The 139142-nt window shown below is 45.3% G+C and overlaps 14 protein-coding genes, 1 long non-coding RNA gene and 2 other non-coding genes across 18 annotated transcripts; 10 read left to right on the top strand and 7 right to left on the bottom strand.

Annotated features, from left to right (window-relative positions):
- Window positions 1–930: 930 nt before the first annotated feature.
- LOC117836373 (protein ESSENTIAL FOR POTEXVIRUS ACCUMULATION 1) lies at window positions 931–9295 on the top strand. Its single transcript, XM_034715782.2, has 8 exons — window positions 931–1128; window positions 2307–2377; window positions 2806–3816; window positions 3906–4023; window positions 4108–4173; window positions 4796–5356; window positions 5463–7560; window positions 8750–9295. The coding sequence occupies exons 1-8, from the start codon at window positions 1044–1046 to the stop codon at window positions 8922–8924; spliced, it is 4185 nt and encodes a 1394-aa protein (XP_034571673.1). The 5' UTR covers window positions 931–1043; the 3' UTR covers window positions 8925–9295.
- An 8986-nt stretch (window positions 9296–18281) lies between these two features.
- LOC117839865 (uncharacterized) lies at window positions 18282–20023 on the top strand. Its single transcript, XM_034720296.2, has 3 exons — window positions 18282–18311; window positions 18474–18549; window positions 18690–20023. Exons 1-3 carry the CDS (start codon window positions 18282–18284, stop codon window positions 20021–20023), a joined length of 1440 nt encoding a protein of 479 aa, XP_034576187.1.
- A 2375-nt stretch (window positions 20024–22398) lies between these two features.
- Window positions 22399–24152, bottom strand: LOC117837194 (uncharacterized). The gene has a single exon (XM_034716783.2). It carries the CDS (start codon window positions 24012–24014, stop codon window positions 22767–22769), a length of 1248 nt encoding a protein of 415 aa, XP_034572674.1. The 5' UTR covers window positions 24015–24152; the 3' UTR covers window positions 22399–22766.
- A 10501-nt stretch (window positions 24153–34653) lies between these two features.
- Window positions 34654–35592, top strand: LOC117840443 (uncharacterized). Its single transcript, XR_011897164.1, has 2 exons — window positions 34654–34936; window positions 35060–35592. It is a non-coding gene; the product is annotated as an uncharacterized protein (transcript).
- A 6803-nt stretch (window positions 35593–42395) lies between these two features.
- On the bottom strand, window positions 42396–45150 carry LOC117836506 (biotin--protein ligase 2). Its single transcript, XM_034715946.2, has 9 exons — window positions 44736–45150; window positions 44585–44646; window positions 43990–44138; window positions 43759–43879; window positions 43520–43675; window positions 43276–43321; window positions 42964–43030; window positions 42817–42893; window positions 42396–42610 (listed from the first exon to the last, which is right to left on the bottom strand). Exons 1-9 carry the CDS (start codon window positions 45008–45010, stop codon window positions 42565–42567), a joined length of 999 nt encoding a protein of 332 aa, XP_034571837.1. The 5' UTR covers window positions 45011–45150; the 3' UTR covers window positions 42396–42564.
- A 3494-nt stretch (window positions 45151–48644) lies between these two features.
- On the top strand, window positions 48645–51924 carry LOC117835173 (zinc finger CCCH domain-containing protein 53). The gene is made up of 7 exons (XM_034714553.2): window positions 48645–49362; window positions 49443–49601; window positions 49698–49883; window positions 50005–50105; window positions 50200–50656; window positions 50741–50820; window positions 51469–51924. The coding sequence occupies exons 1-6, from the start codon at window positions 48776–48778 to the stop codon at window positions 50778–50780; spliced, it is 1530 nt and encodes a 509-aa protein (XP_034570444.1). The 5' UTR covers window positions 48645–48775; the 3' UTR covers window positions 50781–50820; window positions 51469–51924.
- A 12569-nt stretch (window positions 51925–64493) lies between these two features.
- Window positions 64494–68322, top strand: LOC117840275 (nucleobase-ascorbate transporter 2). Its single transcript, XM_034720757.2, has 13 exons — window positions 64494–64760; window positions 64853–64950; window positions 65459–65635; window positions 65823–65923; window positions 66087–66162; window positions 66345–66589; window positions 66684–66780; window positions 66887–66973; window positions 67100–67158; window positions 67259–67350; window positions 67433–67510; window positions 67624–67784; window positions 67886–68322. Exons 1-13 carry the CDS (start codon window positions 64664–64666, stop codon window positions 68096–68098), a joined length of 1581 nt encoding a protein of 526 aa, XP_034576648.2. The 5' UTR covers window positions 64494–64663; the 3' UTR covers window positions 68099–68322.
- An 8-nt stretch (window positions 68323–68330) lies between these two features.
- On the top strand, window positions 68331–70599 carry LOC140221498 (uncharacterized). Its single transcript, XM_072291195.1, has 3 exons — window positions 68331–68338; window positions 68633–68898; window positions 69581–70599. Exons 1-3 carry the CDS (start codon window positions 68331–68333, stop codon window positions 70597–70599), a joined length of 1293 nt encoding a protein of 430 aa, XP_072147296.1.
- A 2248-nt stretch (window positions 70600–72847) lies between these two features.
- LOC117839813 (mitochondrial import inner membrane translocase subunit TIM14-3) lies at window positions 72848–74415 on the top strand. Its single transcript, XM_034720239.2, has 3 exons — window positions 72848–72983; window positions 73718–73896; window positions 74031–74415. Exons 1-3 carry the CDS (start codon window positions 72981–72983, stop codon window positions 74185–74187), a joined length of 339 nt encoding a protein of 112 aa, XP_034576130.2. The 5' UTR covers window positions 72848–72980; the 3' UTR covers window positions 74188–74415.
- Window positions 74416–81142: 6727 nt separating this feature from the next.
- Window positions 81143–82988, top strand: LOC117838847 (putative NAC domain-containing protein 94). The gene is made up of 3 exons (XM_034719027.2): window positions 81143–81589; window positions 81790–82085; window positions 82180–82988. Exons 1-3 carry the CDS (start codon window positions 81346–81348, stop codon window positions 82672–82674), a joined length of 1035 nt encoding a protein of 344 aa, XP_034574918.1. The 5' UTR covers window positions 81143–81345; the 3' UTR covers window positions 82675–82988.
- Window positions 82989–84255: 1267 nt separating this feature from the next.
- On the bottom strand, window positions 84256–87268 carry LOC117838846 (uncharacterized). Its single transcript, XM_034719026.2, has 7 exons — window positions 86954–87268; window positions 86735–86801; window positions 86478–86566; window positions 85627–85838; window positions 84892–85468; window positions 84725–84807; window positions 84256–84565 (listed from the first exon to the last, which is right to left on the bottom strand). Exons 1-7 carry the CDS (start codon window positions 87068–87070, stop codon window positions 84466–84468), a joined length of 1245 nt encoding a protein of 414 aa, XP_034574917.1. The 5' UTR covers window positions 87071–87268; the 3' UTR covers window positions 84256–84465.
- An 833-nt stretch (window positions 87269–88101) lies between these two features.
- Window positions 88102–90297, bottom strand: LOC117838848 (uncharacterized). The gene is made up of 2 exons (XM_034719028.2): window positions 89915–90297; window positions 88102–88795 (listed from the first exon to the last, which is right to left on the bottom strand). The coding sequence occupies exons 1-2, from the start codon at window positions 90117–90119 to the stop codon at window positions 88464–88466; spliced, it is 537 nt and encodes a 178-aa protein (XP_034574919.1). The 5' UTR covers window positions 90120–90297; the 3' UTR covers window positions 88102–88463.
- A 1127-nt stretch (window positions 90298–91424) lies between these two features.
- LOC117837193 (uncharacterized) lies at window positions 91425–94983 on the top strand. The gene is made up of 6 exons (XM_034716782.2): window positions 91425–91835; window positions 92917–93020; window positions 93272–93382; window positions 93453–93603; window positions 94220–94482; window positions 94590–94983. The coding sequence occupies exons 1-6, from the start codon at window positions 91554–91556 to the stop codon at window positions 94804–94806; spliced, it is 1128 nt and encodes a 375-aa protein (XP_034572673.1). The 5' UTR covers window positions 91425–91553; the 3' UTR covers window positions 94807–94983.
- Window positions 94984–95177: 194 nt separating this feature from the next.
- On the bottom strand, window positions 95178–101929 carry LOC117837192 (uncharacterized). The gene is made up of 8 exons (XM_034716781.2): window positions 100834–101929; window positions 99431–99508; window positions 98770–98838; window positions 96292–98347; window positions 96093–96217; window positions 95894–95965; window positions 95734–95811; window positions 95178–95428 (listed from the first exon to the last, which is right to left on the bottom strand). The coding sequence occupies exons 1-8, from the start codon at window positions 101869–101871 to the stop codon at window positions 95318–95320; spliced, it is 3627 nt and encodes a 1208-aa protein (XP_034572672.1). The 5' UTR covers window positions 101872–101929; the 3' UTR covers window positions 95178–95317.
- Window positions 101930–103615: 1686 nt separating this feature from the next.
- On the bottom strand, window positions 103616–104746 carry LOC117839868 (photosystem I reaction center subunit III, chloroplastic). 2 transcript variants are annotated; one of them, XM_072291056.1, is made up of 2 exons: window positions 103904–104746; window positions 103616–103792 (listed from the first exon to the last, which is right to left on the bottom strand). In XM_072291056.1, the coding sequence occupies exon 1, from the start codon at window positions 104622–104624 to the stop codon at window positions 103929–103931; it is 696 nt and encodes a 231-aa protein (XP_072147157.1). In that variant the 5' UTR covers window positions 104625–104746; the 3' UTR covers window positions 103616–103792; window positions 103904–103928. The 2 variants fall into 2 exon arrangements, with proteins under 2 accessions (XP_072147157.1, XP_034576189.1); XM_034720298.2 differs by having other exon boundaries at window positions 103909–104737.
- Window positions 104747–107777: 3031 nt separating this feature from the next.
- LOC117837098 (uncharacterized) lies at window positions 107778–109708 on the top strand. The gene is made up of 2 exons (XR_011897105.1): window positions 107778–108861; window positions 108955–109708. It is a non-coding gene; the product is annotated as an uncharacterized lncRNA (long non-coding RNA).
- Window positions 109709–128434: 18726 nt separating this feature from the next.
- LOC117841201 (U4 spliceosomal RNA) lies at window positions 128435–128567 on the bottom strand. Its single transcript, XR_004637225.2, has one exon. It is a non-coding gene; the product is annotated as a U4 spliceosomal RNA (small nuclear RNA).
- Between the last annotated feature and the right edge of the window lie 10575 nt (window positions 128568–139142).

The following is a 139142-nucleotide window of genomic DNA, read 5'->3' as shown; positions in this document are numbered from 1 at the left end:
TCCTGTTTATTAATATATTAACTAGTAGGGGCTCTGCCCCTCCTGTTCCTTAAAAAAAACATCACTAGAGCAATCCCACTACAACAGTAGCAGGCGAAGGGTGTGCTCTAGTCGATTCCATATTTGAAAGGTGTCGTAAACTTTCCCCTTTTATCTCATGGTTTTTCTCCCCTTCTCCCACGATGTATCATTTTCCTTTTTTCCATTTATAGTGATCAGCATCAAGTGGCTAGGCATGGTTGATTTTCCTTTTTCCATTTATAGTGATTAGCATCAAGTGCCTAGGTATCTTTTTTTTTTCCATTTATAGTGACACATCAAGTGCCATTGGCACGGTTGATACCTCCAGTCACACTCATGCATCTTTATATGGAATGGGAACTAAGCTAGCGCACTTTTACCCTGTTCCATGTCTCAAAGCAACAAAACTCACTATCAATTGCTTGCTACGTGCGCTTCCTTTCCTACTTCTCTTTGTAATGTATTCTCGCGTGATCAACATCACTTTGCTTTGTGGGCATCCCACAAATCATCCTTGGTGTGCTAGTATCGAGTGCTCCAGCCCTAGTATTTTCTTTTTTTTCCCTCTTCTCCATACTTCATATACTTCTTCAATGATCGTCCAAATGCCAGGCTTATCGTGCTGTGAATGCTTTGCGATTCCCGCAGCAAATGCACTCCTCAGTCCTCACCACACCGTCTGGGCGTCTGGCACACGAAGTAAGTAAAAGATGCCAAAGCGCAACAAATGAAACGATCAGAGGAGGTTGGGGTGTAAACCGTAAATGTTTCTCAGCGGCCGTCCAAAATTACGGACTAAAGGAGAGGGCCTGCACGCAAAACCCCGCCACGTGGAAAGCAGCAAGCTGGTTGTACTTGTACGCGATCCCACGTCTCCTCTCTCGCATCCGCCTCGTTAAGCTCGTAAACCCCCACTCAGGCACTCAGCACTTCCTCTCCCCCTCTCGCTCGCTCTCGCCTCCCCTCCCGAAAACCCCATTTCCTCCTCCGCCGCTAGGGCTTTCGCCGCCACCGCCGCATCCATGGCCGACGACGGCGACCGCGAGAATGCGGACCCCAACCGCTGCTCCACCCCCGACGCGCCTCCACCTCCCGAGAACACCCAAGGTGATTAACTGATCCCCCCCCTCCCCACCCCCACACTCCCCCAACTCGCCGCGTCCTTTCGATCGGGCGCTTGAACCGGAGCGCTGGGCCGCTGACGCGAGCCCTACCTTGGTGGGTTGGCTTAATTTACCGCTGGGTGGCGTGGTTGATCGATCCCTCGGTGCGTGCGTGCGTGCGAGGCGGCGCGCGGCTCCGTGCGCGCTGTGCACGGGTTCGCGCGCCGTTTCTGGGGCTTTTTGGTTTTTGCGGGGTTTGGGTGGCGTAGGCGTCAACCAAATTGGCGAACTTGCGACTCCCGTTGGGGTTTTCTTCGGTGGTTTGGTGGATGATCGACCTTACGGTTTCTGTCAGAGTGAAAATGTTTCTTCATTAGAGTTAATTTGTATGGGGGCATGGGTGTTGTGTTTTAGTATGTCGAGCATGTAGGACTACAGTTCGGACTTTGGATTGGTTAGATTTGATTGCAGCACTGCTTGTTGTGTGCTGATTTTCTCACTTTTTTTATACATTTTTTTGTCAGAAAAATTTGATCGCTGACGTGCTGGTTATGGTTATGTACAGTATGCATTGGCGTTTAGTGGCACTACGATATACCCTATATTGCTTGGTCTTCTCGAGCTGTGTCATGTAGATGTTAGATTTTGTTGGTGATCGCTAATTCGCTATCAGGTCCTCTTTTGGTCAGTCCTTTACCGTTACAAATCCTTCAGTGATACTGGTTGCAGTGGTCCTTCAAAAGTACCATTTTCTGTAGATCCGCTTTAATGAAACACTACTAATCATGATATCTTATGTTGAAGTTACTGGTTTTAAGTGCAAGCTCTTACAATGAACTGCTGTAACAACTAAGAACTTGACTTGTTTCTTTTTTTTGAAACGACAAAATTGGTAAATGCTTGTTTTACTTCATAGCTTTGAGCTTTATTTTTTCTGTGCAAGCAAATTCACACTATTGCATTAAACGTAGCATAACCAATATCCTCTGTTACAGTTGTACAGATGCTTGAATTCTGTGGTTTATTTTTGTTTCTTTGCCTTTTATATTTATGTTTCACTATGGACTGTCCATGTCTTGTCCATAAGGAAATTATTTGCTGGTTAAATATGGAGACCTGGTCTCTGTTGTTTCTGAACACAATGATTTTGCGCTTACTTATGGTACTATTTTGTTTCTGCAGACAAACCAGAACTGGATATCAATAGCACACCCTCTACTCGTTTGCTTGAGCCACAACTGGGGGAAAACAAGGTAATGACAGAACTGGACAAGTATCTACGGGTGTTTGGACACCATATATTCTTTGAATCTGTATAATCTTGGTATCCAACTGTCGTAAGAAGTAAAGGATAGCTAGAGTAGACATATCATGGCCCCTTGGACTCATATCTTCTTGGGTAGAAGATATGTATACAACACATTTTCTTTTACCAATAATTCAAATCAGTTTTTCTAGTAGCACTTTCTCTTCCCTTCTCAGCAAGATCTTATGGACTAAAGCCTGGTAACTTCTATAGGGCCAGAAAACTGTTCTTTTTTGCTATTCTGGCTAATTATGTGTAACAATACCAAAGTGGACTGCTGAGTAATAGAATTTCTTTTGGATAGCTATTACCCTCAGATTGCCGTTTCTGTTTTAGTGATGTCTTATGTATTTGATGTTCATTTGTTTGCTGCAGGAGACTGATTCACCTGGTATCCTCTCTAATTCTGCAAACACATCAGGAAACAGTGAAGAAAGGAACAATACTGCAAAGAAAAGAGATGTTTTCAGGCCTTCTGTGTTTGATAGAATAGCAGGCCACCGTGACCAATGTTGTGATGATGACACCAAACCGAATTCAGATTCCCATCGAATTCGGTGGAGGGAAACGGAAAAGGAACATAGTGATATGAACAAGATGGGACGGCCCTATGATGACTCCAAGCAGTATCTTGATAGCCACCCGAGTCCACAAGAGCGCTGGGGAAGCGCACATAGTAAGGAGGGAAACTATGACCGATACCGTGATAATAAGTGGAATGCTCGCAGGGGTCCCAGTAATAAAGATTCTGAAAATTGGCGTGACAGGTCATATTCAGATAGAAAAGATGACACTCCCCGTGAAAAAGTTTTCTCTCACGATACAGGTCATGGGAAAGATGTTTGTGATCCTGAGCAGGGGAATGAAAGGGACAGTAATATTTCTCGATCATGGAACTCCAGCAATTTTGTGAGCCGTGGCACGGGTGGTACATCTGATCATCTTTCCCTGGCTCCACAGAAGCCATACAGTAGTAATATTTCTCGGTCATGGAACTCCAGCAATTTTGTGAGCCGTGGCACGGGTGGTACATCTGATCATCTTTCCCTGGCTCCGCAGAAGCCATCTGCTTCATTTGGATACAGTAGGGAGAGGCAGGAAAGTGATAGCCCAAACTCTACAAGTTTTCACAGAAGGTTTACATCTGTTACGAGCAGAGTCAATAGTCAATCTTCACGCCCATTCCACCTTGGCGTACTTTCTGCCAGGCCTGGTGGTGCATCTAGAGACTCTCTGCGATATAGCAGGATGAAATTGCTTGAAATTTACAGAACAACTGATGTTAGAAACTTTGTAATGCCATTAGATGATACTGAGGAGATCTCACTGTGGCAAGAAGATCCTATGGAGCCTTTAGCCCTCATCGCACCTAATGCTGAAGAAGCGGTAATTTTTACTATTATTTTGTCTTTACTGGCACAGGGAGGTCTTGTGATCATAAGATTCTTATCTTTTAATTTTCCTTGTGTTAATAGGTGATTTTGAAAGGAATTGAAAGAGGAGATGTCACAAACAGTTGTGCACAAGCTTGCAAAGATGGTTCTGTTGGAAAAAGTAATCCAGATGTGGTGCCATTAGAACAATCAAACCTAAGTGAGAAGCAGCTTCTGACTTTTGTTATCAATGTGCAGAAGCTTTTGAATCATGTGCTGATTGTTTTTTACTCCCTTTATGCAGCTGGAAAAGAAGATCAATCAGGAAGCAGTGAAGATTTCAAGGGCAAAATAACCAGAAGTATCAGAGGTATGTGGTAGAGCTCATGCATATATTGTGAATTCAATGTATTTGGTTAGTACCAGCTTCCCGTGTGGTGTTCTCCCCAGGATTGTGTAATGGTGTTACTTAATATGCTCTAAATACAGACATTTCATGGAACTTTGATGGATTCATATCAGCAGACTTGTTCATGCTTGAGAGTGACAAATTTACTAACAAAAATATATTTCTGAATGTATTCATCAGAATATTTTATGGTGTTCCTTTTCTGTTGCTACCGTTTAAACCAGATAACCTACAACCACATCCACATGTTTCCTTATAGAAATAAATAAAAGGATAATATGTTTGCAGGATTGATATACTTATGATTTTTGCACCTAGGAAATGTTCTGTGGATAGTACCCAAATCTGGTGAATGTATTCAATCTATTTCCTTCAATTTATTTCATCTGAAATTACAGCTACCCAAGAAAAAAACCGGTGTATACCAATATTATAGATATCCATTTTGTTGCATTTTGCCTGCATCTTGGATCCTTAGCCCTTTAAAATTGTAATCATGATAGTATGCATTACTGCTTTATCTTCTCACATAAATTTTTATAGCTTATTCACTAAATTGTATTATCTGTGTTGTCTTTGCTAGGAATTCCTGGGGGTGCTGATTTAAGCGAGCGCTTAAAGTCTGATAAATCTTCTTATACTGCTCCACAAGAATCTGAGTCTATTGGTGGTCATATCCATGGGCCATCTATTGAATTTGGACAGCAATACAATGACTTGGACCCAGGAACTAAAGTTGGTGTAGATGACATTATCAGTCCAGAAAACCTTTCTTTATACTACAAAGATCCAAAGGGGCGAACCCAGGGCCCTTTTTCTGGATCTGACATCATTGGTTGGTTCGAGGCTGGTTTTTATGGTATTGATTTGCTGGTCCGTGTTGCAAGTGCTCCTTGTGATTCTCCTTTCTTATTACTTGGGGATGTCATGCCACACTTACGAGCAAAGGTAAGGGTGCCTCCAGGCTTCAGCAATGCCAAACCAAGAAGTATGCCACATCTAGGATCAGCTTATCTTGAGATATCTGATTACGGGTCCATAAACAAGAATGGTAGTGTAACTGAAGCTGAAAATCACTTTCTGGAGTCTCCAATGTCTAGTAACACCCAGAATCCCAGAGCAGAAACTAGCCCTGTCACTAGAGGTTGGTTTCTCATCAATGTCATTCTTTATGCCCATCTCATGACATTATTTTATCTCTGCCTGTATATTTTGTTCCAAGATGTAATGCCGTTTTCTTTTGATTTCAGGTATGAATGAACGGATCAGTATATTTGGCAACCTTTTTGTTTCTGGCAGTGATGGTGTGAATAGCGTAAACTATCTTGCAGAACAGAAGAGGCTGTTAGAGAGGGAGAATTCCTTTCAAATAGAAGGTGATATCATATCAGTTGCACAGAAACAAAAGAAAGATTCAACTCAGTCAACTACGCACTCAATATTGTTCCATCAAATGATTGACCCATCAAGTGAAGCTCTCCAACCTCAGAATGTTAACCTGCTCTCAGTGCTGCTTCCTGCAGGAAAACATCAAGCACCTGCTACTAATTCTGGATTGCCACTTTGGTCAGATACTCCTGAGTCTGGGAATCTGCATCCTGGTGTGTGCGGTATAGATCCTGTTCAAGAGGTACATATGCACCAAAATCTGCACAATTCTCAGCAAATAGGTATTGATCCTCAACAGCATTACTCTGCATCCCAGAATCAACCAACTTTGGCTTGTTTGAACTCACAAATCATGCAGCCAGAAAATTTTCTCAGTGAAATATCTCAGGATCCTCAGTTAAACATATCGCAACAACAGTATCTGCCATCAGAACTACAGTTGCAGCCACTGATGCCTGGAATCCCTCAACCTCAATCCTCTCTACTGAACAACATCCTACAACTCAGGCAGCAGGAGCATCAACAACAGCAACAACACATTTCTCAGGTCCCACCTCATGATTGTTCCTCGCAGCAGCTTTATGATCCTTATGGGACAAATCATATTTCATTGTCATCTGGTGATTGTTTGAAGCTTTGTCTTCAAAGAACACAAGAGATACTTGAACTTGCTCAGAAGTTACCTTGTCATGGTATGCATGAGATACAACTGCCTGGTCAGGTTATTGGTTTCTCGGAAAGTTGGGCTCCTGCTTTATGGTTGCCCCATGAGATGATGGGCCATGCACCTCGGAAAGAATGTTCTGCTAGTTTCACGCGGTACTTTGCAGTTATTGATGCTCCTTCAGGAAAAGAGAGTACTGTAGACTCACTATCTAAGAAAACTCTGAACTCTGGATCTATTGAGGGCAGCAAGGTGACTGTTTATGAAGAGAAAGGTTTTCCTCGATCGTATCAAGATCTTGCAAAATCGGAAAATGTATCATCTCATATCTCCAATCAAGTTCATGATGTGGAAATTTCCTCTACCCATCCTCAGTCATGGAAACCTCCTCCAGGTGTTAGAACCAAATCACTGTTGGAAATTCAAGCAGAGGAACAATTGAAAGCACAGAGGGAAATGGCCAAGGAAAATGCTAAAGTAACTACAACAGCGCCTTCGGTGTTATCTATTCCTTGGGCTAGCTTGGCTGAAACTTCTGAGCAACAGTTTGGAGATGAGACTAAATCTATGGGTCATCGAGAAAATGTCAATATATCACGGACTAAGAGAAGTCAGTTGCATGATTTATTGGCGGAAGAGGTACTGGTAAAGTCGAATGATAAAGATGCTGTCATCATAGACAGTGCTGATGATACATCTTTTCCTCCTTTGGCACCTTATGCTACTCAGTGTGATGCTCATTATCTTGATGATGGTGATTTCATTGAGGTCAAGGACACAAGAAAGAAAAGGAACAAGGCAGAGAAATCCAAAGGTTCTGCAGTTAAAGCCCCAGCACCACTTGGTTCGTTTAATCCATCTGTGGTATCTGTGCCTATTGAAAAGGGAAAGTCTGTCACGCAGGCCCAGCAAGAAAAGGACGAACTTCCTCCTCAGCCAAGTGCTCCATCTCTGGGAGATTTTGTTCCTTGGAAGAACGATGAAGCAAATGCTGCACCTGGCCCAGCATGGTTTACTGACACTCTACAGGTGTGCAAACCATTGTCTCTGAGAGATATTCAGATGGAAGAACGGGAATCAGGTAGTCTGCAACAAGTAGTACCAGCATCATCCCATGCAAAAGAGCCTATGAACCAGCAAAGTCATGGGAATGATTCATCCTTGCAAGGTTCTGGATCACCTCCATTGGGGGTTACCAAAACCCTCCAAATGACTTCCCATGTTTCCAGTCACTCCTATACTAATTCTGATGAGGATCTATTTTGGGGGTCTCGTGAGCATGCAAAGCAAGATAAGTATGTTTTTAGCTATGGGATAACTTTTTCAGCTTTTCTTCATTCTTATCAATGAAAATTTGGACCTTGACCTTTCCGAACTTATACCCTCTGCTAGCAAACTTACAACTAATATACATTAAATAGCACTTAAGGATTTTCTGTTAAAGTTGATCTGCAACTAAACCGTGAGAGTTTTCTGGTTATTTTTTTGCGTCATGTGACAAGTGTTTGTTTAATGGACAATTGGACAATTGGACATGTCAGTAGTGCAACTTATTATTCACATCCATCGCATATACTCTCTGGTTTTGAGTCTGTTTAATCTGTTAAACTTGTTTTAATGTACGTAGTAGTAAGATTCATGATGTGTGTCCTTGAACCTGCATTTTGACTTGAAAAAATACTAGATTTCAAGATTGAGGTGTCTGCAATATGATTTTGGTCTTTGATCTTTCAACTTCAACAACACAACTTTCTTTGGCCTTGTGCATATGTTGGTTATTCTGCGGTCACGAATAAAATGTCATTCAGATGTCCGATGGTATAGCAACTTTTCTTGCACAACACTGTATTTTGTATCTTTTCCCAAATATATGGTAATAAAATATATAGGGGTTATAAGGTAAATTGCAATCTTTGTGCACTGAATAAAAGGTAAAAATGGGTAGCTTCAATTGTTTCTAGCAGGATAAACAAAATATGGGCACTTTGATGTAACATATTTTGACTTTAAAATATCAAACTGCTCAGGTCCATGTTACGCATAGATCGAGCGGTGCTTAGACTGATTAGCTTCTTCGGTTCGATATACACAACTTTAGCTGCCATGCGCCATTGGTCCATTAGTATTTCTGAAGTCGTTCGTGTGTGTTTTGATACTCCTATGCTACCTTTTTTACCCACAAGTAGAAACACGTTAGTTTGGTTTCCAGCACTTCACTAGATGAGCTTATAATATTCAGTCATCGTGCTCCCTCCAATGCCTTCACAGAGGATCTGAATCCTGGGATTATCTTGCTGCATATTATTTTGTATTCTTAATCTCGTACATGGTTTTTATTCATAAGAACAAGTCGGGGTTACAGTCTTACCAGTGCTTATAATCAAATAGCATAAAGGCATCTACAATTTATTCCTTTGAGCCCTGTTTCATACACTTCTCATGCATTCTTTATGCGCTGAAAACTTATGTTCTCTACATAACCAGGTCGGAATTCCAATCTACAAGTGAGAGTGGAGGTTCCGTGTTCAATATGGCATCTGCTGCATTGGACATTCAGAAGAAAGGGAAGAAAGGTACAAGGCTGAGCTCGTCTCTTTTGGGGTTCAAGGTTCACAGCAATCGGATCATGATGGGCGAGATCATGCATGCGGAAGATTAGATGGCGCCGAGCAGACTGGTATATAGTTGACATGTCGAGCCACGACGGCCACCAATTCGTTTACTGATGCACATACACTTCACGTCACCTTTTTAGAACGATCTTTTTTCATAGGAGTGGAGCTTTCTACAGATGGGTATTAGTAGAGTGGATCGTTCACTGTCACGGTTTCACGGCTGAAGCGATGAGATTTGGAATTGAGGGACCGACAACAGATTTGGTCTTCAATGGCTGTAACTTAAAATTCGTGTAATATCTTTGTTGCTGGGCGGATTTTGTGAGACAGGCACTGCAAAACTAGAGCCTGGAGCTTCCAGAGTCACAGGTTTCACTTGCAGCATGGAATACTGCAATGCCGAGTTTGATCATTCTGGAAACAGTTTTTTTTTTGTTGGGGGGGGGGGGGGGGGGGGGTTGGGGTACTACAAGTTCTGATGCATAACTATTCCTGAAATTTGAAGTTCCTGGTGGGACTGTATTTTTTGAAACATAAAAGGGCAGAGCACTGCCCTATCATATAAGGAGGAGAGAAATTGTTTGTCTTACATAGTTGAGATTACAAGATAACAATTAAAACGCTCAGCTTATGACACATGGTTACACTAGAGAAACGCTATTCTATCGCTGGTGCACCACAGGCGCTTCGCCGCAAACCAACCTCTTCCCTGATCATGTTGAATACTTCTGGCGGTGAATGCTGGACTCCTTCAAAGATTCGTCGATTTCGTTCCTTCTAGAGATTCCAAGTTGTGTAAATTATTATTGTTGTCGTTGCCCTCCTCTTTTCTTTTCTGGCGGCGTTGATTGAGGATGACCACCAATCATGAAGGTTCATGTTCGCCATTGGCACAGAGATCAGTCCAACAGTCCAGCTAGCGACCTTGCTCCAGACCAGTAGTGCGAAAGGGTAAAGAACACAGGTGGGTAGCAGTTTCAGGTTCATTGTTACATAATGGGCAAATCGGACTGCAAGGCCAATTTCTTGCCATTAGTTTATCAGCAGTCAGAATTTTCCTTTGAAGCAACAACCATGCAAAGCACCTGTGTTTGCCTTCCACTTGTGCCCTCCATAGATGTTGTGCTTGAAAAGAGCAATATGAACCTTTGAATTGGGCCAGGTAAGCAGTTTTGGCAGTGTAGTTCCCATCTGCTGTCCATTTCCATGCAATGTCATCTGGCAAATCAGTAAGCGTTATGTGCTGCAACAAGTCCCATAGTTGTACAAATTCAGCCATTTCAGTTGCAGTGCTCATTCTCCAGAGTCCCCTCGTCCATCTATGGTCTTGTACCTCTTGGTAAACCAATCTGTGCTTTCTCGAGACGAGCTTATAGAGGTTGGGGGTAATATCTCTAGGTGCCTGTTCATCTAACCATGTGGAGTTCCAAAATTCAGCTGTTTGGCCATTTCCAACGTTTACTGTTTTTCACCAGTCAATTGCACAACAACAAGATAACACTTTTGTCCTAATATTTGCGGTCGGGCTCTGTGTTTTTCTATGTTCCAGGAATAACAGCACCGGTCAATGCTTCCGGGCGACGGCCCGGCTACGCCTGACGATGGAGAATCCAGTATATGTGGGCGCAACTGCACGTTATGCATTTCGTTCAGTCATATGTTAACATTCTGTTTCGCGGCTGGCATTTTAGCTCCCAAGAGCATGTTGTTGATTGTTCGTTGTTTTATATCAAGTGTATATTTGACTTTGAAAGTTTGAATATAGGATAGTGATGAATCAGAAATATGAGTAGATCACTTACAATTACATATCCCAGAATTGAATCAAACGAGTTACAATTTAATATTCAGATAAAGACAGCTAATCCGGCTGACGAACATTAGTTATTTGGACACTGACGATTACTGAATCCTACCTAAGACTACTGAAACAGACGATCGCAAGATAGGCGGCCACATAAACCATGACACAGAAGGTGAGATCGGCCGTCGGCAAGCCCGCGCCGCGTTGGCCGGCGCGCTCCTGGGCGTGCGCCGGCGGAGCAAGTCGCGCCGACTCGAGGTCCTCTAGCAGTTCCAGCAGCAATTCTTCCACTTCCAGCGTGTCCTCCGCCACCGCCCGCCGCCGCAAGTCCTCCAGAGCCACCTCCTTCCCCGCCGGACCCCTCGTCGGGCTCTTCGCGTCGCCCGTGTCGGACGCGCCGGGCGCCTCTTCTACGGCGTTGTGGCCGCCATCGTCTTCCGTGTCCGTGTCGATGTTGTCGTAGCTTCTGCGAACGGGCTCCACGTGCTCCTCTGCTCCGCCGCTGGGGCCCGTGGCTTCTGGCATGGGGTTGTCGACGCCCTGCTTGTCGTCGTCGTCGTACACGATGCATATCGCCTTGCCGTTCTTGCAGATGACCTTAGCAGGCCTGACAACCGTCTCAGGGTCAAAGCAGTCGTAGTCGCTGATACTGCCGAGCTCAACGGGGCGGTTGCTGGTTTGGACAGTGTGGCCGCACAGCCCACAAACACCAGGGACGTTGTCAATCTCTTCTTCATCGCCATTATCAATGTCGTCGCCGCTGTCTTCTTCTTCTTCAGGGCAATCAATGGCATATTCCTCCACACAGCAGCTCTCATCTTCCGCATCACAGCCACTCTCTTCCATGTCAGAGTCACTATCAACTTCATCGTAGCTGCGACCAGCACGCCCGTAGAGCTGCGTCAAAAGAACTCGCGGCATACCTTTTGGGGCCGTCTCGAACAGAAACTCCGAGAGCGGGCTTTTTCCGACCATGCTGACTCTCGGCTCAGTGTTAGGGGCATACGGCACACTGACGCTCTCTTCCACGTCAGAACCACTGTCAACGTCATCGTAGACGCGACCAACAAGCTCCGATGGCTTGCTACTCTCTCCTACGCCTGAACCTTCGTTGTCATCATCCTCATCGTAGTCGATGTCGTCGAGGTCGGAAGAACTATGGATGCCATCGTACTCGCGACGAACGGGCTCGAATGGCTCCTCTTCCATGCCACTGTCAATTTCGATGTAATCGTACATGTGAGGAAAAGATTCCAAGAGCTCCTCTTCAAGTTGGACCTCGATGGCTGTGGCTTGGTCAGTATTGTGGGTGCACATCGTGGTAGAGGGTATGATGTCATCATCAGAGTCGTCGTCGTCGACGTCGTCGTAGGTGCCGCCAGGGAACGCTGGTGGCTTCCCGTTGCCGTTGGCGTCGCTTGCTGTAGGCTCAAGACCAGGGTCGGTGCTATGCCTGGTCGCCGGGATCTCGAAGCAGTCTTCGCTGGAGCTCTCGCCATCGCTGTCTTCCTCCTCCTCCCCCGAAATTTCAGTGTCCTCATCTTCCTCCTCGCCAGAGCTCTCGTCGTCCTCCTCCTCCTCCTCAGAGGTCTCCGTGTCATCCTCCTCGCAAGAGCTCTCGTCCACGCCCTCCTCACAAGAGCTCTCGTCGTAGTCGTCCTCGCCAGAGCTCTCGTAATCGTCATCATCATCCTCTTCCTCCTCAGAGGTCTCACTGTCCTCCTCCTCGCCAGAACTCTCGTCGTCATCGTCCTCGTCCTCTTCACAATCACAAGAGTTCTCCATGTTCTCCTCCTCCTTCTCGCCAGAGCCCTCATCGTCTTCGTCTTCCTCGTCCTCCTCACCAGAGTTCTCCATGTCATCCTCCTCGCCAAAGCTCTCGGCGTCTTCCTCCTCCACGACAGTGGCCATCTCCGGTAGCGTGTTGCACGGCGAGACAGTGGTCCCCAATACCGAAGACGTAGGAGGCGCTTCGACAGAGCTCCCTGTGCCGTCGAGCTCGGCAGCCTCGGATTCGCAATCCTCTTCGTGGGTCACCGTGTCCCCGCCGTCGGTCCCAGCGCCTCGGCTGCAGCCGGCGGCGCCGAAGATGGCTTCCCGGATCGTGGCCTCGTCGAGGAAGTCGGAGTGCTCGACGCCGCCGCCCGTGGAAGAAGAAGAAGAAGCCGAGAACGCCTCGCCGTAGGACACCACCTTGAAGAACCCTGGTGGCGTCGGTGATGGCACGGCCGCCATCGCCGGCGCCGCGTCGCGGACGGCGCCGCCGACTGGGGAGGCCGCGGCAGCGGCTCGGTCCTTGCGGACCCGCACGATCGCGAACCCGCTGTCGCTGCCGTCCTCGGAGGCGCTGTCGCTGCCGACCCGCACGCTGCTGCCGCCGCCATCGTCGCTGTCGCTTCCGCTCCCATCGCCGTCACGGAGAAAAACCCAATCCATGGCTGGCCTTCGTCTCAACTCGTGAAACACGAACTTGATCGACGAAGCAAATAGATGTTGTATGAATTTACGTAGAGCATGTTTGATTCAAAGGGTGCACATCGCCGTGCTTATATTTTGGTAGCAGGCAGCATGAATTTGACTCGGACCTGGCTAGAAGTTCCTGTCGCGGCCGGCTGAACCATCCGATCCGAGCTGTGATCGTTAAAGTAAACCCACGAGAGTAACGAGACGTATGGAGGAGGCCGAGCACGCGAGAGGATCAGGCTTCCTGAATTCTATTTACGTCCGGGTTTTCCAGTTCAACACGAATTATAACAGACACACGAAGGTCTTCCTTCACCACAGGGTTGCTAACGCCTCAACGACAAGTGTGCTCCTCACGGTAGCCCAGCAAGGCAGCAACGAAGGCTCCGTTGCTGCCGTCCTTGCGGACGCACGGGCTTTCGATGGCACGCTCAGGCGGTGGGGAGGGAGGAAGGTGGGGTGAATGGCGGCGCGGCTAGAGTTGCTTCCCGTGTGTCACGTGAGAGTGACATGGGAGGAGATGCATGTTTTGTCGCCCTCAACGGATTGATCACATTTGGTGATTGATAGACCTTTTTCCTACGTAAACCTTTGCATCATCATTTCAGTTGGTCTCAAAAGTTGATAGAAGCAATGCAACTTCTGTAACCGTAAATTTCTAGAGACTGGATCAAGTGGCCAACACTACTCCAAACTAGTGTCACCAGGTTCCGGTACGACTGGATCGAGGAACCGGTACACGGAACGTGGATCGACACATTTCAAGTTCATAGTACAAGGAGGTATTGGTATACCTCTTCTTGACGATAGTTCGAGAGTTTGTAATACGAACCAATTATTTTATTTATTCAGTATGATAGCTTGGAACGATATGCTATCGAGCTTTCGTGTAGGTAAAGGTAGAGAGAGAAATAAAAGAATAACAAAACAAATATACTATTAGGTTGTCATCCGTAGGTTCACTCAGCCTAATATGAGTATACGACTCATCGCGTGTGAGAAGAAAGCTCGAGTACCATGACTAATGGGACAAAGGGAACCACAGTTGCATACCCCTTCGTTCCCGTATGTTAGTCTGGAACGGAAATTCCTGGTATAGTGAACGCTGGATTGTACCACGTCCTAGTGAATCATCATCTTTTGAAGAGAGAAAAAAAAAAGGCCTTCGAAATTGATCTTTACACATGCAATGCAAGCCAAGCCAGAACCTATACCACGCCACTTGGAAGATCTACACAGAGGTCAATTGATCAGTAGCAACTCAAGACCCTGAGTTGTTTCGTATGCCGCACATGTTAATTCTATGCAGCGGGAATCTGATACAGGGCTAGGCAACTACTACATATACGTACATAACACAAGTACACGTATGTCTACCACTACCAGTACCCCTGCGTGACTCGTCGTCTTGTTGCAGCATCAAGTATATATAGACAGGGTCTCTCCATGTTTTTGGTTGCAAATGCTACCCTGCACCCAGATGGATTCTAGGGTTGGTTTTCAGAATTCAGATTAAGGCGCGTCTGGATTTGCTTCCGCTGCACCGGAGGACACAATGGCATCGCTTTGAGCATGCATGTCTATCTCTAGCGGCCACAATGTACTGTAGCCACAAAATCAATGTAGTTGTTTGGTTTTTCAACTCTTAGTAGATATTCCTATATTTGCATGAGTTAAATGCCAGGCCTGCAAAAAGATATATAAAAAAGCATTTCTTCTCCACAATTTCTTTTATTTAGCACTTGAATAGGTTTTGACATCTGCCTAGCTATAGCCGGTCCAGGCCGTGCTTTTCGATCTATCTCCAGTGGCAACAATTAATTGTCGAAGAACAAGAAAAAAATATAGTTGTTTGTGAACCTGCTGTAGATATATGCATCCATGTTTGCATGAATTGAATGCTACTCATGGAAAAATACACGAACACTAGCACTACTACTTGTATTGTCTTTCATTTTAGCATGCACTTGACATTATTATGACAAATATAGCGTAGCTATATAGCAGACCATTCATCTATTTCTATCTCTAGCAGTGGAAAATCGGCAATGAATTGTGTATAAAAAATGAACATAATGGTTTGGTTTGCAAACTCTCCGTAGATATACGTATCTTTATTTGAGTGAATCGAATATTAGGCTTGTAGCTATAGAAATATAGCAGACCGTGTATGTCAATGAATTGTAGGGGAAAAAAATGGAATGTGATGGTTGGCTTACAAAATCTTGCTGATATATGCATATTTATTTGCATGAACTGAATGCCGTACCTATAAAGATATACAGATAGTAGCACTACTTTATGAACCTCTCTTTCTCTAGATCGTCGTTTTCCAGCACTTAATAAAATGGCATCTTTTTAGCTACAGCAGACCATACATGTCTATCTCTAGCTGTGGCATTGAATTGTACAAAAAAATTAATGTACTGGTTGTGAAAATCTCCATAGATATTTGTATTCTTGCATGAATTAAATGCCAAATCTGCAAAGATATGCTACTATTAGCCTATGTTTTTTTAAGAAATCTGCAAAGATATACTAATATTGGCACTACTATGTAAAATTCTGTTTTTTAAGAAATGTATTAATGCCTTCCATAGCGTATATCTTTTCTAATGTGACAAGCAACCCATAATTGCAAGATGCAGTGGTGCCAGCCTATCTGTTCTATTCGTTTGACTGAATATGCGGTGCTCCTTCTGCACGTTGTGGATGGATGGATCGATCTTTGTGTTTGCGCTCTCAGAGTCACAATGCAGCGCATAACAAACTGTGTCTGCAACAGCAGCACACAAACTGTCACCCATAGTCTACTAGAAAAAGAAAAGAAAAATCTCTTAATACCACTCGGGCTGTCGAATCGAACAAAAGTTTAGAAGAGACTTGGACGTACTTGCACGAACCTAGACAGAATGTCTGTCACTGTGAGGTGAACTTCAAAACAGAGTACGAAAAAAAGAGTTACTGCTAGCTAAAAGACACTAACAGACTAACAGAAAAAGGGAGCAAGAGTTTAGGTGTTTTTGAAAAAGAGTTAATTGCTACTAATAAAATACAGTAACAAACTAGTAACTGAAGGAGGAGAGAAAAGTTTAGGTAGCAGCCTAGACTCCAAACAAGATTAAGGAGTGAGAAGTTAATGTGCCAAACTCACCAACCTCCTCTGCCTCGCTAATAGACACACCAGACCGCGGGCTGCACCGGAGATGGTGTGAGGTCTGCATGGCTGGCCTAGCTGCAGCCCACCACTCTCCACCACGTCATGTCTCTAGTGACACAAGAGGACGATAATGGTTAGGGGTGTGTTGGATTGTAGCTAATTACCAGAATATCCAGCATTGTGTATCCATTCTTCAACTTTTTGCATCCAAGCCCCTCTTTGCAAGATTATTCCTAAGCAAGTTCTTTGGTTAACCTATTCACTTAATACAGTTGGGGAACACCTTAGTTGATGGGAGAAGCATGGGTAACAACATTTAATTACATAGTACGGTAGAACTGTTCTTAGGAGCTTTGCAAAAATATTTCCATATCCTTCCACCTCTTTTTGATCCATTTTCCATTAACCTTAGTGGTTCCAAGGACGTGTTAGCAAAGATAGAAATTTAGAATAGTTTACGGAACTTTTTCATGTATTTGTCTAGGCAAATCCAACACCATCGACCATTTATTGTCGTGTTCTCAATGATTGAGTATAACGGCTATTGCACGTCACACCCATGCCTTTAAAACCAATGATTAGTTGTTGTCGTATGTCGCACCTATAATGGGACATGTAACGTATGCTCCGCCAAATTTGGTAACTTTGCATAATATATAGCGAGCATTTCTGACGTATTTGTATGAACGCCACGTGCTGCTTCGATATCATGCAAATCATCGTTCGAAGCATGACACAACGATAATTTGTCTCCACATTGTACGGACATCACATGCTATTATCAAATAGGATTAGTAATATAGAGAGTCGAATACTTTAATGCATCAAGCTGAGCAAACTTGTCTATTATATTAGGGATACATTGCATGTTTCCCATGGAAGTTGTAACGCCCTCCATGAAATGACACGGCAAGATCATTACATATCATGTTTTTTCCTCGCAAGGGGTAGCGTTTTTCATGAAACACGCAACGATACGATGGAATCATCATGTCGTGTGTTTTTCCATGCAAGATGTAACATTATTCATGAAACACGTAACGACATTGCATGATCCTTGCGTAGATTGATATTTATAACTTGTGCTTACTTGCAGAACACGTAATGCTGTTGATATTGTTTTCTTATATTTAGTTAAAAGATAAAACCCACCATGTATAGCCTAACCTGCGTGTTAGGATTTAACAACTAGAATGCTACATTTTTCTTTCTTTCTTTTTGTGCGTGGAAATGATGTCACTGATATTTTCATTGAACCATTTGGACAAATACTGTCATATGCTTAACGAAATATCCCCTATTGAACAATTGTTTCCTGAGGCCCCCAAAAAAATTACTAACTGGATGGAAGTCGCACAGGGACTGGTTTATAAAATTAGAATTTTGGAAAGAAAACATAGGAAAACTGACAGGTGACTAAGCATATTTAAAGCCCCCTTTGGCTAGTCTTTTGCAGATCATCATTTCACAATTCGGAAGAACAAAGGTGGAGGCTTCAGCTTCCAGGGTCAAGGGCGACCTCAAGAAAAATAAGAGGTAAGCGAAATACTCCTTCATATGCTTAGCTTTGTTGGTAGATAGAAATAGGGGTTTCTTCCTCCTACCTCTCATCTTTTTCTCTGGACCACACTCCAGGCGCTTAATAGCCTCGCTCTTTTTTTTTTTTTTGCAAACACAAACTCTAACAAGGGTTTGTTGTTTCTCTCTCTAGATTTATTTTTTGTGTGATTAAGTATGTGATGGACCGTATTTTATTGCAAGCCTAAGTTATCTCCCACTCCAGCGAGAAGACTGAAGGCACTCCTGAAATTCTTGCGAGGGTTTGTTGTTTCTCTCTCTAGATTTTTTTTGTGTGTGATGGTGTGCTCTCTCTAGCAAGGTTTTTTTTCCTCTCCTGGTTGCTGCCGTTCTTATTCTTCACTTCTTGATTGGAGTGCTCTCTTATCAGATCTGAAGCCTACCCGTGCCTTCAAGATGATCAAGGAGGACATCCTCAAGGTGCAGGTGAGTTTGTTTATTTGCGTCTTCGCAACTCAAGAAAACAGCACACACATTCCATGTTCTTTCTATGTTCGATACAGGCAACCTGATTTCATCTCACCGTGCATCTCTCCTGCAGCCTACTTTCAATTTTGCTAACAATTTTTTTGTCTGTTCCGGTCCTAGACCTGCGTGCTGAAAGTGAATATGCACTGTCCTGGATGCGAGAAGCAGGTCAAGAAGATCATCCACAAGATTGACGGTAAGAAAGAAAGCTTTTCTAAAATCAGATTGCTTGATTTTCTTTGTTTATTTTTTCATCACCAGGTCTGTTCAGCCGCTCTACTTTGTTCTTCTGTCCATTTTCCCCCCCTAAGAGAAACGTGCTGGATTTATGTGCAGGTGTTTTTCAAAGCAGTGTAGACAAGGACCAGGGGAAGGTGACGGTGTCCGGTCTGATGGATCCGTACACCGTGATCAAGAAGCTGAACAAGGCCCACAAGCGCGCGCAGCTGTGGGGCCCCAATCCTGGAGTGGCAAGCGAGGTCCAAAAGCTCCAGCTTGGCAATGGCGGCAAGGGCCAGCCCAAGGGTGGAGAGGCTGCTGCAAGCGGCAGCGGCGGAGGCGGAGATGGCGCGAAAGATGAAGAGATGGTGATGCCGCCGCCGCCGCCGCCCCAGAAGCATCCTCAGCAACTGCAAACGGAGATGGAGATGAAGGGGGTGAAGCTTCCTCCTCAGCTGATGGGCATGGGCGGCAAGATGCCGATGCCGGCGGCTGCACCGCCGGCGAAGGCCAAGGACCTCAAGGCCGTCAAGTTCGACGTTCCCGAGGGCGAAGAGCCCGCGGACGACGACAGCGACTCGGATGATGAGTTCGACGACGACAACGACTTCGAGGATGACGGCCTCGACGACAAGATGATGATGATGAAGCCCATGGCCATGCCGCCAGCCGCCGGTGGGGGCGACAAGAAGGGCGGCAATGGTGGCAGGGACAACAAGATCCCGGTGCAGATCAAGGGAAACGCCAACATCGGCGACAAGATTGCAGAACTCATCCGAGCGAAGCAGAACCAGGGTGGCGCAGGCGGCAGCGGTAAGAATGGTGGCGGTGCGCAGGCGCCGCAGAACGGCAAGGGCAGCGCCCCAGGCGGCCGGAACCAGCTGCCAGTGCAGGCCAAGAAGGGCGTCGCTGCCGGTGGCCCGCCCGCCGGCGTGGTCGGCGGCCCGATGATGGGCGGCATGCCGCCGCCGCCGCCGCCTCAGCCGGGCATGATGATGAGGCCGCCTAACATGATGGGCGGCGCAGGTTTCCCCGGCATGGGCCAGACCGGCGGTAGGCCCATGGGCGGCATGCCGATGGGCCACCCCCAAAATGGTGGCGTTGGCATGCAGCCGGCGGGAGGTGGCAGTGCCACCGTGCATGGCATGACGGCCGGCGGCACGATGCCGGGGGCTGGTCTCTATCCCGGCGGTGCTGGTGTCAGCGTTGGTGGCGGCATGGCGCCTGCACCGGAGATGATGCAGGCAGCCTGGAACAACCCCGTGGCTCAGCAGCAGCCACATATGATGATGAATGGCGACGGGAACCATGTCCATGGCGGCGCCGGCTACCCGCCGATGGGGTACGGGTACGGGTACGGGTACGGCCGGCCGCCGATGTACCACCCGCCGCCGCACCCGAATGACAACATGTTCAGCGACGAGAACCCCAACAGCTGCTCGGTGATGTGAGGCGGCAAGGTCGCCGACTCGCCGCCGCCTGCCAAAGCTTTCTCCTGCGGATGATTCAGACAAAGGACACCAGACAGAAAGGAGGGAGCTCAGGAGGGAGTAGTTTTCAATTCGCTAGCTAATTGCCAGTGCCCGCTGTGTCCAAGATGTAGTAGTATTAACGGGCTTTTAATACATCCATTCGATTTGCTTGTTTCTAAAAGATTCAGTGAGACTTTCTTTTGCTTAAAATCTCAGTACTACCAAAATATAAAGTGAATGTCTTTTTTTTTTGAGCGAAAATATAAAGTGAATGTCTTTTTTTTTTGAGCGAAAATATAAAGTGAATGTCAATCAATTGAATCCCTCGTTCATATGCTGTTTGCAGATTCAGAGTCAACAGGAGATCAACATTCAACGAAAAAACAAACCGAACATGTCCTGGTTCTTGACTTTGCTATGTTTCCAAACTGCACGTCATTAGAAGATGTTCACTCGTGTCGTGCCTGGCTCAGCCAAGCCCCAGTCTATCAAGGAGTTTCCGATGCTCATGGTTACATTGTGGGGTTCACATCTCGATTCTCGATTCATAATGCCTTAAGAATGGCAGTAACCTTCCCCCGAGCGCCGCGCCTGCTCGAGAAAATGTGACTGCCTTTGATGATGGAATGAAAATCGGTTCAGGTAGGCTCGTGCCCCCCTGTTGGTTCCTCAAAAAAAAAAAGAATGACAGTAATCTAGAGCCTGGAATATTAGAAATATGGATTGAAATAAGGACAGACAACCACAGGATTAGAGGCATATTGGTGCTCTCACTTCATATTTAAAATAAGTGGGTGTTGAAAATTCAAATGGTGAAATATTCAAAATACTAATTTTTTCAGTAGGCAGCATATACTAGAAACAAGAAATAATCAGCCAGATTCTTATACATGAATTCATGCCCATCAATGATTTAATTCTTGACAACAACACTTCAATAAATATCACGAGTTGGCAACATTCATTGACCAAGATTCAAAGAACTGAGCAGCGGAAGTATTTCAAGTAATCAGAGTGGCATAATCAAACTACGGTATAATACCAGGATATTGTGTCTTGTGGGGCTTAGCTAAATAAGCAACTAACTAACTGGAATTATTTATACGAGAACAATATTGTAAGATCTGAAGGGCAAAGTGTCAAATATATTAGGATGTCAATGGCAACCTTGAGTAGCTCATATATGTAGTTCGGACAAAAATTTGAAGTATGTGTTGTTGACATATTCAGAGTCCAAATTACTACATATCTGCATTCCTTCGATCATGCAAAATCATTGTCCGAAGCATGACATAACGAACTTGCCTCCACATTATGCAGAAATCACGTGCTCTTATCAAATAGGATTAGTAATGTAGAAAATCAAATGAGTTAACACATTGAGCTAGGAAGACTTGTCTATTATATTAGGTGTCCATTGTGTTTTTCCCATGCAATGTGTAACGCCCTCCATGAAACGACATAGCAAAATCCTTAGGTAGCATGTTTTTTCCTTGCCTGCCTCCATGTTAAAACGACATAGCGAACGAGCTTGTAGCCTAGTGGGGGCAATGCTTTAGTAGCACCCTAGGTCCTAGTTCGATTTTCGGAGCGAATTTCGGGTTAGGTTAAAAAAAAACCCTCGTCAGCAAAGTCGGGGTTCGGTGGATTTTCTGGACTAGAAGGGAGGTTCAGCTTTCTTCTTAAAACAAAATCGTGAGGCAGTCTTACCCCACCGGTCTATTTTTTTTTAAGATGTAACATTTTTCATTAAATACGTAACACAACTACATGATCCTTGCGTAGATAAATATTTATAGCTTATACTCACCTTGCGGAACATGTAATGATGTTGATATAGTTACAACTAGCGGAAGGTGGCCCATCGCAAATGACAGCCCGCGTAGGAGTACTCGGTAGCAATGAATAGAAGCTCCAATGGTCGTGTGCAGTGGCAACGGCGTTGTCCCTTGGCCTTATGCAGCAACAAGGTATGGCGTGGCTAGAGTGGATGGTGGCGGCTCTATACCGCCACAGTATTGTAAGATGCGAAGGGCAATTATATCTTTCTTGATATAGCTGGGTATAAAATTTTGAAGTTATGTTGTTGACAAAATTTTGAGGGGTAAACTGAACCAATTGACAGTTGTGGGAGTAAATTGAACCAAGAAAGATATGCCTAAAGAATTTGTTTCATTAAATAATCCGATAAAGTAGTTAACACTAATCCGAATGCTGCCAATTACTGGTTGTTTCGTGTTAGCAACAACCTTTAGCAGTTCGCTTTATTCCCATTCCCTCACTTTCTTTTCGCAAAGTGTGTTGCAAGATCGGTGCAAGTACACGGCGGCATGACTCGGAGATAGGAATCGTCTTTCACGGCACAAATGGACCTCTTGTTAACTCTCGTCAATCATATCGATGTTAGAACAAATACAGTCACATCAATCTTGTCTCTTTGAACATGGGAAACGACGAACTAAAGAGACAATGAATTGTTACCATCAAACTAGAGTAATCACAAAACCAACTATATAATTCAACTTCCGTGTGAATGATTTGGCCAAAAATGTCCTACACGTATAGTAGAACAAGCATGTTCGGATTGATTATGTACAACTAGCAGCTCAGACAGCTGATTTCTCCAACGAAATCATGCACGAGCACAAGCTTGATTATTCCCTAAGATCTTCGCACCAGTTAAGCGAACGCACGGTGAGCCGCTGGAAATTCACTCAAGAAGTTACGACGCGACGTCCTCCTGATCGTCCGGCGGCTCCATGAGCACCACGGGCGCGACGGGCGCGAGCGTGTTGGTGTGCGCGGCGAACGCCGCGGCGCACCAGTCCGTGCCGGCCGGCTGATCCGGCAGGACGGCCTCGCGCCGCCGCCCCGTCGCCGCTTCGAACGCCACCACGCGCCTGCCGGACAGCAGCACCACCTCCACCTCCGCGCCCTGGAACGGCAGCAGCCGCACGTCGTCGCGCGGCATCCAAATCCTCCTGTTGGACGCGGCAGTAATGGCGCCCGTGCGCTCCTGCTCTGCCCGATTCCGAGGTCGCTGCAGTATCTCCGCGACGGAGACCGTCGCGGCCGCCTCCCAGCCACCGTGCACGTCGAGGCGGAACACGACGACGTCGCCGTCGGCGCGCACGGCGCAGTGGAGCGTGCCCGCGGCGGAGCCGATCTCCCACCGGGCGCTGTCGCCGGGGCACAGCGCGAGCTCGACGCGGCCGGTGCCAGGGTTGTACCCGACCGCGGTGCCGATGCTCGTCCGCCACCACGCCGTCCCGCCGGCGGCCACCCCCGACGCGGGGATGAGCCCCTCGGCGGGCGTGACCGCGTCGGCGACCCACCACGCGCCGGCCACGGACGTGAAGACCGCGAAGCAGTAGATGCCGGACCCCGGCGCGGACTCGAAGGCGCAGACGAGCGTGAAGTCGCCGCCGAAGTTGTAGACGCCGGCGTCGAAGACGACGACGATGGCCGGGCGTGGCCAGGTGATCCGGCAGGGCGGGCACGGGACGCCCTCCCAGGACCCCGTGGCCGGGTTGCAGACGAAGTAGGCGTCGTCGGCGGGCGAGAAGCAGCAGGCGACCCCGTGCGACGAGGACAGCACGGCAGGGGCCGATGAGGCCGGGAGGAACGCGAGGGGTGGGGACGGCAACGTGTCGGCTGCGTCGAGTGGGAGGAACCCCGCTCCCGCGCCGGGGGGCGCGGGGAGGAAGAGCCCCGAGGCCCGGCGCGGCGCGGCGGCGTGCGCGACGGCGAAGAGCGGGGACACGAGCGCCCGCGCCCAGGACGGGTGCACTAGGCTGAGGCGCGCGGCGGCGGCCGGCGGGAGGTGCACGAGCGCGTGGTCCCGGAGCACGTCGGCCAGCGGCGCTGGGCCCACGCGCTCCCGCAGCAGCCGCCGCCGCGCCGCCTCCCTGCACGCCCGCAGCTGCTCGGCGCCCTCGCTCGACGGCGCGTCCGCGTCGGCGCCGGACATGGCCCGGTGGCGATGGATCGCTGCCGGCTGGATCCTGGAAGCCCGCGCGGCGCGGACGCTGCAACCGTCGTCTTGGGAGTAGCCCACTCACTAGGCCAGGGATCGCTAGCTGCCGGTCAGTCGACGGGTAGTGGACAGCAGTACGTGGGCGTGGGACTCCCGGAAATTTCATTGGCGTTTCGGTTTCGTTGCGGCGAAGGTATCGCGTCGCGTGGGGCGGGTGCGCGCGGGCCTGCGTTGACGCGCGCCGAGGGGTCCGGTCAATGCGCGACAAGAACGCAACAGTGCGTTAGGTTCCTTGCCTTTGTCGGTGGTGCTCGTCTAGGTCTCGGTCTTCACGGCGCCGCGGCCCGCGGCACGCGGCGGCGGAGGTGATCGATGGGCTCGTGGGGAGCTTTGGGCCTGTAGGATGCGGATGGGCCGGTGTCTTGGGCTACAGGTCGTGGTGGCGGTATTGCCAAAGGAAACTTGGCTGCCAAGTCCGCTTTGACCACAACAACCCCTCCCGCACGCGGCACGCGTGATGATAAACAGGCTTCTTATCAACCACCAAATAGTGTTTTTCTCTCACAACAAATCAGTCGTTTCAGCTTTTCAGCCGTCTTATAAGCTGAAGCGAACAGACCCCCACCGAAACTGACGGCGACACGATACCATCCCATGTACTCCAACCCATCTGCCGCCGCAACCAAGCGCCGCCGCCTGCCGCCAATGCAAGGGGATCAGCACCTCCCGCTAGAGCTGCTGCTCGAGGTCGTCGCGCGCTCGGACGACGCCGCGTCCATCGCCCGCTGCGCCGCGGCCAGCAGGCCCCTCCGGCGTGCCATGCTCGGCGCGGGGTTCCGCCCCGTCACCCGCGTCGGCCTCATCGCGGCCGTCCGCGCCGGCTACGACCCCGCCCGCCTCCTCGGCGTCTCCTACGCGTCCGCCGACCGCGGCGACGACGAACACGACATCGTCCGGGCGTCCTGGCGCCTCCGCTTCGACACGGGCCAGCTGCGTTCGTTCGAGCTCGTGTCCTCGCGCGGCGGGCTCCTCGTCCTCTGGCGGCACGAAGCCGAAGCCGAGCCCGAGCTGCGCGTCTGCAACACCTTCACCGGCAACGTCGCCTGCCTTCCCTACATGGACGGGGAGGTCGGCAAGTGGGGTAATCCCGGCATCTACCGGCCCGCCTTGCTCACCGTCGCCGATGCCGGCCGCTCCTTCGAGCTGCTCGCCATGGACGGGTGCCTGCGAACCTGCATCTTCTCCTCCAAGGACGGCAGCGGCAAGTGGGGCGCCATACGTTTAGTGACTCTACCCCCGGAGCACGACTGCTGGTGCTTCGTCAACCAGTCAGCGCACACCTCCCCGGCCATCATCGGGCGCATCGTCCACTGGATCTGCCGTTCGACGCAGCGTGCCGCCGGCGTGTTCATCCTCGCCGTGAACGCCGACAGTGCACAGGCCACGGCGATCGAGCCGCCGCCGCAGGGCTATCTTGGTGGCAGCAGCAGCACAGGGAGTTGTTGCACGCTGGCCGCCACGCCGGAAGGGAAACTGAGCATGTTCGTCCCAGAAGCTGAGGTGATATCGATGTGGACGCTGTCGACGGAGGGGTGGAGCCGGGACGCGGTGATCTGCAAGCATGGGATCGGCAAGCAGGTCATGCCCGGCGTGGACGTGAACGGGATGATCTGCTGGTGCGTGGGGTTTGGGGAGAGGAGCCGCGCCGTGATCTTTTGGATGGAGAAGGTCGGGCTCATCGAGCTCAACCTGGGAACAATGAAGGCCAACGTGCTCCCATGGGGTGGTGAGCATGACACGAGCAGGATCGCGGGGGTGTGCTTCCATGAGATAGATGTGGCCTCTTTGCTGTAAGACACGAAAACATTCTCCCCCAAATATTTGTACATTCGAAAAATCACTGACCGTGGAGATCGATAGTAACACTTCGCTCATTCACACCGGGAAGCACACCATGCCTGCCGTCCCCTTCGATCTGTGGTGGAATTTCGTTGTGTTTGATTTTGTGGCGTCAACGCGTGATTTATCCGTCTCTGTGTGCCGTCTGCTGCTGCCCCTCCGATCTGTGGTGACTTTTTGTTGTTTATTTTGACTTTGTGGTAGACTGGTATATATGCTTTGTATAAGAACCAATGTGTGAATTGTTTGGTTAGGTTATTTAAATCATCATGTATTCATATGGCGTATAATCAGACTGCTTATTTTGAAATTAACGGTGAGATGGATAAGGAGTATATCGTTAGCAGCTAGGCAGCTCGCCGAGCCAAGGGAGTGGCACACAGTATTCAATTCGGCCGGCCGCATGCTCCCAATTCCAGCCTCGGAAACTAGCTCTTGATGTTTAACTTCCCTTAAAAAAGAAAAAAAATACTCCGATAATTTGCATGCAATGCACGTGTAACATCCGCAGTTCCAAGAATCTCTATTTCTCTTCCTCTCGCGCTTGTGCTTGGGTATGCAGGGAAGAGATCAAAGCAGCTGCCAGTGCGCCCTTTCTTTTCCGATTGCATTGCATCCAGCCAGCCTAATCCTCCCGTCTCCTTGCAGTTTTATCATGACACATTCGCCTACAGTACTCTCTGGACGAAATGGGGAGACAGGTTTGCGATGCCATGTTCAGAACTCCAGATGGTATAGCGATACCACAATCATAAACACCAGGAACTTGTGCTAATATTTAATTCTCTGGACACACTCTTTCTATGATTGTTTCCTGGTTTTGCAGCCCTACAATGATAAAAGCAGCAACAAAGCCAGAGCAGATGGCTTCCGTAGTGTGACTGTGTGAGCAACATATACTGATGCCACACAATACGATGGCCACAGTAGGCCCGGAGATAGATACCCTGTCATCTAATATGAATCATTTGCCAGATGTTATACCTTCCCATGATACAATTAGAGCCTGTTTGGTCCCCAGCCACGCCACGCCACAAGCCATGGCGGTGGAAATCGGCACCACAGGCTGTGGCTGGGAATAAGCACGCCCTTAACCTCCGGTTCCCATTACTTTCTGGCAACGACAACACATTGTGGGCGTCGCATCTTGATTATCTAGATTAGGATAAGAATGTGCTGACCTAATTAGTCTTGCTTAAATCATTAGTACTGAAGAATGATTATTTTTAAGTATGATTATTATTAGCATCATGTTCAGACAAAGATTGCACGGAGACTTTCAATACTCGCACCTTTGACTACGGGCCTCCCATTTTAGGCTCCGTTTGGATCTAGAATCAGATTCTGAAAATTTGGATTTTGGTTGGATTTCCAAATCTGGATTCCACGCCAAAACCAGATGGATCTGTTTGGAGGGATAGATTTTAGAATCTAGAATCCTTATTCCGATTACCCGATGCTGCACCCCATCCCCAACCTCATCCCACGCCGTCATCGTCTCGCCGCAATCTCTCTTCTCTGGCGGCGCTTCCCACCAGCGTTGCCGACGTGAAGGAACCCTACCACGCCTCCCACCTCTCTCATATCCGCCCAACAAACAGGGAGACACGCGATGGTCGGAAACCGTAAGATTGCAGCTGGCGGCGGCTGCGGCGATCGGATCAGCGACCTCCCCGACGGCATCCTCGAGCATGTCCTCTCCATCCTCCCGACTATGGATGTCGTGCGCTCGTCCATGCTCTCCAGGCGGTGGCTCGGCGCTTGGGCCCACACCCTCGAGCTCAACCTCTCCGACAAGCACCTCCAAGACCGGTTCCTCGACTCAACGAGGAGGGACGAGAAGGAGGAGGCGGCGCCACGGCGGGTGGATCTGGGTGCGACAACTGGCGGGCCTCCTCCGATGAGCTGGAACGGGCGCGGCCGGCGCGGTGGCCGGTGGGCCTCCTTTCACAAGCTGGAGCGGGCACGGCCGTCAGACCTCATTCGACAAGCTAGAGGCGGGCGCAGCCGGCGACGACAAAAGGGAGGCTTCGACGGTGGGGAAGGCGAGGAGAGAGACGGATGGAGGCGATCGTAGGGAAGGTAAATTCTATTGAAATCTGAAGGGCTTTTCGGTCATTTGGTCGTCAAAATCCACCAAAAGCTCCCCAACTCCATATTTTGGGATTTTGCGAATCCAGAATCCGAATTATGGAATCCTCACCAAAATCTATCCCATTTGGAAGCTGGCTAGCTTCTAGATTTTGGATTCTCAAAATCCAGGCTAAGGTCCCATTTGGATACAAACTCGGATTCTAAGAATCTGGATTTTGGATGGATTGACAAAATCTGGATTGTGCTGTTTGGATTCTGGATTCCAGTAGCTAATTTTACATATGTTTGATGCCTACTTCCCATTTATGCCCATGCTAGTATTTTTGGTTGCCACTAGCTACAACATTGCTTCCCATCAATGCACTGAATGAGTCGCACGGAGATCCGAAAGTCCATGAATACGACAGCATACATATCCACACAACAGCATACAAGTTCGCGCATGCTTACTATTTGTCATTACAAACACCCTCTCACAATGACTCTACTCTTCATTAGCAAACAAAGCATTTGCTATAGAATCTCGAAACGTATTCATGTCGACATCCTCATCACCTAAATGATTGTTAGCACTGCTTCGTTGAGGAGAAGAGGCCGCCGGCATTGGCATGTACTCCTCATCTTGGTTACACATATCGAAGTCTTGATCTCGAATGAAATTATGTAGAGCCATGGAAGCAAAGATTTTTTTTTGTTTTGCTTATTCATTGGATAACTCAGCAAGTCTAACAAAATCCACCATTTCATCTTCAATACTCCAAATGAACGCTCAATAACATTGCGCAGGGATGAGTGCAGGTAATTGAATACCTCTTTTTTACCTCTTAGTCTTGGATCTTGTTGAAATTCTAGCAAATGATACTTTGTTCCCTTGTAAGGTGCAAGATAACGGAATCCACAAGATAAAATTTCCCTAATAATATAATTGCATAATTATGACACATAACCATATTTTTTACCACATTTAAATAACAAGCTTATTTACCTTGCGGCTGAGGGAACTTATCACTATATTTGTTTATTGTGTCGCTGAAAACCCTCATGTCATGTACAGACCCCAGCCATCCTGCAACCGCAAACGTGAATCTTATGTCGAAGTCACAAATAGCCAATACGTTCTGACTCGAGTAACCATGTCGAACAACATGCTTAAGCACCTTTCATGATGGAACAACAACTAGGATGTGTGTTCCGTCTATTGCCCCAATGCAATTATCAAAGTGAGGTGAGAAACGAGGACTCCGCAATCTAGGATGCACTATTCTGAAATGAGGATCTCTAGGTTTTATAACACCAGCTGAGAGCCTAAATACACTATCCAAGACTTGTTCAAATTTCCTACTAACCGTCTCAATCGACCTCTCAAAACGATTTTCAGCTTATCTCAATGATTGTGGTGCTCCAATGATCCACAGAAACAAGGCTAATGACTCAATGGAGCTCATCCTTTTTGATGACTTCAGTCCATATGGTGACACCAACACATCATGTAGCATATGAAAAAGTTCCCTACTCATTCTAAACAGGTCGTAGAAGGCTATTGGAATGCTAAGTGTTGTCATGACCCACTCATATCCAGAAAGACCAGTTTTCACCTTCTTAGTTTTGTTTATGAAAGCAGATTCATAGTACGTACCGAACATGCAACCCACAGCTCCAAATTGATGCACAAGCTCCAATTGCCCCAGTGCATTCCTATTCCATATCCCCTTCATTACCTTCACCATAGGAATCTTTGTCCTCCTCCTCAGGCTAGTTGCAGTTGTGCTAGTACTACTACACCGCTTTTCAGGAACGGTACGTTCAAGACTTCTGTCACCAACATCACCTTCATCACCTTCATAGCCTTCAATTTCCTGTTCGCTAGGTATGCAAGAAGATGACCCATCCACAACAATATTCTTAAATATCACTTGAAGCTCATCTAGATTATCTGGAGGCCCATATCGTAGCTTCCTCCATTCACCATGATTCTGAAATTAATACAGAAAAAACATTAATGCACAAAGCTCATATCTCACAAGTATGTTCAATATGGAAGTAGCAGGGGATAGGCATCAAATACCTTTGTGTGCTTTTTCCACCAAACGTCATCTGCCACAACTGTGCCCCTACCCCATCCAAGTCCACTCTATTTGTTTGCATACAACCAGAAGGCATACATGCGTCGAAGGGCATCCTATCGATTCTTGAACTATTGCTTGGAGTGACGCAGTCCTGTCCTCTCTTCAAATTTCACAGCTATGTTGTTGTAGGCCCTATTAGTCAAGTGTCCTTTGTTGTTGTTACCGGCTGTAATTTCCTCAACACAAAGCTCACAAAATGCATCATTATTGGCGTTGTTGACCAGCCTTGTCAAATAGGTCGTTGGTCTATTGTACAAATAGAATTATGATGACACAAGTGAAAAAATAGAATTGAGACAAGTGGATAAAAATACAGTATATCAAACATCATTCAGCACACAGAGAGGAATATGTAGTAACATATCTCATGTGTCAATGAAAAAATATTCAAAGATGCATCTAAGGTTAGTAGCTGCACATGCACAATGCACACAGGCATACACTACGCATTCGAGAGGACTGCTCATAGAATGCAGCATTGTTGGCGCTATTGGCCCAATCAGTCTTATCAAATAAATCGTCGCTCTAGTGTACAAACAGAAAGATGATGGGACAAGTGAAAAAAATGAACACTATAGAATTGTACTATATCTAATAGCAACGGCAAGTGGACAGGTAATGTACGCAATTAAAAGAGATTAAATAGCTAGTAGTAGTAAGATATTCTCATAGCCATACAGTATATCAAATAGCATGTAAGATTAATATAGCTTGCATGACCATTACTGCATCTGAAAGCAGAGAAAGTTAAGCATATGGCCATTACTCTGATTGGAGTACTCGTTTGGTTAATATAGCTTGCTCAAATTAAACAATCATAGCCACGTGAAAGAAAAAAAAATACAGTATATCAAATAGCATGTTAGGTTACTACAAAATATTCAGACATCCATGTAACGTTAGTAGCTGCACACACACACACAATACACAGACATACGGACACAGAGTACGGAATTGTTTAACATAGTTTGGTCAAATTAAACAATCATAGCAATGTCAAATTAAACGAGTAGGAGTAAAAAGTGAATAATCATGTGGAGTCAAATAGTTATACTGATGCATCTATCTCCTGAAGATCGTCAGCCTCTTCATTGTAGGGGTTCAGGCTCCATGTAGATGTGCCAGGCTTCTGGAGGCCACCATCGAAGGAATCATCAGCCACACTAGGAGTTGCGCCATTGCTTCGTCCTCCAGTAGGATGTGGTGGAAGGAATTGACGCGATGCAGTGGTGCTAGGACGATGAGTTGGTGCGGCACGGGCATGTCCTCGTGCACCTCCGGCTGGCCAACAAGGGATGTCGACATCCTGGTCAGCTGCTTCTCCAATTGGCACTGCTGCAGCACGACCAACACCACGTCCACGCTAGCGGCATGGCTGGCGCCACGGCCGGCGCCACACCCAGCAGCATGGCTCGCGCCACGGCCAACGCCATGCCCAACGCCGCCGAGGAGGTCGCCGTCCCCAGCCAATCCGACCGGCGATGAGCGTAGAAGGTCCAAGTACGACATGTTGTTGGTGATGTCCACGGCCTCCGAATTGAGGTCCAGACCCTCCAATCCACCGGCTACATGACGACGTCCTACGCCACGACCACCAAAGGAGGAAGCTGCAAGGGGAAAGCTCGGGGGCTGGCTGAAGAAGTTGACCCCAAAATTCATCGGAGCGGCTTTGGAGTCCAAGAAGAACTCGTTGTCGTTGAGGTCCCCTTGCGACTCCATCTGCAGATGGCAACTGCGCCTGCTGTTCTGGCCAGAATCGACGTCAGCGACCAACCGTCACTCAGATCCGGCGGGCAGTGACTGTAGGGAGGTGGCGAGTATGGGCGTGGAAATAGGCGAGGCGTGGTACGGGGACGGGGCCCGATGGCAAGAGGTGGCGCAAAGGTCGTGGGCTCGATGGGGAGAGACGGGAGGGAGGCTGTGGCGGCCGGATCTTGCGAGTGACGTGGAAGGGGACGGGAAACGAGAGCAGATTAGCTGTGCGGGAAGGAAGGGGAAGAGTAGGGATCGGGTCATTTTCTGGAAGGATAAGGGGCAAAATCGTAAAATACATGCGCAGAAGCTATCAGAAGCAACGTTTCAGCGGATTCTAGGATTCTCCGATGGAATCTAGGTGAAAATCTGCCCGGTTTAGAGGCTTCCTGAATTCCAGATTTTGGATTCTTAAAATCCATCTCAATCCAAACGGGGCCGATGCGTGCCATCTTGTGAATGTGAAGCCCATGCACGTGTGTGTGTAGTGCAGTGCAGGAAGCCTCTAGATGAAACCTTGCTCAGCCACTCACTCTCCGGAGAATATAAGACCAAAGGGTAGCAATAAAAGGGTTTAGGGCGTGTTTGGGACTGCTCCGCTCCAGGTTTAGTAGCTCCGCTCTAAAATCATCTTGCCAAACGCCTCCAGCTCCAACTATACCAACTTCAGAAAAAAAAGGTGGATCTGGGGGGCAACTCTAAGGTTTTTTTGGGGCTCCTCAAAGGGTGCTCCCAAAAAACCAGTTTCATACCTTCTCTTGGAGTTGGGTGGAAATTACCCACCAATAGCACTGTTTACACATACCACTTCGAGGAAAAAAAGAGCCCTCCCTCGCGACGCCTCCTATTCCGCCACCGCCCCCTCCCTCGTGATGCCTCCTTTTTCGTCGCCGCCTCCTCCCTCGTGATGCCTCTGCCTCCACCGTCGCCGCCACCTCCCCTTCCTCCGGCCAAACTCCATTCCACCCGCTGGCGCCCATGGGCGGGCCTGGCCTGGCTGACGGCATCCACCCCTGGCCAGTGCTAATTTGGGCTTGGAGCACGCCCTGGCCGGCAGCCTGGCTTGGGGCGGCCGTGCCCAGGTCGGCAGAAGCGAGCCCCTGGCTAGCGATGAGCCTAACCTCGAAGAGGCCGAAGGCCTAGCCGGGGGCAACTGTGTCCTGGGGGCAGGCGACCGTGGCCTGGGGGTGGGCGGCCAAGGCCTGGCCGGTGGTGGTCGTACCCAGGCCGGCAATAGCTAGCCCCTAGCCGGCGCTGAGCCTGACCTCGAAGAGGTAGGCCCTAGCCAGAGGCCTAGTGGGAGGGGGGGCGTGGCCTATCCGGTGGCGGCCGTGCCCAAACCGACGCTGAGCCTGACCTCGAAGAAGCCCTGGCCGGAGGCCTGGCCGGGTGCGGCCATGTCCTGGGCGCAAGCGGCCGTGGCCTGGGGGCGGGCGGCCGTGGCCCGTCCAAAGGTGATCGTGGCCTGGGCAGGGGCAGCCACACGCTAGCCGGGGCTGACCCTGACCTTGAAGAGGTCGTTCTTGGTGGTGAAGATGCAAGTGTCAGCTATGGCATAGGGGTATGGAACCAAAGACTCTCGCGGGAAGGTTCAATCGTGTTCACTCATCCATTCGCAATGTTATTGAGCGATCGTTTGGACTATTAAAAATAAAGTGGCAAATTCTCTAAAAATGACACCGTACCCATGTACAAGCAAAATATGATTGTTGTGGCTACTATGATCCTTCACAATTATATCCATGAACATGGAGGTGAAGACATTGACTTTGATCGTGATCCTAATTACATATCTACTATCCCGAAAAGGTATAACAAATATGCAGTTTCTCCCTTAGCGTCCGACCGGTCTACTTCGAATGCCAATGCTCCAGCTATGGTTGTATTTCATGATGAGTTGGCCACCGCCCTTTCTCTTGCTTGGAACTAGTTAATGTTGGTGTGGTTGATTTTGTAATTTCATTTGGTGCCACATATTAGGTATATTAAATTTTTATTGGAACAATGATGTCTGGTTGATTTTGTAATTTTCATTTGGTCCAAGCATCTGGAGCGAGTCAAGTCATCCAATACCATCAACCATCTCGGTGCCCTGAATCCTGATTGACTGGAACGCGGGAAAAAAACACTCAAGGGTAAGAGTGACTATTTTCACTATAGTTCCTACAATTCCTAGAGCTGGATTTGCATCCGGTAACCAAACAGGTACATAGCTCCCTATTTTTCTGGAGTTGGTGGACTGGAGCTAAAAAAGTTGGAATTGGTAGGATGGAGCTGTTTTTTTTTTAGCAGAGTAGTTTGGCTCCAAACTCACGACGACCTGCATAATTCAAAGGTTGCTGCTCTTCATCGAGCCAATGGCATGCAACTCAAGCAGAGATGGACAGCGAAGCATATCAGCAAACAGGGAACCATACAGCAGGCACGCGCACCAGAACACTGCAAGTGGTGGAAGGGCTACCAGTACCTTAAACATAGCCCTTCCAAAGCTGACCAACATGTCCTGAAACTATTGCGGAGAATACACTACCCACGGCAAAAAATTTCTCCTTCCAAATGTAATTTTCTAGTGCAGACAAGAACACCCTTCCCATATAAATGGAATGAATGGTGAATTTTGTTTGGGTAAATTCTGAAACTTCTTCCTCAAAAACACAGAAAGAAAAAACAAACCGTGTCGACAGATTGGAGATCACTCGAAGACTCTATGGTCCACCAGGGTCTAGACTCTATGGTCCACCAGGGTCTCACATGCATTCTTGAGGCGCCGAAGCCAGGTACAGACGTTCCTGGACCACCACGGCCGCACGGCGGCCCGGACGTGCAGCACATCGCCATGGCCAGCTACGACATGCTGCGCTGAGGGAGATGCGGGCGCGCTCCGCCATGACCCATGGGTGGGTTCGTGTTCTTGGCGCCGCCGCCACCCAACTACTATGACGGTGTCCGGCGCCGCGCCGGCGACGTGCTCTCGGAGGCGCAGATCAGGGACTGCCAGGAGCTGGGGGTGCTCCTCCAGATCTTCACCAAGCCAGCAGGGGACAAGTAAAAACGTCACCTCCCCCCCTGCTCCTCTTGTTGCCCGATGCATGCTTGCAGGATCGATCGGTGTTTGCTCCATGCGATTGAATTCCAAATGTAATTGGGTTGGCTATATGTTTGATTCAGGTTAACCTTCTTCTTGGAGGTAATCCAAGGATCGGGTAGAGGTAATCCAAAGGATCGGGTGCCTGCAGAAGGATGCCGCAAGAGTACCAGAAGGGCGGCTGCGGCGGGTTCGGCAAGGGCAACTTCTCAGAGCTGTCCAGGTGTGTTGAGGAGCATGAGAAGTCCCTGCTGGAAGCCAAACAGCAGGCCCAGGAATCCTTAGGATCATCCCAGCTGGACGAAGATTGCAATGGCTTGCCATGTAAGTAGAGATGGATAGTGAAGAAGGATAAGCAACACTGAAGCAGACCAGCAACCGAAGAAACATCCATGCAGCAAGAACGCCACCAGAACACTGCAAGCGGTGGAAGGCTACCACCATAGGAAACACAACCCGTCCAAATGGCAAAAATTATATCCTGAACTAGTATATCCTGAACATACGAAGAATACACTTCCCATGGCATAAATTTCTCCTTCCAAATGTATTTTCTAGTGCACAAGAATACCCTTCCAATAAATATGGAATAAATGGTGAATGTTGTTTGGGTAAATACTGAAATTTCTTCTTCGAAAACACAGAAAGGAAAACCAAACCGTGTCGACAGATTGGAGATAACTCGAAGAAAACAGTGACAAATGATACAAACAGCCCACAGCAGTCATCAAACAAACCAGAACAGTTCAGAGCACACAACACAACAAACAACGCACAGGATAAGTTTAACACGGTATTGCAATAAAAAGCCTAGCATTGTTAGACAATAGTTCAACATAACAAGATCAACACGGTAATTTACACACATTATTACTTGTCTAGACTTATAACTTGTAACCGCATCACAGAATCAGATGTGGCTACACCAAAGCGTACACATCTGCCAATGATGCTTAACAACAAACCGTTCCAAAGTCTCAGTCAGGGGTCCATGATCGACCAAGCAACCATCACACGCATCTTAGTGGCACCATCGTATCTTCATCTCCCATTGTTTCCCCTTGGAGCAAAATCAACTCTCCGTACAGATTTACCATCACCAGTCTTTGCTTCGATTATCAGCATATCCTTCACATAGATAGATACAACACGTCGAGTCAGCTGGATAACTCCTACATCAGCAGTCCTGGGACCAGCCACTTTGCTATCATAAAGCACAAAACCCTCTTCTGGATGCTGGTGGTGTGGGCGGAGATTGTTCCATCAAATTTTCCCCGCAAAACTCTAATTCCAATAGTTGCCTCCACCGCACCTATGACAATAGCATACAATAAATCCACAGTACTGAGCCTGGTAGCAGATTCTTTCTTTCAACCTCACATTTCTCCATATTGTTATGACTCCTTTACTGAATTCTGTGTCCCGCCCTTGATGATCCTTGATCTTCAGATCAGTCTCAACATAATTATTATCCAGCAATACAAGTCCTCGTTTTGGGCCAGTCAAGATCAATGGTTCATCCTGCGGAAAGGTTTACATGACAGGTTAGTGGCATATTTTTCCAAATATATAGTGTTGATTAAGCAGGAGAAATTTCAGCCACACAAATAAGCTCAATTAGCATCCATATGCATGGATCATCTAGTTAATTACTGGTGCCTGAGCCTTCAACTTCCATCTTTATATGAATTCAAACGCACTTGCAACATCTGGCGGGGGTGGGTAAATTGAAAATCAATAGAAATCAATTGCACGACGTGCCTAGAAGTCTAGGCACAAGATGGCACGAAGCACGGGAGGGCTAGGCACCGTCCGGCCCAAGTCCCACCTCTAGGCACATCTCTCCATTAACGTTCATATTGGCTACTCAACTCAACTTAAAGAACTGAAGAAGAAGGACCGCGGTGAAGTACGTACACATGTATTATTGTATTATTAAACTAGGCGGTATCAGCGAGTGGCTTGGTGCCCCGCACGAATCATGACGAAGTCCCAATTCACATGGATGGTGCCACCTTCCCACTCCAGCGAGCGAGTGTTCATGGGCACCCCCATTTTGTTCCCTCCCCTCCTCCTCTCTCCTGACACTAGTCGCTTTTTCATTGCACCTGCTTCGGTAGCGGCGGCGGCAAGGGTTTTGGCCGCTCCACCCTGCGCATCTGGTCTGCATCCCTGACCATAGTGGACCCAGCAGCCCCGGGCCCGGGTAGAGAACACCATGTTCCCAGCCTCCCAGGGGTGAGTACTTCACGTCGCCAACCCTCTCCACCCCATCTCTCTCACGTGCACGCACGTAGTACTCAGCAAGTCGCGATAAATAAAACAAGGTAGACATTGAGTAGTGTTCGTTCTTTCTTTTTTATCTGTTTTCATTCTGGGACCTCTTGCTCTCGTTGTGGGCTGCGCGATTGCGGCGGAGTGGTTAAAAGCCCAAATTTTTTGGGTGCGGTTAAAAGCCCAGATTGAAGGTGACAGATTTGCAATCATCACCTGAAGGAATATATGTGGGCTGCACATGTTAGCCTAGTTATTTAGGTTGTTTGTACACGCAGTGATACGTGAAACATCCACCGTTTAAGATGGGAGAGAAGGAGAGACTGTATGCATGCATAAAGGATAAAAATTGATGACATCACACGTATACATGCAAATCCGAAAGTAAAAAAAGTTATAAATCATATACAGAGCATCCAAATTAAATTTTGATTTCACCATTGTGTTTGTTATAATAAGATCTTCAAAATAAGACCACACTCAGACTATATTTTGATAATATTTTAAAAATCACTTTTTTCAAATACAAGATAATTATTTTTGACCACTGCGAACACATGCATCGACACCAAGAACAAAATATTAAACATGATGAAGAAATAATAATATACTGCAAACAAAAGGTTGAACGTTGCGAACAAATAAGTCGACATCGCCAAATAACTTATCCTGCAAAAATGAACAAATTATTCTTGGAGAAGAACAAAGATGCACAGATGACTAACAATACTATTGAAAAGCGAACAAATTATCTCTTGAAGACGAACAAAATATGTACATGTGACGAACAAATTGAACAAACAATTGTATGCATCGAACAAATTATATAAATGCACGGAACAAATTATATAAAGTTCTCAAACAAAAATAAAAGAATAGAATAAGAAATAAAAGAAAAATACATTAGATAGAAAATTAGAGGAAAACCAAATAAACTAAGAGATTAAAGAAACAAGAGAACATAAAAATGAAAAACCTTCAAGTGTTACAGTGACAAAACATATGATTTTTTTATCAATAAGCCTCTACATAATAAAATAAAAAAGATTAATAGAACTAATTAGAATATAGAATGACCTACCATGGCAAGAAAAAAAAATAGAGTCACTATCAAACAATAAAGAAAAAATGGAAAAGAAAAAAGAAACGTAAGGAAATACCACGTTGAAAAGTAACAGAAGGAGAAAAAAGAAGAAAACGGACGGAAGAAAAAATAAACAACAAATACGGAAAAAGGAGAAACGGTGGGAAATAAGAAATAACGGAAGGAAAAAAAAAACGATAAAAAAGAACGAAACGAACAGAAGGTAAAAAAATACACGGAAGGGAAAAAAAGGAAACGGAAAAAACTGATGTGTGCTGAATTCCTCTCGGGTCACGCACGAATCACGATGGGCGCGAGTGAAAAAGCACCGAAGCACGCGTAGGACAACAATCATTGCCCTGGAGCAAACCCTGCTAGCGCTGGTGGGCTATCAGAAATTTATTGGGCCGTGACTCCCCGCGTGGTCTCCACCCTCCCACCCCACGCGACAGAATGTTAACTGTCGCGTATGCAAGGTACAGTCGTGCGCGGATTTTTTCCGGAAGGTTTGAGGTTGGAAAATCATCCATAGGGTTCAATTTTGAGTGTGCTTGGATTTTCGAACAAGTCTTGCTTAACTTCGGAAGATAGCACGTTGTGTGCCAACCAGAGCGATCCGTTTTGGCTCAGTTCGTTTTCGTTGCTTTCCCCAAAGCCAATTGCCCCCTTTTCTTTCTTGTGTTAAGAACCTCGATCTCCTGTTCATCAGCCCGAAAAGGCCTAGGTTTTTTGGGGTTTCTCTTCCCAAACAATTCAGAAAAAATCCAGATCTTTTGGGGATTTCTCATCCGAAACAATTTCAAAGACAAATCGTTTGCCTTTACGTGGAAAGTTGTCAATTTGGAAAGTTTCCCATCTTTGTGGAGGTTGCTTAGAGGGGGAAACAATCCTCCTATTACTAATTGAAGATTCCTTTTAAATCTTCAGGTGAAGCCACCTAGAACCCTAGATGGACACTCGAGGAAAAATAGAGAAATCCTAGAGATTCTATAAAAAAAGCAAAAATATCTGACCATCAATCGGTAGACTAAAATCATCATAGCCATTGGATCTATTATGTTTTCTAAAAAATTACCCACCTATGCTATTTGAAAATAGCTTAAAGTAATCTTCTAAATCTATATCTAAATTACCCTCCTCTGCCATTATATAAATAAACTAAAGTAACTCCTAATCTTCATCAAAATTACCCACTTATGCCATTGTAAAAATAATTTAAAATAACCCTCTAAATTTGCAACTAAGTCGCCCACAACTAATACTTAAAAAGTAACTTAAAGCAACCCTTAAATTTACATCCCATACGCTCTTTATTAAAAATAACATAACCTTAAATTCTAATCCAAATCACCTTAATTAAAAATATATAAAAATATATAATTCTAAATCATCTATTTCTTACACTATTGATATATGCTATAATAATATATGATATGATAATTAAGGTTTATAGCATGATGTGTGTCACCATTTATAAAGATATAGAGGAAGTGCTGAGAATATGGATTTCTATGATTAAATTATAGCTCAAACTTAGGGTCCATGAAACAAATTCAAACGCATACGTGTGTTGCAAAGTGAAAAGTTCAAGATTATAAATATGGATGAAAAATTACTAACTAAAATCTATCACAATCGGATGAGAATAATAAGTATATATCTATATAAGTATCATGTTCGAATATTTAACAAATGAGAGGTATCACAAGGTAACAGTTTTGTAGTAGTGTGGTCTTATTTTTTTTCCATTGGAGACTCTTCTCACAAGACATGCTAGGAAAAAAATTCAAATCCTAGAAATTCTCATAGAAATCAGAAATATCAAACATCAATCCTCTAAACTCTAATAATCATAATCATTGGTCTATTATATCTAAATTTGTATCTAAGCTACCCATGTATATCATTATTAAAAAGTAACCTAAAGTAAACACCTAAATCTTAATCTATTTTTCTTCATATACATCATGCAGAAATGTTCAAAAGTAACTAATATATGATTCTAATTTAATTACCTATTTATATCACTAATGATATAGAAATAATAAATTAAGGTATATACGCATGATGGGCATCATCATGTAAACCATTTATACATGTATGTGAGGAAGTGATGTAAAATAATGATTTTTATGCTAAACACAATGTGTGGAGGTACGATACAAAATGAAAAAAGTGTGAATGTGGATGAAAAAGTGTATGGAGTAATTACTAATTAAAAATCAATCATAACTGGACAAAGATAAGTACACATCTATATGAGTATTATGTTAAAGTATTGAAAAAATAAGAGAGTAGTAGGTAAATAATTTTAATTATCAGTTAGGAGTTCAGTTTCTAAGTAATTTTCAAATACAATAGTTTTTAAAAACATTAGCTCGTGCAGAAGCACAGTTGATGGACTAGTATACTTAATTGCGTTGCGATGCCACTGTCCAGTTCAGTTGGAGTACTCCCTCGGTATAGGAAAAGGAAGTCGTTTTGGACAAGGTTTGGGTCAAATATTGGGAATATAAATTATGAATAACTTTTAAGTTGTTGAGTTTGGAAATGTGAAAGCCATATAAATAGATTTGTCTTGAAAAACACTTTCATAAAAATATACATATATCACTTTTGGATAAATATTTTTATAAAAATAAGGAGTCAAAGTAATGCTTTGGAGACCGTGTCGCTGTCCAAAACGACTTCCTTTTCCTATACGGAGGGAGTATGTTTGATTCCTGTGCTGAATGGCTCACTGTCTTCTTGTCTCCAAAACTGCCCACCAGGGTGTGGTAGCTCCACAGGGACCCGAGGCTATGGTCCAGGAACACCAGGCCCTCATGGACTGGATTGATGAGCTTCTAGATGGCATGATTGAGCCATTCGGTGTCGAGTTTGACGGCCCGCACCACACGGTGCACCGCACGGCCGCCAAGACCCCGCCGCTAGGAAGGGCCCCGCTGATTGGCTTATGAGTAAACAATATACGTAGACCAGTAAACAAATGTAGCTAATAAAAAGTGCTCAGATCTTGCTGATATTCAGTACTCATAACTGGTTATCTGCTCCGTCCTTCGCTGGTGACATGGGCTATGAGCCTAAGACTATTGATCGAGTATTCTGATTCGTTGGCACTTATAGCCCGCATGCGGACATTATGCTATGTGCAATACTAAAAATTGAAGTTAATGTGATAATAGATTTTTTTTCAAAAGCAAAGTGTAAACAGAGATATTAATTCATTCAGGATAGTATAACAATTGCGTGAAGATATTAGAGGAATGGGCCAAATAAAAATAGCAAAAAGTCCATTTTACTCCCATCATCCATTTACTTTATCCACTTAACCCTCTAAGCAAAATTTAGCCTCACTTTACTCCCTCGAACTATTTCATTTGGTCCAATATACCCCTAATTAGATTTCTCTTTTTTTATTTCTTCGCGTACAAGTTTAGTTTTAATTTCAGATTTTTGCCAATTGACTTATAACATGATGCTCTACATTAGAAAAATACATTAGCAATTTTTTATGATTACTTTTATACAATTTTGTACATCTAAGATCAATTTTGTATTAAATATTCTTAAACTATGAAAATAATTGTGAAAATTCTTATTATAATTTTTTAACATAAGGCATCATGTTTTCCATCTCCTCACAAAATTTGAACTCAAAATTCAACTCATACATGAAGAAATAAAAAAGAGAAATCTAATTAGGAGGTAAATTAGACCAAATGAAATAGTTCGAGGAAAGTGATCCTAAATTTTGTTCAAGGGGTTAAGCAGACAAAGTAGATAGATGAGGGGAGTAAAATGAACTTTTTCCTAAAAACAACTAACCAAATATTGTACTAAATTGTCTTATTATATAATAGAGCACGAGTATGCGTGTATATATATTAGCTTATGCCTCTGCACCATTTTTGCAAATCTGTCAGATAATTAGTGCTTATTTAGATATGGTTGAGATGAAACTAAATTTGATATCCGTAAGTATATATTAGCAGCTGATATTTTAAATTTAATTAAGCATTTGGTTTGTATAACTATGAAACTAAAAGTTTGTCACAATGTTTTAAAATAGAAAATAATCAATATATAGTTATATCTTATATACTAAAAGTTTGAAGCACACAAAGGGATGCAGGTGGCAGCGCTGATGCTTACATGATCTCATTCCATTCTTAAACATCTATCATTTGTACAAATTTGTTGAACCTATCTATGTATTGTATTGGTGTCCTAAGCTTCGATCTTTCTCCTCACCAATCCAGTAAAGAAATCAAAACTGCAAACGCAAAGTACTGTATCAAATGATTGACAAAAAAAGAATGTGTGTGATAATCTGATAGACTATGTGATATTACATGTTGGGACATATATGGGATGAGATGCATACAGAACACGGTAGAGACACTGAATAGTGATATACAGGACAAATATCGTATTGATATCATGATATGTAATGAGCAAAAAGGGACTGATGGACAGTACCTGTTGCCATCTGGGTGCAACTCATAGCTTTTGCCATCCTCACCAATAGCATACAAGTACCCAGTTGGTGTTAAACCCTGAAAAGTATCAGTACTGTTAGAGAAGGGGAAATTGATATTAAGTTATCATGCTTCTGTTTGTGCTAACCTGGATAGTGACGACACTGTCTACAGACTGGCCTTCATGTGCATCTTGGACGACAACTCTCTGGCCACTACATAACAATAAAAAGTTCAAATCTCATTCAGATGAAATGGCAAATACCAAAGATACATAATATTAACTTGCAAGCACTGTCTTAGATGTTTACAATCAGCACTTAAAAGCACGCTTAAAATTCAAGTGATATTACACCTAGTTCAGGGCAAAATCTTATAGGTTTTTAAGTTTTTTGGTGTTCTTGCCCCTACTATTCTGTAATAAGGTCCAATGAACAGGTATTGAGATTACAGCCCATACCTATGGAGCCATGAGTTATAGTATTGCTCCTCAAGAGCCTGAAATCCTGCAGTGGAATTTGAGTGTTAAGCACACAACTTTACCAAGACAAAAAATGAAATTGCAGTTAAGTTTGAAAAATGTTTTGCCAGCACCTAAATGAATCATAGGAAAATAATCAATCTCTATGGCAAAATCAGTTTATCATCAAATCCGTTGTTATTAGAAAAAGAACCATCTATGCATATACATCGACCACAATTACCTTGATTCGAGAAGATCTCAAAAAGATTTTCGAATTTATTGAAGAAGTATGCCAGTATGTCTTCTCGTTTCAATCTGGGTGATATAACATTTGCTTCTTGAAGTGCAGCATTCAAGCATGTGGTAGGCTTCTCATTGTCAACATTTAAACCAATACCTGATTAAAATAAAAGGAATTCCATGCTTGTAAAAATATATCTTAAATTATTAGAACCAGCAAGATTGGAAATGCATGTTTACCAGTACAGATATTGTAGACTTTTGGTTCATAAGACGAGGTACATAGAATGCCGCCAACTTTTAATCCTTTCAGATAGAGATCATTAGGCCACTTTATCCTTACATCAAGTTCTGGCAGTCCCTGAGTTTTATCACAACCACAGCGTCAGGTGCCAATAGAAGTAGTTAGCCTAAATAAAATGAAGCAAATCAATGAGCAGCAAACATGACTGCACTGAATTATAAATTAACCTTAGCACGGCATAGTTCCTTGATGGCTTCGGTCATAGAAAGACAGACAACATATTGCATAAGGGGCAACTTCCGTGCATCCTGCATCCGTGATGTGAATGAGAACATGAGACAACCTGGTGGTGATTCCCACACATTTTTCGAACGTCCTGCACAATTTGTGAAGGAAGATTAAATTATTTATCTCACTATGCTGCAAGGTGCATAACATAATTATGTAACTAGAAAGATAGAAAACATCGAAATGCTATGATGCGCAGCTTTAGTCTTGGATACATATAGCCTAACAAATTTTGATAATTGCAAGAGGAATCAATCTACAATCAGATTCAATCTTTTGATAAAAGAGGTGTCAAGCTACAAACAGGTTCTATATTTGTTCACTCAGACTGTTTTTCCCCTAATAAGTAATCAGAGAGAATACGCAGCAGATAACAGTTAGTGTCGACTCGTCAATCTAACCAATCATATCAGATGCAGAATAAAAAAGCGTCAATCAGCCTAAAACTCAAGAGCTTGCTAACCAAAGCTACAGATTCATCACGAATAGAACAACAACGGGAATAACAACCAGTAATTTCACTATCACACACACCTCTCCCTTTTAACTGCACGTCAGCAACGCAGACAACGCCCACCGGCAGCTTTGCGAAGTTCCTGCAAACACGAGCAGACGCCGAGGCAAAGTACAATAAGAACAGGGGAAAGCCCAATCCCCAGTCAGCGAATCAAAAATTTGCACTCACTGTGCGATGAGGTCCTGCGTGGAGCCAATCCTCGGTGACCAGAGCATCCACCTCCCGAACAGCCGCGCCCGGAGCGCCCCCATGTACGCGCCCGCGTCGAACCCCGCGCCCTCATAGGACAGCGCGACGGCGAACTCCCCGGCCGACTCGCCCTCCCCCAGGGCGACGGAACCGGCCGCGAAGGCCAGGAGCTCCTGGTCCTGCGGCGACCTGCCATACGCCACAAGCGTGGTGGCGGCTCCGGCGGCGCTGCTGCAGCTGCTGAGAGCGGACATGGTCACCGAGGCGGATGGCCGAGGGCGGGAAGTGGATGGCCGCCGGCGCCGCGGGCGGCCGGCGGCGGCGCAGGCGGCCGGCGGGGCCGCGGGCGAGGGCGCGATGGGGATTTGGGGCCGGGGTGCGGGCGTGCGGCGCACTGGCCGGGAGACGGGAGAGTGGGGGACGGACTCTGTGAACGGAGATTATATATATAGGTTGTTGTTGGGCAGAGCTAGTTTTTGAGCGAAATGCATACTTCGGTCCGTGGGTAATCCACGGGGGAAGTATAAATCCGCCTCCGTGTGTCGGGTCCTCCAACCCGAGACCCGTGGAGGGAATTCCGGATCCGCCACCGCTCCTGTCGGGTCTGAAACCCATGGGTCTCAGGTTCAGACCTGCCTGATTGCCATCCCTAGTAGCGGCGGAGCGCGATGGTGGTGAGCACAGCCCCGACGGCGGCTGCCACCGCGGCGGTGCCGATAGATGGCGGCGTGAGGTGCACGGGGAATGGCATTACTATCGCTGTCGTTGTTAGGCCCTATTTGAAGACCCGTTTCAAATTACAAGTCATTCTAATTTTCTTGGAGAGTCAAAGCATCTCAATTTGACCAGGTTTGATCAAATTTATACAATGAAGTACTAACATTCATGATACCAAGTAAATACTAATATATTTTTCATTAAATATATTTTCATAGTATATCTATTCGGTGCCATAGACCTTTATAATCCTCTCTATAATTTTGATCAAACATAAAATGATTTGACTCTCCAAGAAAGTTGGAATGACAACTGATGGCTAAAAGTGCAGCTAATTTTTAGCCCACCTCGAGCTAACGATTAAGGTTCATCGCATAAGTTACTAAGAGTGCTATGTCAGCTTTTTAATGAAATGAAATTGTCATCCTCAGTGCATAGTTTCATTGCACGGTTTCATAGATAGCCTCATTTAATTTTTGCGTTGTCCTATGACCAAATGTGTCATGAAACTATAACATGCTCAGTGCAAATTTTATTAGGTTTCATGGGACTTGGTAACTGTGTGTGCTGTGTGTGTCAAGTGGGTTTCATGAGATGAAACTCCCCTCTTCTCCCTCCTTGTAAATAGCCTATCAAATCAGCAGTTTTTGCTGATGTGACATGGGATTAAATGCCCATAAAACTGGCATAGCACTCCTAGTAGCTAAAGCGGATTAAAAGTTATCTGATATACAACAAAACCCTTTTGCCCTCCCACAACTCTCTCCTCTCCTTCTCTTGGGCCCAGCGCCGACCACCGCTGCGCTCCCACCATCGGAGGAGGCCAGCCAGAACAGCGTGGCCACAGCTGGAGGGGCCTTGTCGTCAATTCGAGCTTCCTCCCGCTAGCTCCACTACCATCGGCCATGAAGCTCCATCGATGGCGGCCACATCTCCGCGGGATCCCAATCCGCACGCACCGGAGCCGTCCGTGCGCGCTGGGTGTGCTTGCTGATTGGGAGCAGAGAGAGATCAAGATTGGAGAGAGAGTAGTGGTAGCGTGAGGGAAACCGAGTTGCAGCTGTGGTCTTAAGATTGGACCTCACCGATTCGTACCTATCTTGCGATAGAAGCGGATTAAAAGCAGATTGGCTGTGTGGGAAGGAAGGGGAAGAGTGGGGATTGGATCATTTTCTGAAAGGATAAGGGGCAAAATTGTAAAATACATGCACAAAATCTATCAGAAGCAACGTTTCAGCAGATTATGGGATTCTTCGAATCCGAAATCTGACTTCTAGAATCCAGGCTAAAATCTGCCCCGTTTAGAGGCTTCCTGAATTTTAGATTTTGGATTCTTAAAATCCATCTCAATCAAACATGATCTAATCCAAACGGGCCCTTAGCAGCGAGCAGGACGCTATCATTCAGGGCTGCATATATCACCAGCTGCAGGCAGAGGGCCCAAAAGAATAGAGTCATATACTAGTGCAATACGAATAATTCTTTTTTTTATTTTTGATGAAAATATTTTTCCTTTTTTATTTGCGAGAAGAATAATATACAGGGTCACGTTCTTCGGAAGCTCACGAGTTTTTTTTTTTTTGCCCCGACCCCCAGTCTTTGGCGGAAACCGATGGCATGTCATCGTGTGGTCGTCAGCAGTTCACAACACGGATCCGGACCGCGGGGCCCATCTGTAATCGAGAAGACTACGGTGGCCCTATCCCATTTTGGACGGAGCGCCAGCAAGACAGAGGGCCCTCCCGCTCTCGCTACTTATGGGCCACACCTCCGCGAAGGCCGGCATGTCAGTGACCATAGTATGTTTCGATTCGGACGATGGCCTGGCAGTGGTGCTAGAGCTGCTAGCCGGCTCAGTACAATCCAGTTGCAGAGGTGTGTGCATGCTTGCACAGTTGCACAGGCGGGACCCACGCAGTGGGCGCTGCCATGTGATCGGGGGGCCGTCCCTAGCAGAGCAGGCACACCGCACACGCGTACGGGCTCACGGACGCGAGAGATCAAGCATGCATCATGTAATTTTATTTTATTTTTATTTTCGCCCTCCATGCACGATGTAAAATGTACACACCACACAAGCAAGTGACGCAGAGGGGGCCGATCATGTATACGAGAATAGGATTGCAATGTAAACACAGTGCAATTCAAGATTGTGATGGCCTTGCCGGGGAGAAAGGGAATTCAACGCCACAGCATACGATTATCAATAGAAAACAAAAAGGCCATAGCATACTACACCGGTAAGAAGGTATGTATCTAGATCGTGAGACGTCCAACACTTGATTTATGGCCATCTATAAATCCTAATGCTCCGCTCGGGACATTCCAGCACTACGACGTGTCTGTTTGTTCTAGCTTCTAGGCACAATGAATATCTTGTGCAGCTTTCAAAAATTCAAATACTCGTTGAGTTTACATAAAAAGATAAAAAGCTAAAAATTAAGTTTCTTAAGTTGTTCGTAGTTCTATAAGCCCACAAAGCTTAAAATATTTTCTAAAAGTTATCGTTAGCTTTTCAGAACCAAAAGCTAGCGGCAGCTTTTTCAAAAAGCTCCAAAAACTACAACTCAGATAAACGTACCCTCATGCACCTAGAGGTGATAATTTGTTATATTATTATATTCACTCTGTATCCGTTTCTAATGAAGTCATCTCCAATGTCTGTAGGTGTAGCTAAATGGGATAGTAATTTATAGGTTTTGCATTATGAAATGGCTCTATATTGCTAGACGCAAGTTGCCATGAGTTCAAATTTGAAATCCCTTGTGGGGTGTGATTTTATCACGGATCGAGCAATATTACTACGCATACCTACACTGGATAAGCACTTATTTAGATACATACCTAGAATTGTATTGTTATGGGACGGAGGAAGTACGTGTCTATGACTCTGGCAAAAAAAAAAGCGATTAAAATCAAATTAGGTATGCACATTACTTGTACGAAAATTTGAACGCCCGGAGACCACTCGATCCAAGTTCCAAATCAAAGTACTCGTTGCCACGGCAAGCAAAGCAAAACAACCGCCGAATTCAAATCCCCACCAAAAAATTTCCCAAAACATTGATGGAGGGAAACTGAACCGAACGGCCCGGCTTTTGAGTCTGCAGCGTCTCCAACCCAGCAACAGCAGGCACCCTATTTAATTCACCGTGCCCGCAGTGCAAGGCTTTTTTACAACCGTGCCCCCACTCCCCTCCCTGTCATCCGCCGCTTTTCACCTTCCCTTCCCCCTCTCCTCCCCTTCAAGAAGCGAACCACCAGCCACCACCGCGCCACCTGAGAACGGGCGCGCCCCGGCCATGGACGCCTGGGAGGCCACCAAGGTGGTGTTCGACCGGGTGCGCGCGCTGGACCCCGACAACGCATCCAAGATCATGGGCCTGCTCCTCATCCAGGACAACAGCGTCAAGGACCTGATCCGCCTCGCCTTCGGCCCCGAGGACCTGCTCCGCGCCGTCGTCGCCAGCGCGCACGCCGAGCTCGCCGCCAAGCCCGCGTCCCCGCCGTCCCCCGTGCTCGGCCCCGGCCCGCCCTGGGGAGGAGTAGCCGACCAGGCGGCGTACGACGGCGGCGCCGACGCGTTCTACCCCGAGGAGGAGTACAGCTTCTTGCTCAGCGACGACGAGGCCGGCGCGTGGAGGCCCTGCATGTACTTCGCGCGCGGGTTCTGCAGGAACGGCTCCTCCTGCCGTTTCCTCCACGGCCTGCCTGAGGACGACGCGGCGGCCGCGGAGCGGGAGATGGTCGTAATGCGCGCCAAGGCCTTGGCCGCCGCCGCGCGGCCGCAGCGGCTCATGGCGTCCGCGTTCCCCTTCTCGCCGTCGCCGTCGCCGCCCAAAGGCGTCAGCCTCGACTCCCTGCTCCAGCAGCAGAACGAGCCCCAAAGGTGCCATTTTTTACCACCCAATGTTGCATTCCTTTGGTTTCCCTCTTGACGCGCCTTGCTTATTTTGCTTGCTGTGTCAGGGTGCTGTTTGGCGGCGGCGAGGACATGCACAGGTTCCCGGTGCGCTCGCCTCGGATGGACCGCGGCGACCTCATCTCCAGCCCCGCCGCACGGCAGATCTACCTTACCTTCCCGGCCGACTCCACCTTCAGCGAGGAGGACGTCTCCAACTACTTCAGGTACTTGCTCTCACTGTCTCCTGGTAGTCCAATCCAATGATGGACGAAATCGATTGATTGATCGTGATGCACCTTTGGTTGGTTGCCACCGGGCAGCATGTACGGACCAGTGCAGGACGTGCGCATCCCGTACCAGCAGAAGCGCATGTTCGGCTTCGTCACCTTCGTCTACCCGGAGACGGTGAAGGTCATCTTGAGCAAGGGGAACCCGCATTTCGTGTGTGACGCGCGCGTGCTCGTCAAGCCCTACAAGGAGAAGGGCAAGGTCCCCGACAGGTTCAGGTCCGTTGCCTTCTCACGCCGCGCCTCCTACATTGAGTTGCACATTGCTTGTTTTGACAGTTTCTGTTCCTAAAGAGAACGTTTCAATTTCATGCTTTGTTTTCATTTTGTTCGATTGCAGGAAGCTGCAGCACCCGCACCATGGCGACTTTGCCGGCTGCACGTCGCCCACTGGATTGCTCAATTCCAGGGATCCCTTCGACCTGACTCAGCCGCAGATTGGTGTGTAGTAACCCTTCTCTGCATGCACCCTTTTTCTGGCTGCATCAGGGTTGCAGATCGCAGGTGTTTGACAGTTTGATTCTGCATCTATTAGGGCCAAGGATGATGTACGGCAACATCGTTAAGCATGAGGCGTTTCTGAGGAGGAAGCTCGAAGAGCAGCAGCATGCGGCCGAGCTGCAGCGAGCCATCGAGCTGGAGGGCCGCCGGTTCATGGGGTTGCAGCTCCTCGACCTCGCAAGCAGGGGCCACCATCTCGGTTCACCTGCTGGCTCACCCATGTTCCCTGGACAAGCTGATGGCAACGGGACCTCCATTGTGGAGGATGACACCTCCATTGCAGACAACAGGGTGGACAGTGGTAGCCGTGCAATGAGTGGGCCTGCAGCTGCTGCTACCTCTGCAACTGGTGCAGAAGATGAGCCCGAGGAGCAGCAGGAAGGGGATGGGGATGGCAGTCCCAAGCAGGCAGTCAACCCTGGGGAAGAGGAGAAGAGGGAATCTATTCCTGTTACAGCAACACCCAATGTTGCTTGTGGATTCCAAGAAAGGTAAGATTGTTGTTATGGAGTAAAATATTTGAGAACCAAATGGGCACTAATGTCACAGTCTATATGTGAAACTCTTTGTTGCAGCTGCAATACGTGTGTAGAGAAAAAGCTGCACGAGACATAGGTTGAGCAGCTATGATTTTCAATTAGGAGTTCATGACCAGGTAATGAAAAATAAAGTACACAATTTCAGCCTTGAATTTTGTCCGCGCATGTCTTAGCCTGTAAAAGGTTGTTATACATTGTGCTTAAAAGCTCAAAGGCAACTAGTGGCACTCTTGTTGCTTTGCCCTCTGGATCATCCGCTCAATTTCAGCTAATTCAGCAGTTTAGTTTTTCGGAATTTCCACAAATGTAGCAACTTTTCCATGTAGCATGTAGCAACTTTTCACAAATGCTTCAATATCTACTAGATTCAAAAAATTTCCTTGGACCAATCCTCTTCTTTTCTTCTCCAATCTGCACAAAATGGGAAAAATACAGAGGATTTTCTGACTAGTGGTACTCAGTAGTCAGTATTGGTTCGCCCTGATATTGAGTTATTAAGGGATCAGCACTAGCGATTTATGATGGCCCTTGAATAGAGTTAGTAGGTTGCTTGGTTTTGCCCTATACACATATGCAAATACTCCATTAACGTTCAGCAATGTTTTATATCAATTACATATCGTGCTATTCCTTTATGTGTGACCTGGTTGTATGGAAATTTATACATTCTGTGCTGTCATGCTTCCTCCTTTTGTCATAAGTTGCTCCTTGATTCCTATATCTTTATAGTAACTTTCTAATCATTCATTTTTTTGGTAATACAGGGATAATCAACTAATCATCCGTGCTGCGAAATGGGTAGATTATATCATCCTATAAGCACCTCTGGCGAGTTGGCATAAAAGCTATAAAAGGCTGGCTGATGTAACTTAAGATTATAACAAGGAACTATGGACGCATATGCCCTCACTAAAAAGGCTGGCTGATATAAGTAGATTAATGAATGGAAGGAGTGTCTGTGACATACATTGTTGATACTCGCTCCTTTCTACCTTTTCTTTTAACCTTTTTCTGTTAAACTTTGCTTTGCTAGTAATGACTACTGACATGGAAGTCAATAGGAAATACCAAAGTTCTAGTTCTCAGGTGTTTGTTGACTGAATATCCTTCAATGTTGTAAGTAATCCTAGGTCTACCGAAACCTTTTGTCAACAATTCTAGTGTTCAAAATATACGTGAACCAAGCCTCATTAACAAATGCTTAAGGGTTGAGCAGTCCACTATTGTTTTTGTTCCATGACTGCACGCACCAGAAAATTTCTGTTATATCCATTTCCAGTTCAGAATATTGGTCATTTGTAGTGAATGATCTTTTTCTGCTGATGAGAATGCTTTATTCTCGCGTCTTTGTGATTGGGCCAGATGAGTCTTTGTGTTAGAGCATCTTGATGTCCACAATCACTCTTGGCTACAAAGGCAGTTCAGTAGTGGACATGGTCAGGAAGTTGGTGATAGTGCATCTGGAAGTGGAACTAGAGTTTCTTATTGTCGCCCTACATGCATCAGAGTAGCTCAGTTCTCAAATAGCAGGAGGGTATGACTTCTACAGTTTTACATTCATTGATATAACATTTTAATTCAAATTTGTGAATAGTCCGTTGATAAATTGCTGTAACCTTTTTTTTTTGGTATTACTGACATGTCAGTGCTAACTGCTATTACAAGAACGGATGCTCAAAGTTGATTATTGGAGACATTGTATTGTCCATTACTCTGGTCATCAAAAGTTAACGTTGGCACAGGATTAACCTGCCCTAACGTAATCTGCTGATGACCGGAGGGTCAAATATATATTCTCAAATGGAGGAGGTGTTAAAGCTGATATACTTCTTTGTATTGGCTGAAAAGTCCAGGTGGTTGGGAGTAAATGCTGATAAATTCACGCGCCTGCATTTTTAATGAATGGTGGTAAGACTAAGGGCATGTTTGATTTCACTTGCTTATGCATAAGCAACTTAAAATAAACAAATAAGTTGCTTATGAAACCAATCACTCTTGCTTATGGGGATGTTTATTATACGCAAATAAGCAACTCTTGGGTTGCTTATGGTTGCTTATGGGGACTAAAAGGGACACTTTACACCTCCTGCCTTCATTCAATGCATCATACCTCTCTCTCTCCCCCTCCCCCATCACCACTCACCAGCTCCCCTTCCTCCGGGCCACCCGCCGCCGTCGGCCTCCGCGCCGCCCGATTCTGGGGTGGAGGCCTGGATCTAGGCCATGCATGGAGGAAGCGGGGGCCATTGTGTTTTGTGGATTCGGATTCTGGTACACACTGTGCAGGAAGAAGAAGTGTGGGGAGGCAAAGAGGAGGGGTAGCAACACAAGGGGTAAATATGACAATGTCCATCTCATTCAATGCTTACAAGCAAGGGTATCCAAACAGTTAGACTAAAAATAAGCAACTCCAAATAAGCAACTTTAAGTTGCTTATAATAAGCAACTCAAACCAAACAGGCCCTAACTCTTCTGCACCGCTAGTGTTTTGCTTTAGGGCGTGTTTGGATCTTTGGGCCAAAGTTTAGCTCTTGTTACATCGAATGTTTGGATGCTAATTAGAAGGACTAAACATGAACTAATTATAAAACTAATTGTAGAAGCCTTAGGCTAATTCGCGAGATGAATTTATTAAGTCTAATTAATCCATCATTAGCAAATGGTTACTGTAGTACCATATTGTCAAATAATGAACTAATTAGGCTTAGGTCCCGTTTGGATCATTGGAATTGAATTCCATTCTAATAATCATAATTTAGACACAAATTAATTAAGTTAATATAATTGTATGTGGAATATATTTGTATATTATTATTGGCGATATGGAAGAGATACTTATATGCTGCACTTCTATATAGGGAAGCGAGTTCAAGAGCGTGCTATAAGAATTGAATTCCATTCTAATAATCATAATCTATAGAATCAATTTCCATCTCCCACCCCATGAATTTAAGATAAGCTTATATCTAAACTTTGGAAAGTTGTGGAATGCCACGTTCCAAGATAAATTAGCCTACTCCATTAAGTAGATTCCAATTCCTTCAAATGAAAGGATCCAAACGGGACCTTAATAGATTTGTCTCGTGAATTTGCCTCCATCTGTGTAATTAGTTTTGTAATTAGATTATATTTAATACTCTTAATTAATATATAAATATTCGATGTGACAAGGTTAAAGTTTAACCCGGGTATCAAACAGTGCCTTGGTCTGAATGCAGTTGCAGTGAGCCAGTGAGGGTACTGAAATGTATCTAAGGGCTGGAACTGATTGCTGTTACAATAGTTTGTATGAGAATCCCGAGCAAATTTGCTACGCGAATGTATGTCATACAATACGGTCACCATATCCTTTGAAAGCAGATGGAACGTAGCAGCCACCTTGACACATGCTGTGCATACTTGCAAGAGAGATCTCGCCTCTTTGTTTCGAGGCATGAGACGTCTGTTACTTTTTTGTGCATGCTCTATCTGCAAACTGCACCTCATGCTGGGCTGGCGCCAAGGCCCGTGGAAAGCTGGGCTTTGATGAGCCTGTTGGTGCACGGCCACGAGATAACTTCCGGGCTTTCGGAAGCCGCTTAGGTTTCCCGACGCCGACGCCACGTGGCACCATGTATGTCGCAAATAGACCTGCGCGCACGCCCTCCTAATGCGGGGTCCTAGTAGTAGTAGCGCACGCGACGAGACGACGACCAGACTGAAAAGACCAGCAGATGTACAAGCGGCCGCGGAGCTTCCAACAGCGCCCGGGCGAAATGGTCCCACCTGCGAGCCTTGGGATGCGGTGAAAAGGTACGCGAAAGGTCCCACGACTTAGTCTATGTTTAGGCCTTGTTTAGTTCGGAGTGGTAAAATTGGTATTTTTCTATAAATGCGCAACTGTAACATTTCGTTTGTATTTGTAAATTATTGTCCAAACATTGACTAATTAGGCTCAAAAGATTCGTCTCGCAAAGTACAACAAAACTGTGCAATTAGTTTTTAATTTTGTCTACATTTAGTACTCCATGCATGTACCGTAAGTTTGATGTGATGGAGAATCTTCTTTTTGCATAGTGTCTTCCCCATCACATCAAACTTGTGGTACATGCATGTAGTACTAAATGTAGACGAAATCAAAAATTAATTGCACAGTTTTGTTGTACTTTGCGAGACGAATTTTTTGAGCCTAATTAGTCAATATTTGGACAATAATTCACAAATACAAACGAAACGCTACAGTTGCGCATTTATGGCAAAATGCCAATTTTGCCACTCCCAAATTGGAAACTAAACAAAACCTTACATTTGTTTATAGAGGTGGGTCCCATGTAGTCAACCCATCGCGTGCCTCGTTTCGGTTGTTTGGCCTGGAAAAGTTGCCTGGTTGTGGAGCTGGCGCTCCAGCGGTGCTCCCCGTTTGATGTAAATGCTCCTTGTAATCCATTCGACTCTCCTCTCCTGTTCTCCCTGCCGCCCGCCGGCGCTCAACGCCGCCGCCGACCACACTGAGTTTTGTGCGATGGAGTTCAACAAGCCGCATGTATCGGGGAAGTCGCCGCTCCGTGGGGAGGGTCTGAGGCCACAAGGTTCGCCGGGTTCACAGGTTCGTATCCTAGATCTAGATTTGAGATCTACTGAGTGATTTGTGCGCTTGCTACTGTCTTTGACGTTCAAGGAAAAAGTTCTCTTATTTGTTCTTGATAGCTAATGATGCACTTTTTTTCTTCCTTGGGCCTGTGTAGCCGGCGGTGATGGTTCTAAGCATGAACTCTTCCCGGTGAAGATGCAGAGTCTAAACTCGCCCGTGTACGGCATGACAGCGCGTGTGCTTGCGCTGCGCTGCATGTGTAAGAGCAGTAGCAGCGGGACTGCAAGGTCAGGGGAACTCAAGGATGGATCGAGACGGATGGATGGAACAGGCATGCGAGGCCCCGGCTGAAGGAGCAGTCAAACGATACATCTGCCAAAAAAAGGCTCCGCTACTGGAGTGTTTTGGTGAGGTGAGTTCTCATCACTGCATTCTAAAAGTCCCCCATCTTTTGCTTCTTGTATGATTCTAGAGTTCCAATTTTTTGAACGGAATGCATGCCTGCGTGTGTCTCTTGCATATTTGATTGTGGTGCCCCAGTGTACTCTATTTGTAAAGGTCTCATTGTACTCTATTTTGTAAAGGTCTCCTCCTTTTTGCTTCTCCCATGAATCCTAGAAATGTTCCAATTTTTGAAATCGAATGCATGCCTTGTATTTCGATCTATTTGCATTCCAAACTTGCCCTTCTCTTTTCATTGTAATACAGGAAGTTGGCCTGGTCGTCATGGGGGTCCCTCTTCTTCTCACATGCCTACTGGTTCTTCCTCTGTGTTCTGCCTCTACTTCTCGCATGCCTACAAGAAATGTTCCTATTTTTTAAAACGCTTGCATAAAGTGTTGTTGGATTTCATCTTTCAAGTTTAGTTTTTCCGCTGGGTACTTAATTTGTCTACTTACAAAGATTTGGATTTTTTGTGTGTAGGGATGAGGATTTGTGACTCTAGTATGGGTTCTGTAAAGAGAAGGATGGTGTGGACGCTGGTGGCAGTGCAATGTCTAGTAAAAAAATGGGGAGAAATCAAAATCTGGTTGGCATGGATGTTCAAGATGAATCTGCTGGGGATGGGAAGGGCAGTATGTACTTACAACTGAGGTAATTCTGTCAGCTAGGATGAGTTGCCAGAGTTTTTTCTGGTCTTGATGAAGCTAAGAAAGTTTTAATAAGATCCATGATGCGGACACCTGTTACTACTTATGTTCCGTGATGCAGACACACGATCTGAGCACAATTGTTTGATTGTAGAGCCCATGCATGTGCTAGCTTGATTTCATTAGAATTCTTCGTTGGATCATTCTAGTGTTATTCTCTGCTCGATGAGATTGTATGCATTTTCTGGAATTCATTGTTTTTAATGTTTGGAAAGAAAGACATAAAGCCAACTATAGTTCATAAATAAAATATGCATGTATGGTACTTGGTACTGCAATCTTTGTTGTCATCAATCCGACTGATAATGGCTTGGAGGTACTAAGAATCACGTGACTGATTCTTTTTCACTTGCAACACAACAGCTCGGTCATCAATCCGGCGAGGAGGAGGTTATCCTGCGCCCAAAGCTTTCGAGGCAGGCCTGCGGCAGCTCGATCACCTCGGCCGTGTCTACCGCGTCGGCCTCTAAGGCGAGGATGACCAGGCGATTCTGGCGGGTGCTATGGAACGGGGAGCGGAGGCTGGGGAACCGGCCGAAGTCGGTCTTGATGCAGAGCCAGTGCACGGTGTCCCCGACGACGGCAGCGTGGGACCTACACGTCAGACCCCAGGTCCAGTCCTCGTCCGTGAAGATATCCCACGGCGAGGAGAGCCGGCGGAGGGGGCCCCACTCGCCGTCCTCCGACCAGAAGGTCCGCGTCCGCAGCTTCACGTCCATGACCAGCAGCACGAAGCTGGCGTCGGCGACGTCGATGGCGAGGAAGGCGCACCGGTAGATGTAGCAGCCGTCGTCGCGACCGACGGATAGGCCGCTGGGAGGAGGAAGGGAGGTGACGTGGCCGGTGAAGGTGTTGCAGACGCGCAGGTCGCCGTCCTCGGCGGGATGCCAGTTTGGGGGGCCCTGGGTGGCAGCCACCGCCACAGGACGAGGAGCTCGAAGCGCGACGACATGAACGAGTGCGACCCCAAGAGGCTGCTGTCGAGCCGGAGGCGCCTGGCTGTCTCGATGACGTCGTTGTCGCGGCAGCTTCTGTCGTGGTGATCGACGATCTCGTACGAGGCTGCCACGACGGGGTCGGGTGGGCTGCTGCTCGCCGCGGCGCGGAGGTCGGCGGCGGAAGGACGGTTCGAGGATGCCGCGGCGGAGGTGCCTGGAGGCGGCGGCGCAGCGCACGATCGTGGCGGCGTCGTGCGAGCGCGCGACAATGTCGAGCAGCAGATCGAGGGTGATCTCCATCGTCGGCTGCTCAGATCCTGGCGTGTGGTAGCGATATGGACAGGCATATATATACACGATTGGTTGTTGACGCTGCCGGTTTGTCCGTGGCGAGATCGTGCTCGCGTTCTGTCGAGGGGTTAGCTTAGGGGGTGTTTGGGATCCTGAGCTTAGTCCGTGTCACATCGAATATTCGGATGCTAATTAGGAGAACTAAATATGAGCTAATTACAAACTAATTGCAGAACCCTAGGCTAAATCGCGAGACGAATCTATTAAGTCTAATTAATCCAACGTTAGCGAATGTTTACTGTAGTATCATATTGTCAAATCATGAACTAATTAGATTTGATAGATTCGTCTCGCAATTTAGCTTAGAGGTTGTGAAATTAGTTTTATAATTAGTTTATGTTTAATACTCCTAATTAGTGTCAAATATTCGATGTGACAAGAGCTAAAGTTTAGCTTGGGATCCAAACCCCCCTTATAGGATGGACCTTGTGATCGTATCGGACTCGATAGCGTGGCCTGTTCGGCTTCGGCATGGAGGGCGACGATGACCAAGTCGGAGTTGCCATACCGCGGCCTAGGTGGGATGACGCAGTGCCAGTGAACGCTGCGCCCTATGACAGCCGGCGTGGTAGGCGTCGCCTGCTTGAACCGAACGCCGGCACCGTCGATGGTAAGCGGAGGCGGCTCATCAGCGGCTTGATGGCAGGACGGCGGCGGTATCGTGGATGTGTTCGCGCAGCCGGTAGGAGACTGCCACAGGAGGAGGGAGGGCCGGACCGAAGCCGCCGCTGGCCGCGCCGCGGAGCTCCATGCGGCGGCGGAAGCCCAGGTCGAGGATGGCGCGACGCAGCGGACGACGGCTGCGGCACGCGATGATCTCGAGCGTGAGATCTGCGTTCAAGGGCTCCGTCGTCGCTTCGCTCGCGCCGGCGATGTTGGGCTCGAATCTGGCGGGCATCTGAATGCAAGGAGCGGGTGAGGCTCAGAGGTTTGCCTATTCATCAAAAGTGCCAAATCTTATATGCTGATCTATCCGAGAACTTACCCTTCCATCATACTGAAAATGTTCACGTCATACTGCAGGAGTAATGCCAGGCAACCATATTGTTCACGTCATACTGAAAATGCTCGCAAAAAATCTAATCTTTTGAACAGAGAGCAAACTACAGTGTGCCTGAATTCCTGCAGAAATATACTTGCAAAACATATGAGCATCCGACCATTTCATGATAATGCAAAGAATTTCTTCCGGAACCAACAATCTGCCCAGCTTATCATCACAAATCACATGCCAGTTAACCAACGACAATGAATTAGAATGAATATTATCTCACCTGGATCCGGAGATACAGGCGGCGCGCATAGAAATCCTCCAGGCCCAGACAGATCGGCGCCTATAACGTTGTTGTCCTTGACCAACCAGTCGACGAGCTTGCAGAAGAAATACCTGAGCTGGCCGAAGGTGAAGAGCAGCCCCTAGCTGAGCAGAGCGCGCTTCACGTCGGCGCGCCCGGTCGGGGCGGCGCGACGGAGGAAGTAGAAGCCACCCCGGGCGGCGGGCGGAGCTGCGCGTCATGCGCGGACGCCCAGCAGCTCTTCACCTCCTCTCGGGACTCGAGGAGCTGGAACCCCGGGTCCGCCTTCATCCTCCGGACGTCGCCGTTGCAGCCGCTGAGGAACCTGTAGAGCGTCCCGCGGACCCCCTGCGGCCTCAACATGGAGGCCACGGCGCCGGTCGCGGGCGACGGCGGAGCGCGGGGAAGCGGCGGCAGGAGCACTCGCGCGGCGCGAAGAGGGGTGGAGGAGCGGAAGGGGAGCGCACCGCGCATGGGATCGGGTCGCCGCCGGCGGCGGGAGGTGCGAGCCATGGCGATCTCGGTGGGGCGGGCGGAACATTTACATATTTCCCACTGCGCGATCCAAATATTTTTAGAAAACCCTCTAAATTGGATCGCGACTAATCCGAATATTTACGTATCACCCCCTAAATCGGATCTCGCGATCCGAATATTTTCAGAAACGCCCCTGAAAACGGACGCACAGTTTTGTAGCGATCACCCTCGCCGGCGCAGGGGCACGGCGAGCACCGGAGGGAGGAACTGGACGCCGGAGGGGGGACGTAGAGGAGGCCTCCAGCGGCGCGGAGCTCAAGGCGGCGGCGGAAGCTCGGGTCATCGAGGATGGCCGATGGCGCGGCGCAGCGGACGACTGTCGCGGCGTCGTCGGAGCGCGCGATGATCCCGAGCGTGAGATCTGCGTTCAGGGGCTCCATCGCCGCGTCGCTCGTGCCGGCGACGTTGGGCTCGCGTCTGGCGGACTTCTGAATGCAAGGCGTAGGTGAGTCTCGGAGGTTGCCAATCCGGCGATTCAGAAAGGATTTGGCATGCTGCCTGGCTCACCTCGTGGCTCAAAGCTTCCCGCTCTCTTCTTGGTGATGTTGCCCGCCGGCACCGACGCACCGGCCTCCCCGGCGCCACCAGGACACCGGCCGGCGATATACGCGAACTGCGGATTTCGCTTCGATCTAGCGCGCCGCGCAGCGCAAGAAGGCGAAGTGGCCAACGGCGTCACTCTGTAGTTTGGAAGACGACAGGAAGTCGTTCTTGGGCCGCTGGTGCTTCGAATGGGCCTGTGTGTGTGAAGTCCTCTCGGGGGGTAGCGAAGGGAAGTCCATTTTATTTTCCCTACTAAAATTAAATTTTTCAATGTCTTCGACCAAAAATCATCACAAAGTCAAAGGTAGGAGGAACTGGAAGTGATTGATCAATCTATTCTATTTTCTACAAAATCATCATCCTGTTGCAGCTGCTATTACAGATCGAGACTTCACAAGTTGCAAACTCCGATAGCATATGCACCCAATGGTGCTTCGGTCCAATTCTGATGATTTCAGAGCTGCCGCCAAGACCGTAGCATCCGTTTCCAAAATGATGTGCGACATGTCGAGTTCTGCCACATGTTGGAGGCCGTTGAGCGCCGCTAATGCCTAATGCTTCCATTTGCAATGGTGAACCTGCAGAGGTGATGTCGTGATGTTCCCGGTTCTGGCTGCTAACACTTCCCCACTCATGTCTCGCACCAAAAATCCCCAGCCACATGTTTCTTTCACCTGGGAAGAAAGCACCATTGATATTGATCTTGTAGATATCCTCTGGTGGTGGCTTCCATGGCTTGTGCAGGCCTTGCTGGCCCGTTGAGTTCAGTTTCTCATATTCAAACTGAACTCTGAATTTCTTCTGCCCTCAACATTCTACCCCCTCATTTACCTTGTTTCTTACTGACCATCATCTCCACAATAGGACAACTTCGTTGATATATGAGAAAATTAGAGATACTGATGAGGCTAATGTTGTACAAGGAAAATTATTATTTATCTTAGAAAACATGAGAAAGGCCTCAAAATACATACACTTCATTGCTACTAGTAGAATGCATGTGCTAACGGTACGGTAAAAGCTAAAAGATGATAATTTTGTTGGAAATAAAACGAGTATGAAATAGATTAAGAACCACGCCAAAAGGGATCGGGATGATGAGTTATTATATAGTTGAATACATAGCAAATATGCTTAAAGAGTAACATAAAAATTAAATATCATCACAACTATTGTATATCTGGAAACCACCTAAGTCCTAACATGCTTAAGTATTTTTTGTACTTCTTCAGGAATGTTGTCTTTAGATTCATTATCCTTGTACCTCAGCAGGTCTACCAAGAACTTTGGTCCTCAGTGCATTTCTAGCCTGTACATGCGGTGCACAATGCAATGCTTCATTTCTACGAGAACAACAGATAAACTTGATGCCAATTCTACAGCTCTATATCAATTGAGCATTCCTTAACAATATGCAAAGAATTTTTCTACTTTTATTAAAGGATTTTGCCATGCATCGCATGAATATGCCATGGTCATTTGAGATTAGTGAAATTTCATTCATACTAAAAAGTATGAGCCACGCGCGCAGTGCGTGAAATCGACAATTCTTTAGCAAAAGTATATGAGGCACATTCTTATATATGCTAAAAATATTTACCATGCCTATACTTGAACTTAAACAAGATTTATTTATACTAATAAGTATTGCAATGCATGAAATAGATATTTCTTCACTTAGAAGTATACGAGGCAAAATATTACTTATTTTTTTTAAAAATCTAATAAGTATTGCAATGCATGAAATAGATATTTCTTCACTTAGAAGTATACGAGGCAAAATATTACTTTTTTAAAAAAATCTTGCCACGCGTTGCATGACAGACACTTGAGCGTTACTTCTCTAGTGGTATCCAAGGCAACTTTCCCTCTATATAATGACTTCGTCGGGAAGGGGAGCACCCACCTCAACAATAGTCAAGAACTAGCACCGGCTTCTAAGTAAGACATTCTCCGTAGCAAAATCTTTCTTGAGCCGATAGATTTCACTCGTCACTGCACATCTGCGATAGATCACCACATACTAGGTAACTTCCTAATATTCAACAAGTTGCGCCCTGCGATTCTATGATAGATCACCACATAGTAGGTATTACTTTCTTATGATCCGCAAGTTTCGCTTGGCAAGTATGGGATAGATTGCCACATATTAGGTAACCTTTTAGATTCAGCTATAGGTTTTCATGGAATGAAGTTGGATATATACCTATTTCCTAATATATTGAGGAGTTCCTCTAAGTGATCCTGATATTTTTGTTTAATTTTTGCAGCTTCAATTCCACCACCTGCTCTTCTGAAGTTCCATAAACCTTTCCAATGGCAAGGTTTCTTGACCGCGTCATCTTATTTGTTGTAAGCTGGTGGTCAAACAACCAAGATCCACAACAAATTGAGAATAATGAAGCCTGTGGTGAGGCTCGCCGAGGGTCAACTTCCACTGTTGTTCCTGTTGGTAGTTGCCACATCATGTCTCACAACATTGATGCTGCTGCTGCTGCTTCCTCTCACCGTACGGAACCTCATATAGGTGAATAATGCATTATTCCTTACTTGCACAGTAATTAGTTTTTAAAGTTAATAACTGTTGTTTCTTGATTTCTGAATTGTGTTTCCATCTGTGCTCAATTCTGAATTGTAACATAAACTAGATGACGGCTTCCTTAAAAGAATGAGTTCCACACATAATAGTCATTCCATTTTTTTGCTCGGTTAAGAACTTTGTGATTTTTTTAGATTTTATTTGTGTTCTCGCCATGCTAGTGTCATGCAGGCTTCAAATCCGAAGATATGTGTATCTATCTACTATATTTATTTGATTTTCATTACTACTATTGCATTTATTCATTAGATTTCCTAAGGTATATCTTCCACAGATCACAAACAGAAAGATGTTTGAATATTGCTGCCTCACTAATCAAACAAATCTTGGAGAGAGAAAATTAGTGTGTAAATGTTACAAGTAGACTGGCCCCACTTCTTCGGTGGCACATATATCACTGCTAAAAGATCTTCGAGATAGAAAGATGTTGCTTAGTTGTTATTGTATCACTGACAAATAAATCTAAGAGATATAAAGCTGGTGTTGAATAATACTACTAATATAGATGGGCCCACTATTGGTAGCACATAACTAACAGCTGTCAACTACCAAACAATCTTAGAGATAGAATGTTGGTGCCTGATTGTCATTGCCTCACTGGCACACTGCCTAGTAATCTTAGAGATAAAAATTTTGCATGTGAACGTTACAAGTAGATAGGCCCCACACAAAATTGCATATAACAAGCTGTAGTCACCTTACCATACAATCTTATAGATAGAAAGTTCCAGCTTGATCTTTATTGTTTTACTACTAGACAATCTTAGAGATAGAATGCTGCCATGCTGGTATGTACAAATTACTAGTATATGGGCCCCACTCATAAAGGCTTATTGTTGTGGCCCTAGCTAATTATCTTAAAGATATAAGTTTTTGTTTGGTTATCATTAACTTGCTACTGAATAATCTTAGAGATAAAAAGATGCTATTTAAATTTTACTAGTATTGACATCACTAGTAATATTGTACAAATCACCAGTGACACACACACACAACCCAATAATCTCAAAGATAGAAATTTGTTGCTTGGTTGTCATTGTCTCATGAAAAACAATCTTGCAGATACTTTGTAAATAATATTGGTAGATTGGCCTAACTCGTTGTGGCAACTGGCAAATAACTCAGAAAATTTTAGAGACTGCTTCTCATTTTGACAGCAAGAATTAGCTGTTCTGTTACTGCAGCCCCCAGGGGCCTATAAATCGAGCACCTTCCTGGCTTGCTTTGACACATTTGCGGGTCTGAGAGCATTTTACAACATTCAGTAGCATTGTCAAGGGGATTTTCCCTTGCTGGTTTTGTGGATTTCCGCAGCATTCCATAGCATTTTCAGTGAGGTTCGGTGAGCATTTTGTGCATTTCCTTTCTTGGTTTCTTGTACTGTTTGTGTTGTTGAATTCATCAGCGTGTTGAGGGTTTAGTTTTAGATCAACATTTCTGATTTCGGCCTTTCTGTGCCATTTGTGTTGTCATTGTGGTGGTGTAATGTAAGCTAAAACATGCCTAAACCCGTGTGTGCGCGCCTGGATAGGCCCGCGATGTATAAAAACTTTTTTCTTCTTAATACAAAGATACGCAGCTCTCCTGCGTATTCACGAAAAAAAAGGGTTTAGTTTCTCCTCTCGATAGTTTAGGTTCATTAAGTTCTTAATCATTCATTAAACATGTCTTTGCAATTTTACAGTTTCATGTTTAGGGACATTATGATTGTTTTGCAACCCGTCCGGGTTATTGTGTACATCTGAAAGTTTGCAAAGCTTTTTGTGGGAAAAGAATGGTGCTTTATTTTTCTGAGGAATGAATTATTCATGTGGCATCTGATGACCTAGGACCATATAGATCACTAAAGCTTGTAATTTTACTGCTGTCCTACCTCACTAAGCTGCCCTGTGGAATAAATCCTGAAGCTGTTTTTTTTTTCTTTTCCTGCTTGGTTGATTTGATCATCGTGGGCAAAGCAGAGGAACAGCCTCCCATGGAGATGACTGACATGAAGCTAGAGGAGATAACCCACCCTCCCCTGGACCAGCTGCATCATATGAAGTACTGCGTGGACTCCAACCCGTCCTGGGGTAAGTAGTCAAAGTGCCTAGGCTTGTATGATTCATTCAGCTTACTGTGTTGTGTCTTTATGGTATAAATCTGTGTCTGCTTGATGGCGCAGGTGGGGCTATTTTGCTGGGCTTCCAGCATTTCATCCTTTGTTTGGGGACGGCAGTTATGATCCCCACCATTCTGGTTCCCCTCATGGGAGGAAATGCCGTAAGAATCCTTTCATCGTTCAATTTTGTTGCTGTGAATAGATGATGCGATATCTGATTGTTTTTTTTGTGTCATAATGGTGTTTATATTGAAATAAAATGTTAAAATTCGGTAGTTAGATTTGATTCTAGATTATCGATGGCATTTGTAAGCACAGGAACTTGTCTTTGCAATCGTAATGTCTAGTCTAAATATGTATTAAGGTTACTGGTACTAGTAATGTTATTTTCATTTCATATGTAGTATGCACTTTTACTACATATCTGGCAGTATTTAATGTTATAGATTAATAGCCTTGATGTTTATAGCTAATAGTATATCTCCCGTGCCATCTAGCATCTTTGATGTTCAGAGATATGTCAGCCTTGTGTCATGGTAATGTGTTCACAATAGTGCATCACTTTGTGTGTATCAAGAATTCATCTTTTTGGATAATGATGTATTTATGTACTGTCTCCCAGTGAGTCCATCCTGATTGATACACGTTTGTCTGTTTGTTTGCTTCCAGCATGATAAAGCACAGGTGGTACAGACCATGCTTTTTGTGACTGGCATAAATACAATGCTCCAAACTTTGTTTGGAACTCGCCTGCCCACCATCATCGGTGGGTCATATGCATTCACAATCCCGATCATATCAATAATCAGTGACCCTTCATTGATGCAAATCACTGATGACCATACGGTAAGCATGAAATGATTATTCTTCCTCTAAAGAATTACTCACTCAGGTCAGAAAAAAGCTGTTGTTTCTGACCGGAGAAACAAGCAGCAGCAAGCTAAATTTGCTGTTGGAAACAGCTTTTCCTGACCGGAGGGAATAGTTAGTAGCCATCTCAGTACCACATCTCGCATGTTTTCTCTTATTGCAGAGGTTTAAAATGACCATGAGAGCCATACAGGGGGCCTTGATAATATCCTCTTGCGTTCAGATAATGCTTGGCTACAGCCAATTGTGGGGGATATGCTCAAGGTACAGATGACATCTATTCAATTGATGTATCATGTGATCTAATGTTCAAAACTGAAATTATTGGGTGAAATACTGAAATTGCCAAAAGTAATGGGACATGGTGCAACCTTTGAATTTGCAAAAGGAATCTTAAGATGTTTTTTTTTATGTACACCTGTTGCAGGTTCTTCAGCCCACTTGGGATGGTTCCACTTGTTGCACTGGGGGGGCTTGGACTTTTTGAGAGAGGATTCCCAGTGGTAAAAGCTCTAATTTTTGCTTGTACTGTCAAAATATATGTTTCTTACCGGAGATTTTCAAGAAGTTCATTCAGATCATATGAATTTTGTTACTATGCCAGGACTACAGCATACATGGGCATTCTAATATTGTAACATCAGTTTTCTTCCCTGAAGCTAATTAGTCGATTTGATGTTCTTAGATGGGAACATGCGTGGAGATTGGTCTTCCGATGCTCATACTGTTCGTGGCACTTTCCCAATATCTGAAGCATGTACAAATATGCCATTTTCGGATATTGGAGAGGTTCTCGGTGCTCATCTCCATTGCAGTTGTCTGGGCATATGCCCACATCCTCACTGTGAGCGGGGCACACAAACATGCTTCGTTGCGCACTCAGCTCAACTGCCGAACTGATCATGCCAACCTCATGACAACAGCGCCATGGTATGTACTCTGTAGATTGATGCATTAACAACTGCTTTATTTTCATCTATTTCTTTCACACCTAGGGATTTAACTTGTTTGAACATTTCCTCAGGATTGGTGTTCCATACCCACTGCAGTGGGGTGCGCCGACTTTCAGCGCAGATCACTCATTCGGCATGATGGCTGCTGTCGTGGTGTCTTTGATAGAGGTAACATTCCATTGCTACCATGTGATTTTCTAGCAGCTTACACAATACAGTTAGTTGACATCATGCTGATCTGATTTGTCTGACAATATTTTGATGAGCGTTGCAGTCTACCGGAGCATTTCAGGCGGCTGCCCGGTTGGCAAGTGCGACGCCCCCACCACCATTTGTCTTGAGCAGGGGCATTGGATGGCAGGTTAGTTCCTGCCATATGCTAGGAAGCATTGAAAAAATGTCTTGCTGGTGTTTAATTTCCTTTGTTGAGAAGATTAATATGTATATTTTTTACCCTCTCTCTTCTAACATATGTGAAAAAATTCAGGGAATTGGGCTGCTATTCAACGGGCTATTTGGTACTGTGAGCGGCTCTGCTGTCTCTGTGTAAGTGTGCCTGCTTATTTGTGGCACCAAATTTGCAACCAGATCTTTTTCCCGTGTCATGTTATGCCTAACATTTTGTACATTACTTTGCCCAATACAGGGAGAACGTCGGCCTCATAGGAGCAACAAGGATTGGTAGCAGAAGAGTGATCCAGATCTCCGCTGGTTTCATGATCTTCTTCTCCATCCTAGGTAGAAAATTATCTTCAGTAGAGTAAATAAAATGATACCGTACCAATCTTTCTCTGGTTTTGAACTCATTTCATGATTTCAGGGCGTTTCGGAGCGCTGTTCGCCTCAATTCCATTCGCACTGTTTGCCGCTATATACTGTGTATTGTTTGGCTATGTTGGTACGTACTTTCAGATGTCAAAAGAAAATATCTCCATTCTCCAATTTTTTTGGGAATAAGTAATTTTTTGGAGGGGGAAACTTCTCCAACTTCGTCTTCTGCGGTGCTTTCAGGTGGCGTGGGGCTCTCGTTTATGCAGTTCACCAACATGAACTCGATGCGCAACCTCTTCATCATCGGCACCTCGCTCTTCCTTGGCTTCTCCATCCCGGAGTACTTCTCCCAGTTCACGATGAGCTCTCACCACGGACCGGCACACACTAGAGCTGGATGGGTATGTAGCTCTCACTCACCAGCTCACTGAAACTTATCGCCATCAGCTGAAAAAACTGAAGTCCTGAACTGAACCTGGACCATTTTTGTGGCAATGTGCAGTTCAATGACCTCATCAACACCATCTTCTCCTCGCGCCCGACCGTCGGGTTCATCATCTCGGTGGTCCTGGATAATACGCTGGACGTGGAGAAGAAAGCTGAGGACAGTGGGATGTCTTGGTGGGCGAGGTTCAGGTCGTTCGGCGGGGACAGCCGGACCCTGGAGTTCTACAATCTGCCATTCAACCTCGACCGGTTCTTCCCGCCATCGTAAAGCTGGACGACCGATTCAGCAGTAGGATTTCAGTGCAAATGAAGCCAACCCCTAGAGTGAATCTAGACACCAATATCATTGTAATTAGGGTTTGGCTTCCATTGAGATTAGTGAAGAGTTAGGACTAGAGAGGCAGAACTAGAGCAACTAATGCTGGGCATGAGAAGAAATTGCTTGCCGTCTTACCAGCAAGAAAGCAAGGATTTGTTGGTTGTGCTGGGAGGTTCCTGACATGGCGAGGTTGGAGATGAGCAATGAGAATCAACTATTTTGAGCTCCCTTTCTTTCTCTTGTCTGAATTATGAAGTGTTTGCTTATGAAATCGTTTAAAAAACATTGGTTATTTGAAAAAAAAAACACAATTTGTAATTCCTTTTAAATAGAGATCGTAGGCATTTGGTTGGAATCTCTTCGTACCCGGTAGGCAACATCACATCAGGCTCATCACTCATCAGCAGTAAGAGAGAATCAGAGAAGAAACCCTGAATCACCGGATCGGGAAACATCCGAGACACACCTGCCCATTGCATTCAGATGCCGCCAGACGCGCGCCCGTCGTCACCGGCGCGAGCGACGCAACGACGGAGCCCCTGGACGCAGATCTCACGCTAGAGATCATCGCGCGCTCCGACGCCGCCGTGACCGTTGTCCGCTGCGCCGCGCCATCCTCGACGACCCAGGCTTCCGCCGCCGCCTTGAGCTCCGCGCCGCGACCAGCGGCGGCGGCTTCGACCCGGCCCTCCTCGCGGCAATCTCCTACCGGCTGCGCGAACACATCCACGAGTCACGACACCGGCAGTGTACAGTGGCGTAATCCGAAGGCACCGTGCTGCCGGACACGGTCGCAGACGTGGAGCCCTTCTCTTGCTCCTCCCGTCCGACGGCAACACGCCCCCGTTGTTTCGTCCTCGTCGTCGCTGTTGGCCTCGCCGCGCAGGCCTCGTCCTCTTCCTCGAGCTGCTGGTGGGCTGGTGGCGGAGGTAGGCTACCGCCTTCCACTTCTCAAGTTCGTGAAGGTGGCCGGTCTCCTCTACGTCTCCCCGCCGGCCTCCGGTGCTCGCCGTGCCCCTGCGCCGGCGAGGGTGATCGCTGCAAAACTGTGGGTCCGTTTCAGGGGGTTTTCTGCAAATGTTTGGATCGTGATTAAGGGGATTATATGTAATAGTCGGATCGTGATTAATAGTCGTGATCCAATTTAAATTTAGGAGGTTTTGTGAAAATATTTGGATCGCGATTAATATTCACGGAGTCATGTGTAAATGTTCCGCCCACCCCGCTCCGCCGAGATCGCCATTGTTCGCCCCTCCCGCCGCCGCCGCCGGCGACCCGACCCTATGTGCGACGCGCTCCCCTTCCGCTCCTCCGTCCCTCTCCGTCCAGCTGTCATAGAGTGAAGGGTTGACTGCCTCTGCGTCACCGCACCTAGGCCGCGGTATGGCAACCTCGACTTGTCATCCTCGCCCCCATGCTGAAGCGGAACAGGCCAGGCTTTCGAGTCCGATACGATCTCGCCACGGAGCTCGGACAAACCGGCAGCGTTAACAACGAATCCCGTATACCCGTCCAACGATCGCTACGACACGCGAGGACCGATCGAGAGAGCCGACGATGGAGATCACCCTCGATCTGCTGCTCGACATTGTCGCGCGCTCGCACGACGCCGCCACGATCGTGCGCTGCGCCGCCTCCTCCAGGCACCTCCGCCCGACCCCGTCGTGGCAGCCTCGTACGAGATCGTCGATCACCGCGACAGCAGCTGCGCTGACAACGACGACGTCATCGAGACAACCAGGCGCCTCCGGCTCGACAGCAGCCTCCTGGGGTCGCACTCGTCGTTCAAGTCCGCGCGCTTCGAGCTCCTCGTCCTGTGGCGGTGGCTGATTCCCACGGGCCTATCCTGGCACGAAGCTACTGAGATTGACAGGAGCGACCCGCGCGTCTGCAACACCTTCACCGGCCACGTGACCTCCCTTCCTCCCAGCGGCCTATCCATCGGTCGCGACGTGGAGCCCCAAGGCATCTACCGGTGCGCCTTCCTCACCATCGACGTTGCCGGCGCCAGCTTCGTGCTGCTGGTCATGGACGTGAAGCTGCAGACGCGGACCTTCTGGTCAGAGGACGGCCAGTGGGGGGCCCTCCGCCGGTTCGCCTCGCCGTGCAACATCCTCACGGAGGAGCAGGAGATCATGGGGCTGACGTGTAGGTCCCACGCCGCCGTCGTCGGGGAGACCGTGCACTGGCTCTGCATCGCGACCGAGCTCCGGCTGGTCCCCAGCCGCCACTCCCGGATCCATCCCATCTGCGAGAATCGCCTGGTCATCCTCGCCTTACAGCCCGACGCGGTAGACGCCAAGGTGATCGAGCTGCCGCAGTCCTTCCTCGAAAGCTCTGGGCGCAGGATACCCACCACCACCAGCAGCCCGCCGGATTGGCTCATGCTGGCCGCCACGGCGGCGGGGACGAGGCTGAGCCTGGTCTGCGCCGAGGCCGACGTGATATAGACGTGGACGCTCGACGACGACGGTTCCCATTGGAGCCGGCAGGTGGTCGTCAGCATGCAGGAGATCAAAAAGCACCTGAGAGATCCGGACGCGTACGCGTGGTTCGAGTTCGACGGGTACGGGGAGATGAGCGACATCGTGCTCATTCGGATGGCGGGCGTAGGGCTCGTCCAGCTCAACCTGGGGACGGAGGAGGCCACAGTACTTTGCAGCCAACCTGACCCGGAACGAGTTGTATGGTGGGCGTGCTTGCACGAGACAGATTTGGTCTCTGTGCTTCAAGGCATGAAAGTTTTCTGATACCGTGTTTATGGTTTGTGGCTAGGAGCCTAGGACATCCATGATCATATCCATGGGGTCTCAAAAATGTTGGTTTGTGATTGTAACGAAACAATTAATCATCTCTTCTTTTTTATTGTCAACATGCTAAAATAATTTGGAGGGTTGTAACTATAGCTACTGGGTTAGTCCCATCAAAATCAATACGTCATCTGCTTGGAAATTGGTTAACATGCATGAATAAAAAAGATAGAAATTTGATTTTCGTTGGGGTTGCAGCTCTGATGTGGGCAATTTGGTGTACGCGTAACAATATGGTTTTTGAAAAAAAAATGACTAACCTCTTTTATGTAGGCTATTTTCAAGGGAGCATATTAGCTGCAATATTGGTTCCTACTACAGCGTAAGGAAGCAAGGGAGATCATCTGTTAGCAAGCAAGGTGTTAGAGATCGTCGTCTTGGATATGTTTACCAAGAATGGATGAAGAAACAATAATAGACTTTACTTTTGATTTCTTCTTGTTATTTGCGTACTATTTCACTTATTTATGTGATCAGCTACTGTAAAATTTGGCTATGTGCGATCGCTGAGGCAGAATATTTATCCATTTTCTAAAAAATATCCATGGGTGGTTTTGTCGTTGCTACTTACATGTGACTCGTATAATGTATGTGCAAGATCAATTAGTACTATACGCGTATGCACCTCGTGTACTTTGCATGCGTATATGATCGATCGAGTCCACTGCACATAACGCCAATACGTTACAAGGTCATTGAGCAAACCGAAAACTATAGGCCCTTTAACCTAGAATTTTTTTTCATTTGTAACCAAAAAAAAGATAGCAGTACTGATGGTATGTACTTAATTCTTGAAAAATATTGTCAATACTACAAACTAAAAGAGCAGCAAAATAAAACTAGTATGATTAATCCCCTTTCGATTTTGCCAACAAGGATCGGTTGATCAGATGACCGAACGGGACAGCGAGCGCGAGACACCTTGCTGCGGCATGAACAAAGATGGACGACTGCACACGCAACACATTAATCTCTACGTCTGGCGGCTAGCACTAGCAGGCCTGCCTTGCCGGGCCTCATTGCCTCAAATGCAACTATACCTCCATAGCAGGGGCCCTTGGCCGTCGCCCCTACTGCCCTAGGGTCAGAGCCGGCCTGCACGGGAAACCCTTCCCGACGATCTCCTGCTCGAGATCTCCTCCAAGCCGCTCCGCCGCGCCCTCCTCGGCCCGTGCTTCCGGCACCAGCTCGGCCTCGGCCCCGCCGGCGTCCTCGGCCTCTCCTTCCAGCCCCACTCCGCATTACGGCTACCATGGTCCCCACTCCCCAGCGCTCACATCGTCGTTGCCGCCGTGATCATGCAGTATCTTGAGTTTCATCAGCAACTGTCACGGATATTAGTGTGAGTTTATGAGAAATTGTTCCACGTGAGGAATTATTCCAATAAACATTGTGTGTACAGATAACAGAGATTCCATCATCGCATAAGCAGTAGATTTTTCAAGATTAAAATCACAACTTCAACTTTGAGCTTGACCATGGGCCGGCCCATCCCTTCTTAGACCACACAGTTGTCGTAACTGGGCCTAGCCATCCACCAAAGGACAAAATCAACTGGGCCGTCCCGACGCGCGGAGTCCACTAGCCCGTCCGTCTTCTCCGGAACAATCGGGAGTCCACTGACGCGGGGAAAGAAGCGAAATTCTCCACTTCGAATCGTAGTTGGGCCCGCTCGGGTTCCCTTAATCCCGTCGTCTTCCTCGCCTCCTCCTCTTCTTCCTCCCCAAGAAGAAGACGACCGCGGAACCGACCCCAACTTGCAGCTGGGACCCGCCTCGGCCTCCACTCCTCCCCTTTCTTGCACCGCAAGAACGCGCGCCGCTTTTATCTACCGCCGCATCCGCCCGCCCGTCCGCAGACCAGTCCGTCCACCGCGCGCCGTCACTTTCCTGTTGGCTCCTTGCGACCTGCCTTCCCAGCATCCCGGCGGCGTCTTAACCACCCTTTGGTCGCTTCCTCCGCCGCCTCCGGAGCTGGAACCGGACACCGGCCGACCCGCGGCTCGATCCATCGAGCTCGACATGGTACGACCGCTCTCCTTGCCTGCGCCGTTCTATTAATATTGTTAAGGTTTCGATTTTGCTTGCGTTGTTCGAGTCTACTAGCGCGGCATGTGTATCTACGGCCGGAATCTCGCAACCCGATCCGAAGCACTAGACCGGGGAGTCTTGTCGCCCCTGCTATTCCTGATATTCTGTGCTCTGTCCCCTTCAAGTACGATGGGTGTGCTTCAGTGGTACTACTAGCGGTACAATGGGTGTCTGGTCCTAAGTAATACTAGCTCAGGATAGGCGTGGTAGATTGGGCCTTGTGTGGTTGGATCGAATTAATTGGTTCGGTGACAACAAAAAAGATGGGATCTTACATCTTGCTCTGCTCAAATGTATGTGTTAACCTGGAACCGGAAGAATTCACAGCTTTTTCGCACAGTTGTGCAATTGTATTCAGATTCAGATATTGTTCAAGGTGTCTGAAGGTTCAGATATTGTTCAAGGTGTCTGAAGGTTGAACATTAGTATCAGGGTGCCTCTTGTTTCCCTGACAGACTGAGGCGTTGGGATTGGGAAACAGAGCAGAATTACGGTTTTTGCATTGATGGTTTGATTGCGTACATTCCTAATGCCAATTTATCATTTGCTTTTTTTCTCTCAAGAGTCTCTCAACTCTGCATACCTTTGTTAACCATCAACCCATCATTGAACTCTGAACTTGGTGTTGCCATCTGACCTTTTGCCGTGGCATTATCTGACACCAACAGGCTACTCCCCTGATCGCTGGGTTGTCAGTGGCTGCTGCTGCAATGAGTGGAAGATACATGATTAGAACATGGCAAGCCTTCCGAACCCGGGCAGCAATGCCGCGAGTGCGCCGGTTCTATCCTGGTGGATTTCAGGGGGAAATGAACAGGAGAGAGGCCGCGTTGATCCTTGGCGTAAGGTGATCTTTTTCTTAAATATCTGCGCTTGTCAACTGGATTTGTCTTTAGTTATTTCTGTAGAAAAAAGGGAGAGAGCTACTGCCGTCTACCATAGTTGGCGCTAATTATCTATATCCTTTCCTTGTTGTTTCAGGGAACGTGCTACAATGGACAAGATCAAGGAGGCTCACAAGAGGGTCATGGTAGCTAACCACCCTGATGCTGGTGGCAGCCATTACGTTGCTTCGAAGATAAATGAGGCAAAGGATATACTAATGGGAAAAGGGAAGTCGGGGGCTTCCGTCTTTTAGTTGATACAAATGAATGATCATTTTGTGGTGATCGATATGACTGTAACTTTTTTGAAAGGAATGACAGCAGCACTTTTTCACCTTTTTTTAACACTGCTGTGCTGATTGTACCATAAAAGTAGATCTGAACAAGGTTACCTGTTCAAGAATTGAAGTAACTTTTTGTCTGGATCATAATTATTGTTTGGGCTGATTGAAAAGAGTATCCGTGTTTCCCAGGGGTTCCAATTCTTGCCTATTCTTACATTTTCTTTCTTGAACATCTGTTGTGTTGCTTCCTCTAAGATGATAGTATTATTAGGGTTTTGACCTACTGTTCTGCATACGTGCTGTCATAACGCATAAGTGAGGCAACATCTTGATTAATAGATGAGCGTTAGACTATTCAATTCATGGCATGAGGGAACGTTTCTGAGCAGCTAGCAAGCACTTGAAAATATGTGAATAGAATTTCTCAGAATATGTGCCAACTGCTTTGGAATCTGGATGATCATTCTTCCATACTAGAATGGTGCTTCATTAAAACTCTTCAACAAACCACTGGGGTCGGTCCCTGGAGGAGCAGGTGGTTTCCCAGATAACTGCTGAGCCTCCAATTCAACTTTGAATCATTGACATTGTTATGGTGTCTTTCGGTAGGCATTCGTTGTCGAAGAGCTTGTATTTATTATCTTCAGATAGGTTTACTCTGAAATTTGATGGAATCTTGAAAGACTGCAGCAATCAGTATCCAGCCTTCCAACAACTTTCAAGACTGTCAATGCTTAACAGGTGCCCTTCTTTCATAAACTTTAATTGAATTGTGATTACAGATTAGCTGGTGAATCTTATAACTGTATGCATTTGGGAACAATATTCAAAAGGTTGAATCACATGTATTTGATGGAGCTATTGCCTATTGCTCTTTTTCTTTGTGAAGTCACTGTATATTGTCATCTTTGGTCCAGACCCTTTGCCATTGTCTATAGTTGTTATCACTATAGAGTAGCAGCCATAGTTCATAAAGTTTGCATTAACTCTGTTCACTAACATTGCCATGAATGCATCTGGAAAGATAGCAAGTGACTCATTCAACCCTTTCATTATGATAATGTTAAAATGCAAAGAAGCTTCTGATGTCAAATTGGGTTTGTAGCCCAATAAATTTAGGAAAAAAAAACCTGATTGCACGTGGGTTGATAAACGCTTGCTTCATCCTTTCAATTGGAATTACACAGATCCTGAAGCAATTGCAATGGTTGTCATCAGCTGCATACATCTAAACAAACCGCCCATGCCTGGACCAATTCATGACATTTAGATACTTATGTTGAATTTTGACCTTACATCAGGTCTTACGAAGTAGACCTTCCATTTTGTTAGTCTCAAGACCAATTCGCAGCAATTTGTCAAAAAATAAACTGCCCATCCATATGTGAATTAGACCCAACTCAATTTGTTGTTCGCCGTTTCACAACATCAAAGTTGCCTACCAGCCTCGAAAAACCAGAATGTGGTAGCCTGTCAGGATAATTCTCCTGGAAGTCCAAAATTGACAACACAAGGTCCTATGGTACAAGCATTCAACTCTTGCCAATTCCAGTCAAAGGTAGAACTGTTTTAGGGTCAGATGCAATTGCAACTCCTAAATACTAGCAACCATGTGGCCCTGGACCAGCAGAAAAAAGGCCAACAGAGTGGCCCTACTTTTTGAACTGCATTTCTTCCAGCCACTGTACTTGGGATGGCTGCGTAGCCTTGCGAGAAATAAGGACACACAAGATTCATGCACAATGCAGTACCAATCATATTCAGAACTGAGCTAAAGCAGACCTGAAAATAGTCAATAGAGTAATGTGATATTTACTTGGCTATGTTGTTGCAAGAACTGCAGGTTGAAAGGTTCAGTCCAACTTGAGAGGAATAATCCTGCTCTGAATTATGAATGGATGCTTCTTCCTCTGTACTATGAATGTGATGGTTCGATAAACTGTGGCTGCTTAAGACTTTCATATCAAACTGTGGCAGATATATTTTCCTGTACATCATTACTTATGCCGTTGCTGTTGTCCTTGTAGCATTTGTTTCTTCTGACCTAACATTGAGATTCTGCAATGGGACTAGAGCCAAGCATGACAATGAAATGAACGTTTTGAACCATTACAAGACCAGTCAGCACTCTGCAGCACCTGTCAATGTTCATCAGGACAATTAGCTATGTCTTCTGTTGCGAAGCATCCAATACGCGAAGTCAAGAATGCTGTTGCACAGACTGCCATCTCCCAGGAATTATATACAGGTACAAAAAGTCGACATTTGTTGGTGTCTGTGTTTATAATTTTGGGAATGCTTTTGAGCTTGTTTGTTATACGTTTGTTGGACAGAAAGGTTTTAAAGGTCAATACACTACTGTAGTGATAAGACTGGCTAAAGTGAAGAACAATTCAACTACTGCTGCGTACCTTTGGTTCAGAGCTGAAACAATATGCTGATCTTCTGGAAGAGAAGGCTGCATGGAATTCCACAAGTAGTAGAATATTTGCAATGTCTAACTACAAAAGATAAAAAGGCTCAAAAAAATAAAAATAAAAATCAATGGATATATTTGCTTGGTGACTCTACTATCTGGTTGGAGTTTATTTGAATAGTAATAGGCCAGGATTCTTTTCCTACAACCAAATCTTGAACTTAACTATTTGTCATATTGCGATGGCAAATCTTCTCCCTAAATCATTGGAACATAAGTTTCAAAGTTTACCAAAGACTTGAAGGCACAATGGTGGATAATAGTCAACATGGTAAAAAAATTCTTTAAACATTTGGATCACTTGAGGAATTGTTCGAGTTAAGTTTGTGATTCACCCATGAAAACTCCAAAAATTCCACATAGTCCAAAGTACCTACTACTTGGTAAAAGGAAATTCCACATAGTCCTTTTTTCCCACTTGGAGTCCATCTCTAATACGTTTGTTGGGTATAATTGTATCCCTTTCAGAAAAGAAAAGGGTATAACTGTAGACCCAGTTGGATAGACAACTGAAGAATATGGTGCATTTAAGCTAACTTAAGTACTAAGGATACATTTGGCAGTCTGGTGGGCGGAGTTGCAACATGCTAACAAGAATACAACATTGACAAAATTTCAGGTATCCATCATTTTCTTTAAACATGGCTAAGAAATATCACATTTTTTGCTAACGTTAGAAAAATCACAAGCGGGACGAATGTGCCAGCAGGTTTAAACTTTGTTTGTCCTTAGTCAAGTAAGAATTAAGCGACCCAAATTCATTTTCTAATACCGCTGTTTATTCGTTTCTGGTTTCGCAGTTACAACAGATAAAGAATAAAAATCAATAGTAGGGTGACCGTTTGACAAGTATTAAAATCAAGTACAACACTACATGAATTATAGACTTGAAACAATAGACTTCTATCATTCAAAAATTAATGACACAATGTATCTTTCTTTTCTCCTGTGCCAACTTTCTCTTCGGATGTAAAGCATAATGTCCTTCTGTTGACTAGCGAGCCGTTCAAAGTCTCATTCAGGCACCATATTTTCTCGAAAGTTTCAAAGGGGATGAGGCTTCTGACAACAGAAAGCTCAAAGGGTCTGATCGGGGAAGAAAGGCTTCAGTCAGTGCTGCTACTAGTAGCAATGTAGTAGGCTAGTAGCATTTGCCGATAGGGACATGAAACCATGGAGCCATGTAGCAGAGCTAGTGTTCATGGGAACGGTAGAGATTCCAAGTTCCCAATTGGCTGCCCATTTGCCTTTAAAAAAAGGGGTTGCCCATTCCAAGAAGCAAATGGATAGTATCATGCAGCTGTCGGCTAGCAAGAAGCTTGCAGCATGCCTGCTTGCGTATAAGTCAATTAGATTTACCTTTTTTTATTTTTAACAGCTCGATTTCATGCGTCGCTCTCTTACTATACTTTTCGCTGTTTTATTGTTGTTTAGGAAGGAAACATTACTTACTTTCTTATAGTACTTTTGACGTTGAATCTAATAATGCCACCTTCATGTAAAAAATATCAAATACTTTGATGCACTATAGTAAAGGCTTTAGAAGTTTGACCGCAAATTTAGAATGACACTGGTTTAAGACTGAAAAACAGAACTTTACAACCTCTGACAGGAAAAAAAGAGTTAATTCATTGAGGTGATCCATTTCTTCGTAGAATTCTGTACCCTGGGGGCCATATGTTCGCAAGAGACGTGTACAACTATTGCCAAGTTTTAAGAGACTATTTGCTCTCGTATAATGAAAACATGGATACTGTAGCAAAAACATATAAAGATCTTAGTCAATTCAACAAAAGACATCCCGTGGAATTTATGAATGAAAATGTGAATAAGGTAGGACAAGGAAGGAAGGAAGAGGGATGCAAATTCTGTTCATACTTATGGTTAAGCTAGTAACGCAAAGTTCTGAATATTCAGTTCAGGATCGGACTCAGTGACGTGATGCAGTGATGAAAATTAAATAATACTAGCTAGATTGGCGCGCTATGCGCGCTTATACAAAAATAATGAAAAAAAATATTATCTCCTACTATATTCAAAACAACATCATATCCATATATTGAATCAAATCTAAAAGCTATCGGCAGAGTAGCTCAGAGTCTGAAAGTGCGCTAATCCCATGCATTTTAGTATAGATGTACAGATAACTTTTGGCTTAGGAATTTACTAAGGTGTTAGTAGATATAGCTGCAAATTGGCTTACATTGATTATTGATTTTGGTAGGGCAAAAGAAAAAATTAGCAATGAATGAATAATTCAATCATATTTTTCGAGTTTACGAAGTGAAAGAAAAGTTGAAAAAGTAGTAGTATACATAGTTTAGTTATTATTTTTATATATAGGAAATAATTAAATATATTTTATATTTTCAAATAATTGAAAAAATATATTTTTAAAAAAGATATTATGGACCCACTCAATTGAACCGTGGGTTCCACCAAATAATGTGTGCAGGTCCTACTGAAGAGTATGTAGGTCCCACCTGAAGAGTGCGTGGATCCCATATGGGGCTACGGTTCACGAGAAGGCTTGAAAGCCCGGTCCTTTAGTATATCTAATAGATATGAAAAAATATTGTATCAAAAGTTTTGCGTCTTAGAAGAATCTAGTAATATTTTTCTTATGTGATTTGCGTACTTCATTCTCAACAGCTATTACATGCGCATCTCATTTGGCTACTACTCCCTTCATCCCTAAATAACTGTCATTTTCGCTTCCCGAGAAACAACTTTGACTAAATATATATAAAAAATATTAATATTTCTGATACAAAATTAATATCATTATATAGATATTTGAATCTAATTTTTTAATAAATTTATTTGAAGATACAAATGGTGCACATATTTTCTACGGATCCAGTCAAACTTGCGTTACGGAAATCAAAAGTGATAGTTAAGTGATAGTTAAGTGATAGTTACTGAGGGACGGAGGGAGTACATAAAAGTATATATTAACGTCTTAATAATCCAGCCGTTAGCTTCCAAGAGCAGCTAACTTGGGTTTCTTCTGCGGCTGCTTGCTGCCAGTCTTCTGCACGTGCATTGACAGCAGAAGCCATGGGACTATGGGAGGGTAGCATAGGTGGCAGTGGATCTCACTGTAGCGAGGAGACAGGACGGAGCGGCGGCTGACCTTGTAGTATAGGCCATAGAAGATGAGGTTCTTGTTGTTCGGAAATCAGTCGCTTTCAAACTTGTAACATTCTTCGCGCAGCTGCTCTTCTGTCTCTTGTTGAATCTTTGCTTGAGCTCATCTCCTTTGAAGACAAAGCATGGGTTTCGCTACTGACAAGTGGTGGCCATCATTTTTAAACGCCTCCTCGGCGGCGATCGAAAGAAATTGAGCCGCCTTTGGCAGGATCACAGGTATCTCGTGTCGACTGCGTAAGGTATTCTAGATTGCTACCTCCAACCCCAATCAAAGCTTGTGAACAGTTGTGTATGGTTTTCATGTATAAATCCCTGAGAAATCCTATAGCTAGCTAGCGACATGACCAATTTGTCTATCCTTTTCTTTGAAAAAAATATCTGAAAAAGTTCGGTAGAAATGCCTGCTGCATCAACTCGTTCTGGAGCCGTAGCGGGTAAATCCCCTTGATATTCACCTGCAGTAAATGTAAATCCCCTTCCGTTATGCATCTTCTGGAAGATGCATGCGTGCTACTATACGTGTTATCGTGCTCTGATCTCAGCCACGACTTTCCACACCAAAAATGATTCCCTAATCGTATCAAAATGACTTACTACAATGCTGCTTTGGTGTTTCTTTGTCCACTTGTCAGCCTCGCATCTTGTGTTCAGATTCAAACCGAGCTTTAACTCGCGTTAAACAGAATTAGGAACATTACGGTCAAGCGTCCTTAAATTCGTACTCCCTCCGTCCCAAATTATAAATCGTTTTGACTTTTCTAGGTGCATAGATATTTGTAAATTCGTACTCCCTCCGTCCCAAATTATAAATCGTTTTGACTTTTCTAGGTGCATAGATATTTGTATACATATATCTGGATGCATAAAAATATCTATAAACCTAGAAAACGACCTATAATTTCGGACGGGATTACTAATCACATCCACTGTAAAAAATCTCTATCTCTCGTTCAACCTAGCTTTAGCAAAAACACAAAGTCCTTTTTGTGGTGTAATCTGTAAATATTCATTTCCCTTCCACACAGGGACCGAGTCAAACGATGAGCTCAGCTCCTTTTGATTTCTCAGCAACCTTACACCGAGTGACTTGGACGTGGCACGAACTGGTGCTGCATGGCTACTCTTCTCGGAGGCGCCAAGTCGCACGTATCTTTCGAACACAAACCACAACCAGCCATCTTTCAGAAGAAGAAAACAAACCACAACCAACTGGTGAAAAGTAACAGAGACTATAGTAACAAAGTGTCAGTAGTTGTACTTCTGAAGATTCGTCAACATGGTAAGTAATAGAATTCAAACATAGTGACTTGGACCCGATCGAAATAAATGACACCCTTTTAGGACCATGTCCGACCTCCTTTATAAACCATGGAAGCCCTGCTAATCCATTTGGGAGTATGAACCACTACTAACTCCTTATCTCCTTTGTTGAGTGATCATCTAGAAGATTGCATCAAGAAGAACATAGATCGAATTCCTAGTGAAAGTGCATAGAGATCATGGTGGCCAAGGAGTTTGGGAGAGAAGTAATGAGCATGGACAAGGTGAAGACGGACGGAGAAGCGCTTATGGCCGCCGGAGATGAGGAGGAAGACGACGTGGTGCTCCCGGGGTTCCGGTTCCACCCGACCGACGAGGAGCTCGTCACGTTCTACCTCCGCCGGAAGGTGGCGAGGAAGCCACTGAGCATAGAGATCATAAAGGAGATGGACATCTACAAGCATGATCCATGGGACCTCCCTAGTAAGTGTGCACACACATGCTAATCTCATCTTCTTTATGTGATGTCGAATTTTGGATTCTTAGCAATAGATCAAACATCCTATAGAGGTTCAGAGTTCAAGAGTAATTTGTGTCGATGCATATGTACGAAATTGAATTGAATTTTTTTCCCAAAAACGAAGAAATTGAATCGAAATTGCTAACTGATATACAATATTCAGAGGCGAGCACGGCTGGTGGAGAGAAGGAATGGTACTTCTTCTGCCTGAGAGGGAGGAAGTACCGAAACAGCATCAGGCCCAATAGGGTCACCGGCTCCGGGTTCTGGAAGGCGACCGGCATCGACCGCCCCATCTACTCCGCCGCCAACTCCGGCGAGTCCATCGGCCTCAAGAAGTCCCTCGTGTACTACCGCGGCAGCGCCGGCAAGGGCACCAAGACCGACTGGATGATGCACGAGTTCCGCCTCCCGCCGGCTGCCACCGCCGCCAATGCCTCCCCGAGCATGCAAGAAGCTGTAAGCTCCATGCTCATCTACACTCTGTTTCCACCAATTCACACTGCATTTCCATGCATTCAATGACATGTTCCTCGTGTGTCTGAAAATGCAGGAGGTGTGGACCATCTGCAGGATCTTCAAGAGAAACATCACCTACAGGAGGCAGCAGCCGCAGCAGGTGTGGAGGCAGCCGGCGGCCGCCAGCAACGCCCTGCCACCGACCGACTCGAGCTCGAACACGGGGAGCGGCTTCGAATCCGACGGCGGAGACGAGTACATGAACTGCCTGCCGGCCTCCGCTCCGAGCGCGCCCCGGCAGCTTCACTTCAGCAATCAGATCAACATGCTCAACGGCGGCGGCGGCTTCTTCAGGGAGAGCGGCGTGCACAACCAGCAGTTTCAGGGACAATGGTTCAACTCCATACCTGCGCCAGCAGCAGTAGAGCAGAAGCCGCAGCTGAACTCGCCGGCGATGACCATCGCGTTCCATCAGAACGATCAGAGCCTCGCCGCGAACGATTTCTGCAAAGACGGGTACTGGGACGAGATTGCAAGGTTCATGGAGGTCAATGATCCAACAGTATTTTACGACTGTAGATATGCTTGATCAGGAACCTAGCTTCGTCTTCAGAGTTCAGACTCCAAAGTAGAGACTAGATACAGTGGTGTTCGCCGACCAGGAACCCAGTGTGTAAGACTGACATGCAGGGCCCACTCCACAGAGGCCGCTAGTCAGTTAGATTTTGCCTGCGATCTGCTCCCAACCACACCTATGTTTTTTTAATGATCTGATAGATACATTATGTGTTGTGACCAATGTAAGATTTATGTGCGCACTGGCTAGGTATGGTAGATATGAGTAACAAAATAAACATATGTTTGAGCCAGGAATCATGATTTTTGACAGCCTATTTTGAACCATCATCCATTTGTGAAACCTCCTGTTCAGCTCAGATTGATGCATGGTAAACATCTGTTACTCACTCAGCAAAGCAACCTAGATGACAGTTTGTAACTTGGCTACGATTTTGGGCTACAAATTGAAAGGCTACAACTCAACCACTTTGCCCATAAAGTAACCTACATGTATCATTTTGTTATAATCCTTGTCACTTTCAGAGATAAGTGATGTTAAGTAGACACCCTAGATTACCATTTTGTCGGATTGATTTCATGCCCGCAAGTCACTCAAAGCTGCGCACGTGATGCCTCGGCACTCGACCGTGCGTGCTTGCGTGCGCAGTTTAGACATTTTGATCAGATACAAATTTGTCATTAGAGGACAAATATATCATATGTGGTTTCAATCGCATAAACAAACCAGGAATCATTTTCAACATTTCTTGTGCTGACCCCCAACTTTGACCCTCGCAGAACCCCCGAGAAGGGAACAAATCAATTACTCCCAAGTTGATGATGCAATTCAATGTTTCTGAACCATTGAAGCATGGCAGGGGGTACAATTTTACTATTTTAATCCATCTAATCTGAATACGAAAACGTCTTGGTACGAGAAGTTGTCAGAAAAGAGTGTAAACACCATTCTAGAGGCTAAAGTGACTTCCTAGATGGCAAAGCAGCCGTCTTTAAATTCAACAGACAGTAACACTAATATGGCATGCGGGAAACATTCACAAAAAGAAGCATTTTTCCCGTGGTAATTAACCATTGGGATTATAGTATCGATGTGTTCTTATCACTGTGTCTGGATGATCAAGAAAACAGACAACCCAATTTTGCGGCTTCTCTGACCAAGGAAACCACATAGTCTTTGTTCAATGTTCAAAATGCAAAGATAATAAAATGACCGAGGTAGAGGTGTTAGTCTGTTAGACCAGAAAGTCCAAACCAAAACTACAAAATCATATATTTATAATTAAAGCCAGTAGGGACCTTCCCTACTGTTTCATTAAAAAACTATAGAATCATTAGCCACAAGGACGAAGAGGTAAATTTCAAGTTTGCAAAGAAGGCTACAATCAAGAGATAATAATTTCACTCAGGTTAAAGAGTTAGTCAGAGATTATTTATAATTTTTCAAGGTAAACCAGACACAGGCACTTGTTTCTTGTATATGGGTTAACAACTTTATCAACTAGGATTGTCAGGTGACGCTTGCCAATCAGGCAGGAAGCAAGGAAAAATAGATACCACCGCAAGCAATGAAGCAAAACAGAACAATAGAAGCTACCAAAAATACTTGTGAACCACAGCAGCAACTATATCAATGTTGATTTTATCTTAAACCATTGAGTTAAGCACAAAGCAATCAACTGAAACATCACATCTGGATGCTACCTACTGAAGGACACAGGGCTGTGCAAATGCCATCATTAAGGAGCATGACAGCAGGAAACATTATACTGAAAGCTTCTGTAACTCGTGGAGCACAGAATTTTCATGCATAAGCAGCAGCATATAGACGGTTAGATTCAGCAGTATCACTCTCCTCGCCTTCCACTCCCAAAAACTGAGATGTCTTTCCACTCGAGCAGTTCCTGTTGGAGCATTGAAATGGGAAAAAATAAGTAAGACTGCAAAATTAACGGTTCAACAAAACTTATGGCAGAGCTACATGTGATTTGATGATAGTGAAATGTAATGCAAAGTTCAAAGAAAATTTTGTAAATTAAAAAGTTCAAAGTAAATCCAAAAACCTTTCAGAGAGCAACTTCTCTTCAGATAAAGCCTTCTCAAGCCTCTCTTCAAATGGCGTTGCATGCCAACTCACCTTTTGATCCTTCCCATGCAATACATTATTTGAGGTAAGTCCATTTTTATTTCAGAGTTAGTAGAAAGCAAGAAAAATAGAGGCAGACTTTACTTCTTTGTACTTATTTGTCGAATTGGGGATGCCATTTCCATCAAACCATTTAGGAGTAAAATTTTCTGGCTCTTTATCTTTCCAGTGTGCTGCAACCATTCCAATAATAGGCCTGTCCTCATCCGAACTCTTAGCTGAATTTGATCTGTCACCCGTCAAGGCCTCATCTCTGAATGGCTTCTTAGGATTTGGAGGCTTTAACCAATGGGATAAGCTTGGGAGCTCCAGTTCTAAATCATTGTTCTTCAGTACCTTCTTTCCGGTGGCATGAATAATTGACTCAGTTTCCAGGGACTTCTCAATAGATTTTGTGTTCACGCTGTCTCTTATCTTGTTAGAGGATGATATAGAACCCTCGGAGCTCTGGAAAAGGGAACATTCATCAGATATTGAGATTTCCATGGCGACCACATTGTCATTCTTTGCACACTTCGGATCCTCCTCTGATTGTTCAGGCTGTAAGAATTCTTCTTTTGATACCCCACATTCTTCAGTATTGTTCTCATTTGTCAACTCTTCCAAATTATTTCCAAGGGAAGTAGATGAAGACTGCAACTCATCATTTGTTTTTGATGAACTGCAATGATGAAGCACAAACAACCAAAGCATTAAACTGGTTCAGCTACTACTTTGTACAATAGAGAAAGAAAGTAGCATCTTCAGAAGAAAGAATAGTTACATTCCTTCTGCACTAATGTTATTAGTATTAGTAGCAAAAGGAACAAAGTTTAATACCTCATTGCATCAGGTACAGTGGAGCTCTGATGAGACCTAGGAGTTTCACAATTCTCAACCTTCAGGGCTTCCATGAAATGCACATCATCAGACATGGCAGGAAGACATCCTGAATGTGTTTCTTTCTGATGAACTGAATCTGCATTTTTGGGCTCTCTTTGGGTTGCATCTGTAGTTTCCAGCAGTGCACCATAGCTTTCATGGATAATAGCCTGTTATCAATTATCATGGTGAAAATTTAGTCTGCAGCTAGGAACCCAAGACCATTTGTTGTATACGCTAATAAAAGATATCTGATAGAATTCACCATCATGCAGCTGCTATTGCTTAACTACATCACACATGAAAATATATATACAGGTTATCTACAACAACAACCAGATCTTTTTTCAAAAAAGGAAGCGCATTGTGTTTATACAACCAATTTGGTTGCCGCGTTGTCCGGAATTCTTTACCAGTATAAGTTCAACCAAATGAGCAATGAATCAACTAACAAGGGTTGTGCGAATTTATGTTCAGGTAAAGTTGACATGCCAGCATCCTAAAGAAATTAGCATGCCCGCGTGTGCATATTATTTCAATAACACTCACAAGCAAAATGTACGTGAACTTTTTGAAGGGAACATGTCACATATAACGAGGAATTGGAGAAAAAACTGTAGGTAGCAGGACCCATAATTATTAATTAACCAAGGATCCCCTACTGTATATGCTGGTCCTAGACATGTGGATTCAGCTGAACTGAAACGATGAGATACAGCACCTATAATCAAGCGCATGGAGAAAAAATAATAGTCACAAACGAAAAGGGGATAAACCAGCTCTGAGCCCCATTTTGACAATGGCCGTACCTGGGATTCAGGCTCCCGATCCATCCCCTTCCTCAAATCGCCCTGGTCGGCCCACGAGCTCGCTTTCTGCTCCGCCCTCAATCCCTCATCTTCAACCAAGCAACACAAGTCAACAACACCAGAAAATAGATAAAAGCAGAAGCAATCACCACCACCCTACTCTACTCAACAGTGAGCAGAAGAGAACGAACTACGGAAGGACAAATAAAAAAATGGGGGGGGGGGGGGGGGGGGGGGGGGTGGAGTGCGGGGGGCACCTTCTCGCTGGAACACAGCGGAGAGCGCGTTCCTCGACGGCGGCCTCGTCCTCCTCCCGGCAGCATCCTGACGAACAGCAACAAAAATTAGCAGAGTTAAGCAACCCCAGCTGCAATTCCCATCCCGCACAAATCCACACCCCATCCACCGCGGGTCCGCGGCGAATATCGCAGGAGCACCACCAAGCTGGTTCCGCGAGAGGGCCCAAGCAAACCCACCTTGTGGCTCGTCGCCGGGGCCAGGGACGGAGGCACGAGCTGGCCGCCGTCGCCGCCGCCCTTCACCTCGCCGCCGTCGCCGGAGGCGCGGAAGCAGCCGAACAGGCACCCCATCATCCCCCCGCTCCTCCTCCTCCTCCTGCTCCTCCCTCCGCCGCCGCACGGCCGGGGTTCCGCCCGCTTCGAGGAGGAGCCGCGCCTCGTGGCAGCTGGAGAGAGGAGCGGGGCAGACTCGAGGTTTTTAGGGGGGGAGAGGAGGTCAGGAGGAGCAGGTGGGTGGGAGGGGTTTGAAATTTAAAACGGGGGAGAGAGAGGGAGCAGGAGGAGGCGGAGGCGGAGGCGAGGAAAAAGAGAGAGAAGCAGGGCGGGGTCAGCGCAGCAGAGTGGGCGGACGGCCCGGCCCGACCGGGACCCTGTCTCGCTCTCCGCCTGCGCGACCGCGCCGGCCGCATGCGTGGCTTTTTGAAATGGAAATGATTTTAATTCAGTGGCGAAAGCTGGCGCGGCGGGCTAGCACCGGGAGAGTCTATGGGCTCTATGGCTTTGATTTCCTGATTTGATTTGAAGGGAAAGGGAGCAATTTTAGGAGGCATTCAAATGGTGATACTGGAAAATGAGTGTATATGGTAGCAGTGTGTTAATCCTCATAAATGTTGGTGGATATACTGGATTTATATGTTGTTAATTACATTTGGCAAGATGTCTTCCACCCTGGGTGGAATTTGACGGGAAACAATTCCGTCACATGAATTGACAATTCTTGAATGAACGGCGCAAAAATATCAGAATCATTGTAGCCAAGGTGCCAGGACATTCGAAATTTCGGATGTGGTGTGCCACAGTGACAGTGTGGCTGGCAGCCTGGCTCCAAAGGATCTGCGGACAATGCAAGTTCAATACTTCAATTTCCAAGACTATCTCCTCTGAGTTTTTTCTCTTTCCTTTTGGCTGATTTTATCGTTTGAGCATCAGCATTTGCATTCTACAGTCAAGATGGCATAATGGCCCATGAGATCAGACCATGACACTGCTCAAATGGTAAAGAGATTCAGATCACAACCAAGCCCAACCACATTATCATTCAAGGATGCCAATAGGAAACGAGAACCCGAACAAAACTGCAGACAACTTCTTTATCAATACCATCATACACAGGCAATATTTTTTCTTCTTTTCTTTTAACATCGAGACAATTTCACCATCCACAAACAATAGCTCTTCCTTTTTAGAACATCCAGATAATAACTAATGAAACCTTCATGGCCTAAATGCAGATTAGTGTAATCCTATGACCATCTTAACACAGTGCTCACAAACAGCAAGGGAAATATACTACAGACTGAATATAGTTTTACTATGGACAAGTAAGCCCGTGGCATGAGTCTGCCAACAGGGAACCCACTAGTTTCCTCTAGCAACTCAAGCTCTTTGTGGGCTGTATTTGCAACAAGATGCCTGTTGCTACACAAATGTATCCAGCGCCATCTGCTAGCGTATTAGATTTACTACTTTAGGTGTGCCTTGTATTCTCAGGTTTCCATCCTAGTTCCCGAGCCCTTTGCTCCCACAAAGAAGTCAGTTTCTTTTGTTCGACCAATGCTTCCGCTGATTTCTCCCTAGCTTCTTCGCAGGTATCCATACCGGAGCTGCATTTGTCAGCCTCCTTTTGGTACTGCGAAGCTAACTTTTTGGCCTCGAGCAACTTTACATCAGCCTCTTGCTGAGCTTGTGTTGCCTCCTCTTCTCTCTGCCTCAGTTCTTCTATAAGTAGCTCTGTGAAACTCTTTTCTGTTTCTTCACCAGTCGCACGACTCTTAACCCCTTTGAATTGTTTGGCACAGTCTGGAAACATGGAAAGTAGCCAATATCAGTTAAGTGCAGTAACTGGAAAATCAAGGAATATGGTTAAAAATATAAGGCGTTCAAGGGTACTCCAATTTTGTCCTGTCTACCAAAATCACAGACGTAACTAGGCCCTTTTGTTTCTTGACAAGACAACTTGAATATACCATGGCTCAAGGATAAGGATCTACAATGACATATGGGTTATGTCTTGCTCTCAACATTGCTTAGATATTTTAGTTTACGTAACATCCAAATTCACATAGAACAAAAAAACACACACAACACTTGCTAGATGAAGCTATTTGGCAAGACAGTAATATATATAACATGACATATAAAATGGAGAAAATAGTAAACAACATAGTGGAAATTATTTTAATTTCCATGGTTAGCATCTAGGCATCCTTGATATAGAGCATCAGAGTTACTGGTTTCACATGGTTCCCAAGTTCATGATTAAGCCAATAATTCAGTGGACGCTTGTTCAAGTTATAGGATAGGTAATGCCATTTTGAAACTTTAGAACGGCATGGACACTGGAAGTCAAAAGAGGTTGATTCTGGTTTTAGTAGTGATCTTAAGTCATAACATGCATATGCAGGTAATTAAAAGTTTAGTAACAATACAACCTGGGCATAATTAGTAATTGTAATGCATGATGTTGCTATACAACAGCTAGTTGGCTGAATCGTCTAATTGCCAAGTGCCAAAAGACATTTAGCTCTTGTCTTGAATATTGGGTGAAGGAAATACAATTTAATCAGCTTAATCATTCAGCCGTCACATGCCCAACATATGTAGACAATATCTGATGCATATGGGTTGGAAATTTGTGCAAGCAAAACATTACAGACCTGGAGGTACCTGGCTACCAGCTAATTAGTAATGTACAGATCTCTGAATCTAAAAACCGTGTTGATTATTTTAATTGCCAACCTATCATCCACTAATCATAAAATGTCTTGAGTATAGCGAAATCTGATAGTAACTCGCTACTACCGTAAGCACTGCTCGCCCCGCAGATGATAACAAAGCAAAGCACACGGAAGCAAAATCGAATCGCGTCGGATCTAAATGCGCGGCAGCGCCAAGATCTGGCGAAGCACCGGGACGGACCTTCCGGGAGGTCGAGGAGCGGGCGCGCGTCGCAGTTGCAGTCGCATGCGGGGCACGCCCCGGCCGCCGTGAGTGCCTCCGCGGCGTGCCAGTAGAGCTGCGGGCCCACGATGTAGGCGGCGAGGCCGAGCCCCAGCAGCGCCACGAGCGCGGTCACCAGCGCCGGGCTCGGGCCCCACGCCGACGACGCCCCGGCTCCCGCCATTGAGCGGCAGCGCGTGGAGAGCAGCGTGGGGGCGTGGAACCGGTGGAGTGGAGAGGCGAGTCGCCGGCGCCCGGCGCGGCGCGGCGCGGGGGTTAAAGGAGCAGGAAGGAGTGGGGCGAGCGAGTGGTGGAGTGTGGGTCAGTGGAGGCGGAACGGACGCGCAGGTGGAGACGGGCCTGAACCAGAAATGGTGCGGTGGTGGGTTTGGCCGGGGTGGGCTCACCGACACTATTGGCGAAGTAGAACGCACAAACCAACCAAGTAAGCCGTGCTGGGCAGCGCTGACGGTGCATCCGTGTATCTACTGCTTGTGACAAATATAGGGTGACCACGACAACGTTCTCAGCTAATTATCTTGTCACACTATAATCTTTAAAATACTTTGCTATCTAATTTACGTAGTTTGTGTTAAATTTAATTCTAAACGAGCACCGAGAGAGATACAGTATATGTATCGAAACTAGAGGTCACACGTAAGAGAATCTACCTTCTCTTTACCCATTTTATCTTTCTAGGTAGGTAGGTGAATGACCTATTATATTGCTGAAATATCAAGTTTAGAATGCCTCCATATTCTTCTAAAAAAATCTCATAAGTAAACGTAACACTAATGCGAGGATCATTCAATTCATAGAGGGGGACAGTCCATTTATGTGATGATTAGATATCACCAGGAATATGTGGTTTCAATGATGATCTTTTATTCAAGCTCTATCCTCGTGTGGTGGGATGCCCTGTTTAATTTTTTTTATTTGATTGAGTGAATGAGTAATAGTTTACAGTTCTATGTATGCATATGTTTATAAAATATCTAGCCTAACCCACTAATAAAATTTAACCAACTCCGAGTTTCAAAAACTATATCGATGATATATTTTAAAAAGAAGGTATGATTCCGCGAAAATCATAATACTAACAAACTGTTCCCAACAACTAGTGTTTGATTCGTGCTAAGGTAACGTAAACGCTAAGAGAATTAGATTATAGTGTATTTGACGGCAGAATGGGTGATTACCCTCTTCGTTTGGTTACACTCTAGCAATGTTATCTATATCTGATTACGGTGGTAGAGGAAAAATAATAATATTGTAATTACATTTGAGCGAACCAAATGCTGCTTATCGAAGATGAACCTAAGCTGAGGACTTCTAATTTCCAAACTTTGGTGGCCGAATGGAGGGTTCTGTTTGTTGCTCTCCCTTGCCAGGTAAGAAACTCGTGAATCCCTATGCCAGGTGGGCCCAACAGCCCGATCCCCACAAAATCCAGAAAAGTAAAGAAAAATGCCGCGCCGGCCGTGCCACGGAACGGAACGCCAGGACCAAAACCCCCGCATCGCCTCCGCCTAGAAACCCCCGTCGACGGCGACGACTTCGATCCATTCCCAATTTCCATCACGACCGCCTCCCGTCAACGCCGAATCCGCCGATTCGTATGGACCCAGAGCGGGAGCCGCTCGCCGGCGGCGGCCTCCAGCGCCGCCCCGGGGCCGCCGCGAGGGCCGGAGGGGGGCCGCAGGAGCCGCCTCCGCGCGGGCGCAGCGCCATCCACGCCGACGTCGACCCGCAGCCGCGGCCGTGGCCCTGGATGCAGAAGGTGGCCATCGTCGCCATCGTGGTGCTCGGGTGCCTCCAGTTCCTGCCGGCCACGCACTTCCGGGATCCCAGCGACCCGCACCGCAACTGGATCCCCGTCGGCGGCTCGCGCAACCCGACGGTACGGCTTTGCGCGCCACGCCTGCCTCGCTCTCTGCCCGTGTGTTTTGCTTTGTTTGATAGGGAATTGGGGAAGCTGAATGCTATGCCGATCAATTTCTCGTTATTTGACCAGTAGACCATGGTACTGCTAGTGCTAGTAATATGCAATGACATAACTATTACTACGAAATACTAGACTTTCCATTTCTCGTAAATTGGATGTGTTTCGGTCTATTATGAGCACATTTCAGAAAATTACAACTATTTTGGCACAGGTACCATAGAACTGCAGCATTTTGGACATAGCACTGGATTACGACTATCTTAACGTTTTGTCTGCCACAACTATCTTTTCTAGTAGAACCACAACTTCTGGCTAAACCTGTATCTCTGCGAGAATTTTGTAGTTCTGTGGGATCTGATGTCATAAAAGTTGTAGTTCCTTTATATATACTCCCTCCGTCCCAAATTACTATTCGTTTTGGCTTTTCTAGATTCACAGCTTTTGCTACGTATCTAGATATATGCTATGTCTAGATACGTAGCAAAAGACATGTATCTAGAAAAGCCAAAACAAATAGTAATTTGGGAAGGAGGGAGTACCTTAAAGTTGTAGTTTGTGGTAATTATGTCAAAATAGTTGTTGATCTTTTGAATTTATTCATATATTCTCAATATTTGAACCTTGGTAGATGAAATGCGGAAAGCTGGAAACAAACTAGCATCGTTGAAGGGTTACAATTTAAATCTTGTAGTATTGGTTTGCAATGCTTTAGTGGGATGTCTTATGTCTCTGAGTTGATGGCGGAGGTTTGGGCGAGGGTGTGGAACTGTGGATTTACGCTGAGACCACTCAAGTTCAAGTCCTCGTCTAGGTGAATTTGGTGCCTATTTTCTTCTAAAATAAAGTTGCCCAGTTCCTCCTAGGTTAGTTTGGTTTCTTTTTTTTTATCTTGGATTGATGGCATTGCTTTGTGGTGACTATTGTTATATCTGTGTTAGCTTGCATGTTAGTCTGAGTTGACATGGGCTTTTGGAAAAAGTCTGAACTGACATTAGGAAAAGTGAATTTCTTAACGAGCTACTGATTTTTACTGCAGGATTCATTAGATGTGGTTGGAAGTGTCGATGTCTTCTCTTGGATCAGCTGTCTAGATCTTCGCACTCTAGCTGCGCTAACAAATTCCACGCTGTCCAGCTCAAGGTTCGGTGTCGTATATTTCAGCAATTATGAGAAATTTGATCTGATTACAGTCAGCTGTAAAAAAATCTTATTCGTTAATATAGAAGAAATATACAGAGCATTACAAGTATTTCTTTCTGCACAGTTATTTCAAATTTCATGTGATGCTGAACAATTTTGCTTCTATCATTCTATGTTAGTTACACATGTAATAGAAACAAAATGCTGAACGAGTTGTGTCAGCAACATAACTTTTTTCATTTGTTTGGCAGTGATCCACAGAATATATCTTTCCATTTCTTAATACCTGAAGGAGACGATGATAAAGTGCCCTACCACAAGTTAAAAGTAGTGCTACCTGATTCAGATCTCACTGTTAGTAGGTGAGCACGCAAACTTAGCATCCTTGTATCTTTGTCATTGTGGCCATTCTCACACTTGTATCCCCTGCAGTCAGAGGCAAATCAAGGACAAGCTAAATGTTGCCACTCCAGAAGGAAATTTTCTTTGGTCATTCCACAAGGAATTGTCACCCCTCCTTATCGCAAAATCTCAGTTGTCCAAAAAGCGATATCTTTATATCTCTGCAGACTCCATCATAAAGGTATTGGACATCCACTTTATACATTTACTCAAACCTGTCATGGGACTCGTCGAAAAACTATAGTTGAACTGGTAAAGGAATATTACATAAACATTTTTTCTCATGAAGCATCAATGCTTTGTTGGGTGGGCACGACATTGTACAAGAAGATAGTCCCATTCAGTCGCAAATCCTTTTGCCTCCACGAAGCACCCCATGGTGCTATGAACCTGTCCTCGGATTCTTTTTTATGTCCTATGCTGCTTTCTGTGCTCAATCAATTTGGCTGTGGCTGCGGCCAATTTCCTGATAATTTAGAGAAAATTCCTAAGATGCACAATCAAGTGTTTTTGCAAGTACCATGATTGAATACTGACAGATGCACGCATTTTCAATCGTAGCTTTTAAACAATAAAGCAAAGCAAATTGAAAACCAGGGTTACGATAGAAGTCCTTCAGGGATATCTTTAAATTTTAGAAAGTATTGTTGTATCCATATTCAATTCATGCACATGACAGCAGAACTCCGGTGTTATGTTCATGAGTTGAAAGCATAGCGAAAGTGAGCAAACAAAGCATTTTATCAACAACTTTGGATTACCTAACGTGAAACATTGATTTTTGTCCCCATCCACAGGGCAAAATTGAAGATCTTGGTCGCATGGATTTAGGCACTTATGCCATTGCTGCCACTGAAGATTGCAGCAAGCACTTTGGTGATTATGTCAATATGGACGTTCTAAGTGACACACAAAGAGCAGCGGCAAAAAGTTGGGTGTCTAAAGAGGATACATGCCTACTTGACTTTGATGTGCTCTTGGTAGAACCTCGTAAGCTGGACAAGAACCTGGTTGATTCAATTATGTCGTGGACTAGAGTTGTTACTGTAGCCAATCCAAGGTAAGCTCCATTCTATTTTATGTGTGGCCAAACGTTCTGAAATCATTTTTAAGTTTACCTACTGTGCATTCACAACTTCCTTGGTCTTATTAAAAATCCATTTGCAGGGACCGCATTAGGTTGGCAGTTGCTCTTGCCCTCTATGGCAAGTATCTGAAGCTACCTTCGATTTGGAAGCGAGGAGATGCTAATGCAGACATTCTCAACTATGATGGACCACATAAAGTTTGCTCTGAAGATGGTCATCAGCACGAGCAATCAAGCGATGGGGAGAACTGGAGGAAATACCTTCATCAGAAATCTGAAGCCATTCTGAACGCCTAACTTCACCCTACAGTTTTTCCATTGTGCGCCTGGGAGATGACTCTCTTGTATAACTTGGGCAATTTACTAACCCGTAAAGCCCGGAATAGAATGCATTTCGTTCTCCAGCCATTTAGTCACTTGATGTTGTACTCTGAATTATTTTTTTCAGCATAGCAGAAGTTAAGAATGCTTTCATTGTGGGGAAAAATTTAGATGTTTAGGAGAATCTTATTTTCGCAACTGACCCAGAAAGACATTCCATCTGACATCGGCTAAGTTGTTTCTTTCCATTGCAGTCTCACTGAAATGTGGGCTCAAAGGCAGACGGGGCAGCTATTGCCGCGATCTTGATTGGTTTCATTGTGCTAACTTGCGCCCAACCCAAAACATCCCGTTCCAATTTCCCCATGCTCATTTCATTGACATGAACATGTTGAGCAAGCCAGAGCCGTTTCACCATTATTGAATATTACATAATTTACAACTACACTGCTACATTGGCATACATCACATCTTTACATGTTATACATCACAGGAAATCCCAGACTGGAATGGTGTACTGGCCTTGATCCGTAGTCTGGTGCCCCAGTTGAGGATTGCTGCTAAGAAACTGGAGTGACTGTATGTCTGGAGGTGGAGCCTGCAGCAAAAAGATAACCAAAAGTAATTTTTACATGATCTACCAGTCGGAATCCATGGTGCGTCATCTACTAGTTACAAAAAGGTATTAATAAGTTCATGCCACGATTAATGGATCTCAGTTATTTGAGCGATATCCAAATAAAATTTCTCCATGTATATAGCATGTTCTGAAGGATGTGTGGACATCGACTTGATGAGACCACTTATGGTCTTATACACTATCAATTGCCGATAGAATCTGTTAAATCTCTCAGAGATGGACATATGCTGTAACAGATATGGAAAGCGTTCAACAGTAGTTACCTGGGGGATTTGAGGACCATTATGAAAGGGTGGTGGTTGCAGATGAGAATGTTGATGAAGAGGTGCTGGTTCTTGAATCTAGCGACATGTTAATTTGCAGCACATGAGTAAAAAGGCATATACTTGCATTTTGCTTAAAAAGTATGGATATCCAATTTACCTGCCCAAATGCTGACATGCCTGGGAATCCCTGGAGAGAACCAAGACCAAACTGCTGGGCAACATATGGTGCCTACATATGCAAATGTATCAACATATCATTTCTTCAGTATGTGCAGTAACTGCAACTGATGTAACCATCTATCTTCACGTCTGTTCATCAATTCATATGGAAAACGCATACAGGGCACAAATTTTACCTGCATTATATGGCTTGGTGCAAGAAATTGATTGGTTGGAGTTCTTAAATGACTTGGAATATCATTTGATACTGTAGGAGGAACAGCCCTGAGCGGAATTTCAATCTCCTCAGGCTCCAATAGACCTGCAACAGATTAATCAGATCATGCATTGATCATATAAAATCAATTACTGGAGCAGCATAGGCAACAAACAAACCTTGTCTAGCCTTTTTCTTTTTATTTGAATCTAGAGGACTTTGTTGCTGGCGACGTGGCTCCACATTTTTATTTTTCTTAGCAGTTACTCTGCGAGGTTCACTGTTGCTGACCTCACTCTGCAGCAAATGTGGCTGATGTCCTTTTAGGATAGTGTTTAAGGAAGATTTATCATGCAACCTTGCTTGCAAAAGTACCTCCACTTGTTCCACAAGCTGTTCATATTGGTTCTCCAGGAATGCATAAGCTTCAATGCTTTCTGAAGACTTTTCTGCAATTTTATATAAAGTTCGGTACAACGTATTGTACCGCCTTGACAATGAAAACCTGGGATCTTCCTCTATGGTCGCATAGCCATAGCTCTCCCCCGGAGACTCGCTTCGAGCATCTTTTCTCCATCTTTTCAGGATATAGTGTGGTGGAAGTTCTTTAATATTTCTGAGTTCAAGAATTTTCAAAACATGGCAACATGGAAGACCCAGGAATTCAAACTTCTTACAACTACAAACAACCACACATTCTGTTGAATCAAACCTAACAAACTGACCCCGAGGCTTGTCTTTGGCAGTTACCTGGTACTCAGATATTGGTCCAATCTCACCACAGCTAAAGACCATGCAGTTCGATATTTGCTCAAATTCCATCCTGAACATCTCAAAAAGTGTTGGAGTATATGAATTTGCAGCTTGCCAAAGCAGCCGCAGTGGTGCTACCCTTTGCGTCATTTGAGCCCCAAGGTAGTCAGCTTGTTGTTCAGCCAGGCGTTTTTCCTCCAAGAATTTATTGTAACTGTTGAAGAAGTTTTGAAGATCTACTTCTGGTTTAAGGAGATCTTTCAGGATAGTATCTGTGTTATCGCTTCGTAGTGTGGCAGCAATATCTGCACAGAATGTATCACGCCCATATGGCGAACCCCATCTTTCTCTATCCTCGTACAATTTATTTAGCCACTCATTATCCTTTAGATTATACTTCTCTGAAAGGATTTCCCAGCTTGAAATGAAGTCCTCCTCCTCATAGTCATACAGCCACCTACTAAAATCAAGTGCAAAAGTTTCTGAGGCTTGGAAGTTATCCCTTAATACCTTGCTAGCAGTCAGATATAAATGCAACAATGAGAAGCGGTGGGTGGTCCCAGGCCAAACAGAAGAAATTGCATCACTAAGTTCTGTAGACTGATCAGTCAAAACTGTTTTTGGCTGCTTTCCACTCATAGCTGATTTGAAGGTCTCAAACAACCATCTAAATGATTGAACTGAGTCATCATAAATCAATGCAGTACCGAATATTATTGGCTGCTTATGATGGTTAACACCAATAAACAGCAGTAGAGGTCTCCCATAATCACTTGTGCAATATCTTGTGTCAATACACACTACATCGCCGAAGTAATTGTAATCCATTATTGATTTAAAATCAGCCCAGAATACATTTGTGAATTGATCATCTTCATCCACCTGAATGGCATAAAAGAAAGAAGGATTCTCGCCTTTCATCCTTCGTAAATATTCACTGATGGCCTGGGCATCACCTAATTGCATATCTTTTATGCATTTTGTCCTTGTGTAATTTTTATATTCATTTGGAATCAAAACAACTTTTGGTGGATCAGGAGGCTGTTGTACTTTTGCTAACAATTTTTGCGACTTCAAAATCTGAATGTCCACCAAAGGAGCTTCACGATCATGATTATGATCAGACACAAACTCAGTCACTACATATTTTCCACTTTCTGTAATTTTAATAGTCATGTGTGCCTGGCATCCAGTTCTTGTTTCTGGTCGTGGCTTCTTTGATTCCGAAGAAATACTTTTCGTACGAAATCCCTCCTTGGAACAAACATATGCTCGAGATTTTGTAACATTCTTTGCGGTTTTGTCCAAACAGCCTTTTCGGACACTGAACCCTTCAGCTCCAGCATAGTTGACATAGAATTCATAGGCCTTATCCTCATCCAGGAAAACCATCCCTATCTTTGGTTCTCCTCCAGGTCCAGCAACTACTTCTTCTTCTGGATCTGGTTCAGCTTCAATTATTTCATCTTCCTTGCTCTCAGCCTGGACAAAGGAAAATTCTAAGTAGAGAATTGAATACAACATAAGCAATTGCAGCTGCTCATACGTTGTAAAACTCAACAGTTACCATTCACCGTTTTTGTTACTAAGCAAAAGCTAGACACAGAAAAATTAAGCGATATTCCTATGCAACACTTGCAGAATTTTGTTCTTAAAAAAAGGTATGCAGCTAATGGGGTGTTTGGTTCATCAACCCATCCTAGATGGAGACCAACTAGGTCTCAAACATGAATTTTGTTAGGACACTTAACATGTAAAAATAGTAAATTACACTAACCATGTGCTTGCGAGGAATGAGATGGTGATGGATCAACCCATTGATTCCTCAAACCAAACAAGTGGGATGATCCATTACCAATTCATTACTCAAACCAAAAGGTCTATACATTTCTGGTGGATCTTACCTTCTCTTCCATTTTGAGACTTTGCTTCTCAAGACGTTTGGAACGTCTTTCTGAAGGCTGCCCTGAAGGCTGCAGAGCACAAGATTAAGTAAACATAAGAATGATAGATAGTTTTCATGTGTAAAATTCATCACTTGTAGTGGAAACCTAATAAGTCAATGGGAGCAAGTTAGTGCCTATTGATTAAGAGAATCCCATCCAGTTCACCAGAGATCACAATGATGAATGCTTGGCAGATTAGAAAGTTACAAATATGTGAGCTTACAGCCACAGTGGAGTAACTTGTAAGATTAACTATCCAGAAATCATAGTAAGTTAAGCAAAGGCCCAATGAGAAGAGAGGCGGAATACATATCTTTTTTTTTAAAAAAAAGTTAAAAAGCATGCAAAGTGCCAGGAAAACAACTCCATGTTCCATAAAAAAAAGAAAACTGGATACGCATATGAGTAACAATATATATTTTCCTGTCACAAAAAAGCATACCCGTCACAATATATATTTTCCATGTCTCATAAATTTTTTCCTTGTGTGAGTATCATTAGACATAAAGTTTGTTCTATTTAATCTGCTTAATGGATCAATAAACCATGTATTAAAGTTATGCTAACAATGGGAAGCATTCAAAAGTACTACTTATAGGCAACGTGGCCAGAAAGTTACCTGCTGTCCTTCACTTGAAAGGAATCTACCTCCATCGCCACGCTTACGCCTTTCAGCCAAAGCTTGTCGTGAGGCAATCTAAAAGGACGACCATGTTGCAGCACGTGGGAGTAAGTATTTGTAGAAAAAAAGTGTACCTATTAATTAGTATGTGCTTCACTTTGAAGCTTCTAATACATCTTTGTGTGTTAATGCTGATTATTGCTTACAAAATATTTAGATTTTAGAAGCCCCACAATCTTTCGAAAAGAAATTTGTCATTTTGTCATCCAGCTACGTTCAAATATTTTATAAGATCCCTTTATGTTGAAATGCACTAGATCGTTCTTGTACTTTCTAACATCCTGTTTGGCAGAGCTCCAGCTTGCAACTCCACCAAGGGTCTCGCTGGAGCCCTGCCAAATACCCCTACCCCCCATTTCAAAAATTTGTAGAGCAGCCAACTCCCTGGAGTTTGGACCCTCGCAGTGCAAATTGGTGGAGCTATCGCAAGGATCTTCCACTGGGGATCCGTGGTGTGGAGCTCTGCTAAACAGTCTTAAACAGTCTCGTTAAATGCTCCACTAACTGGATCCAGTGATCTATCCCCTAATCTCTCGGAAGTACTATTTATACATACTATGGGCAAATTTAACGTGCCCTAGACACAGCCACTGCAGCACATGTTGGATGAAATTATGGAGTGGATTCACTTCCAAACATGATCGCTTTCATGAGCTGCCAATTACAAGTTAATCACAAAATTTTCAAAAGATATAAGAAAAATGTCAGAATCACTTCATCCTAATCCAACATCACAGAGGAAAAAGCACACTAAGCTTGAGCAAAGAAGAGGAACCAAACAAACGCATTTCCATACTGTTACCAAGCTTAGAAATAGAAACCATAAATGACACCTTATGACCTTAATCCCATCGCAAAAGAAAACAAAAATATACGCATGAAATCATCTCGGGGATTCCACACATCTATACCATGGTCTTTTTCCTCTCATGTCATCGAAATGATAATCAGTAACTTTTCACTTTGTTTGCACAATTGTTGCAGCTAACAGTGATCAGAGAGTTATATGGTGGAAAAATTATATGTGGCATATTGCTTCGTATATGAGAAGGAACAGATAGCTCTGCTCTTTACAATGGAATAAGAGAACTTATTTAAGTTTTTCCGAAAGCGAACAGATAGCTCTGCTCTTAACAATGGAATAAGAAACTTGTTTTAAGTTTTTCTGCTTCTATTAAAACAGATGGAAAATGGGCATTGCAAATGTCCACGAGCCAAGTATCACAATTTCATCATATTCACAATGCCTACATACATTCTACTATATAGTAGACAGTATCCGTATAAAGAACTAAAGTATGCTCTTCATCGCAACCGGTAGCAAATTCTAAGGTGTTTACCTTGGTAGGCCTGCTTGAGGCAGGTCTGCTCTGTCGCTTTGAGAGGTACTTAGTGAGAATCTTCTTCCTCTCCTCGTTATTGTACTGCGACGCCCTCACGCCGAGCTCCCTCAACGCACGTGCCTGCTCGGCATTGTCATCTGCGACAGCCTTCCTGGGCCTCCCCCTCCCTCTCTTCACTTCCACCTGGACCTCCTCTTCCACTCCCTCCTGATCCTCCCCTTCACCCTCCTCTGCCTCCTTATCAGGAGGAGGAGGAGCAGAAGCATCTTCTACCACATCCTTCTCCACCTCCAACCCAGCAACAGACTCCTCCTGCTCCACCATGCCTTTCTTACTCCTACCCCTCCTGGAACCCCTCCCATTCTCAGCACCTCCCATCCCAACACCTTTCGACACCTCAATGATTTCCGCATCCTTCTTCGCAGGATTGCGGCTCCTCGTCCTATAAGGCTCCCTCTTCCTCTTCTCCGCAGCGGTGGCAGCAGCAGCCTCCACCACCTCCTCTGTTTCCTTCCCCTTACTCCTCCTGTTGGCGTAATTGCCCCTCCAGCAGAGGAACCGCTGCATGATCTTCTCGCCGTCGCCCCCTGAACGGCGGTTGGAGCCCGTGCGCGCCTTGAACCCCACCCGCTCGCCGTAGCCGTAGTAGAACTCCTTGGCGGCGTCAACGGAGTCGAACTCCATCCCGAGCGCCGGCACGGTCGCCGCGACCTCGCCGGGCGCGACCTGCAGCTCGTGGTTGTGCTCCACCACCAGCCTGGACACCTTCCACTTGACCCCGGCGCCGTCCTTCGCAACCACCTCCATCATCGCCAGGCACCGCTCGCCCGGGCCCCCCGCAGGCGAAGCCGACGCACCATCCTCCTCATCAGCGTCGCCGGCCTGCTGCGGGGGAGGCGGGGGGCCCGCGGCCGCCGCCGCCGCCGGAGCGTCCTCCTTCTCATGGGCGGTACCGGCCTGGCGGGGCGGCGCGCCGGGCTCCGGCGGCGGGTCGGAGCTCGCCGCCTCCGCCGGCGCGGCGGCGCGATCGACCATGCGGGGCGGGGGGTCTAGGGTTCGGGCGGGATTTGAAATGGCGCGGGTTTGCGCGGCAAGCGAGGCGTGGGGAGGGGGGAGGGAGGAGGTGGTGGGGTTTACGTAGCGATCGGAGGTGGGAGGGGAGGGGAGGGGGGAGATCGGGTGTGGGGAGGAGGCGTCTTGCCTTGGCTGCGGCGGCCGGCGAGACAGCAGAGTGGGATGCGGGGTGGGGGGAGGGCCGGGAGCGGCGTGGCCTGTGGGGATCCGATGGGAAGCCCAGGAGGAGCCGCGCAAGTAGCTGCGCGCACCGGGGGTCTGTCACTGGGAGGTGGGCCGACGAGAGGTATGGCCCGCATGTCATTGTGAGATGTGTCGCTGGTGATTGTGACGTTAGAGGGGCTCTTGATGGGGGTCGTGGCGGCCACAGGATGAGGGCGACAGTGCGGTGCCAGTGAGCGTACGACGCGCGTGCCGTGGCGCGCGAGTCGATGGAGCTCGAGGCGCGCAATCTGGGCCCGGCTGTCAGTGACGGTTAGCGCGTGGGGTGGGTGACGTGTCAAACCGGCGACGGATGCAATTATACAGCGTGGCAGTCAGAAGGGGTCAACATGCTGTTGGCTTGGTCCACGTAGGAGCCAGCCGGACTCGAGCACGATTTAAAACGAGCCCGTGCACAGAGCAGAGTCGTGTCGATCAGTGATCAACTGATCACTCGCATGCGCTCTAGTACTAGCTAAGTGGAATGATTGCTCTCAAACGGCATGCGTTTTTAAAGTTCTTGTGACGATCCTGGGCGACAATCAGCAGGACAACACAGGGTGAAGAACTGAAGAGTGAAGACAGACGCAGGTGGAGTGGCCCAGGGCCACTCGCCCCTGTGAACTTTAAAATTGTACTCTAATATTGATATTCTTGAACTTGCTAATTACATTGTCTGGGCTCAAAGTGTCCAAAATGCTACAATTGTTGATTGCTGATGTAGTGTACCACCGTGGAGAATTTTTATTAACAAGTCAATTCTTTTATGGGAAAATTGGCAAGTCAATTCTTTTTTGAGGAAACTGACAAGCCAAAATTGAAGAAGGAAAAAAAATCCATAAAAGATTAAGTAGTTATATAATGTTTCTTCTTCTTCTTTGAGTTTTACGGAATATCTATGTTGGCATTGCCCGTTAGCACCCATAGGAGTATTTTGGACACCTTTTGATTTGGATGACACATTTAACAAGTCTTACAATTTTCAATCTTTATAGGATTGGACTATACCCCATAAAAAAATTTTAGGACCGGCCATGGCAAAAGCTTTTCCCCTCTCAGTGAAAACAAGCTCTCATACGTTATTGTCTGTGAAATCATTGTGGCCTGCTAAAGATGAGGTGGATTCTTTTGAATATGTTAGTCCCTCTGTTTAGAAACACATAACGTTTAATTGTTTAAGGCGTATTTTGTCTAGAGAAAGTAAAAAGGGTTATATTTTGGGTTTTTGACTGATAAAAATGTATATTTTCCCCAAGAAAAAATACATTCAACTTAGACCTATCAAGTTTTGACTGCGAAATCATTGTTAATTTCTTATGAACGTGTTCTGACTTTAATTTATCGCTGGAAAGGCAAAAATATTTGCACTGATGAACTCAGTCCAATCTGGCAGCTCGATGTTTCCCTCTAGTTGAACACTCGAGCTTCTCTGCTTTTTTGCTCTAATTAATGGAGAACTGATACCTCTGCACTGACGGCTATAATATGCAAAATGGCAACGCAATGCAAAAATGAAAATGGTTCTCAAGAATTTTCAAGAAGGTGAATACACATAAGAGAGAGGTACAGTTATACAAGGCTTCATCCAGTTTCTTAAGTACAACAGAGCTTCCTTTCCTCCATCATCCTATCAGCTCCTACACCACAAAGCCAGCTGCTTCCACCACGCAGTGCTGCCCAGCTGCAACAAAGCAAACAAGAACACAAGGCATTTTAATCTTCCATTATTTATCATCAGCTGAACAAACAAGAAGCACACTGTTCATCATGAGCCATGGATTGGATGCTTTGCCTCACCACCAGCCATGCAGGCGCGCTTAGTAGTAGCCGATGTCCTTGTCGTCGACGACGAGGTCTCCGTTGATGAGCTCGCGGTAGGCTGCAACGGGCCAGATGAACCCCCTGGGGAGGAGCCGCGACGCGAGCTCGACGTCGATGATGATCTCCCTCATGGCGGGCTTCTTCTCGCCGCTGATGGCGATGAGGTAGCTCCTGCCGACCCACCCGATCCACCCGGCGATGTAGAGGAAGAGCAGGCCCGGGGTGATGAACTCGCCCCAGTGCCGCTGGTCGCCACTGACGATGAGGTGCGGCAGGCCGTCGGCGCCGCAGAGCAGGCCGAACTTGCCGTAGTTCTCGAAGCGGCGCTTGGTCTTCTCGATGGTGGCGTTGATGGCGAGGGCGGGGGCGCTGTCGGGGGCGTACTTATTGAGCGAGGTGGTGAGCTTCTTGATCGAGTTCTTCTCGCGCTTGGCGAACGCCTTGGACTCCTTGCACGGGGTGAGGCCGGCGATGTCGGCGGCGGCCGGCGGAGGGGAGGTGGCGGCGGAGGAGAGGAGGACGGAGGACAGCGCCAGCGCGGCGGAGAAGGTCTTGACGGAGGAGGCGAGCGAGACGCTGCTGCCGTTGCTGCCGTCGCCGCCGGTGGCGGAGCAGGCCACGGAGAGGCGCGCGCGGGGCAGGCGCGGCTTGGCGGCGAAGGCGGCCGTGGAGGAGGCGGCGAGGGCGGCCATCTCTGCTCTGCTGCTGGTGCGGATGCGTCCGGCGCGCGCGCTTGGCGTGGGTGGAGCTGAGGAGAAAGAGACGACGACCTCTGGGATCGGGCGGCGCGAGCTGGGATTTGGGATCAGAAAGAAACGAGCTTGGGATAAGGGGCGCGGCGCGAGTGGGTGAGACGGGGATAAGGGGGAGTGAGGTGGGCGCCGGGGATTGGCGCCGAGGCATCCGCCGTGGCCGCGTCGGCGCGGGCGCACAGATTTTGTGGGGTCGCCGGCTTCCGGGCTTGTGGCTGCGGTGAGGCTGCTGCGGCAGGGATTGATTTCCGGGTGGGTTGGGCCGTGTGCTTGCCATATGTTGCTACTTTTTGGGTTTGTCGTGAAACTTTTTGGATTAATTTTCTTGGATAAATAGCAAAAAGGTTCCAGCTTCAACGATCTTGTTCAGAATATGGATCAGCGTACAGCGTACGATTATTATTATTACAAAGAGGTAGCAAAAGCCACATAAACCGTCAACACGTTGTAAAGTAGACACAACCTAGAATAAAAACAAGTTTTGTTATTATTGACCGATTCTATTACCATCTAGTTTGAACCATTTTTATTTTATACATGAACCAAATAATCTATGCAACTAAACACACCCTAAAGAAGGTCAATCTATGTGAGGATAAAACTTTTTTTTTGGACCTTCGCAAGCAATTATCAAGGAAAGAGAGCTTTTATTTTTTGAACAGAAAGATAACTTCATTTGCCCCCACTCCGTCAGTGTATGTTTCTTCCAAGTACTACACATCTCCCGACTCTGCTATTTCTTAAACTGACCGAGAACGGTGTTTCATCATCTTAAATTTGCCAGTGAAGTGAATAACAGGCAAAAAGCTGAATTACAAAGTTCAGACTTCAGGGGGCTGATTTCGGGGATGGGCCGTGTTCTTGCCGCGGAGAGTTTGGGCTTGCACATACGCACGGCAAATTGGAATTGATGAAGGATCGAGCTTGCCGTGTTGTCCACATATCCAGTAGTAGCAAGTTATACAAAGTTCTAGCAGAAAAGCCTCTATCACAATCGATGAGCAAAGTTTAACTGTCAATAACCTTCCAACTTGTCGTGCCTTCTGGAATTGTCATGTCTGGTTTCCGTATGTCTCGCACTCCAAAGCAGCTCATACGTATGTCTTCATCATGTGGAGAAACGGGGTACAACTACCCGGCGGCGACAGCAACGAAGAAGAAGCCGGCTGATGATGGCAGAGGGAAAAATATAGGAGTACGGCATGGAGTGGATGTGATTAACCAGAGTAACTGTCAGTCTACATCTCAATGCACTCTCCCACCGAAATGACACCATGGAAGCTTTCGGCAATGGCATGCCTCATAATATATAGCGGCACGAGATGAAGAGTAGTTAAGACACGTTGGAGGAGCTCGCACGAGGGGTGCATAAACAGGGCACAAGTGTGGTGGTGCTGGTGTAGCACATGGCAAAAGCTCCTCTATCAGCAGATTTTGGGTAGCAAACATGTGGTTGTATTTCTAAAGCTAAACCAGAGTAACTAAGAATTAATATAGATAAAAAAAATGCTGCTGTACTATTTTTCTTTGCGATGTTTCATTCCGCCTCTGTCTAAACTAATTATTTTTAAAAAATTCATTTTGGAACTATCCTTGATATTTTTAAGTAATTTTTGTCATCATGCATAACAATAAAAGCTAGAAAACCTTTGGTACTAGTCATGCAAAAAAAAAGATAAAAGGATGATGACGATTACCATCGCTGCAAGAGCAATCATATGTGCCAATGGCTACATTTGCAGCAGGCGGCAGTTACTCGTGTTGTCCCGGCTCACGATGCTGCTCATTCCAAGAGTTGTTCCATGCTTCAGTTCATATGGCTTTTCAAAATCCGCGTATATTATTATGTCTCCTTCCTTATGCGCCTCGGGGGAAATCCGGCGTGGCGGCGTGCGCACGGGCCCACGGCCCGGCAGATTTTGTGGGTGCTACGACGGGGTTGGAAAACTAATTGGACAGCCTGCGTACTGAAAGACACGAGGCAGGTGGTGCGCAGAGGACTAATCTTCTGTCAGGTTAATTATGGAGGAGAGTCAACCTGCACATTGTAAAAGCTCATTCTTCATCAGCAGGTCTGGCTGGCCAACAACGCCTTGTGCGGTGTGGCTGTTTTGTGTTGTGTAGGAAACATGCATGGTGTCGTGTTTCTAATGCGAAACCAGAGTAATTAAGAACAATGTAGATAAACACACTGCCGTTCCTAACTTCTGCGATGTCGTCTGTGTAAACCATTTCTTTTTTTTTCTTCTGAAAAGTACTTTTCCGGAAGATTCTTGTTATTTCTACGAGTAATTTTATTTTCGTCATTTGCATGCATAACAAAAAAAAAGGAAAGTGCTGCAAAACCTTTCAGTCTCCTAGCTAGATGATCTGCAGGAGCGAAGTAGCAGAATGTGTCTCCTCATGGATCTGAGCCATTCTGTTAAACAAATGTTCATCTGCTCCCTGATTTCTGAAGTGCGCTGGCCGAATCCGCTGCCTGATGAGGACTAGCATTAGCGCGAGGTCTCCGGCTGACCTTGACGATCATCTCGTAGGCGTTGGTTGGTTGGTGTAAGCTGATCAGTAGGGTGCCTCTTCCTGCTGCCGCTCATTTCCAAGCACGCGCTCCCCTTTGCATGAGTATGTGCTTATGACAGGAAATGGATGAGAAGCACCCAGGCCAGATGAATTGAAGGCTCTCTATCCTGTCGAGTAGCGAGTTCGAAAAATGCAGGCGAGTCTTGAGCTTTTCTTGCAACGCTACCGGCCGGGGATGACTGTTTGACTCGTACCCTTCTTTTCAGAGACTAATGGTATGTTTATCATCGTCTTAATAAGCATTTCGTTCAACAGTAGCAATGAAGCCGAGAATTACAAAGTTCTAGGCGAAGAGGATGGATCACAATTGATGAGTGAAGTTTAACTGTCAATGACCTTTCCACTTGACCATCTGAACCACCCTGTCCTGCAATCCTCTGGGAACAGTCATGCCTGGTTTCCCTATGTCTCCCACTCCAAAGTAGCTCATACATTCTGGGATGAATATAATCGTCTTCGCAGAGAGAGAGGAAAAAAAAAACTACCTGGAGTGGATGTGATTGACCAGACACCAGAGTAACCATCAATCTATCTCTAGATGCACTCTCCAAAGAAATGGCACCACTGAAGCTTTCAGCAGTAGCATTTCTCAGCAATATATAGCGGCATGAGATGAACAGTAGTTAAGAGTTAAGACAGGTTGGAGGAGCTCGTTCGCAGAGGCAGGTGGTGCGTGAGCTATAGGTGGTAGTATGGAGTATAAACCATTTTTTGGTATGGGTAATTGTGTAATTAACATAAGTTATATTAATTGATATCGCGCCGTCGCCTCCGCCGCCTCCTCCCCGTTGTGGCCGTGGCCGGCTGCCACTCCCTAGGTCTCCTCCGGCCCTCCCGCCGCCACCCCAGGGCATCCCCGCGCATCCCCTGCCCGGCCGCCACCCCAGGGCGCGTCCTCCTGCACGTGCCGCCGTCCAAGGGCGCCAGCTTCCCGTGCCGCCGTCAGAGTCGCGGGCGGCAGCGCGGCGCTACGAACGCCCCTGTCCAGCCGCCACCCCAACGGGCGTCCTCCACGTGCTGCCGGCGCCCCAAGAACGGAGGGCATCGCGTCGTCCCCGTCGCGCCCTTTCCGGCTGCTTCCCGTGCGCTTTGCTATACAGCATCTGATGCCTTCTACAAGCTGAGCAACGCCAGGGAACAAATTCAGTCATATGTATGTGATGGTAAGTGTTCCTTCTGTTTGAAATTTTACTTAACTATGCTCAATTGAGTCCATGTTTGCATTCTGTCTTTGTACAGTTGTGCTCGTACTTGTCCTATCACCTCAGCTTGGTATTTGGTCTTCTCAAGTACTTGCAGACTCTGTATCATTGGACTATTTTTTTCTATTTGTTAATCTACTGAGATAAATTGTACTTTCTGTTAACATCATTACTTAGTTTCTTTTATCAGTACAAGGACTCAAGGAGAGGCGAGAGTTGTGTTTCTAACTTTCTATACCGCACAAATCACAATTCGAATGAACTTATTAGCAATTCTTATTAGCACTTCAGTGCTTATTTCAGTCATTAGAACTACTGTTCCAATTCTGGACTTGGATGACGCATTTGAGTAGAAGAATGACATTGCAAAAGTTGTTGAAGAGGAGCTTGAAAAGGTTTCTGTCACACATTTGTTTTTAACTACTTGTGTTGAATTTGCTTTAGAGCATGTAGAATCTTTTAACTGGTCTGGCTTGTTTGTGGTGTAGGCAATGTCTACATATGGCTTTGAGATCGTTGATACTAAGCCTGATGACCGTGTCAAGAGAGCAATGAACGAGATCAACGCACGCAAGTGCTTTACCATTCGCATAAGCATCAGATTAAATTAGCAACACAACATTTGCTTGGGCACATGCATCTATGATTTTTATCGATTAATCTTACATGTTACCCTTCCAGTTGTATGGTACAACTGCTAGGATGGGGTTGCCATCCAGTGAGAAAGCTGAGGCCGAGAAGATAATCCAGATCAAGAAAGCCGAAGGAGAGGCTAAGGCAGTGTCAGGCCATCGTGGGCGGGCTGAGGGACAGCATTCTTCTTTTTAGATAATGGAAACAAGGTTCCAGCCTCTACACCTTTGAAAAGTGTACATAGCCGTTGAGGGACAGCATTCTTGCCTTATTGGAGAACGTCCCTCGCACCACTGCCAAGGATATCATGAACATTGTCCTGGAGCAGTCAAGGATGTCGCGGCACATATAAAAGATGGCTTGATGCAGGCCCATGTGCAGTGAGAGGGCCCTGGGAAAAGAAAGTATTGGTTTTGATTGCAAAACGCAATGTTGAGGGCACCAGTTATGTGGTGCTTTAAACTTTTGAATTATATGATATAGCTAGACTTGCTCAGTTCCATGGTTTCTGAATGGTCAGTAGGCTTTTATATTGACCGGAGCACTTGTGAGTGAGCCTGGATATCCTAAATGTTTGTGAGAAACCAAGTTAAGATGTGCCTTGGTCTATTTGTGATGAGTGATTGATGGGATGATTTGAGGCTTTTTTGGTTGAGTCCATATTTCATATGTGCATGATCATGCTAACAACTAACCGGAGGTGTGGTGTTGTGTGAGTTGTGTTGTGGTGTGTGTAAAATATATCTTGTGTGTTGTGTCTTTTAGCTTGTGATGTGCAGGTCTCTTGGCTTGTGATGGCTTTGCTTAACCTCTTGTGCAAGCTTTTCAGAGTCTCATTTTGCGTTTGCTTACGCTATGCTTTGAGCGTTTCTAATCGTTCCTAGGGTGAGCTTGTCACGAGTTGACTTGTGTTATCTTGACGATTAGAAGTGAGGTGTGTTTGGGTAGCAATCGGGATATAGACCTTGTTCTCGAAGAGAATTTTTAAAGGTTCATATTCACCCCTCTCTTGTCCCTGTCCGATCCTTCAGGTTGTGTGCAAAGTCTGTTTGGATCGGACTCGATGCATAATATTCAAAGTGCAGCTTCTGAGAATTCTGTGTTTTTTTGCTGCAGTGATGTTCTTTTGCAAAATCTTTAAACGACAAGATGTCTGTTGCTAGTGAAGTGGACTGCAAAGTGGTATTGGCAAATTTTAGTGCTCAGTTAGGTTGTTCTACAATTCTTTATAAGACAATATAGTTTTTCTAATAATGGATAAACATCCGGCCTCTATATCCACATTTAGACATATCCACATTCAGCCTCTATATCCTCGCGTTGCCCCTCTCGGCGACACGGGCAGAACCCTAGCACCGCCACTAGAGACCCCACGCCACTCTCTCCCCTGCCATGCTGCCGCCAGAGCCGACCGCCGGAAGCTCGTGCAACGACGAGGAAGGTGGTGGCGAGGCATTCTCCTTTGCTTCTTGTCGTTCTGCTTTGCCTGCATGCACGGGGCGGCGGCGGCGGTCCCCAACCTTAGGGACGGTGATGGCACATCGATCTTGGCTGGCCGTGGCCGGATCCGGGTTCTCATCCGTCGGATCTAGCTTTCTTTCTTTGTCCTGTGTACTTCTCTTGGTGTGTTTCTCAATTTTGAGAATTGGAATCTAATACAGTATAGTTAGATTTTTTGTATAACACTTTTCAACAAAGAAAAATCATATTACTTGAAAGCACGCTGCACTGATAGTATACATAAACATTTTGCAAGTGAATCCTAGGACAAGGTTTCTCGCACAATATGATGTATACAACACACCACCCAACAAACACATTTGCACATCCGTTATTATGCATCATGTAACAATAGAATGTACATACATAACGTGATAACGACTTGCCTAGAACAAACTTAGATGCAGTCAGTAAAGAAAACACATTTAAGAGGTTTTGGCGAGAAATCCAATACAAGATATAAACATAGACTATTAGGTATAGTTACATAACATTGCAGTCAGTAAATTTCTGAAAAATCAGTCATTTTATCCATGCTCTTAGAACACGAGAGAAATGTTCTGGGTCCAAGAAGCAATTGGTGGCCATAGCACGCGTGAGGGCCGCGCAACGCCGTCCTGCAATCTGGCTGCACCGACCTGAGCACGCGCCGCTTGCCGCCCTCCCGGCCGGTGGCCAATCCTCGCGTGAGGGCAGCCTGCTGCCATCCCGCAGCTGGCCGTGGCACGCGCGAGGACGTCAGCATCGCCGCCTCCGCTGCCAGTACACGAGGCCGTCTACAAATTATAATGCCACTTCACATCTTTCCCATCATACCCCTATACCACATATACTACTCATACATACTACCTATACTATAGCTGAAGGTTTTAGTAGTATACAATTAATCTCAATTGTCAGATCTTTTCATACTAGTCCTTTTCAAATATTAGTATATATTGTACCATAAAAGAGCTCGGTGCATAAATAGGGCAGATACAAGTGTAATGGTGCGCAGAGAGGACTATTAATCTTCTGTCAGATTTATGCATGGAGTCAAGGTGCAGCACATGGCAGAGAGTAATTAATAAAGAGTATGAATACTACCGTTCCAAAATCTTTGGGATGTTTCATTCTGCTTTTCTGTGTAACCTAATTAGTTTTTAATCAACGTTTTCTTTTTGAAACCATTCATGTTATTTCTTAAGTATCTTCTTGCATTAATTGCCACCATTTTCATGCATAAAAAGAAGAAGAGAAAGCGCTACTCTAACTCGAAGGAAGAAGGCGAACCATTCCAGCTGTAGCTCAACTCAAACTATGATCATTAGACAAAAAGGGAAACCCACTGCTGTATGTGTTCATTAGAACTATGACCTATCCTATCTAGATAATCTGCAGAAGCGGAGTTGGAAGCCATCTTGTTGAATAGATGCCCATCTGCTTGGTACCTCTCGTGCCGAATCCGCATCGTGAAGAGAACTAGACGAGGGTGAGGACTCCTGCTGACCTTGACGAGCATCTCGTAAGCGTTGGTCCGTTGGTAAGCGGATCGGAAATTAGGTGGCTCTCCTCTCCCTGATGCCGCTCATTTCCAAGTTTCCAAGCACAAAATGTGACCAAGGCCTGCTGTCTGCTGGAGTTACTAGCTAAAGAATATGGAACTATGCATGGACTTCAACTTATATATCCTTGCAGCCATATACGTACGTGCTCCCCTTCACATGAGTATATGCTTATTACACAAGATATTGATGATAGGAAAACAGAGAGAGAAGGAATGAAGGAGATTGGACTCGTATGTCACAGAACTCATCTTCTGTGCAAAATTAGTCTCGTTAAATATTGCCAAGCCGAGCACCTACGATCACGATGAACTATCAATCCTGCCAAAGCTGTGGAATATGTTCTCCCGGTGTCGCTCACTCCAATTAGATATGAGGAATTGAGGATGCATGGGCAAATTGGAACTCATTGTGTTATAGTAATGAGGGATTGGTGTAAAGGAACAGGGATGTAAAGGAATGCACAAGCGAGTGCGAGAGCCCAAGATGTGGGAGTTGAAGGGTACAAGTCCAAACTATATATGTACTGGCAGTTAACATGTCGTCCTCTTCTTCTCAGATTAAAGGGAGGAACATGGCAAAGTTACGAGAAAATTCCTTATTTGACATTAGAAAATGACTATATTTCTTTCTTGATACTGAAATTTTTTTCATCCCTTATATGACACTGAGTTCTATCTTTTATTCCTTATTTGATATTTTCATTACTTTTGTCACATAAGTTGAACAAAACAACCATCTAATCACCTCCAAAATTTGTGATTTTTTTGATAATAGAAAAAATGAAGATGAGTCCATTTTGCTTAAACACTTACATGTACCTTTGCCATTTTCAAATTAAAATTCACTGAATCTGACTATTTTTGAAGCATATTTGAATTTTTAGGGTGCCAAAACACTTTCCAAAAATTATGAAAAAACAACTAATATTCCTTACATGAGATGCAGACACTTATAAAATTATTTTCTATCATAAGTTACATAAAGAATTACAAGTTTTTTTTTAAAATTTTCCCAAATTTACGGTTTTTCATAATTCTCTATGTAAGTTTTGTTAGGAAATAATTTAATAAGTTCCAGCATCCAATGTGAGAAATATTAGTTATTTTCTTATAATTTTTAAAAGTGTTCAGAGAACTTATAAAGATAGCCTAAGTTGGTGAATTTTAATTTTAAAATCGTAAAGGTATATGTGTTCTTTTAATAAATATGGGTTCATATTCATTTTTTGTATCACTACAAAAAGTTTCATAATTTTTGGAGGTGATTTGTAGATCGTTTCACGAAGTTATTTGTAGCAGCTTGCATTGTGTAGGCAAAGTCTGATCACGAAGGGCGTGCATATCTACTGTGTGGGCCACTGCTACTCAATAATATTATTGTGAACCAAAAAAATAAATTTGTTTTCTGTTCTATGTGCCCTGCACACGGTTAAAACAAACGAGTGAAGTAAGACATGCTGAAGATGCAAAGGCTTGAATCAACTCAGACACGGACTCAACTGAGGGGCACCAAAAAAGCCAGTCCATACAGAAGTGAACGGTAACAGTCGTCTCTAGGCTTAGCAACGCTTTTACTCCACTAAACAGCAAAATTGCGAGAGATTCCGGATACGGCTTGTGGCTCGGTGGCTGCATCTGGGTATCTATGGAGATTTGTCCGTTGAACTTCAACCAGGTACAGTCCGGCCGGCTTGTACCTCTGTGGATAGAGTATAGATGAAATTTGGACACTTGATCTCTGGCAGTTCTATTTTGAGCGACCAGCTAGTACACAAAGAAGGAAACACGCCCTTGCATGTATTTCTAATATTAGAGTGGTTCCAAAAACAAAAAACTGCCGTAGAGAATCCTTTTCCTCCCAAATTGAAAGGATTGACAAGCACCAGATACGCCTCAGACGCTGGTCTGGATCGGCCATCAGAGCTCTCTTCCAGATGCCACTCGTTCCTAGGACAAATGTGATACTCTTCTGTCTCAAATTTCTATTCATTTTAATTTTTCTACATAAATAGATTTTAATATGCACATAACTAAATTACTATGGCTATGCATAACAGGTACCACTTACTAATCCTTTTAGCTAGACGTGCTTCTCTTGACTGATATTCCCTCCGTTCCAAATTGTAAGTCATTTCAAGAATCTTGAAGAGTCAAAGTATCTTAAGTTTGATCAAATTTATATGATAATATAATAACATTTATGATGTCAACTAAGTATCATTAGATTTTTTATCAATTATATTTTCATAGTATATTTATTTGATGTCATAAATTTTTATATTTTTCTCTATAATTTTGGTCAAACTTGAGATGCTTTGACTCTCTAATATTCTTGGAATGACTTACAATTTGGGACGGAGGGAGTATATTGGAAGGGGAAATGATATATGATAAATCAGATGGAAGGGGCAAGCAAGCTAGGCACTCACACTACACGCAGCTAAATAAATGGGCCACTAGCAGGGCTCAATGCATAAGAAGAAAAGAGGACAAGGCATATTAATAAACGCGTAGCAGACTCAACTCAAGCCTACTTTCTAAGACAAATTTTGGCCATACCATTTGAATGTGCAAAGTCAACATATATGAAAAAGTAATCGATCGTCAAAATTTAAGCAGTTTGACAAGACACAACACGGACATCACTCGTTGACGAGAATTGAGGGCATAGCTGTAAAGACACAAGCTATTGAAGGAGAAATGGACACAAATGAGTGACCCTAACCCTAGTCATCATTGGTACATATATGCCATGTGAACTGAAATCGCATAGATATGATAAGACAAATCAGGGTGGCACTTCCTCTATACTAATTGACTGAAGCGCTCCTCTCATAGGTTTGTCTGTTGTTGCTACTGCTAGGGATACTGGGATAGTTTGGGTTTCTGCTTCTGGTGAAACATTTTGGATCTAATTTTTCTTAATTTTATTGGAAAAAAGTTCCAGCTTCAACATCTTTGTATCAGGCTACTATTGCTATGCAGTTTGGATCTTAAATTCTTAATATGCAGCAAGGAAAGATAACCTTTTTTAACAGAAAGATAACTTCATTTGGCCCCATTCGGTTAATGTATCTTTCTTCCTAGTCGGTCCTCATCGCTAGAACTAGAAAGCAGGGACAGGGGCTCTCCAGTGGAGGCACAGAGGGCTCGGCCAGCAAGTTCAGTGCATGTGTGGTGGCCAACTGTAGCGCAGTGACGACATACCGATCGATCCACGGAGCAGCGAACGAGGAATGCGAGTCCGTTGGTGGCAAAAAAAAAAAAGGTGAATTCCTCGGCATTGTACCGAGTGGATGCATGCCTGAGAACTCGAATGTGCATGCTGATAACGTGTGAAATTGTAAACGAGAGGCAATTAGAATGAGAATGAATGGATTGATTCATTGATCGGCAGAGTTACACATATTGTAAAAACCAGTGTGGAATTCAAGGCTCGAGCAAGCTTGTCGAGTGTCTAGTCCAAGCAGAAACTTAGCAACAAGGCTGAACTCAAAAGTTCTAGCAAAAAAGGCTCGGTCACAACTGATGGGTAGAGTTTAACGTCCCTGAGTTCTCTATCTTGTCGATATCGGCTGCCTCGTCCTGCACTCTTCTAGATTTGTCATGTATGGTTTCCCCATGTCTCGCATTCCAAATAACAGCTCATATGTTCATGACGATTGACGAGTGCCAAGAGGCTTCATCATGTGGAGCCACAGACAGGTAGAAACAATCCGATGGCGACAGGCCGACAGCAAAGAAGAAGCTAGCAGGGATGAATGATGGCGGGGGGGGGGGTGGGGGGGGGGGGGGGGGGGGTTGCTAAATGGAGCGGCATGAGATGAACTGTAGTTAAGACAGATTGGAGAAGCTCGATCGCACGAGGCAGGTGGTGCATAAATTTAGGGCACAAGTGTATTGGGCGGAGAGGACTAATCTTCTGTCAGGTTTATGGAGCCACGGTGCAGCACATGGCAAAAGCGCATTCATCAGCAGGTCTGGCTGGACAAAAACTTCAATTGGCCAACGCTGTCCGGCTATTTTGTTTTGAGTAGGAAACATGTGTTCTTGAATTTCTAACACTAAACCAGAGGGACCAAGAATATAGATAACCAATACTGCCGCTCCAAACTTTTTGTGATGTTTCATTCTGGCTTTGTGTAATTAAACTAATATTCTTTTCAAAAAAAAACCTTTTTTCAATCATTCTTGTTATTTCTGAAGTAACTTCTTGCCATCATTTGTACCAGAACCCAAAAGAATGCTTTAGTACCTTTACTACTATGTTCATAGAACTACGTTCGGTCTGTCCTTAATGATCTGCAGAAACGGGGTAGCAGAATGCATCTCCTCATACGTTCATTCTGCTACATACCTCGTTTCATACTTTGGAGTGCTCCAATTTTCACAAAAAAAAAAAGCCATGGTGGCCATATGAAATTTTGCAATTTTGAATATGAATGAGCCTGTGGTTTGGTGGAGATTACTTGGTGGGCCGCCACTCGAGTCTCTCTCTGTTTGCCTTCATCGTTTCAGTTCCATTTTGCTTCTAGTCTTGCAAAAAACTGGCAGCATGCATGCGAGCAAATTGCTACCGCTGCTTTGATAGGCAAGCTAGTCGTTTGTATATATATCTACATGGCGAGAAGAAATCAACGATGTATTCTGTCCGATCCATTTTCGTGGTACCAACTATTTTGAAAATCAGTCTGAATGTGTAGTTCTTCAGGTTCGACGCATGGCTCTCTACGAGGACATGCATGCGAACTGTATATTCCCGCCATATGAAAAAGACAAACCGTGCCGTGATGTGATGGTGGTGGGAGGTTGAGATTATACATTAGTTTCTAAAACACATAAGTTGTGCTGGTCTGTGTTCTTGGTCAAATTGAAACACAAACTACTTTAGGATCTGTAACAACTTCCAAACAGTATGATGAACATGATGCATGGATATACTGAAACAGATGAACAAATCGAAGTGTGCTACAGTCGTCCTCATGGTTGTGCATGCGCGAGCAGAGAGAAATGATCCTAAAGCACTCTGCTGATGGATGAAAGCCAAGCACAACATCGAGCTGCGGCCCCAAATGCAAGCTCGGCATCGGAGCACGTTTTCCAGATGCCGCTCGTTCCGAAAAGCCATGGTGGCCGCCGCCGCTAGTCTTGCTGGCGCGGCCGAGCCCTCCGCCACCCCGTGCCTTGACAAACTCATCACCCATAGTTCTGGCATATAGGTACTTATATAAATATACTACAAATTTCGTGTGGCATCGGGAACGTGGAGCCGGCATCGCGGTCGTGCGCAGTGGCAACCATCCGCAACGATCGAGTGCGTGGGAGAAACCGCACGGATTGGTTTGGAGTCCGGATGGGATCACTCGAACCTCTGTTTTGTAGCACTTGCCATGGAGAGATTGGGCTGTATGGCAAATTGACCGGTGTGGAATTCAAGTCTCGAGTGAGCTTGCTGAGTATATAGTTCAAGCAGTTGGCGAGGTTGAGCTTACACAGTTCAATTGGTGATGACTGTTTTGACTCCTACCCTTCTTTTCAGATACTAACCAATTCCTTCAACAGCAGCAACGAGCTAAGTTTAACTTCCAGTAGTTCTCCATATTGTTGATGCCCACAGCCTCGTCCTGCACTCTTCTATAGTTGTCACATCTGCTTCCCCTATGTCTCGCATTCCAAATACCACCTCATATGTTCATCACGAGAGTGCCAACTCCCAACTCCCAAGAGGTTTGTTTCATCATGTGGAGCCACAGTAGAAATATCCGACGGCGACAGGAAAGAAGCTGGCAGGGACGAATAATGATTTTTTTTGAAAGTTTAAGAGGCGGGAGCACTGCCATATCATTTAAAGAAGGAGAGAAATGTTTGGGTTTACATAGAGGTTATTACATAATTGTGCTTAAACTCTCTACTCTGATAGTACAACAGAACTATCATTGATCTAAGGAATAAGGAATGATTGGTGTGCCACATGCTCTTTGACGCAAACTGATCTCCTTCTAGATGAAACCGAAGACCGCTTGTGGCGTGGCTTGAATACCTTGAAAAATTCTTCAATTTCTTTTGTTCCATAGGTTCCAATCTTACTATTACTAATTGGAAGCTCCTTTTGAAGCTTACAGGTGAAGCCACCTAGGATTCCTAGGTGGACACTCTAGAAAAAGAGAGAAATTCTAGAAATTCTCACAAAAAAGTAAAACATCCGACCATCGATCGATAGATTTAAATCATTATAGCCATTGGATCTATTATGTCTTTTAAAAAATTACCCACCTATGCCATTATGAAAATAGCCTAAAGTAACCCTCTAAATCTATATATAAATTACCCACCTCTACTATTATATAAAATTAATTAAAGTAACCCCCTAATCTTCATCAAAATTACCCACTTATGCCATTATAAACAATATTTAAATAAACCCCTAATTTGCAACTGAATTGCCTACCACTATTACTTAAAAGCTTTAAGTAACCCTTAAATTTGCATCTATATTACCCACACATGCTATTATTAAAAGTAACATGAGGTAACCCTACAGTTTTTTCCATTGGAGACTCCACATTAGTTCCCACGAGACAAGCTAGAAAAAAGAGAGAAACTCTCATAAAAATTAAAAACATCAAACACCAATCATGTAAACTCTAATAATCATAGCCATTGATCTATTATATTTTTTAAAAGGTTACCTACCACTATCATTGTGAAAATATTAAAAAATGAGCTCTAAACCTATATCTAAATTACCGAGTTCAGCTATTATAAAAAATAATATAAAGTAACCTCATAATCTTCATCCAATTTACTAATACACATCATTATAAAGCATAACTTAAAATGTCATTCTAAAATTTTATCTATATTACCCACGTATGTCGATATTAAAAATAACCTAAAGTAAACACCTAAATCTTAATCTAATTATCTTCATGTACATCATACAGAAATATCAAAAAGTAAATTAATATATGATTCTAAATTACTTATTTATGTCATTGTTAATATAAAAATACTAAGTTAAAGTATATACACATGATGAGTGCCACCATTTAGACCATTTATACATGTATGTGAGGAATCGATGAAAAATATTGATTTGTATGCTAAACATAATGTATGAAGGATTGGAGGTGTGATACAAAATGGAAAAAGTATGAATATGGATGAAAAAGTACAGAGTAATTATTGATTAAAAAGCAATCACAACTGGACAAAGATAGGTACATATCTATATAATTATTATGTTGAAGTATTGGAAAAATAAGAGAGTAGTAGGTAAACAATTTTAATTAGCTAAGAGTTTAATTTTTAAATAATTTTTCTATACAATAGCTTCTAAAAATATTAGCCCGTGCGGGAGCACGGGTTGATGGACTAGTATGTATAAATCAGAACAGCCGCTGTTGCTCCCCTATTTTCCTTGCTCGCCGCCAGACGCCACCACTCTTGAAGACCACCATCCGTCAACAGTAATGGAACCAAGTTGCTCGACCAAGAATGAATGAGCTGCCACACGTGTGCTGCGTATGGGCAAAGGATGCAGAGATGCTCAGCTGATTCAGGTGCTCCTTGGCAAAGAGGACATAGAGGGTTGCATGGCCAATTCCTCGCTAGTAACCTGTGGATTTTGCTCTGAAGTAATAGCCAGGCAAAAAAGCGATGCTTCCCTTCTACCCGTGCCTTCCAAAGTGTCTTGGCCTGAAAGGTGCAATATGAATCTTTGAACTGTATTACATAAGATTTTGCACTATAAACCCCACTAGCTGTCCATCTCCATACAATATTGTCCGGGCTGTTTGTGAAACTGATCCCCTGAAGAAGGTCCCAGAGCTTGACCACAGTAACCGTCGATCTATCCCAGCTCTACATGCACTCTCCAACGAAATGGCACCATGGAAGCTTTCGGCAACGGCATGCTTCAGCAATATATTGAGATGAACGGTGGTTAAGACAAACGGGATGAGCTCGGACACGAGGCAGGTGGTGCGTAAATAGGAGACAAGTGGTGTAGTACGTGGTGCGCATAGGACTAATTAATCTTCTGTCAGGTTTATGGAGCCGCGGTGCAGCACATGGAAAAAGCTCATTCATTAGCAGGTCTGGCAGGCCAAAAACTTGCCAACGCTGTCTCGCTATTTTGTTTTGAGTAGAAAACACGTTGTCACATTTCTAACTCTAAACCAGAGTAACAAATACCCGCAAAAAAAAACCCAGAGTAACAAAGAATATAGATAAAATATAAAATACTGCCGTTCCAATGGAACTATCCTAGATGATCCGGCAAAAGTAGAGAAGCTCTGTTCATAAGTCATTCTAACTTTTTTGAAAGTCAAAACATCTTAAATATATACAATAAAGTACTAACAGCTTCGGCACAAGCTCCTCAAGTAAATTGCAACAGCAAATCAACGTCTCTGTGAGGTTTGCTCCGCCATGCACTAGCCCGTGGATCTTCGCAGGTTTCAGCTTCTGTTTTTGTCATGTTCCTTTTCCTCGTACCGCTCATTCCAAACCCAGAACACACGTTCCTCACACACATCTAATAGTGAACTGCTTGTTGTCGAAACCTACCGAGCTATATATACACTTTCAATGACATATAGACGACCAATCATGTATATATAAGATTAGCAGGATGAATGGAGTGAATATTCAACTAAGGGGGGGAAGAAGTGGCCAGGTCCCCATATATATATATAAAGACATTAGCTGTGACAGATGAGGTACGCTCTCTATCCATTAATATTAATATAAAGTGCATTTTCTACGTTTTTTTAGTAAAGGTCTTTAACAGTGGATGGTTTACTTTAAGCTTATTTGGCAACATATTATCAATTGCTAAAGATCAACATCATCTTAGAAATCCATTTGAATACAAATTTTGGTGAAACTCTTGCACACTAAACATGTATACCTAGATGTAGAGCTGGTGTAAACTCTAAAGTTACTTACACACAAAACCCTAACAAATAAAAATGCTTACAAACTTGTGCAATATAATTCCTTTTCCATTTCTTTTTGTCTTCTTTCTTTTAATTTTGCATTTTGTCTTGTGCTCTTGATGAAACATGCATCAGTGGATGCACCCTCCCTAGCTAGAGGCGAATGCGACTGTTTCAAAAAGAGAGTGGCGTATACTGTTCTATCAAGAGGTAGAAGGAAAATGCCAAATTCATCAGCATGTACCCGAGAACCCGTTTTCCCAACGCCTCTCATGATCCCATGTTCTTTCGCTCAGTTGGCCATTGGGAAGCTTAATTTGCAAAGGAAACAGAAAGGGTAAGCATGCCAATCTAGAACGGATCGGATGGTGAGATGGCCTGGAAAGTAATATTGATGTTCCTAGAAATTGTTGGGGGAGCAAATTGGGGGTTCTGACATCAGTTCATCTCCTTTTACACATCAAGAGCATAGCACCATTCGGTTCCTTTGTACTTGCATTATTGAACTTTCTCAGAAGCTTCTTACAGCCCAAATCATCTTCACAAAGATAGACAAGGAAAGGTGATGGTGGTGCCAGCCAACCATGTACAACGTTGGATTGCAATGCGAAGCACCTGCCCGTCAGAGGCCTCGAGCAGCGTGACACCCACAAGGCCACAGCTGTTCGGGACTCGGCGTCGGAGTTATGTAACGCACTCGAAGAGCAGGTACTTTGCGCGGAGGAACTTCATGGTAATCCACTCGTTATCCACCACGGCAGCCCAAGGGTGTTGCACGTTTCTGGAACACATCTTCCTGATGCCGCTCGTTCCGAAAAGCCATGACGATGATCGTGCACCCAAACTCTTGGCATTGGGAACACCAACTGCTTTCTAGTTTCGGCGCCCACGGCCTGAGCCTTCGAGGCTGCGGAACATAATTTCCCAACGCCGCTTATTCCAAGTAGTAGTGGGCATTTGGAGAATATCTGTATACATAGGCAACTACAGCTGCAGTGGTTGCCAAGTAAGGTGACTAGGCTGGTGGGCTTGGGCATGTGGCGTATTCGCATTGCTTGCTGCAATTTTGCCACATTTCCACCGTGTGCGGTGACCGAGGCCCACACCCACGTTGAGCCGCCGCTAAGATGGTCGTATGGACCAAGCTTAATGGGCTAGCCCGAAGTATGGGATTTGGACTTGGCCCAAGCACGGTCCGATTAAAGACCGGCCCATTAAGCTCAACAAACACTCATTGCCACCACTTAAGCCTAATTCAAACAAATGATGTGCTGTGAAGTGTGAACAGTGGGTCCGGACAGCCCATGGGCCGGCTAAATCACGCCGTGCCTAGCTGGGCTCAGGTCGTGCCGTGTGGGGGCTCCTATCTGGCTTGGAAGCTAGATAGGAGCCATGGCTTAGAGGCCCATCAAAGCCCATGCACAATGTCTTTCTTCTTCCTCCCTATCCTTCCTCTATCCTTCCCCTCCCAACAGCCACCTCCGTTACCTCGACCGGCGGCGAGCGCACCGCCATGCTGCCCACCCACAAACCATCGTCGCCCTCTTCGGACCGTCCTTCCTAATCCAGCAGCGCTCCTTCTCGCCCCCGCCCCCAACCACTGCCCACCAGGATGTCCGACCCCGCCCGGGCGGCGGTGCTACCGTGCCGCCTCGCCTCCGCCGCCGGCCAACCCGCCACTTCCTCCAGGCTTCCGTTGCCGCCGCCCTCCTCCTTCTCTAAGATCGGCGGCGAGCCCCCGAACCTCAAAACCCGAATCCCAACTCTAACTACCGCAGGCCTCGACCTCTCCCCCTACCGTGATGACCTCGCCGCCGACCGCTTCCTACACCTCCTGCCCGCTCCTCCAAACTCAACCCGTCAACGGTGCGGGAGGTAGCGACGGCATCGGGAGGCAACAACGACGTGAGAGAGAAGAAGAGTAGGGGAAGAGGAGAAGATGGATCGACGATCTCTAGTGCCCGCACGAATCTTAAAGCAGTGGAAGCCAAGTAACTACCTAACTTCCGGAAGCCATGTAGGAATATCGGTGGCGTGTCATGTCAAGCCACATCCATTTGGCCATCCGTCATCGTTCAGATCTTCCATGGACCATAGCTCGTCTACATCGTTTTAGTTCCAATTGCTACACCGATAGTAGTGTTTGCAAAAATGACGGCACATGAACAACTCCGAGCTCCGTCCAAGCCTCAAGTATCCACCGCCTGACTTGTTAATGCGGTCGCCTGCTGAGTGGCAGTTCGGCAGAGCGTGGCCTCACAGTCACAGAGGATGGATGCTGCCTCCCAAAGTACTCTCAGGACTTTGTGAGAGGCAATCGTGCATGTGTCATGTCATGGTGTCTACTTGGCGAGGAGAAATCGACAAGTACTTATTTAGTCCGGTCCATAAGTTTCCACCAATTATCAAACGGTGAACTGTGGGAGGTTGATATATTTTTTTATAAAGTTTTGCTCCAATGGTCCCTTCCATAAAAACTGCACGATTCTTAAAGCAAGGAGTAATTAATTTTAATTAATTTTTCTCTGGGTAATATTTGGACCCAGCCCTACAAGTGGCCAGACTGAGCCCGGCCGTGCCCACCTATTTGTTTCGGATCTTTTGGTTGCCTCAGTCGCGTCTCGTGTGAACGGACGGACGGACAGCGGCGGCGCCGTTCCTCGTCACGTGACGAGTTCACGATTCGTAGCGGGTGGAGGATATCCACGATGGCGGCGACGGCCGGGCGTGGACGCCGTAGCAACAAGGGACGCCCGCGCCGCCGCATCGACTCTGCGTCTGCGGCGAGCTCGAGATCCCACTGGGCTTTGGCCTCCGAGGAGGCGGCTTGCTTGAGATCTCAATTTCCAGTGTTGTGTTGCTTTGTGAAGCCGTCGCCACCGTCAGCTCCGTCACTGTGATGGAGCGGCCAACGTCTGTCCGCGTGTGCTCGGCGTGCTGATGAAGAGTTGAAACGGCGGATCGGGGATAGGCAGGCCAAACAATAGGTGGGCACAGGGTGATCTCGATTTGGGCACGGGTAGGGCCAGGCCCAAACAAGACCCAGAGCGAAATTAAATGAAATTAATTCTCTCATAAATGCTGTGCTAATTTGTTTCCTTTGCTCAAATACAACCTTTTTGGCTGTGATTATTGCAGCTGCTTAGATTGCGACTGTACAATCCAGCCGTTCAGCTATAGCTTACCAAGCAGCCGGTGGACTAAATCAGCTGGCTGCAGCTGCTGTTCATACTACTCTCCAGCTACTACAGCAGCCATAACTACCGAACGCAACCATAATTACAAACTACTGCTTTTAGATCTATAAACAACGCGACTTCCAAACCTTGAGACTAGAATACTGGAATGGACTTACTGTCCTCATCAAAGACCTGATGATCTGCCCGTTAGAGGTCTCTAAGAAGCAACGCCCACAACAGAAGCACCCGTCCAAAATGCACGTTTAAAGCAGTCCTCGCTGGTGTGGTACCTCGTCTGGACGAATTTGATGGTAATCCACTGGCAGGGCCGAGGCGGCAAAAACCGAGATCCTGTGCTAAATTCTAAAATGAGGTCTGATTATATTAGTCATCACCCATCAAAATTGATTAAAATATTAAAAATTAACTGAATCTAATTAGTATACCTGGAGACTCGATCGTTGATCGATCACAATTCAGAAAGTGTTAAATCCGGCACGTTCCGGTCTTCCAGATCGTCAGATCGGTTCCCCCTCACCCTGCGCCAGCGCCTCAATGCCGCCGGGGCTGCGCAATCAGCCGACGAAAACCGAAAAGCAAGTCGGCGCAATCGGCCTGTCACCCTGACGCGGTGACGCCTCGTCCGCTCGTCACCTCGATCCCGGTGCCACATCAAGGGCTAAAGCCTGGAGGGCGCGTGCGCAAGCCTGACGCGGTGAGCCGGTGATGCCTCGATCCCGCTACAGCGCTGCTGTGTACAGTGATGATCCGTTGAAGCATGAAGTATCAAGCCTGCTACTGAGTGCTGACGAATTGGTTGAACCGCTGAATGATGGATGGACAATGATGGATGGACAGGCCTGTGGCTGGATCACGATGGAGGACGGCCAGTCCCGGTGGGCCCCTAAAATTTGGAGGCGGCCTGTGCCATTGCACAGGCCGCACTCCCATGCTCTCGGCCCTGTCCACTGGTCTACCGGCATGGCAGCCCACAAAGCTAGCTCGGCTCCAGGGCACCTTTTCCCGACGCCGCTCCATCCGAAAAACCATGATTGTGCGTCCAAACGCTAGCTTAGCGGGCATAGCAACTGCTGCGACTCTCGGGAAATTATATTATGATCTGAGTTGTATGCTTGTAGCTACCAAGTTAATAGTTTTGCCTTGCTTGGATGTTTTTCAGTTTTGGCGTCTACTCTGGCCAGTTCTTGGATGAGGGTGCTAGATGTAGAGGAAGCTAGGAACATGGTGGATACAGAGAGATACTACTGTGTCTGTTTATATATACAGCAAGATTTGTCTCATGGAGAAACTAAAAGAAATCTAAAAAGGAACATGTATATGGCGTACTCTGATGATCTGGTGGTTTGCCATAAAGACTTGCGCCTTAAAAGTGTGTACTACAACTCTGATGATCCATAGTGATTTTCTGGCAATTTGTCCTTTTCTAAACCTCCCTAGCTCGAGCCAACAGACCAATGTGTGTTTCAAGAGCATGACGTACTATTCAGTGAAGTTAGGGAAGCTGCCAATTGCTTCATCAGCAACTTAGATTGCACCTTTGCCTTCCACCAATCGTGCGAGCGTGCCTTCGGTGTGCCAGCCACATGATGTGTTGTGGAAACCCCTGAGGGCCAACCATGCGTGCAGCTACAGAACGATGCGCAAGAACCTGGCTGGGCTCCAGAATTCGCGTTATCCCATATGCCGCACTCTTTGCAAGTCTATATATATCCATTGACTTTGATCATTATTTTTTGCGAGAAGATTGACCTTGATTAATTATTGACTGCTAGCTGTAGAGAAAATAGGTAAAAGAAGGGATCAAGGAGGCAAAGGAGCACACAAGCGATGGCAAGAGCTGAATATGTGGAGTTTAGCTCAGGGTTGGTGTTAGTACTAGTTTTAGACTTACAGTGCTAGCACACTCGAGCAGAAAGCCAGAGACCAACGCGGCAGGCCACTACTGACTAGTCCACAAAATAAGTTTTATTTCCCGATCCCTCTTGGATCCGGAAGTGGTTTGCAAAAGCACACGCGTATATCAATATTGACCTTGATTGAGTACGTGCTTGTGGAGAGATAGTAGGTGAAAACGGGGCAAGAACAAGAGGCAAATTTTCTCATCGGACGTCCGGACGATTTTTCGTCAAAGAAAAAGACACAGGACGTCTCAACGAAATCGATATGAGTCACGGCCAGCTGCAACGCATGCTTTGGACCAACCACTTGCAGGTTCCAAGCGCTTGCTCAGGAACGAACGATGAGCTTGTCAGTCGACTGGTGCTGGACTGCGCACAGCAGGAACACCATCCCTCTTCGTGTTTCTCTGGAAATCCAGCCTCGGTGCTTAGCATTTCCGTCAGCCACAGGCGCGCTTGGCGATGGTGAGTTCGGACTTGGACCATGGTGGAGAACTGAACATAGTAGCAGATGTGTCAAATATATTTTCCTGGTGCTACTCATTCCGAGCAAGGGTGGATGCACATGTCACCAAAAACTCAATTGTGTGCTTTGGTGGTAAGAGCATAGGTAGAAGAACAGAGGAACTGAAAAGCACAACGCAAGATTCGGCGTTGTGTGTATGGCAACTGAGCTATATAGTATTGTCCTGTACGGTATATCTCGCCAACAAAGTAACAAACAGAAGGGGGCATCTCATATTATTCCTAAGATTGAATTTATTTTCCGATGTCAAAGTGATCCTGACCTGATAAAAATGCTTACATTGGCCTTACCTCATTTGTAGTAGCAGTCAGAGCGTAACATGATGCACATGTTCTGAACTATACCCAGCTCTACATAGCAACATTCCAAGCCATTCCATACACATCCTCTTTTCTTTTCTGACGGCGTTGGTTGAGGATAACCACCAATTATGAAGGTTCATGTTCACCATTGGCACAGAGATCATTCCAACAGCCCAGCTAGCGACCTTACTCCAGACCAGTAGTGTGGAAAGGGCAATGAACACATAGGTGGGTAGCAGTTTCAGGCTCATTGTTACATAATGGGCAAACTGGATTTCAAGGTCAATTTCTTGCCATTAGTTTATCAGCAATCAGAATTTTCCTTTGAAGCAACAACCATGTAAAGAACCTATGTTTGCCTTCCACTTGTGCCCTCCATACATGTTGTGCTTGAAAAGAGCAATATGAACCTTTGAATTGGGCCTGGTAAGTAGTTTTGGCGATGTAGTTCCCATCTGCTGTCCATTTCCATGCAATGTTATCTGGCAAATCAGTAAGCATTATGTGCTGCATCAAGTCCCATAGTTGTACAAATTCAGCCATTTCAGTTGCAGTACTCATTCTCTAGAGTCTCCTCGTCCAGCTATGGTCTTGTACCTCTTGGTAAACCAATCTGTGCTTCCTCCAGGCGAGCTTATAGAGGTTGGGGGCAATATCTCTAGATGCCTGTCCATCTAACCATGTGGAGTTCCAAAATTCAGCTGTTTGGCTTAGGCGCATGTTTTGGTTAGGAGGAACAGTTCCATCAAGCCTGGGGCTTGCCTAAGTGCTGATACGAGCATCAACTATGGCGGCGAACTGACTCCACTCATTCACATTAGTGTGGGGATGCAAATTTTACATTATTGGTCTCGATGGGGTGCTTGGCGATCATATATATATAGTTGGAGGAACAAAGGCAATTAAGAAATACACAAGTGATAACTAGCTAGAGTTGGTAGAGGAGACAAACTAGACATGCTACAAATGAACCCCACTCCAATACTTAACCAACCCACTCTAATTGGCATCCCAAACCAAACCTATTCAATAACTTTTCAATCCATTGCTCACCAAATCAATGTAGTCCCATTCAAAATCCGATCCACTAAAACCATTAACACCAGCCCAATTAGCAGGGCTAATTGTAACGTGATGCAAACTATGGGTTGCAGGCCTCGGGCACTCGGGATCCGCACACTTGCCCGCAGGTCTGGGCTGGGAGTGGAACGGCGGGGTGGGGTGGTCTCGCGGCTGGGCCGGCTTGTGTGCGGTGCCAAGGCGGCGACGATGGGAGGTGGTGCATGCCACAAGATGGGAGGGGTGAGTTTATTAAACATGCATACCAGACTTGGATGAGAGAGCCCATTTGCAGGGCTAGCTACGGACTGAGTTGGTAGCCTAAATTTTTTCATTAGGAATTGTAGGGTTTTACCCTGGTTAGAGGGTGCCCTTTCCAGAAATTCTCTGTGGCCCAGGTGGGCCGCAGAGGGGGTTTGGAAATAGTTTTCAACCAGCAATTGACGCGCCTCGGTATGACCTCACTAGCTGCGTCATTGCCCCAAGCGCAAAGATGCGTTACCAGATCGCCCAAGGCGTCGTTTTATGCCACGTTGGGGGGAGCTAGATTTGCTAATCCAGCCGATGTGGTACTAAACAACAACCGACCTGAATCATGGGCCTGCCCGGTAGTTCAGCCCAGAACATGGGCTTTAATAATTTGGAGAACAGCCAGCCTTGCTGAAAATTCACAATATCATTATGAATCAATTGATCTAAATAAATTGTTATTAGCAATTAAATATTATTTTCATTAATGTACGCGCTGCACATGGTTACATTGGGACCTATAAGAGACCAAAAAAAAAGGTTTGTCCCCACAGGATGGGTTCAACTCATGTATGTACAGAGTCTTGTTTCCTTTCCTTTATCAGAAAGATGCACAATATGATGTTTCTTGATGCTTTAAGACATCTCCCAGACTCCCACAATGCAAGTCCACTATAGCTAGATTCAGGGTGCCTCGGAGGAACGACATGTGCCACTTGATCGGTTGCGATTCTGATTTCACCTTGAGGCAACCACTATTTTTTTTTCTTTCATGTTTATGTGCAAAAATAAGCTAACGTTAGTCGCAGCTTAGTGCGCACCGGTAGCGCTGTTTTCTGTCGATAAGCATCAAACCTGATGGTAAAGCATCAAACCTAATGCAATGCTGACGGGCCAGGGATAGGGATTATTGCTCTGAAACTCCTAAAAAAAAGACCGCACTACATGCCGTATATTAACCTCGATTGAGTGCTGCTTGCATGGCAGTATGAAAATAGGCAAAAGATTGGATTAGCAAGGAGGCGAAGGGGAGCCACAAAGCGCTATGGCAAAAGGTAGAGTGTGTTACATGTGAGCTGAAGGTTGGCAGTAGTTTTTGCGGCTTATTTTTTTAAACCTAATTTAGTTTGACAAGGAGTCAGATCAATATATAGCATCTTGCAGCTTATTTACCGGGTAGACAATTGGTTAAGAATAATTCAACTCAAAGGATTTTATTTAATTTTTGTTTAGTTGAAGAGAATGCTTGAATACATGTCACTTCTCTATTGATAAAAAATGTGATTACATTTCCTAAAATTATCGAATATCATATTTTTTATATTTTATAGATAATGTGTAGAAAATCCAGCTTCAGCATCTCAATAAGGGAGAATCAGTCCACAAATAATTACATATGTAGACAAGGCTACACGATCTCAAACAAAGTTTTGAGAATAAACAAGCATCTCAAAAGCTAATACGTGAATTAAAAGGCCATCTCCTTTTTTTATGTAATAGTCGAAATCTCATCAAGATGCTCCGTTCTCTGAGTGTGTTTGGACAATGGCTTCATTTTTTGATTCATATATGAACCCCCCCCCCCCCCCCCCCCCCCCCCCCCCCCGCCAAACCCCCCAAAAAAAAAGTTATTACTCTTTCATCATCCATTCTGCATAGACTTCATTTCTTTACGAGCTCCATGAATCTGTTGAATTTCTCGTAGGAGGAACCCCCATGGCAAAGCTCTGTGCCCTATGCCACCGCGCCAAGCCTGTCCCTCTAGTATCTTTCCCCGATGCTTCTCATTCATAAACGAAGTGCACATGCATGTACATATATTCACCTTGAATATTGGTAAGTGCTTCGTAGTGAGAAGAAGAAAGAAGATAGAGGAGCACACAAGTGATCGCAAAGATGTGAAGATGTTGGAAGATTGGGAGTTGAGGATGCATGGGAAATGAGGTATTGAGGTGAAGGTTGATTGTTTTGTGAACAAGAATGCATATATGTGGCTTTCTTTTTCTGATGTCAAAGTGATCCTGACACATGACACGTTGGTCGTACTAGTAGGAGTCAGATAAGAACATGTTGCACTTAATTTCAAGAGATGCTGCTTCATGACTATACTTTTGCGAACGATAGAAATTAATGGGATAGGAGTACAATGTTCAAGTTCCTCTAGCAGGGAACGGAACGTTCCTGTCGACCAAAAATTGTCAAGGAAAAAAGTGAGAGAGCTTCGTCAGTCGTCACCTTACTTCTCTTTGCGAGGAAGAAAGGGTATAGGAGTATTTCCTGTAAGTTTTGTCGGTCCGGCCGACAGGAAAGACTTCTTTTTTTTAGAAACAAGACAGGAAAGACTTCTTGTTCCAGTCGGTTCTTACACGTCACGGTGACAGGAATCCAGTTTTCTGGTGGTGATGATAGCTGTACTTTTTCTTAGCAATGCAAGCAAGCTACTGTCTAAGGTTACTGCCACAGGATGAGAAAACGTAAAAGATTTTCAGTTACTGCACATGCATGCATTCATGATGAACTTGATGTCCTATGCTTCCTTACAACAGTCCAACGATTTTCCTTGGGCTGCTAGCAGCACTAGTGTGCCAATCGCCGGACATCGGATTGCACAAAGGAGTTCCTCCGATTGGACCACAAGGTCGTCGATACTGCCCAACACTTCTCCCATGCTTTTGCACAAGATTTCAGCTTTGTAGAGGCAACAATTGACACCTACATGTGCTTTCTCGGACTCCAGGCGTGCAGCGACCATGGTGAAGAACCGTCAGAGTCTAGACAACTGCTGTATATGTTCTCCCAAGTCCCAACGCCACTCATTCCGAAGCGACAATGGCAACACACATATGACACAGCATAGATTGCTTGAGTGCTTGGCAGTTTACAATAGGTAAAAGAACTTCCTCACAAAAAGAGGGTAAAAGAACTGACGAGGTAGAGGAGGAGCACACGGGAGATTGCAAGAACTGTGCAGGAAGTGAGTTGAAGATTGCACCTTGAGGAAACGCAAGGTTAATTTGATTGGTTCCTTATATAGATTAGCGGCCCTACTACGCGTACAAGTCAGCATTGATTTCACAGTGCAAAATTATTTACAGCGGTTTTATTTCATGGCCGCAGCGGGCAGGTGCAGAATTAAATTACATGACCTTGAACATGTGCATCACCTTGCGGCGTTGGCTGTGGCAGTTTCACTCCCTCCCTGCCAGGCTGATGCCAGAAACTAATGCAAAGGCCCTCCTATATAATACCAGCAACTAATGCAAAGGAATCAGTAACGTGTGGAGCGGTGGCATCTTGGGGGAGACCTGGAACGTCTCCAGCTGCTTTGGCCAAACTGCATCAGCGCATTTTGTTCAAGAACCATGATTCAGAGTATAGTACAAAGTCATCTTGCAAAGTGAAAATTTACTGTTTCAAGATCAATTATTTGCTTATGAGATTCTTAGCTCTTTTCCCTTTTAATTACTAATTGCTAAACTACATTTTCCTTTCACTCTTTTGTGAGATGAGAATATACCATTTATGACAATTTTACATATATGGACATGAGTACGAGAAATACGTACAAGACCAAATTCAACGGTGACAAGTTTGCAAGAGATAAGGTTCTTTTGGTTCTTTAGGAGCTCCTAAAATTTCTGTCACGAATGTTTAGATACTAATTAAGAGTATTAAACATAGACTAATTACAAAACCAAATGCACAGATGGAGGCTAATTTGCGAGACGAATCTATTAAGCCTATTTAGTCCATGATTTGACAATGTGGTGCTACAGTAAACACGTGCTAATAATGGATTAATTAGGCTTAATAGATTCGTCTAGGGAATTAGCCTCCATCTGTATAATTAGTTTTATAATTAGCTCATGTTTAATCCTCCTAATTAGCCTCCGAATATTCGATGTGACACGAACTTTAGTCCGGACTAAAGATCCAATCACCCACTAAGCTATCTCAGCTCATTTGGGCACCTTGGTCGTCAATGACGCCGTCTCGTATCAAGTAATTAAATCAACTGAGGAATTGAATCCTGAACGCTGAGGTCGTTGTGGTCGTCGTCGTCAGCCAACTCGTCTGGGATGCCCACCAGGTAGATGCCGTAGAGGGACTGGCCCGTGCTGTCCGCCGGCAGGGAGTGGAGCACGAACGCGGGGTTGACCTTGTTGTAAACGAAGGTGACCTCAAAGCATAGGCAGAGATGATCAGCACAGCACATCCCAATCGCCATCTATCAAAGGAGCAGGAAGCGGACCCTGAAAGCTCATAAGTACCATATGATTCCCTGTCATTGCTATGAGGCTCGATGGATCTACCATTTCTCACTTGTTTGTGCTCAATTTTTAGTTTCTGTTTGGGCACACCTGACTCTATGGCTGATAGGCTGAGCTGGGGAACTATCTGCCATCTTCAACCTGTGGAATGCATTCTCCTGATACCGCTCATTCCGAAACTAATCTTGCAGATGCACATGTCAGATTAGCCTCCATAGGATAAAATATGCGATAGAGAAGTCGGAGGTGAAGGAGAAGGCACGCGATTGCAAGAGGTGGAATGTCTCAAGTGAGCCCACGATGAAACTACTAGTAGTTAACTAGTTATAGGAAAGAGGTGAACGACCATGCTGCTTTACTTTTATTACCCATGCATGTTCTTACGATCAAAGTGAGACAGCTGAAATAAATAAAGCACAACTACATGTACACTAGTCAAAGCAGGGCTCCTTTCTTTTAAACTACAGAGCAGAGCACATGGCAAAGTTAATTATTGGGAGCCGCTGTATTTGAGATCACTAAAATTTTAACAATCTTCAACCAAAGGTTGCAATATAAAAAGTCTACATCTCAAACACCAGAAAATAACGTGTAGTACACTGTTAATATGGGAGCTCAACTCTCAAAGGAAAAATCATGTATACTGCAACATTATTGACTAGGGCGTCTAATTATCTTCCTCCGATATATGATTCTTATTCGTAAAAGATGTGCACATGTGTGTATGACATTCACTTTAAACATTGATAATTGCTTTGTGATAACAAAGAGCTGAAGATGCTGGGCAGATTAGGAATTGAGGATGCATGAGAAAACGAGGTGAAGATTGATAGTTTTGTTGAACAAGAGTGGGTTCTTCTTCTGATGTCATAGTGAACCTTAGTGACACATGACGGACGTAAGTCGTACTATTGGGAGTCAGATTAGAATATCTTGCAATTAATTTCGAGAAATGCTGCTTCATGACCATTCTTTTTCCGCGAGTGATAGAAAGGGCATAGGGATACAAGGTTCAAGTTCCACTACCAAGGAACACAACATCCCTGACGGCCAGAAACCATCAGAAAAGGGGATAGGGATTCTAGGAGTATTTCCTGTCGGTTTTGGAAGGCCGACAGGAATACATCACGTCGATATATAAGAACCTTCTGTTTTCTGGTAGTGGCTTCCTCTCTCCTTGGTGCATTGCCTGACCAATCTAACAGGCCTTCATGGCTGTACTTTTTCTTAGCAATGCAAGAAATTGAAGTTACCGTGTACGGTTACTGCCATAGATGAGAAAACGCAAAAGAATTTTAGTTACGACACATGCGATTCATGATGATTTGATGTCGTACGCTTCCTTATATAACTTCCTTATATAACGATACAATGATTTTCCTTGGCTGCCTGCTGGTAGAACTGGGAGAACCGGTGTGCCAAACGCCGGTCATAGGATTATAGTAAGGCGTCCCTCCAATTGGACCACGTTCTCTCATGTTTTTGCGCAAAATTCAAGCTCTATACACTACAAGGTTCAAAACAATTGCCAAGGGGTATTTTAGAGTGGCCGAGGGGGATTGACTCTTTAGTATTTTCCTCCTCTTAATGGGCGATGGTGTTTAAGTGCAATTTGACTATTTGCTGTGAGTGGAAATGAATTCCATAGCAACTATCACCTATCAGGGAAAACTGACCAGTGCACAAATGAACAAGCAAGGAAAATCCTGCTGCCATCTGTCGGTAACTACCGCAAATCTTGTAGTGGTAGAGGCGACGCTGTACTCCCACATGTGCTTTCCTGTATGCAAGAAGAGCAGCGGCCATCGTGAAGAACCGTCAGAGTCTGCACCCCTGTTGAATATGTTCTCCCAATGCCACTCATTCCGAAGCGACACAGCATAGATTGCTTGAGTGCTTGGCGGTTAACAATAGGTAAAAGAACTTCCTCACCAAAAAGGTAAAAGAACTGATGAGGTAGAGGAGGAGCACACAAGAGATTGCAAGAACTGCAGAGCAGGAAGTGAGTTGAAGATTGTACCGGGAGGAAACACAAGGTTAATTTTATCGATTTGTGATATTAAATCAGCATGGCTCTACTATGACTACAAGTCAGCATTTATTGCACACATTGCAAAATTAATTATTCATAGCGTTTTTCATGGCCTCAATGAGCAGGTGCCAAATTCAATTATGAACCGTGAACGTGTGCATCACCTTGCAGCGTAGGCTGGTAGTTTCACTAACTCCCTACCGAGCTGAGGCCAACTAATGCAAAGGCACCTTCCTGTATAGTTGTCTGTTTTCTTGGATCTAAAATACGGTAATGGCTTCACCATGATTACGCAGTAGTGTTTGGCGATCATTTCTTTTCTGGCAGAACTGGAAGAAATAGCGGTGACTGTCACCAACTGGTTCCTAAGATTTGACCATGACCTCCCTGGTTCAACAAAAATTTTCTCTCATTTTCTTTCCCTAAATTCAAGGGCGTAACAGTGAAGCTATGCAACATGTCGTGCTTGAAACCGGAAAGCCATGTGTCCGAGAACCAAATTTGATGGCCAAGTGTTGGCACCAACCTATCTATTGATCATGGATTCCTTATGCCGCTCATTTCTTAGAGACGATGTGGCGTCGTGTCATACATTGTCACACGGACCTAGATTTTTTTTTAAATGAACCTAGCTGGAGAGCTGCTGATTATATTAAAAAAAATACACGGACCTAGATTGAGTGCTTCCTAGCAATAGAATAATGAGAAGGTAAAGAAAAATATTAAAAGAGATCATGCAAGAGCAATAGCGCTATTAAAGTGTGAGCTTAAGGTTGGCGATATATTTATGAGGTGCAACTAATAATAATAGGTATATATATTGTGGTTGTATTCCTCAGTACCATACCAAAGTGCGTTAGTAGATTTACACATGGCAAAATTTTATTTGCAGAGCACATATAGAAGCTTCCTTGTGGGCCTACAAGCGGGACACCAAAGAGTATCATTTTATTGGCTAGCTTGAAAAAAAAAGTTATTCACCAAAGTGTCCATATATTTTTGTTGTGTGCACAAACACTGCACGTAATTACACTGCAACTTAAAAAACACAAAAAAAATCATAAAATGTCTGCAATGCGCATACACTTTTTGAGTTTTGATGTTTTTAGCTTAATTTGTTATTATCTTGGTCATTTTGCGCGCGACGTATCTTTTGGCACGAAAGAACTGGATTTATCCAACTTCATGTCAAAAGTTCGCCATGTATCTCATATCCTACGCACTGCTGGGCCCCATAGCTGCACATATGTTCTCTCCACGAAGATGTGCCCTTTTGCCATTATTAGGGGCATGGAAAGCTCGATCTGCTAGACAACCAAGCTAGCGGCGGGCGCCATCCCAATGCTACTCATTCCCAAGCGATGGCAGACTCGCGTGCCATGATAGATGTTTTGCCTCAGTCGATCGAGTAGTGCTTGGCACTGAGAGGATGTGGAGCATGAAAATGGTACTTTTTTTTTTCCAAAATGGGAGCAAAATGATATGTGGCCATTTTGTTCTCATGCGGGGTGCCCCAAAGTTTGTGTCTTCTTAGAGCTCATATATATCAAAAATGGCACTGGCTGCACCATGCATGGTTACGCGATAAAATAAAACGGGATTGGCATGTCTTCTAAGGAAAAATTTACTGAATGATATATATCCCCATGACCTATAAGCCTATAATCTCAAAAAAAAGTACTTTATCACTTCCCTCACATGCAAGATCCATCATTCACGCCTCAAATTTAGAAAATAAGAGTTTGTTGCAATTATTTTATTTTGGTTGTGCCCGTCATAATTTGAACTTGGTGCTTTTGCCAATATATTGAGTTGCATGTACTGACCAGTTCAACCCAAAATGGTAAGCTCATGAAAAACATGTTGGGAAATTTATTAATATTTCAAGAATTTAAACATGATTATTGTTAATTATCAATCACACGTTGAAGAGGTATTGCATGGCTTTAAGCCGTGGAATGAGCTAGAGCGCACAAAAGTTCTAAGTCATCCACAGAAGCCGAGCAGCACTATGGACACACATGATCTAGATTACTGTTTCGTGCAAGGCAGCAGATTGACTAACAAAATACACGTACACCGGAAGCTCTTTATGGGTTACTATCGCATTGCCATTCGTACGGCAGCCACCAAGGCCTCCGCTGCCGTCCCATATTCTGGGATAATTTCAGCTTTTGGCATTGGTGCATGCATTCTTACTTAAGCGCACATCTGAGAAAGGATGAGCATCAACCTAGGTGCCCGACCGTCGAAACCTAGCTGGCCATGGAATATGCATGCCTGAGGCCTCTTATTCCGAAGGTAGCAAAGTGTGGACGCACGACTTGCATTAGGTGGTGAGAGAACAGGTAAAAGCAAAGTCTTAAAAGGAGCATGCACGCAATCGCAAAGAGCTAGCTCAAGTGTGTCAAGTCAAGTCAGAATATGCCTGGGTGATACATGTATATATGATGGGGTTTGCTACAGGTACACAAGCCGGCTGGTGAACATGCTGTTCTGTTTTCACCATTTATTAATTTTTAGATAATGTGCTGCCGTTTATTTATTTCTTCATTTAATTACCTTGAGATGAGATCAAGGCAAGCTTGACTTGACAGGTAGAGCGCGGAGCAAAAGATCTCTACTTCTTCCGTAGATGGAGGACACAGGTACAATGAAATTCTGACTTGACCATGGAAGGTAGCACACTCATTAGACTAACTGCAACAATACCCTGTAGATCGAGCGGTGGCAGCGAGCGCGGCGAGGCAGAGGCCACAGTAGCGGCGGATGGAGGATGGAATAGACGTTACTGTTGCAGGATAGAGTAATTTAAGGGGTTAAATTTTTTACAGGACTATTGGAATATTCTTTTAGAGGATTATTTATTGGGGGTATTGTTGCGGTTAGTCTTATATTAAGGAGCACTTGCTGATGAGGCTGATTACCGACCATGTTGGGGAACGGTAGAGGAAATCCCACGTCCCGTGGAATACATTTCCTTGATACCAATCACTCCGAATTACCTCTCCATTCAGTGTGTAGTTTTGAGAAAGATGAAGGTAAACAAAACTAGGGAGGTGGAGTGAGAACGAAGGAGCCCCTCGTTGATGCTACTTATAGCCAAGAAGCGAACAAATAGGCCAGTCATTTTATTTTTATTGTTAACTTAAAGTGATCTGACTTGATAGGTGGTATAAATTAGCCATGCTACATATACGGTAGCAAAGCAGGGCTCTATTCTTTAATTAAGTACCACTGCAACCTTGCACATGGCGAAGTCACTTATACCATCTCCAATTCTAAGAATAAGATAGTTAATAAAGACATATGTTCATGTTCAATTTGATGTTTTTTGGCATATGCTTCGTTCTAAAACAAAAGGAAAAACACTTCTCCTACCCAAAGTACAATATGGGACGAGGCACCCCGAGCAGTTCAGCTAGAATTCGCTTCGTTCGCATCTCCAGTGGGCAAACTGTCAAGCAACCATGATGTCCGGTACCATTTCAGGATGCCACTCATTTCTAGACAGATTACAGATGCACGTATTGGCCAGACTGAATCTACGCCCTAACAATACATAACACAGATTGTTTTTTTCTTGCAAATGGCAGAGTAATTTTTAGTGGTAGTTTAAGAGATGATGTCCCATGACTGCTTTTTCTGCGATGGGATGGGGAACAACTAATGTTATTCCTTGATACATGGCCTGACCAAACTGAGCCACTTATTTTTTTTTCAGGTAAAGAGAGTGCTTTAATAATTAAACATCGATGCTGTTAATTACAATCGATGTTGATAAGGTCGAACACGCACACAGGCATTTGCCTAAACTAAACTGTACATCTATCTAACAACGCTAATTCATTTGCTACCTGGTTGCACTCTTCACATGTTCTATCTTCCACTCACCAAGCGACTGAGCCATTTCTCTTCCCACTGATATTGCAAAGACAGTATTACGATTTATTGTTTTTTTTCTTTTCAGGGCACTTACTACTCTGGCACAATCAAAATCTGAGTATAACTGGAGATTTGCACCATTTGTTTGGCTAGATCTAGACTAATCCCTTTGACACATGCACTTGCCTCTGCTTCCACTGCTTCTGCACATCTGAACAGCACACGCCAGGCCGTGAACTGGAATCCCTCAACCCCCCTTGCTATTTCTCACCACCACACCAATCCCTGCCTTGCTTGATCCTGCAACGAAGGAGCCGTCCACGTTGATTTTCGTCCAACCATTCGGCGGTAGTGTCCAAGCAGTCTTGGTCAGTAACCTTCACCCCATAAGGCCTTGTTTTCCGATCGTTTGCTGAACAGACACCAGTCCCTTTCCTTTCCGATCCTCAGTGCCTTCTGGTTTCCACATTTCCGTCAGGTTCTCCTGATACCCAAGCAGGAATTGAATTCCTGGTGCCGCCAATTCCGAAGAAGGGGATGCATTGCGGCGTCGAGTCATACGTTGCCACACGGACCTGTATGGCTGTTTGAGTGCATGAAAGCAATGGCTGTCGTCGAGGTGGCGGCTGCGCG

This window comes from Setaria viridis, chromosome 9, assembly GCF_005286985.2.
Source record: "Setaria viridis chromosome 9, Setaria_viridis_v4.0, whole genome shotgun sequence".
Classification (NCBI taxonomy): Eukaryota; Viridiplantae; Streptophyta; class Magnoliopsida; order Poales; family Poaceae; genus Setaria; species Setaria viridis.
This window is presented reverse-complemented; position numbering and strand designations above follow the sequence as displayed.

Excerpts from the sequence above, each read along its gene's own strand:
- LOC117836373 (XM_034715782.2), top strand. The coding sequence starts at position 1,044 with ATGGCCGACGACGGCGACCGCGAGAATGCGGACCCCAACCGCTGCTCC. Across the intron at positions 1,129-2,306 it reads ACCTCCCGAGAACACCCAAG|ACAAACCAGAACTGGATATC; the intron begins GTGATTAACTGA and ends TTGTTTCTGCAG. Across the intron at positions 4,024-4,107 it reads ATTAGAACAATCAAACCTAA|CTGGAAAAGAAGATCAATCA; the intron begins GTGAGAAGCAGC and ends CCCTTTATGCAG.
- LOC117839865 (XM_034720296.2), top strand. The coding sequence starts at position 18,282 with ATGATCAAGGAGGACATCCTCAAGGTGCAG. Across the intron at positions 18,312-18,473 it reads AGGACATCCTCAAGGTGCAG|ACCTGCGTGCTGAAAGTGAA; the intron begins GTGAGTTTGTTT and ends TTCCGGTCCTAG. Across the intron at positions 18,550-18,689 it reads GATCATCCACAAGATTGACG|GTGTTTTTCAAAGCAGTGTA; the intron begins GTAAGAAAGAAA and ends ATTTATGTGCAG.
- LOC117837194 (XM_034716783.2), bottom strand. The coding sequence starts at position 24,014 with ATGTCCGGCGCCGACGCGGACGCGCCGTCGAGCGAGGGCGCCGAGCAG.
- LOC117836506 (XM_034715946.2), bottom strand. The coding sequence starts at position 45,010 with ATGTCCGCTCTCAGCAGCTGCAGCAGCGCCGCCGGAGCCGCCACCACG. Across the intron at positions 43,676-43,758 it reads AGTCTACAATATCTGTACTG|GTATTGGTTTAAATGTTGAC; the intron begins GTAAACATGCAT and ends TATTTTAATCAG. Across the intron at positions 42,894-42,963 it reads ACAGTGTCGTCACTATCCAG|GGTTTAACACCAACTGGGTA; the intron begins GTTAGCACAAAC and ends GATACTTTTCAG.
- LOC117835173 (XM_034714553.2), top strand. The coding sequence starts at position 48,776 with ATGGACGCCTGGGAGGCCACCAAGGTGGTGTTCGACCGGGTGCGCGCG. Across the intron at positions 49,884-50,004 it reads AAGGTCCCCGACAGGTTCAG|GAAGCTGCAGCACCCGCACC; the intron begins GTCCGTTGCCTT and ends GTTCGATTGCAG. Across the intron at positions 50,106-50,199 it reads CCTGACTCAGCCGCAGATTG|GGCCAAGGATGATGTACGGC; the intron begins GTGTGTAGTAAC and ends TGCATCTATTAG.
- LOC117840275 (XM_034720757.2), top strand. The coding sequence starts at position 64,664 with ATGGAGATGACTGACATGAAGCTAGAGGAGATAACCCACCCTCCCCTG. Across the intron at positions 66,163-66,344 it reads TTGAGAGAGGATTCCCAGTG|ATGGGAACATGCGTGGAGAT; the intron begins GTAAAAGCTCTA and ends TGATGTTCTTAG. Across the intron at positions 67,159-67,258 it reads AGCGGCTCTGCTGTCTCTGT|GGAGAACGTCGGCCTCATAG; the intron begins GTAAGTGTGCCT and ends TGCCCAATACAG.
- LOC140221498 (XM_072291195.1), top strand. Across the intron at positions 68,899-69,580 it reads CGAGTCACGACACCGGCAGT|GCCAGGCTTTCGAGTCCGAT; the intron begins GTACAGTGGCGT and ends GAAGCGGAACAG.
- LOC117839813 (XM_034720239.2), top strand. Across the intron at positions 73,897-74,030 it reads GCGTTGATCCTTGGCGTAAG|GGAACGTGCTACAATGGACA; the intron begins GTGATCTTTTTC and ends TTGTTGTTTCAG.
- LOC117838847 (XM_034719027.2), top strand. The coding sequence starts at position 81,346 with ATGGTGGCCAAGGAGTTTGGGAGAGAAGTAATGAGCATGGACAAGGTG. Across the intron at positions 81,590-81,789 it reads TGATCCATGGGACCTCCCTA|AGGCGAGCACGGCTGGTGGA; the intron begins GTAAGTGTGCAC and ends TACAATATTCAG. Across the intron at positions 82,086-82,179 it reads CCCCGAGCATGCAAGAAGCT|GAGGTGTGGACCATCTGCAG; the intron begins GTAAGCTCCATG and ends CTGAAAATGCAG.
- LOC117838846 (XM_034719026.2), bottom strand. The coding sequence starts at position 87,070 with ATGATGGGGTGCCTGTTCGGCTGCTTCCGCGCCTCCGGCGACGGCGGC. Across the intron at positions 86,802-86,953 it reads CCCCGGCGACGAGCCACAAG|GATGCTGCCGGGAGGAGGAC; the intron begins GTGGGTTTGCTT and ends GCTGTTCGTCAG. Across the intron at positions 84,566-84,724 it reads GAGAAGTTGCTCTCTGAAAG|GAACTGCTCGAGTGGAAAGA; the intron begins GTTTTTGGATTT and ends ATGCTCCAACAG.
- LOC117838848 (XM_034719028.2), bottom strand. The coding sequence starts at position 90,119 with ATGGCGGGAGCCGGGGCGTCGTCGGCGTGGGGCCCGAGCCCGGCGCTG. Across the intron at positions 88,796-89,914 it reads GCTCCTCGACCTCCCGGAAG|ACTGTGCCAAACAATTCAAA; the intron begins GTCCGTCCCGGT and ends CCATGTTTCCAG.
- LOC117837193 (XM_034716782.2), top strand. The coding sequence starts at position 91,554 with ATGGACCCAGAGCGGGAGCCGCTCGCCGGCGGCGGCCTCCAGCGCCGC. Across the intron at positions 93,383-93,452 it reads TCAGATCTCACTGTTAGTAG|TCAGAGGCAAATCAAGGACA; the intron begins GTGAGCACGCAA and ends TATCCCCTGCAG. Across the intron at positions 94,483-94,589 it reads GTTACTGTAGCCAATCCAAG|GGACCGCATTAGGTTGGCAG; the intron begins GTAAGCTCCATT and ends ATCCATTTGCAG.
- LOC117837192 (XM_034716781.2), bottom strand. The coding sequence starts at position 101,871 with ATGGTCGATCGCGCCGCCGCGCCGGCGGAGGCGGCGAGCTCCGACCCG. Across the intron at positions 98,839-99,430 it reads TTTCAAGTGAAGGACAGCAG|CCTTCAGGGCAGCCTTCAGA; the intron begins GTAACTTTCTGG and ends TGTGCTCTGCAG. Across the intron at positions 98,348-98,769 it reads GTCTCAAAATGGAAGAGAAG|GCTGAGAGCAAGGAAGATGA; the intron begins GTAAGATCCACC and ends TCCTTTGTCCAG.
- LOC117839868 (XM_072291056.1), bottom strand. The coding sequence starts at position 104,624 with ATGGCCGCCCTCGCCGCCTCCTCCACGGCCGCCTTCGCCGCCAAGCCG.